The sequence below is a fragment of the Ochotona princeps genome, chromosome Y (genome assembly GCF_030435755.1).
Source record: "Ochotona princeps isolate mOchPri1 chromosome Y, mOchPri1.hap1, whole genome shotgun sequence".
Taxonomy (NCBI): Eukaryota; Metazoa; Chordata; class Mammalia; order Lagomorpha; family Ochotonidae; genus Ochotona; species Ochotona princeps.
The window spans coordinates 4,849,721-4,993,899 of record NC_080866.1 but is presented as its reverse complement, the minus strand read 5'-3'; the positions used below and the strand labels follow the sequence as shown (position 1 = coordinate 4,993,899).

The 144,179-nt window shown below is 39.6% G+C and overlaps 1 protein-coding gene across 1 annotated transcript; it reads left to right on the top strand.

The window, feature by feature from the left end:
• Positions 1 to 62,707: 62,707 nt before the first annotated feature.
• Positions 62,708 to 94,206, top strand: LOC131478768 (zinc finger X-chromosomal protein-like). The gene is given in 8 exon segments (XM_058659330.1): positions 62,708 to 62,944; positions 70,556 to 70,644; positions 84,390 to 84,947; positions 89,915 to 90,061; positions 90,303 to 90,446; positions 91,356 to 91,505; positions 91,955 to 92,095; positions 92,751 to 94,206. Coding segments are annotated over 7 exon segments (2,382 nt in total). The 5' UTR covers positions 62,708 to 62,944; positions 70,556 to 70,583; the 3' UTR covers positions 93,932 to 94,206.
• Positions 94,207 to 144,179: the final 49,973 nt, after the last annotated feature.

Sequence of the window (144,179 nt, the reverse complement as noted above, 5' to 3'; positions counted from 1 at the left end):
ACTTCTGAGTTCTGAGTTATGAGTTCTCCACTCTTAGTTCTGAGATCTGAGTTCCAATTTCTAAACTGAAGCCTGTATTCTGAATTCAGAGTTGTGGATTCTGAGATCAGAATTCAGAGTTGTGAGTTCTGAGTTCTGAATTCTGAGTACTGAATTTTGAGTTCTGAGTTCCAAATTCTGTGTCCTGGGCTCTGAATTCGGATTTCTGAATTCTCATTTGTGAATGTTGAGAACTCAGTCTCATTTATGAATTCCTAGTCACGAATTCTGTGTTGTGAATTGTGACTTCTGAGTTCTGAAATTTCAACTCTGAGTTCTTTGTCTGAGTTAGGAGTCCGAATATCTGAGTTCTATATTCTGAAGTCTAACTATCGAGTTCTGAGTTCTGAGTTTTGAGTTCTGACTTCTGAGTTCTGACATCTGAGTCTTGTGTTCTGAGTTATGAATTTCAGTTCTGAAATTAGAATTCTGAATTCAGGGTTGTAAACTCTGAGTTCTGGTTCCTGAGGTCTGCATTCTGAGTTCTGCGTGCTGAATTCTGAATACTGATCACTGTATTGTGTGTTCTGATTTCTAAGTTGTCAATGCTGTGTGCTGAAGTGCGAGATCTGAATACTGAGTTGTCTTGCTGAGTTCTGAACTCTGAGTTCTGAAGTCTGAGTTCTGAGTTCTGAGTTCTGAGATATGAATCCTAATTTCTGAAGTCTGAGTTCTGAGTTCTGCGTTCTGAGGAATGAGTTCTCAATCCAAAGTGCTACACTCTGAGATCTGAGTTTGAATTCTGAGTTGTTAGTTCTATTTTCTGAGTTTTAAATTCTGAGATTTGAGATTTTGTTGTGCATTATGTTTTATGAGTGCCGAGTTCTGAATTTTGAGGTCTGAATCTTGAGTACTGTATTCTGAGTTCTGAGTTCAAATTTTTCAATTGCGTTCTGAATTCTGAGTTCTGAGTTCAGAATTCTGAGTTACAAATTCTGAGTTCGCAGTTTCTAGTTCTGATTACTGAGTGCTGAATTTTGTGTTCTGAGTTCTGATAACTGAGTTCTGATAACTGAGTTCTGAATTCTTTGCTGTGAAATCTGAGTTCTGAGTTCTCATTTCCCAGTTCTGAATCCTGAGTTATGAATTCTCAACTCTTAGCTCTTAGCTCTGAGTTCGGAGTTCTAAATTCTACAGTCTGTATTCTGATTTCAGAGTTGTGAATTCTGTGATCAGAATTCAGAGTTGAGATTTCTGAGTTCTGAATTCTGAGTACTGAATTTTAAGTTCTGAGTTCCGAATTCTGTGTTCCGGTTCTGAATTCGGACTTCTGAATTCTGAATTTTGAATTCTGAGATCTGTATCTCAGTTCTGATTTCTGAGTCGCGGATTCTGAGTTACGTTTTGTGAGTCATTTATTCTGAATTCTGACTTCAAAGTTCTCAATTGCGTTCTGAATTCTGAGTTCTGATTTCACAATTCTGAGTTACAGTTCTGATTTCTGCCTTTTGAGTTCTGAATTGTGTGTTCTGAATTCTGAGTTCCGAATTCTAAGGTGTGAATTCTGAGTTCTGAATCATGAGTACTCCACACTGTGTTCTGAGTTCTGAGAACTGAGTTCTGTGTTCTGAATTCCGTATTCTGAGTTCCAAATTCTGATTTCCAAGTTTTGAATTCTGAGTTCCGAATTCTAAGGTGTGAATTCTGATTTCTGAGTGCTGAGAACTGAGTTCTTTGTTCTGAATTCTAAGTTATGAAGTCCGTATTCTGAGTTCCAAATACTCATTTGCCAGTTCTGATATTCGAGTTTGAATTCTGAGTTCAGAATTCTAAGGTGAGAATTCTGGGTTATGAATTCTGGGTTCTGAATACTGAGTTGTGATTTCTGAGTTCTGAATTCCAAGTTCTGAGTCATCATTTCTGACTTCTGAGTTCTGAGTTATGAGTTCTCCACTCTTAGTTCTGAGATCTGAGTTCCAATTTCTAAACTGAAGCCTGTATTCTGAATTCAGAGTTGTGGATTCTGAGATCAGAATTCAGAGTTGTGAGTTCTGAGTTCTGAATTCTGAGTACTGAATTTTGAGTTCTGAGTTCCAAATTCTGTGTCCTGGGCTCTGAATTCGGATTTCTGAATTCTCATTTGTGAATGTTGAGAACTGAGTCTCATTTATGAATTCCTAGTCACGAATTCTGTGTTGTGAATTGTGACTTCTGAGTTCTGAAATTTCAACTCTGAGTTCTTTGTCTGAGTTAGGAGTCCGAATATCTGAGTTCTCTATTCTGAAGTCTAACTATCGAGTTCTGAGTTCTGAGTTTTGAGTTCTGACTTCTGAGTTCTGACATCTGAGTCTTGTGTTCTGAGTTATGAATTTCAGTTCTGAAATTAGAATTCTGAATTCAGGGTTGTAAACTCTGAGTTCTGGTTCCTGAGGTCTGCATTCTGAGTTCTGCGTGCTGAATTCTGAATACTGATCACTGTATTGTGTGTTCTGATTTCTAAGTTGTCAATGCTGTGTGCTGAACTGCGAGATCTGAATACTGAGTTGTCTTGCTGAGTTCTGAACTCTGAGTTCTGAAGTCTGAGTTCTGAGTTCTGAGTTCTGAGATATGAATCCTAATTTCTGAAGTCTGAGTTCTGAGTTCTGCGTTCTGAGGAATGAGTTCTCAATCCAAAGTGCTACACTCTGAGATCTGAGTTTGAATTCTGAGTTGTTAGTTCTATTTTCTGAGTTTTAAATTCTGAGATTTGAGATTTTGTTGTGCATTATGTTTTATGAGTGCCGAGTTCTGAATTTTGAGGTCTGAATCTTGAGTACTGTATTCTGAGTTCTGAGTTCAAATTTTTCAATTGCGTTCTGAATTCTGAGTTCTGAGTTCAGAATTCTGAGTTACAAATTCTGAGTTCGCAGTTTCTAGTTCTGATTACTGAGTGCTGAATTTTGTGTTCTGAGTTCTGATAACTGAGTTCTGATAACTGAGTTCTGAATTCTTTGCTGTGAAATCTGAGTTCTGAGTTCTCATTTCCCAGTTCTGAATCCTGAGTTATGAATTCTCAACTCTTAGCTCTTAGCTCTGAGTTCGGAGTTCTAAATTCTACAGTCTGTATTCTGATTTCAGAGTTGTGAATTCTGTGATCAGAATTCAGAGTTGAGATTTCTGAGTTCTGAATTCTGAGTACTGAATTTTAAGTTCTGAGTTCCGAATTCTGTGTTCCGGTTCTGAATTCGGACTTCTGAATTCTGAATTTTGAATTCTGAGATCTGTATCTCAGTTCTGATTTCTGAGTCGCGGATTCTGAGTTACGTTTTGTGAGTCATTTATTCTGAATTCTGACTTCAAAGTTCTCAATTGCGTTCTGAATTCTGAGTTCTGATTTCACAATTCTGAGTTACAGTTCTGATTTCTGCCTTTTGAGTTCTGAATTGTGTGTTCTGAATTCTGAGTTCCGAATTCTAAGGTGTGAATTCTGAGTTCTGAATCATGAGTACTCCACACTGTGTTCTGAGTTCTGAGAACTGAGTTCTGTGTTCTGAATTCCGTATTCTGAGTTCCAAATTCTGATTTCCAAGTTTTGAATTCTGAGTTCCGAATTCTAAGGTGTGAATTCTGATTTCTGAGTGCTGAGAACTGAGTTCTTTGTTCTGAATTCTAAGTTATGAAGTCCGTATTCTGAGTTCCAAATACTCATTTGCCAGTTCTGATATTCGAGTTTGAATTCTGAGTTCAGAATTCTAAGGTGAGAATTCTGGGTTATGAATTCTGGGTTCTGAATACTGAGTTGTGATTTCTGAGTTCTGAATTCCAAGTTCTGAGTCATCATTTCTGACTTCTGAGTTCTGAGTTCTGAGTTCTCCACTCTTAGTTCTGAGATCTGAGTTCCGATTTCTAAACTGAAGCCTGTATTCTGAATTCGGAGTTGTGGATTCTGAGATCAGAATTCAGAGTTGTGAGTTCTGAGTTCTGAATTCTGAGTACTGAATTTTGAGTTCTGAGTTCCAAATTCTGTGTCCTGGGCTCTGAATTCGGATTTCTGAATTCTCATTTGTGAATGTTGAGAACTGAGTCTCATTTATGAATTCCTAGTCACGAATTCTGTGTTGTGAATTGTGACTTCTGAGTTCTGAAATTTCAACTCTGAGTTCTTTGTCTGAGTTAGGAGTCCGAATATCTGAGTTCTATATTCTGAAGTCTAACTATCGAGTTCTGAGTTCTGAGTTTTGAGTTCTGACTTCTGAGTTCTGACATCTGAGTCTTGTGTTCTGAGTTATGAATTTCAGTTCTGAAATTAGAATTCTGAATTCAGGGTTGTAAACTCTGAGTTCTGGTTCCTGAGGTCTGCATTCTGAGTTCTGCGTGCTGAATTCTGAATACTGATCACTGTATTGTGTGTTCTGATTTCTAAGTTGTCAATGCTGTGTGCTGAACTGCGAGATCTGAATACTGAGTTGTCTTGCTGAGTTCTGAACTCTGAGTTCTGAAGTCTGAGTTCTGAGTTCTGAGTTCTGAGATATGAATCCTAATTTCTGAAGTCTGAGTTCTGAGTTCTGCGTTCTGAGGAATGAGTTCTCAATCCAAAGTGCTACACTCTGAGATCTGAGTTTGAATTCTGAGTTGTTAGTTCTATTTTCTGAGTTTTAAATTCTGAGATTTGAGATTTTGTTGTGCATTATGTTTTATGAGTGCCGAGTTCTGAATTTTGAGGTCTGAATCTTGAGTACTGTATTCTGAGTTCTGAGTTCAAATTTTTCAATTGCGTTCTGAATTCTGAGTTCTGAGTTCAGAATTCTGAGTTACAAATTCTGAGTTCGCAGTTTCTAGTTCTGATTACTGAGTGCTGAATTTTGTGTTCTGAGTTCTGATAACTGAGTTCTGATAACTGAGTTCTGAATTCTTTGCTGTGAAATCTGAGTTCTGAGTTCTCATTTCCCAGTTCTGAATCCTGAGTTATGAATTCTCAACTCTTAGCTCTTAGCTCTGAGTTCGGAGTTCTAAATTCTACAGTCTGTATTCTGATTTCAGAGTTGTGAATTCTGTGATCAGAATTCAGAGTTGAGATTTCTGAGTTCTGAATTCTGAGTACTGAATTTTAAGTTCTGAGTTCCGAATTCTGTGTTCCGGTTCTGAATTCGGACTTCTGAATTCTGAATTTTGAATTCTGAGATCTGTATCTCAGTTCTGATTTCTGAGTCGCGGATTCTGAGTTACGTTTTGTGAGTCATTTATTCTGAATTCTGACTTCAAAGTTCTCAATTGCGTTCTGAATTCTGAGTTCTGATTTCACAATTCTGAGTTACAGTTCTGATTTCTGCCTTTTGAGTTCTGAATTGTGTGTTCTGAATTCTGAGTTCCGAATTCTAAGGTGTGAATTCTGAGTTCTGAATCATGAGTACTCCACACTGTGTTCTGAGTTCTGAGAACTGAGTTCTGTGTTCTGAATTCCGTATTCTGAGTTCCAAATTCTGATTTCCAAGTTTTGAATTCTGAGTTCCGAATTCTAAGGTGTGAATTCTGATTTCTGAGTGCTGAGAACTGAGTTCTTTGTTCTGAATTCTAAGTTATGAAGTCCGTATTCTGAGTTCCAAATACTCATTTGCCAGTTCTGATATTCGAGTTTGAATTCTGAGTTCAGAATTCTAAGGTGAGAATTCTGGGTTATGAATTCTGGGTTCTGAATACTGAGTTGTGATTTCTGAGTTCTGAATTCCAAGTTCTGAGTCATCATTTCTGACTTCTGAGTTCTGAGTTCTGAGTTCTCCACTCTTAGTTCTGAGATCTGAGTTCCGATTTCTAAACTGAAGCCTGTATTCTGAATTCGGAGTTGTGGATTCTGAGATCAGAATTCAGAGTTGTGAGTTCTGAGTTCTGAATTCTGAGTACTGAATTTTGAGTTCTGAGTTCCAAATTCTGTGTCCTGGGCTCTGAATTCGGATTTCTGAATTCTCATTTGTGAATGTTGAGAACTGAGTCTCATTTATGAATTCCTAGTCACGAATTCTGTGTTGTGAATTGTGACTTCTGAGTTCTGAAATTTCAACTCTGAGTTCTTTGTCTGAGTTAGGAGTCCGAATATCTGAGTTCTATATTCTGAAGTCTAACTATCGAGTTCTGAGTTCTGAGTTTTGAGTTCTGACTTCTGAGTTCTGACATCTGAGTCTTGTGTTCTGAGTTATGAATTTCAGTTCTGAAATTAGAATTCTGAATTCAGGGTTGTAAACTCTGAGTTCTGGTTCCTGAGGTCTGCATTCTGAGTTCTGCGTGCTGAATTCTGAATACTGATCACTGTATTGTGTGTTCTGATTTCTAAGTTGTCAATGCTGTGTGCTGAACTGCGAGATCTGAATACTGAGTTGTCTTGCTGAGTTCTGAACTCTGAGTTCTGAAGTCTGAGTTCTGAGTTCTGAGTTCTGAGATATGAATCCTAATTTCTGAAGTCTGAGTTCTGAGTTCTGCGTTCTGAGGAATGAGTTCTCAATCCAAAGTGCTACACTCTGAGATCTGAGTTTGAATTCTGAGTTGTTAGTTCTATTTTCTGAGTTTTAAATTCTGAGATTTGAGATTTTGTTGTGCATTATGTTTTATGAGTGCCGAGTTCTGAATTTTGAGGTCTGAATCTTGAGTACTGTATTCTGAGTTCTGAGTTCAAATTTTTCAATTGCGTTCTGAATTCTGAGTTCTGAGTTCAGAATTCTGAGTTACAAATTCTGAGTTCGCAGTTTCTAGTTCTGATTACTGAGTGCTGAATTTTGTGTTCTGAGTTCTGATAACTGAGTTCTGATAACTGAGTTCTGAATTCTTTGCTGTGAAATCTGAGTTCTGAGTTCTCATTTCCCAGTTCTGAATCCTGAGTTATGAATTCTCAACTCTTAGCTCTTAGCTCTGAGTTCGGAGTTCTAAATTCTACAGTCTGTATTCTGATTTCAGAGTTGTGAATTCTGTGATCAGAATTCAGAGTTGAGATTTCTGAGTTCTGAATTCTGAGTACTGAATTTTAAGTTCTGAGTTCCGAATTCTGTGTTCCGGTTCTGAATTCGGACTTCTGAATTCTGAATTTTGAATTCTGAGATCTGTATCTCAGTTCTGATTTCTGAGTCGCGGATTCTGAGTTACGTTTTGTGAGTCATTTATTCTGAGTTCTGACTTCAAAGTTCTCAATTGCGTTCTGAATTCTGAGTTCTGATTTCACAATTCTGAGTTACAGTTCTGATTTCTGCCTTTTGAGTTCTGAATTGTGTGTTCTGAATTCTGAGTTCCGAATTCTAAGGTGTGAATTCTGAGTTCTGAATCATGAGTACTCCACACTGTGTTCTGAGTTCTGAGAACTGAGTTCTGTGTTCTGAATTCCGTATTCTGAGTTCCAAATTCTGATTTCCAAGTTTTGAATTCTGAGTTCCGAATTCTAAGGTGTGAATTCTGATTTCTGAGTGCTGAGAACTGAGTTCTTTGTTCTGAATTCTAAGTTATGAAGTCCGTATTCTGAGTTCCAAATACTCATTTGCCAGTTCTGATATTCGAGTTTGAATTCTGAGTTCAGAATTCTAAGGTGAGAATTCTGGGTTATGAATTCTGGGTTCTGAATACTGAGTTGTGATTTCTGAGTTCTGAATTCCAAGTTCTGAGTCATCATTTCTGACTTCTGAGTTCTGAGTTCTGAGTTCTCCACTCTTAGTTCTGAGATCTGAGTTCCGATTTCTAAACTGAAGCCTGTATTCTGAATTCGGAGTTGTGGATTCTGAGATCAGAATTCAGAGTTGTGAGTTCTGAGTTCTGAATTCTGAGTACTGAATTTTGAGTTCTGAGTTCCAAATTCTGTGTCCTGGGCTCTGAATTCGGATTTCTGAATTCTCATTTGTGAATGTTGAGAACTGAGTCTCATTTATGAATTCCTAGTCACGAATTCTGTGTTGTGAATTGTGACTTCTGAGTTCTGAAATTTCAACTCTGAGTTCTTTGTCTGAGTTAGGAGTCCGAATATCTGAGTTCTATATTCTGAAGTCTAACTATCGAGTTCTGAGTTCTGAGTTTTGAGTTCTGACTTCTGAGTTCTGACATCTGAGTCTTGTGTTCTGAGTTATGAATTTCAGTTCTGAAATTAGAATTCTGAATTCAGGGTTGTAAACTCTGAGTTCTGGTTCCTGAGGTCTGCATTCTGAGTTCTGCGTGCTGAATTCTGAATACTGATCACTGTATTGTGTGTTCTGATTTCTAAGTTGTCAATGCTGTGTGCTGAACTGCGAGATCTGAATACTGAGTTGTCTTGCTGAGTTCTGAACTCTGAGTTCTGAAGTCTGAGTTCTGAGTTCTGAGTTCTGAGATATGAATCCTAATTTCTGAAGTCTGAGTTCTGAGTTCTGCGTTCTGAGGAATGAGTTCTCAATCCAAAGCGCTACACTCTGAGATCTGAGTTTGAATTCTGAGTTGTTAGTTCTATTTTCTGAGTTTTAAATTCTGAGATTTGAGATTTTGTTGTGCATTATGTTTTATGAGTGCCGAGTTCTGAATTTTGAGGTCTGAATCTTGAGTACTGTATTCTGAGTTCTGAGTTCAAATTTTTCAATTGCGTTCTGAATTCTGAGTTCTGAGTTCAGAATTCTGAGTTACAAATTCTGAGTTCGCAGTTTCTAGTTCTGATTACTGAGTGCTGAATTTTGTGTTCTGAGTTCTGATAACTGAGTTCTGATAACTGAGTTCTGAATTCTTTGCTGTGAAATCTGAGTTCTGAGTTCTCATTTCCCAGTTCTGAATCCTGAGTTATGAATTCTCAACTCTTAGCTCTTAGCTCTGAGTTCGGAGTTCTAAATTCTACAGTCTGTATTCTGATTTCAGAGTTGTGAATTCTGTGATCAGAATTCAGAGTTGAGATTTCTGAGTTCTGAATTCTGAGTACTGAATTTTAAGTTCTGAGTTCCGAATTCTGTGTTCCGGTTCTGAATTCGGACTTCTGAATTCTGAATTTTGAATTCTGAGATCTGTATCTCAGTTCTGATTTCTGAGTCGCGGATTCTGAGTTACGTTTTGTGAGTCATTTATTCTGAATTCTGACTTCAAAGTTCTCAATTGCGTTCTGAATTCTGAGTTCTGATTTCACAATTCTGAGTTACAGTTCTGATTTCTGCCTTTTGAGTTCTGAATTGTGTGTTCTGAATTCTGAGTTCCGAATTCTAAGGTGTGAATTCTGAGTTCTGAATCATGAGTACTCCACACTGTGTTCTGAGTTCTGAGAACTGAGTTCTGAGAACTGAGTTCTGTGTTCTGAATTCCGTATTCTGAGTTCCAAGTTTTGAATTCTGAGTTCCGAATTCTAAGGTGTGAATTCTGATTTCTGAGTGCTGAGAACTGAGTTCTTTGTTCTGAATTCTAAGTTATGAAGTCCGTATTCTGAGTTCCAAATACTCATTTGCCAGTTCTGATATTCGAGTTTGAATTCTGAGTTCAGAATTCTAAGGTGAGAATTCTGGGTTATGAATTCTGGGTTCTGAATACTGAGTTGTGATTTCTGAGTTCTGAATTCCAAGTTCTGAGTCATCATTTCTGACTTCTGAGTTCTGAGTTATGAGTTCTCCACTCTTAGTTCTGAGATCTGAGTTCCAATTTCTAAACTGAAGGCTGTATTCTGAATTCAGAGTTGTGGATTCTGAGATCAGAATTCAGAGTTGTGAGTTCTGAGTTCTGAATTCTGAGTACTGAATTTTGAGTTCTGAGTTCCAAATTCTGTGTCCTGGGCTCTGAATTCGGATTTCTGAATTCTCATTTGTGAATGTTGAGAACTGAGTCTCATTTATGAATTCCTAGTCAAGAATTCTGTGTTGTGAATTGTGACTTCTGAGTTCTGAAATTTCAACTCTGAGTTCTTTGAGTTAGGAGTCCGAATATCTGAGTTCTATATTCTGAAGTCTAACTATCGAGTTCTGAGTTCTGAGTTTTGAGTTCTGACTTCTGAGTTCTGACATCTGAGTCTTGTGTTCTGAGTTATGAATTTCAGTTCTGAAATTAGAATTCTGAATTCAGGGTTGTAAACTCTGAGTTCTGGTTCCTGAGGTCTGCATTCTGAGTTCTGCGTGCTGAATTCTGAATACTGATCACTGTATTGTGTGTTCTGATTTCTAAGTTGTCAATGCTGTGTGCTGAACTGCGAGATCTGAATACTGAGTTGTCTTGCTGAGTTCTGAACTCTGAGTTCTGAAGTCTGAGTTCTGAGTTCTGAGTTCTGAGATATGAATCCTAATTTCTGAAGTCTGAGTTCTGAGTTCTGCGTTCTGAGGAATGAGTTCTCAATCCAAAGTGCTACACTCTGAGATCTGAGTTTGAATTCTGAGTTGTTAGTTCTATTTTCTGAGTTTTAAATTCTGAGATTTGAGATTTTGTTGTGCATTATGTTTTATGAGTGCCGAGTTCTGAATTTTGAGGTCTGAATCTTGAGTACTGTATTCTGAGTTCTGAGTTCAAATTTTTCAATTGCGTTCTGAATTCTGAGTTCTGAGTTCAGAATTCTGAGTTACAAATTCTGAGTTCGCAGTTTCTAGTTCTGATTACTGAGTGCTGAATTTTGTGTTCTGAGTTCTGATAACTGAGTTCTGATAACTGAGTTCTGAATTCTTTGCTGTGAAATCTGAGTTCTGAGTTCTCATTTCCCAGTTCTGAATCCTGAGTTATGAATTCTCAACTCTTAGCTCTTAGCTCTGAGTTCGGAGTTCTAAATTCTACAGTCTGTATTCTGATTTCAGAGTTGTGAATTCTGTGATCAGAATTCAGAGTTGAGATTTCTGAGTTCTGAATTCTGAGTACTGAATTTTAAGTTCTGAGTTCCGAATTCTGTGTTCCGGTTCTGAATTCGGACTTCTGAATTCTGAATTTTGAATTCTGAGATCTGTATCTCAGTTCTGATTTCTGAGTCGCGGATTCTGAGTTACGTTTTGTGAGTCATTTATTCTGAATTCTGACTTCAAAGTTCTCAATTGCGTTCTGAATTCTGAGTTCTGATTTCACAATTCTGAGTTACAGTTCTGATTTCTGCCTTTTGAGTTCTGAATTGTGTGTTCTGAATTCTGAGTTCCGAATTCTAAGGTGTGAATTCTGAGTTCTGAATCATGAGTACTCCACACTGTGTTCTGAGTTCTGAGAACTGAGTTCTGTGTTCTGAATTCCGTATTCTGAGTTCCAAATTCTGATTTCCAAGTTTTGAATTCTGAGTTCCGAATTCTAAGGTGTGAATTCTGATTTCTGAGTGCTGAGAACTGAGTTCTTTGTTCTGAATTCTAAGTTATGAAGTCCGTATTCTGAGTTCCAAATACTCATTTGCCAGTTCTGATATTCGAGTTTGAATTCTGAGTTCAGAATTCTAAGGTGAGAATTCTGGGTTATGAATTCTGGGTTCTGAATACTGAGTTGTGATTTCTGAGTTCTGAATTCCAAGTTCTGAGTCATCATTTCTGACTTCTGAGTTCTGAGTTATGAGTTCTCCACTCTTAGTTCTGAGATCTGAGTTCCAATTTCTAAACTGAAGCCTGTATTCTGAATTCAGAGTTGTGGATTCTGAGATCAGAATTCAGAGTTGTGAGTTCTGAGTTCTGAATTCTGAGTACTGAATTTTGAGTTCTGAGTTCCAAATTCTGTGTCCTGGGCTCTGAATTTGGATTTCTGAATTCTCATTTGTGAATGTTGAGAACTGAGTCTCATTTATGAATTCCTAGTCACGAATTCTGTGTTGTGAATTGTGACTTCTGAGTTCTGAAATTTCAACTCTGAGTTCTCTGTCTGAGTTAGGAGTCCGAATATCTGAGTTCTATATTCTGAAGTCTAACTATCGAGTTCTGAGTTCTGAGTTTTGAGTTCTGACTTCTGAGTTCTGACATCTGAGTCTTGTGTTCTGAGTTATGAATTTCAGTTCTGAAATTAGAATTCTGAATTCAGGGTTGTAAACTCTGAGTTCTGGTTCCTGAGGTCTGCATTCTGAGTTCTGCGTGCTGAATTCTGAATACTGATCACTGTATTGTGTGTTCTGATTTCTAAGTTGTCAATGCTGTGTGCTGAACTGCGAGATCTGAATACTGAGTTGTCTTGCTGAGTTCTGAAGTCTGAGTTCTGAGTTCTGAGTTCTGAGATATGAATCCTAATTTCTGAAGTCTGAGTTCTGAGTTCTGCGTTCTGAGGAATGAGTTCTCAATCCAAAGTGCTACACTCTGAGATCTGAGTTTGAATTCTGAGTTGTTAGTTCTATTTTCTGAGTTTTAAATTCTGAGATTTGAGATTTTGTTGTGCATTATGTTTTATGAGTGCCGAGTTCTGAATTTTGAGGTCTGAATCTTGAGTACTGTATTCTGAGTTCTGAGTTCAAATTTTTCACTTGCGTTCTGAATTCTGAGTTCTGAGTTCAGAATTCTGAGTTACAAATTCTGAGTTCGCAGTTTCTAGTTCTGATTACTGAGTGCTGAATTTTGTGTTCTGAGTTCTGATAACTGAGTTCTGATAACTGAGTTCTGAATTCTTTGCTGTGAAATCTGAGTTCTGAGTTCTCATTTCCCAGTTCTGAATCCTGAGTTATGAATTCTCAACTCTTAGCTCTTAGCTCTGAGTTCGGAGTTCTAAATTCTACAGTCTGTATTCTGATTTCAGAGTTGTGAATTCTGTGATCAGAATTCAGAGTTGAGATTTCTGAGTTCTGAATTCTGAGTACTGAATTTTAAGTTCTGAGTTCCGAATTCTGTGTTCCGGTTCTGAATTCGGACTTCTGAATTCTGAATTTTGAATTCTGAGATCTGTATCTCAGTTCTGATTTCTGAGTCGCGGATTCTGAGTTACGTTTTGTGAGTCATTTATTCTGAATTCTGACTTCAAAGTTCTCAATTGCGTTCTGAATTCTGAGTTCTGATTTCACAATTCTGAGTTACAGTTCTGATTTCTGCCTTTTGAGTTCTGAATTGTGTGTTCTGAATTCTGAGTTCCGAATTCTAAGGTGTGAATTCTGAGTTCTGAATCATGAGTACTCCACACTGTGTTCTGAGTTCTGAGAACTGAGTTCTGTGTTCTGAATTCCGTATTCTGAGTTCCAAGTTTTGAATTCTGAGTTCCGAATTCTAAGGTGTGAATTCTGATTTCTGAGTGCTGAGAACTGAGTTCTTTGTTCTGAATTCTAAGTTATGAAGTCCGTATTTTGAGTTCCAAATACTCATTTGCCAGTTCTGATATTCGAGTTTGAATTCTGAGTTCAGAATTCTAAGGTGAGATTTCTGGGTTATGAATTCTGGGTTCTGAATACTGAGTTGTGATTTCTGAGTTCTGAATTCCAAGTTCTGAGTCATCATTTCTGACTTCTGAGTTCTGAGTTCTGAGTTCTCCACTCTTAGTTCTGAGATCTGAGTTCCAATTTCTAAACTGAAGCCTGTATTCTGAATTCAGAGTTGTGGATTCTGAGATCAGAATACAGAGTTGTGAGTTCTGAGTTCTGAATTCTGAGTTCCGAATTCTAAGGTGTGAATTCTGAGTTCTGAATCATGAGTACTCCACACTGTGTTCTGAGTTCTGAGAACTGAGTTCTGTGTTCTGAATTCCGTATTCTGAGTTCCAAGTTTTGAATTCTGAGTTCCGAATTCTAAGGTGTGAATTCTGATTTCTGAGTGCTGAGAACTGAGTTCTTTGTTCTGAATTCTAAGTTATGAAGTCCGTATTCTGAGTTCCAAATACTCATTTGCCAGTTCTGATATTCGAGTTTGAATTCTGAGTTCAGAATTCTAAGGTGAGAATTCTGGGTTATGAATTCTGGGTTCTGAATACTGAGTTGTGATTTCTGAGTTCTGAATTCCAAGTTCTGAGTCATCATTTCTGACTTCTGAGTTCTGAGTTATGAGTTCTCCACTCTTAGTTCTGAGATCTGAGTTCCAATTTCTAAACTGAAGCCTGTATTCTGAATTCAGAGTTGTGGATTCTGAGATCAGAATTCAGAGTTGTGAGTTCTGAGTTCTGAATTCTGAGTACTGAATTTTGAGTTCTGAGTTCCAAATTCTGTGTCCTGGGCTCTGAATTTGGATTTCTGAATTCTCATTTGTGAATGTTGAGAACTGAGTCTCATTTATGAATTCCTAGTCACGAATTCTGTGTTGTGAATTGTGACTTCTGAGTTCTGAAATTTCAACTCTGAGTTCTCTGTCTGAGTTAGGAGTCCGAATATCTGAGTTCTATATTCTGAAGTCTAACTATCGAGTTCTGAGTTCTGAGTTTTGAGTTCTGACTTCTGAGTTCTGACATCTGAGTCTTGTGTTCTGAGTTATGAATTTCAGTTCTGAAATTAGAATTCTGAATTCAGGGTTGTAAACTCTGAGTTCTGGTTCCTGAGGTCTGCATTCTGAGTTCTGCGTGCTGAATTCTGAATACTGATCACTGTATTGTGTGTTCTGATTTCTAAGTTGTCAATGCTGTGTGCTGAACTGCGAGATCTGAATACTGAGTTGTCTTGCTGAGTTCTGAAGTCTGAGTTCTGAGTTCTGAGTTCTGAGATATGAATCCTAATTTCTGAAGTCTGAGTTCTGAGTTCTGCGTTCTGAGGAATGAGTTCTCAATCCAAAGTGCTACACTCTGAGATCTGAGTTTGAATTCTGAGTTGTTAGTTCTATTTTCTGAGTTTTAAATTCTGAGATTTGAGATTTTGTTGTGCATTATGTTTTATGAGTGCCGAGTTCTGAATTTTGAGGTCTGAATCTTGAGTACTGTATTCTGAGTTCTGAGTTCAAATTTTTCAATTGCGTTCTGAATTCTGAGTTCTGAGTTCAGAATTCTGAGTTACAAATTCTGAGTTCGCAGTTTCTAGTTCTGATTACTGAGTGCTGAATTTTGTGTTCTGAGTTCTGATAACTGAGTTCTGATAACTGAGTTCTGAATTCTTTGCTGTGACATCTGAGTTCTGAGTTCTCATTTCCCAGTTCTGAATCCTGAGTTATGAATTCTCAACTCTTAGCTCTTAGCTCTGAGTTCGGAGTTCTAAATTCTACAGTCTGTATTCTGATTTCAGAGTTGTGAATTCTGTGATCAGAATTCAGAGTTGAGATTTCTGAGTTCTGAATTCTGAGTACTGAATTTTAAGTTCTGAGTTCCGAATTCTGTGTTCCGGTTCTGAATTCGGACTTCTGAATTCTGAATTTTGAATTCTGAGATCTGTATCTCAGTTCTGATTTCTGAGTCGCGGATTCTGAGTTACGTTTTGTGAGTCATTTATTCTGAATTCTGACTTCAAAGTTCTCAATTGCGTTCTGAATTCTGAGTTCTGATTTCACAATTCTGAGTTACAGTTCTGATTTCTGCCTTTTGAGTTCTGAATTGTGTGTTCTGAATTCTGAGTTCCGAATTCTAAGGTGTGAATTCTGAGTTCTGAATCATGAGTACTCCACACTGTGTTCTGAGTTCTGAGAACTGAGTTCTGTGTTCTGAATTCCGTATTCTGAGTTCCAAGTTTTGAATTCTGAGTTCCGAATTCTAAGGTGTGAATTCTGATTTCTGAGTGCTGAGAACTGAGTTCTTTGTTCTGAATTCTAAGTTATGAAGTCCGTATTCTGAGTTCCAAATACTCATTTGCCAGTTCTGATATTCGAGTTTGAATTCTGAGTTCAGAATTCTAAGGTGAGATTTCTGGGTTATGAATTCTGGGTTCTGAATACTGAGTTGTGATTTCTGAGTTCTGAATTCCAAGTTCTGAGTCATCATTTCTGACTTCTGAGTTCTGAGTTCTGAGTTCTCCACTCTTAGTTCTGAGATCTGAGTTCCAATTTCTAAACTGAAGCCTGTATTCTGAATTCAGAGTTGTGGATTCTGAGATCAGAATACAGAGTTGTGAGTTCTGAGTTCTGAATTCTGAGTTCCGAATTCTAAGGTGTGAATTCTGAGTTCTGAATCATGAGTACTCCACACTGTGTTCTGAGTTCTGAGAACTGAGTTCTGTGTTCTGAATTCCGTATTCTGAGTTCCAAGTTTTGAATTCTGAGTTCCGAATTCTAAGGTGTGAATTCTGATTTCTGAGTGCTGAGAACTGAGTTCTTTGTTCTGAATTCTAAGTTATGAAGTCCGTATTCTGAGTTCCAAATACTCATTTGCCAGTTCTGATATTCGAGTTTGAATTCTGAGTTCAGAATTCTAAGGTGAGAATTCTGGGTTATGAATTCTGGGTTCTGAATACTGAGTTGTGATTTCTGAGTTCTGAATTCCAAGTTCTGAGTCATCATTTCTGACTTCTGAGTTCTGAGTTATGAGTTCTCCACTCTTAGTTCTGAGATCTGAGTTCCAATTTCTAAACTGAAGCCTGTATTCTGAATTCAGAGTTGTGGATTCTGAGATCAGAATTCAGAGTTGTGAGTTCTGAGTTCTGAATTCTGAGTACTGAATTTTGAGTTCTGAGTTCCAAATTCTGTGTCCTGGGCTCTGAATTCGGATTTCTGAATTCTCATTTGTGAATGTTGAGAACTGAGTCTCATTTATGAATTCCTAGTCACGAATTCTGTGTTGTGAATTGTGACTTCTGAGTTCTGAAATTTCAACTCTGAGTTCTTTGAGTTAGGAGTCCGAATATCTGAGTTCTATATTCTGAAGTCTAACTATCGAGTTCTGAGTTCTGAGTTTTGAGTTCTGACTTCTGAGTTCTGACATCTGAGTCTTGTGTTCTGAGTTATGAATTTCAGTTCTGAAATTAGAATTCTGAATTCAGGGTTGTAAACTCTGAGTTCTGGTTCCTGAGGTCTGCATTCTGAGTTCTGCGTGCTGAATTCTGAATACTGATCACTGTATTGTGTGTTCTGATTTCTAAGTTGTCAATGCTGTGTGCTGAACTGCGAGATCTGAATACTGAGTTGTCTTGCTGAGTTCTGAAGTCTGAGTTCTGAGTTCTGAGTTCTGAGATATGAATCCTAATTTCTGAAGTCTGAGTTCTGAGTTCTGCGTTCTGAGGAATGAGTTCTCAATCCAAAGTGCTACACTCTGAGATCTGAGTTTGAATTCTGAGTTGTTAGTTCTATTTTCTGAGTTTTAAATTCTGAGATTTGAGATTTTGTTGTGCATTATGTTTTATGAGTGCCGAGTTCTGAATTTTGAGGTCTGAATCTTGAGTACTGTATTCTGAGTTCTGAGTTCAAATTTTTCAATTGCGTTCTGAATTCTGAGTTCTGAGTTCAGAATTCTGAGTTACAAATTCTGAGTTCGCAGTTTCTAGTTCTGATTACTGAGTGCTGAATTTTGTGTTCTGAGTTCTGATAACTGAGTTCTGATAACTGAGTTCTGAATTCTTTGCTGTGACATCTGAGTTCTGAGTTCTCATTTCCCAGTTCTGAATCCTGAGTTATGAATTCTCAACTCTTAGCTCTTAGCTCTGAGTTCGGAGTTCTAAATTCTACAGTCTGTATTCTGATTTCAGAGTTGTGAATTCTGTGATCAGAATTCAGAGTTGAGATTTCTGAGTTCTGAATTCTGAGTACTGAATTTTAAGTTCTGAGTTCCGAATTCTGTGTTCCGGTTCTGAATTCGGACTTCTGAATTCTGAATTTTGAATTCTGAGATCTGTATCTCAGTTCTGATTTCTGAGTCGCGGATTCTGAGTTACGTTTTGTGAGTCATTTATTCTGAATTCTGACTTCAAAGTTCTCAATTGCGTTCTGAATTCTGAGTTCTGATTTCACAATTATGAGTTACAGTTCTGATTTCTGCCTTTTGAGTTCTGAATTGTGTGTTCTGAATTCTGAGTTCCGAATTCTAAGGTGTGAATTCTGAGTTCTGAATCATGAGTACTCCACACTGTGTTCTGAGTTCTGAGAACTGAGTTCTGTGTTCTGAATTCCGTATTCTGAGTTCCAAGTTTTGAATTCTGAGTTCCGAATTCTAAGGTGTGAATTCTGATTTCTGAGTGCTGAGAACTGAGTTCTTTGTTCTGAATTCTAAGTTATGAAGTCCGTATTCTGAGTTCCAAATACTCATTTGCCAGTTCTGATATTCGAGTTTGAATTCTGAGTTCAGAATTCTAAGGTGAGATTTCTGGGTTATGAATTCTGGGTTCTGAATACTGAGTTGTGATTTCTGAGTTCTGAATTCCAAGTTCTGAGTCATCATTTCTGACTTCTGAGTTCTGAGTTATGAGTTCTCCACTCTTAGTTCTGAGATCTGAGTTCCAATTTCTAAACTGAAGCCTGTATTCTGAATTCAGAGTTGTGGATTCTGAGATCAGAATACAGAGTTGTGAGTTCTGAGTTCTGAATTCTGAGTTCCGAATTCTAAGGTGTGAATTCTGAGTTCTGAATCATGAGTACTCCACACTGTGTTCTGAGTTCTGAGAACTGAGTTCTGTGTTCTGAATTCCGTATTCTGAGTTCCAAGTTTTGAATTCTGAGTTCCGAATTCTAAGGTGTGAATTCTGATTTCTGAGTGCTGAGAACTGAGTTCTTTGTTCTGAATTCTAAGTTATGAAGTCCGTATTCTGAGTTCCAAATACTCATTTGCCAGTTCTGATATTCGAGTTTGAATTCTGAGTTCAGAATTCTAAGGTGAGAATTCTGGGTTATGAATTCTGGGTTCTGAATACTGAGTTGTGATTTCTGAGTTCTGAATTCCAAGTTCTGAGTCATCATTTCTGACTTCTGAGTTCTGAGTTATGAGTTCTCCACTCTTAGTTCTGAGATCTGAGTTCCAATTTCTAAACTGAAGCCTGTATTCTGAATTCAGAGTTGTGGATTCTGAGATCAGAATTCAGAGTTGTGAGTTCTGAGTTCTGAATTCTGAGTACTGAATTTTGAGTTCTGAGTTCCAAATTCTGTGTCCTGGGCTCTGAATTCGGATTTCTGAATTCTAATTTTGAATGTTGAGAACTGAGTCTCATTTATGAATTCCTAGTCACGAATTCTGTGTTGTGAATTGTGACTTCTGAGTTCTGAAATTTCAACTCTGAGTTCTTTGAGTTAGGAGTCCGAATATCTGAGTTCTATATTCTGAAGTCTAACTATCGAGTTCTGAGTTCTGAGTTTTGAGTTCTGACTTCTGAGTTCTGACATCTGAGTCTTGTGTTCTGAGTTATGAATTTCAGTTCTGAAATTAGAATTCTGAATTCAGGGTTGTAAACTCTGAGTTCTGGTTCCTGAGGTCTGCATTCTGAGTTCTGCGTGCTGAATTCTGAATACTGATCACTGTATTGTGTGTTCTGATTTCTAAGTTGTCAATGCTGTGTGCTGAACTGCGAGATCTGAATACTGAGTTGTCTTGCTGAGTTCTGAAGTCTGAGTTCTGAGTTCTGAGTTCTGAGATATGAATCCTAATTTCTGAAGTCTGAGTTCTGAGTTCTGCGTTCTGAGGAATGAGTTCTCAATCCAAAGTGCTACACTCTGAGATCTGAGTTTGAATTCTGAGTTGTTAGTTCTATTTTCTGAGTTTTAAATTCTGAGATTTGAGATTTTGTTGTGCATTATGTTTTATGAGTGCCGAGTTCTGAATTTTGAGGTCTGAATCTTGAGTACTGTATTCTGAGTTCTGAGTTCAAATTTTTCAATTGCGTTCTGAATTCTGAGTTCTGAGTTCAGAATTCTGAGTTACAAATTCTGAGTTCGCAGTTTCTAGTTCTGATTACTGAGTGCTGAATTTTGTGTTCTGAGTTCTGATAACTGAGTTCTGATAACTGAGTTCTGAATTCTTTGCTGTGACATCTGAGTTCTGAGTTCTCATTTCCCAGTTCTGAATCCTGAGTTATGAATTCTCAACTCTTAGCTCTTAGCTCTGAGTTCGGAGTTCTAAATTCTACAGTCTGTATTCTGATTTCAGAGTTGTGAATTCTGTGATCAGAATTCAGAGTTGAGATTTCTGAGTTCTGAATTCTGAGTACTGAATTTTAAGTTCTGAGTTCCGAATTCTGTGTTCCGGTTCTGAATTCGGACTTCTGAATTCTGAATTTTGAATTCTGAGATCTGTATCTCAGTTCTGATTTCTGAGTCGCGGATTCTGAGTTACGTTTTGTGAGTCATTTATTCTGAATTCTGACTTCAAAGTTCTCAATTGCGTTCTGAATTCTGAGTTCTGATTTCACAATTCTGAGTTACAGTTCTGATTTCTGCCTTTTGAGTTCTGAATTGTGTGTTCTGAATTCTGAGTTCCGAATTCTAAGGTGTGAATTCTGAGTTCTGAATCATGAGTACTCCACACTGTGTTCTGAGTTCTGAGAACTGAGTTCTGTGTTCTGAATTCCGTATTCTGAGTTCCAAGTTTTGAATTCTGAGTTCCGAATTCTAAGGTGTGAATTCTGATTTCTGAGTGCTGAGAACTGAGTTCTTTGTTCTGAATTCTAAGTTATGAAGTCCGTATTCTGAGTTCCAAATACTCATTTGCCAGTTCTGATATTCGAGTTTGAATTCTGAGTTCAGAATTCTAAGGTGAGATTTCTGGGTTATGAATTCTGGGTTCTGAATACTGAGTTGTGATTTCTGAGTACTGAATTCCAAGTTCTGAGTCATCATTTCTGACTTCTGAGTTCTGAGTTCTGAGTTCTCCACTCTTAGTTCTGAGATCTGAGTTCCAATTTCTAAACTGAAGCCTGTATTCTGAATTCAGAGTTGTGGATTCTGAGATCAGAATACAGAGTTGTGAGTTCTGAGTTCTGAATTCTGAGTTCCGAATTCTAAGGTGTGAATTCTGAGTTCTGAATCATGAGTACTCCACACTGTGTTCTGAGTTCTGAGAACTGAGTTCTGTGTTCTGAATTCCGTATTCTGAGTTCCAAGTTTTGAATTCTGAGTTCCGAATTCTAAGGTGTGAATTCTGATTTCTGAGTGCTGAGAACTGAGTTCTTTGTTCTGAATTCTAAGTTATGAAGTCCGTATTCTGAGTTCCAAATACTCATTTGCCAGTTCTGATATTCGAGTTTGAATTCTGAGTTCAGAATTCTAAGGTGAGAATTCTGGGTTATGAATTCTGGGTTCTGAATACTGAGTTGTGATTTCTGAGTTCTGAATTCCAAGTTCTGAGTCATCATTTCTGACTTCTGAGTTCTGAGTTATGAGTTCTCCACTCTTAGTTCTGAGATCTGAGTTCCAATTTCTAAACTGAAGCCTGTATTCTGAATTCAGAGTTGTGGATTCTGAGATCAGAATTCAGAGTTGTGAGTTCTGAGTTCTGAATTCTGAGTACTGAATTTTGAGTTCTGAGTTCCAAATTCTGTGTCCTGGGCTCTGAATTCGGATTTCTGAATTCTCATTTGTGAATGTTGAGAACTGAGTCTCATTTATGAATTCCTAGTCACGAATTCTGTGTTGTGAATTGTGACTTCTGAGTTCTGAAATTTCAACTCTGAGTTCTTTGAGTTAGGAGTCCGAATATCTGAGTTCTATATTTTGAAGTCTAACTATCGAGTTCTGAGTTCTGAGTTTTGAGTTCTGACTTCTGAGTTCTGACATCTGAGTCTTGTGTTCTGAGTTATGAATTTCAGTTCTGAAATTAGAATTCTGAATTCAGGGTTGTAAACTCTGAGTTCTGGTTCCTGAGGTCTGCATTCTGAGTTCTGCGTGCTGAATTCTGAATACTGATCACTGTATTGTGTGTTCTGATTTCTAAGTTGTCAATGCTGTGTGCTGAACTGCGAGATCTGAATACTGAGTTGTCTTGCTGAGTTCTGAAGTCTGAGTTCTGAGTTCTGAGTTCTGAGATATGAATCCTAATTTCTGAAGTCTGAGTTCTGAGTTCTGCGTTCTGAGGAATGAGTTCTCAATCCAAAGTGCTACACTCTGAGATCTGAGTTTGAATTCTGAGTTGTTAGTTCTATTTTCTGAGTTTTAAATTCTGAGATTTGAGATTTTGTTGTGCATTATGTTTTATGAGTGCCGAGTTCTGAATTTTGAGGTCTGAATCTTGAGTACTGTATTCTGAGTTCTGAGTTCAAATTTTTCAATTGCGTTCTGAATTCTGAGTTCTGAGTTCAGAATTCTGAGTTACAAATTCTGAGTTCGCAGTTTCTAGTTCTGATTACTGAGTGCTGAATTTTGTGTTCTGAGTTCTGATAACTGAGTTCTGATAACTGAGTTCTGAATTCTTTGCTGTGACATCTGAGTTCTGAGTTCTCATTTCCCAGTTCTGAATCCTGAGTTATGAATTCTCAACTCTTAGCTCTTAGCTCTGAGTTCGGAGTTCTAAATTCTACAGTCTGTATTCTGATTTCAGAGTTGTGAATTCTGTGATCAGAATTCAGAGTTGAGATTTCTGAGTTCTGAATTCTGAGTACTGAATTTTAAGTTCTGAGTTCCGAATTCTGTGTTCCGGTTCTGAATTCGGACTTCTGAATTCTGAATTTTGAATTCTGAGATCTGTATCTCAGTTCTGATTTCTGAGTCGCGGATTCTGAGTTACGTTTTGTGAGTCATTTATTCTGAATTCTGACTTCAAAGTTCTCAATTGCGTTCTGAATTCTGAGTTCTGATTTCACAATTCTGAGTTACAGTTCTGATTTCTGCCTTTTGAGTTCTGAATTGTGTGTTCTGAATTCTGAGTTCCGAATTCTAAGGTGTGAATTCTGAGTTCTGAATCATGAGTACTCCACACTGTGTTCTGAGTTCTGAGAACTGAGTTCTGTGTTCTGAATTCCGTATTCTGAGTTCCAAGTTTTGAATTCTGAGTTCCGAATTCTAAGGTGTGAATTCTGATTTCTGAGTGCTGAGAACTGAGTTCTTTGTTCTGAATTCTAAGTTATGAAGTCCGTATTCTGAGTTCCAAATACTCATTTGCCAGTTCTGATATTCGAGTTTGAATTCTGAGTTCAGAATTCTAAGGTGAGATTTCTGGGTTATGAATTCTGGGTTCTGAATACTGAGTTGTGATTTCTGAGTTCTGAATTCCAAGTTCTGAGTCATCATTTCTGACTTCTGAGTTCTGAGTTATGAGTTCTCCACTCTTAGTTCTGAGATCTGAGTTCCAATTTCTAAACTGAAGCCTGTATTCTGAATTCAGAGTTGTGGATTCTGAGATCAGAATACAGAGTTGTGAGTTCTGAGTTCTGAATTCTGAGTTCCGAATTCTAAGGTGTGAATTCTGAGTTCTGAATCATGAGTACTCCACACTGTGTTCTGAGTTCTGAGAACTGAGTTCTGTGTTCTGAATTCCGTATTCTGAGTTCCAAGTTTTGAATTCTGAGTTCCGAATTCTAAGGTGTGAATTCTGATTTCTGAGTGCTGAGAACTGAGTTCTTTGTTCTGAATTCTAAGTTATGAAGTCCGTATTCTGAGTTCCAAATACTCATTTGCCAGTTCTGATATTCGAGTTTGAATTCTGAGTTCAGAATTCTAAGGTGAGAATTCTGGGTTATGAATTCTGGGTTCTGAATACTGAGTTGTGATTTCTGAGTTCTGAATTCCAAGTTCTGAGTCATCATTTCTGACTTCTGAGTTCTGAGTTATGAGTTCTCCACTCTTAGTTCTGAGATCTGAGTTCCAATTTCTAAACTGAAGCCTGTATTCTGAATTCAGAGTTGTGGATTCTGAGATCAGAATTCAGAGTTGTGAGTTCTGAGTTCTGAATTCTGAGTACTGAATTTTGAGTTCTGAGTTCCAAATTCTGTGTCCTGGGCTCTGAATTCGGATTTCTGAATTCTCATTTGTGAATGTTGAGAACTGAGTCTCATTTATGAATTCCTAGTCACGAATTCTGTGTTGTGAATTGTGACTTCTGAGTTCTGAAATTTCAACTCTGAGTTCTTTGAGTTAGGAGTCCGAATATCTGAGTTCTATATTCTGAAGTCTAACTATCGAGTTCTGAGTTCTGAGTTTTGAGTTCTGACTTCTGAGTTCTGACATCTGAGTCTTGTGTTCTGAGTTATGAATTTCAGTTCTGAAATTAGAATTCTGAATTCAGGGTTGTAAACTCTGAGTTCTGGTTCCTGAGGTCTGCATTCTGAGTTCTGCCTGCTGAATTCTGAATACTGATCACTGTATTGTGTGTTCTGATTTCTAAGTTGTCAATGCTGTGTGCTGAAGTGCGAGATCTGAATACTGAGTTGTCTTGCTGAGTTCTGAACTCTGAGTTCTGAAGTCTGAGTTCTGAGTTCTGAGTTCTGAGATATGAATCCTAATTTCTGAAGTCTGAGTTCTGAGTTCTGCGTTCTGAGGAATGAGTTCTCAATCCAAAGTGCTACACTCTGAGATCTGAGTTTGAATTCTGAGTTGTTAGTTCTATTTTCTGAGTTTTAAATTCTGAGATTTGAGATTTTGTTGTGCATTATGTTTTATGAGTGCCGAGTTCTGAATTTTGAGGTCTGAATCTTGAGTACTGTATTCTGAGTTCTGAGTTCAAATTTTTCAATTGCGTTCTGAATTCTGAGTTCTGAGTTCAGAATTCTGAGTTACAAATTCTGAGTTCGCAGTTTCTAGTTCTGATTACTGAGTGCTGAATTTTGTGTTCTGAGTTCTGATAACTGAGTTCTGATAACTGAGTTCTGAATTCTTTGCTGTGAAATCTGAGTTCTGAGTTCTCATTTCCCAGTTCTGAATCCTGAGTTATGAATTCTCAACTCTTAGCTCTTAGCTCTGAGTTCGGAGTTCTAAATTCTACAGTCTGTATTCTGATTTCAGAGTTGTGAATTCTGTGATCAGAATTCAGAGTTGAGATTTCTGAGTTCTGAATTCTGAGTACTGAATTTTAAGTTCTGAGTTCCGAATTCTGTGTTCCGGTTCTGAATTCGGACTTCTGAATTCTGAATTTTGAATTCTGAGATCTGTATCTCAGTTCTGATTTCTGAGTCGCGGATTCTGAGTTACGTTTTGTGAGTCATTTATTCTGAGTTCTGACTTCAAAGTTCTCAATTGCGTTCTGAATTCTGAGTTCTGATTTCACAATTCTGAGTTACAGTTCTGATTTCTGCCTTTTGAGTTCTGAATTGTGTGTTCTGAATTCTGAGTTCCGAATTCTAAGGTGTGAATTCTGAGTTCTGAATCATGAGTACTCCACACTGTGTTCTGAGTTCTGAGAACTGAGTTCTGTGTTCTGAATTCCGTATTCTGAGTTCCAAGTTTTGAATTCTGAGTTCCGAATTCTAAGGTGTGAATTCTGATTTCTGAGTGCTGAGAACTGAGTTCTTTGTTCTGAATTCTAAGTTATGAAGTCCGTATTCTGAGTTCCAAATACTCATTTGCCAGTTCTGATATTCGAGTTTGAATTCTGAGTTCAGAATTCTAAGGTGAGAATTCTGGGTTATGAATTCTGGGTTCTGAATACTGAGTTGTGATTTCTGAGTTCTGAATTCCAAGTTCTGAGTCATCATTTCTGACTTCTGAGTTCTGAGTTATGAGTTCTCCACTCTTAGTTCTGAGATCTGAGTTCCAATTTCTAAACTGAAGCCTGTATTCTGAATTCAGAGTTGTGGATTCTGAGATCAGAATTCAGAGTTGTGAGTTCTGAGTTCTGAATTCTGAGTACTGAATTTTGAGTTCTGAGTTCCAAATTCTGTGTCCTGGGCTCTGAATTCGGATTTCTGAATTCTCATTTGTGAATGTTGAGAACTGAGTCTCATTTATGAATTCCTAGTCACGAATTCTGTGTTGTGAATTGTGACTTCTGAGTTCTGAAATTTCAACTCTGAGTTCTCTGTCTGAGTTAGGAGTCCGAATATCTGAGTTCTATATTCTGAAGTCTAACTATCGAGTTCTGAGTTCTGAGTTTTGAGTTCTGACTTCTGAGTTCTGACATCTGAGTCTTGTGTTCTGAGTTATGAATTTCAGTTCTGAAATTAGAATTCTGAATTCAGGGTTGTAAACTCTGAGTTCTGGTTCCTGAGGTCTGCATTCTGAGTTCTGCGTGCTGAATTCTGAATACTGATCACTGTATTGTGTGTTCTGATTTCTAAGTTGTCAATGCTGTGTGCTGAACTGCGAGATCTGAATACTGAGTTGTCTTGCTGAGTTCTGAACTCTGAGTTCTGAATTCTGAGTTCTGAGTTCTGAGATATGAATCCTAATTTCTGAAGTCTGAGTTCTGAGTTCTGCGTTCTGAGGAATGAGTTCTCAATCCAAAGTGCTACACTCTGAGATCTGAGTTTGAATTCTGAGTTGTTAGTTCTATTTTCTGAGTTTTAAATTCTGAGATTTGAGATTTTGTTGTGCATTATGTTTTATGAGTGCCGAGTTCTGAATTTTGAGGTCTGAATCTTGAGTACTGTATTCTGAGTTCTGAGTTCAAATTTTTCAATTGCGTTCTGAATTCTGAGTTCTGAGTTCAGAATTCTGAGTTACAAATTCTGAGTTCGCAGTTTCTAGTTCTGATTACTGAGTGCTGAATTTTGTGTTCTGAGTTCTGATAACTGAGTTCTGATAACTGAGTTCTGAATTCTTTGCTGTGAAATCTGAGTTCTGAGTTCTCATTTCCCAGTTCTGAATCCTGAGTTATGAATTCTCAACTCTTAGCTCTTAGCTCTGAGTTCGGAGTTCTAAATTCTACAGTCTGTATTCTGATTTCAGAGTTGTGAATTCTGTGATCAGAATTCAGAGTTGAGATTTCTGAGTTCTGAATTCTGAGTACTGAATTTTAAGTTCTGAGTTCCGAATTCTGTGTTCCGGTTCTGAATTCGGACTTCTGAATTCTGAATTTTGAATTCTGAGATCTGTATCTCAGTTCTGATTTCTGAGTCGCGGATTCTGAGTTACGTTTTGTGAGTCATTTATTCTGAATTCTGACTTCAAAGTTCTCAATTGCGTTCTGAATTCTGAGTTCTGATTTCACAATTCTGAGTTACAGTTCTGATTTCTGCCTTTTGAGTTCTGAATTGTGTGTTCTGAATTCTGAGTTCCGAATTCTAAGGTGTGAATTCTGAGTTCTGAATCATGAGTACTCCACACTGTGTTCTGAGTTCTGAGAACTGAGTTCTGTGTTCTGAATTCCGTATTCTGAGTTCCAAGTTTTGAATTCTGAGTTCCGAATTCTAAGGTGTGAATTCTGATTTCTGAGTGCTGAGAACTGAGTTCTTTGTTCTGAATTCTAAGTTATGAAGTCCGTATTCTGAGTTCCAAATACTCATTTGCCAGTTCTGATATTCGAGTTTGAATTCTGAGTTCAGAATTCTAAGGTGAGAATTCTGGGTTATGAATTCTGGGTTCTGAATACTGAGTTGTGATTTCTGAGTTCTGAATTCCAAGTTCTGAGTCATCATTTCTGACTTCTGAGTTCTGAGTTATGAGTTCTCCACTCTTAGTTCTGAGATCTGAGTTCCAATTTCTAAACTGAAGCCTGTATTCTGAATTCAGAGTTGTGGATTCTGAGATCAGAATTCAGAGTTGTGAGTTCTGAGTTCTGAATTCTGAGTACTGAATTTTGAGTTCTGAGTTCCAAATTCTGTGTCCTGGGCTCTGAATTCGGATTTCTGAATTCTCATTTGTGAATGTTGAGAACTGAGTCTCATTTATGAATTCCTAGTCACGAATTCTGTGTTGTGAATTGTGACTTCTGAGTTCTGAAATTTCAACTCTGAGTTCTTTGAGTTAGGAGTCCGAATATCTGAGTTCTATATTCTGAAGTCTAACTATCGAGTTCTGAGTTCTGAGTTTTGAGTTCTGACTTCTGAGTTCTGACATCTGAGTCTTGTGTTCTGAGTTATGAATTTCAGTTCTGAAATTAGAATTCTGAATTCAGGGTTGTAAACTCTGAGTTCTGGTTCCTGAGGTCTGCATTCTGAGTTCTGCCTGCTGAATTCTGAATACTGATCACTGTATTGTGTGTTCTGATTTCTAAGTTGTCAATGCTGTGTGCTGAAGTGCGAGATCTGAATACTGAGTTGTCTTGCTGAGTTCTGAACTCTGAGTTCTGAAGTCTGAGTTCTGAGTTCTGAGTTCTGAGATATGAATCCTAATTTCTGAAGTCTGAGTTCTGAGTTCTGCGTTCTGAGGAATGAGTTCTCAATCCAAAGTGCTACACTCTGAGATCTGAGTTTGAATTCTGAGTTGTTAGTTCTATTTTCTGAGTTTTAAATTCTGAGATTTGAGATTTTGTTGTGCATTATGTTTTATGAGTGCCGAGTTCTGAATTTTGAGGTCTGAATCTTGAGTACTGTATTCTGAGTTCTGAGTTCAAATTTTTCAATTGCGTTCTGAATTCTGAGTTCTGAGTTCAGAATTCTGAGTTACAAATTCTGAGTTCGCAGTTTCTAGTTCTGATTACTGAGTGCTGAATTTTGTGTTCTGAGTTCTGATAACTGAGTTCTGATAACTGAGTTCTGAATTCTTTGCTGTGAAATCTGAGTTCTGAGTTCTCATTTCCCAGTTCTGAATCCTGAGTTATGAATTCTCAACTCTTAGCTCTTAGCTCTGAGTTCGGAGTTCTAAATTCTACAGTCTGTATTCTGATTTCAGAGTTGTGAATTCTGTGATCAGAATTCAGAGTTGAGATTTCTGAGTTCTGAATTCTGAGTACTGAATTTTAAGTTCTGAGTTCCGAATTCTGTGTTCCGGTTCTGAATTCGGACTTCTGAATTCTGAATTTTGAATTCTGAGATCTGTATCTCAGTTCTGATTTCTGAGTCGCGGATTCTGAGTTACGTTTTGTGGGTCATTTATTCTGAGTTCTGACTTCAAAGTTCTCAATTGCGTTCTGAATTCTGAGTTCTGATTTCACAATTCTGAGTTACAGTTCTGATTTCTGCCTTTTGAGTTCTGAATTGTGTGTTCTGAATTCTGAGTTCCGAATTCTAAGGTGTGAATTCTGAGTTCTGAATCATGAGTACTCCACACTGTGTTCTGAGTTCTGAGAACTGAGTTCTGTGTTCTGAATTCCGTATTCTGAGTTCCAAGTTTTGAATTCTGAGTTCCGAATTCTAAGGTGTGAATTCTGATTTCTGAGTGCTGAGAACTGAGTTCTTTGTTCTGAATTCTAAGTTATGAAGTCCGTATTCTGAGTTCCAAATACTCATTTGCCAGTTCTGATATTCGAGTTTGAATTCTGAGTTCAGAATTCTAAGGTGAGAATTCTGGGTTATGAATTCTGGGTTCTGAATACTGAGTTGTGATTTCTGAGTTCTGAATTCCAAGTTCTGAGTCATCATTTCTGACTTCTGAGTTCTGAGTTATGAGTTCTCCACTCTTAGTTCTGAGATCTGAGTTCCAATTTCTAAACTGAAGCCTGTATTCTGAATTCAGAGTTGTGGATTCTGAGATCAGAATTCAGAGTTGTGAGTTCTGAGTTCTGAATTCTGAGTACTGAATTTTGAGTTCTGAGTTCCAAATTCTGTGTCCTGGGCTCTGAATTCGGATTTCTGAATTCTCATTTGTGAATGTTGAGAACTGAGTCTCATTTATGAATTCCTAGTCACGAATTCTGTGTTGTGAATTGTGACTTCTGAGTTCTGAAATTTCAACTCTGAGTTCTCTGTCTGAGTTAGGAGTCCGAATATCTGAGTTCTATATTCTGAAGTCTAACTATCGAGTTCTGAGTTCTGAGTTTTGAGTTCTGACTTCTGAGTTCTGACATCTGAGTCTTGTGTTCTGAGTTATGAATTTCAGTTCTGAAATTAGAATTCTGAATTCAGGGTTGTAAACTCTGAGTTCTGGTTCCTGAGGTCTGCATTCTGAGTTCTGCGTGCTGAATTCTGAATACTGATCACTGTATTGTGTGTTCTGATTTCTAAGTTGTCAATGCTGTGTGCTGAACTGCGAGATCTGAATACTGAGTTGTCTTGCTGAGTTCTGAACTCTGAGTTCTGAATTCTGAGTTCTGAGTTCTGAGATATGAATCCTAATTTCTGAAGTCTGAGTTCTGAGTTCTGCGTTCTGAGGAATGAGTTCTCAATCCAAAGTGCTACACTCTGAGATCTGAGTTTGAATTCTGAGTTGTTAGTTCTATTTTCTGAGTTTTAAATTCTGAGATTTGAGATTTTGTTGTGCATTATGTTTTATGAGTGCCGAGTTCTGAATTTTGAGGTCTGAATCTTGAGTACTGTATTCTGAGTTCTGAGTTCAAATTTTTCAATTGCGTTCTGAATTCTGAGTTCTGAGTTCAGAATTCTGAGTTACAAATTCTGAGTTCGCAGTTTCTAGTTCTGATTACTGAGTGCTGAATTTTGTGTTCTGAGTTCTGATAACTGAGTTCTGATAACTGAGTTCTGAATTCTTTGCTGTGAAATCTGAGTTCTGAGTTCTCATTTCCCAGTTCTGAATCCTGAGTTATGAATTCTCAACTCTTAGCTCTTAGCTCTGAGTTCGGAGTTCTAAATTCTACAGTCTGTATTCTGATTTCAGAGTTGTGAATTCTGTGATCAGAATTCAGAGTTGAGATTTCTGAGTTCTGAATTCTGAGTACTGAATTTTAAGTTCTGAGTTCCGAATTCTGTGTTCCGGTTCTGAATTCGGACTTCTGAATTCTGAATTTTGAATTCTGAGATCTGTATCTCAGTTCTGATTTCTGAGTCGCGGATTCTGAGTTACGTTTTGTGAGTCATTTATTCTGAATTCTGACTTCAAAGTTCTCAATTGCGTTCTGAATTCTGAGTTCTGATTTCACAATTCTGAGTTACAGTTCTGATTTCTGCCTTTTGAGTTCTGAATTGTGTGTTCTGAATTCTGAGTTCCGAATTCTAAGGTGTGAATTCTGAGTTCTGAATCATGAGTACTCCACACTGTGTTCTGAGTTCTGAGAACTGAGTTCTGTGTTCTGAATTCCGTATTCTGAGTTCCAAATTCTGATTTCCAAGTTTTGAATTCTGAGTTCCGAATTCTAAGGTGTGAATTCTGATTTCTGAGTGCTGAGAACTGAGTTCTTTGTTCTGAATTCTAAGTTATGAAGTCCGTATTCTGAGTTCCAAATACTCATTTGCCAGTTCTGATATTCGAGTTTGAATTCTGAGTTCAGAATTCTAAGGTGAGAATTCTGGGTTATGAATTCTGGGTTCTGAATACTGAGTTGTGATTTCTGAGTTCTGAATTCCAAGTTCTGAGTCATCATTTCTGACTTCTGAGTTCTGAGTTATGAGTTCTCCACTCTTAGTTCTGAGATCTGAGTTCCAATTTCTAAACTGAAGCCTGTATTCTGAATTCAGAGTTGTGGATTCTGAGATCAGAATTCAGAGTTGTGAGTTCTGAGTTCTGAATTCTGAGTACTGAATTTTGAGTTCTGAGTTCCAAATTCTGTGTCCTGGGCTCTGAATTCGGATTTCTGAATTCTCATTTGTGAATGTTGAGAACTGAGTCTCATTTATGAATTCCTAGTCACGAATTCTGTGTTGTGAATTGTGACTTCTGAGTTCTGAAATTTCAACTCTGAGTTCTCTGTCTGAGTTAGGAGTCCGAATATCTGAGTTCTATATTCTGAAGTCTAACTATCGAGTTCTGAGTTCTGAGTTTTGAGTTCTGACTTCTGAGTTCTGACATCTGAGTCTTGTGTTCTGAGTTATGAATTTCAGTTCTGAAATTAGAATTCTGAATTCAGGGTTGTAAACTCTGAGTTCTGGTTCCTGAGGTCTGCATTCTGAGTTCTGCGTGCTGAATTCTGAATACTGATCACTGTATTGTGTGTTCTGATTTCTAAGTTGTCAATGCTGTGTGCTGAACTGCGAGATCTGAATACTGAGTTGTCTTGCTGAGTTCTGAACTCTGAGTTCTGAATTCTGAGTTCTGAGTTCTGAGATATGAATCCTAATTTCTGAAGTCTGAGTTCTGAGTTCTGCGTTCTGAGGAATGAGTTCTCAATCCAAAGTGCTACACTCTGAGATCTGAGTTTGAATTCTGAGTTGTTAGTTCTATTTTCTGAGTTTTAAATTCTGAGATTTGAGATTTTGTTGTGCATTATGTTTTATGAGTGCCGAGTTCTGAATTTTGAGGTCTGAATCTTGAGTACTGTATTCTGAGTTCTGAGTTCAAATTTTTCAATTGCGTTCTGAATTCTGAGTTCTGAGTTCAGAATTCTGAGTTACAAATTCTGAGTTCGCAGTTTCTAGTTCTGATTACTGAGTGCTGAATTTTGTGTTCTGAGTTCTGATAACTGAGTTCTGATAACTGAGTTCTGAATTCTTTGCTGTGAAATCTGAGTTCTGAGTTCTCATTTCCCAGTTCTGAATCCTGAGTTATGAATTCTCAACTCTTAGCTCTTAGCTCTGAGTTCGGAGTTCTAAATTCTACAGTCTGTATTCTGATTTCAGAGTTGTGAATTCTGTGATCAGAATTCAGTGTTGAGATTTCTGAGTTCTGAATTCTGAGTACTGAATTTTAAGTTCTGAGTTCCGAATTCTGTGTTCCGGTTCTGAATTCGGACTTCTGAATTCTGAATTTTGAATTCTGAGATCTGTATCTCAGTTCTGATTTCTGAGTCGCGGATTCTGAGTTACGTTTTGTGAGTCATTTATTCTGAGTTCTGACTTCAAAGTTCTCAATTGCGTTCTGAATTCTGAGTTCTGATTTCACAATTCTGAGTTACAGTTCTGATTTCTGCCTTTTGAGTTCTGAATTGTGTGTTCTGAATTCTGAGTTCAGAATTCTAAGGTGTGAATTTTGAGTTCTGAATCATGAGTACTCCACACTGTGTTCTGAGTTCTGAGAACTGAGTTCTGTGTTCTGAATTCCGTATTCTGAGTTCCAAATTCTGATTTCCAAGTTTTGAATTCTGAGTTCCAAATTCTAAGGTGTGAATTCTGATTTCTGAGTGCTGAGAACTGAGTTCTTTGTTCTGAATTCTAAGTTATGAAGTCCGTATTCTGAGTTCCAAATACTCATTTGCCAGTTCTGATATTCGAGTTTGAATTCTGAGTTCAGAATTCTAAGGTGAGAATTCTGGGTTATGAATTCTGGGTTCTGAATACTGAGTTGTGATTTCTGAGTTCTGAATTCCAAGTTCTGAGTCATCATTTCTGACTTCTGAGTTCTGAGTTATGAGTTCTCCACTCTTAGTTCTGAGATCTGAGTTCCAATTTCTAAACTGAAGCCTGTATTCTGAATTCAGAGTTGTGGATTCTGAGATCAGAATTCAGAGTTGTGAGTTCTGAGTTCTGAATTCTGAGTACTGAATTTTGAGTTCTGAGTTCCAAATTCTGTGTCCTGGGCTCTAAATTCGGATTTCTGAATTCTCATTTGTGAATGTTGAGAACTGAGTCTCATTTATGAATTCCTAGTCACGAATTCTGTGTTGTGAATTGTGACTTCTGAGTTCTGAAATTTCAACTCTGAGTTCTTTGTCTGAGTTAGGAGTCCGAATATCTGAGTTCTATATTCTGAAGTCTAACTATCGAGTTCTGAGTTCTGAGTTTTGAGTTCTGACTTCTGAGTTCTGACATCTGAGTCTTGTGTTCTGAGTTATGAATTTCAGTTCTGAAATTAGAATTCTGAATTCAGGGTTGTAAACTCTGAGTTCTGGTTCCTGAGGTCTGCATTCTGAGTTCTGCGTGCTGAATTCTGAATACTGATCACTGTATTGTGTGTTCTGATTTCTAAGTTGTCAATGCTGTGTGCTGAACTGCGAGATCTGAATACTGAGTTGTCTTGCTGAGTTCTGAACTCTGAGTTCTGAATTCTGAGTTCTGAGTTCTGAGATATGAATCCTAATTTCTGAAGTCTGAGGTCTGAGTTCTGCGTTCTGAGGAATGAGTTCTCAATCCAAAGTGCTACACTCTGAGATCTGAGTTTGAATTCTGAGTTGTTAGTTCTATTTTCTGAGTTTTAAATTCTGAGATTTGAGATTTTGTTGTGCATTATGTTTTATGAGTGCCGAGTTCTGAATTTTGAGGTCTGAATCTTGAGTACTGTATTCTGAGTTCTGAGTTCAAATTTTTCAATTGCGTTCTGAATTCTGAGTTCTGAGTTCAGAATTCTGAGTTACAAATTCTGAGTTCGCAGTTTCTAGTTCTGATTACTGAGTGCTGAATTTTGTGTTCTGAGTTCTGATAACTGAGTTCTGATAACTGAGTTCTGAATTCTTTGCTGTGAAATCTGAGTTCTGAGTTCTCATTTCCCAGTTCTGAATCCTGAGTTATGAATTCTCAACTCTTAGCTCTTAGCTCTGAGTTCGGAGTTCTAAATTCTACAGTCTGTATTCTGATTTCAGAGTTGTGAATTCTGTGATCAGAATTCAGAGTTGAGATTTCTGAGTTCTGAATTCTGAGTACTGAATTTTAAGTTCTGAGTTCCGAATTCTGTGTTCCGGTTCTGAATTCGGACTTCTGAATTCTGAATTTTGAATTCTGAGATCTGTATCTCAGTTCTGATTTCTGAGTCGCGGATTCTGAGTTACGTTTTGTGGGTCATTTATTCTGAGTTCTGACTTCAAAGTTCTCAATTGCGTTCTGAATTCTGAGTTCTGATTTCACAATTCTGAGTTACAGTTCTGATTTCTGCCTTTTGAGTTCTGAATTGTGTGTTCTGAATTCTGAGTTCCGAATTCTAAGGTGTGAATTCTGAGTTCTGAATCATGAGTACTCCACACTGTGTTCTGAGTTCTGAGAACTGAGTTCTGTGTTCTGAATTCCGTATTCTGAGTTCCAAGTTTTGAATTCTGAGTTCCGAATTCTAAGGTGTGAATTCTGATTTCTGAGTACTGAGAACTGAGTTCTTTGTTCTGAATTCTAAGTTATGAAGTCCGTATTCTGAGTTCCAAATACTCATTTGCCAGTTCTGATATTCGAGTTTGAATTCTGAGTTCAGAATTCTAAGGTGAGAATTCTGGGTTATGAATTCTGGGTTCTGAATACTGAGTTGTGATTTCTGAGTTCTGAATTCCAAGTTCTGAGTCATCATTTCTGACTTCTGAGTTCTGAGTTATGAGTTCTCCACTCTTAGTTCTGAGATCTGAGTTCCAATTTCTAAACTGAAGCCTGTATTCTGAATTCAGAGTTGTGGATTCTGAGATCAGAATTCAGAGTTGTGAGTTCTGAGTTCTGAATTCTGAGTACTGAATTTTGAGTTCTGAGTTCCAAATTCTGTGTCCTGGGCTCTGAATTCGGATTTCTGAATTCTCATTTGTGAATGTTGAGAACTGAGTCTCATTTATGAATTCCTAGTCACGAATTCTGTGTTGTGAATTGTGACTTCTGAGTTCTGAAATTTCAACTCTGAGTTCTCTGTCTGAGTTAGGAGTCCGAATATCTGAGTTCTATATTCTGAAGTCTAACTATCGAGTTCTGAGTTCTGAGTTTTGAGTTCTGACTTCTGAGTTCTGACATCTGAGTCTTGTGTTCTGAGTTATGAATTTCAGTTCTGAAATTAGAATTCTGAATTCAGGGTTGTAAACTCTGAGTTCTGGTTCCTGAGGTCTGCATTCTGAGTTCTGCGTGCTGAATTCTGAATACTGATCACTGTATTGTGTGTTCTGATTTCTAAGTTGTCAATGCTGTGTGCTGAACTGCGAGATCTGAATACTGAGTTGTCTTGCTGAGTTCTGAACTCTGAGTTCTGAATTCTGAGTTCTGAGTTCTGAGATATGAATCCTAATTTCTGAAGTCTGAGGTCTGAGTTCTGCGTTCTGAGGAATGAGTTCTCAATCCAAAGTGCTACACTCTGAGATCTGAGTTTGAATTCTGAGTTGTTAGTTCTATTTTCTGAGTTTTAAATTCTGAGATTTGAGATTTTGTTGTGCATTATGTTTTATGAGTGCCGAGTTCTGAATTTTGAGGTCTGAATCTTGAGTACTGTATTCTGAGTTCTGAGTTCAAATTTTTCAATTGCGTTCTGAATTCTGAGTTCTGAGTTCAGAATTCTGAGTTACAAATTCTGAGTTCGCAGTTTCTAGTTCTGATTACTGAGTGCTGAATTTTGTGTTCTGAGTTCTGATAACTGAGTTCTGATAACTGAGTTCTGAATTCTTTGCTGTGAAATCTGAGTTCTGAGTTCTCATTTCCCAGTTCTGAATCCTGAGTTATGAATTCTCAACTCTTAGCTCTTAGCTCTGAGTTCGGAGTTCTAAATTCTACAGTCTGTATTCTGATTTCAGAGTTGTGAATTCTGTGATCAGAATTCAGAGTTGAGATTTCTGAGTTCTGAATTCTGAGTACTGAATTTTAAGTTCTGAGTTCCGAATTCTGTGTTCCGGTTCTGAATTCGGACTTCTGAATTCTGAATTTTGAATTCTGAGATCTGTATCTCAGTTCTGATTTCTGAGTCGCGGATTCTGAGTTACGTTTTGTGAGTCATTTATTCTGAGTTCTGACTTCAAAGTTCTCAATTGCGTTCTGAATTCTGAGTTCTGATTTCACAATTCTGAGTTACAGTTCTGATTTCTGCCTTTTGAGTTCTGAATTGTGTGTTCTGAATTCTGAGTTCCGAATTCTAAGGTGTGAATTCTGAGTTCTGAATCATGAGTACTCCACACTGTGTTCTGAGTTCTGAGAACTGAGTTCTGTGTTCTGAATTCCGTATTCTGAGTTCCAAGTTTTGAATTCTGAGTTCCGAATTCTAAGGTGTGAATTCTGATTTCTGAGTGCTGAGAACTGAGTTCTTTGTTCTGGATTCTAAGTTATGAAGTCCGTATTCTGAGTTCCAAATACTCATTTGCCAGTTCTGATATTCGAGTTTGAATTCTGAGTTCAGAATTCTAAGGTGAGAATTCTGGGTTATGAATTCTGGGTTCTGAATACTGAGTTGTGATTTCTGAGTTCTGAATTCCAAGTTCTGAGTCATCATTTCTGACTTCTGAGTTCTGAGTTATGAGTTCTCCACTCTTAGTTCTGAGATCTGAGTTCCAATTTCTAAACTGAAGCCTGTATTCTGAATTCAGAGTTGTGGATTCTGAGATCAGAATTCAGAGTTGTGAGTTCTGAGTTCTGAATTCTGAGTACTGAATTTTGAGTTCTGAGTTCCAAATTCTGTGTCCTGGGCTCTGAATTCGGATTTCTGAATTCTCATTTGTGAATGTTGAGAACTGAGTCTCATTTATGAATTCCTAGTCACGAATTCTGTGTTGTGAATTGTGACTTCTGAGTTCTGAAATTTCAACTCTGAGTTCTCTGTCTGAGTTAGGAGTCCGAATATCTGAGTTCTATATTCTGAAGTCTAACTATCGAGTTCTGAGTTCTGAGTTTTGAGTTCTGACTTCTGAGTTCTGACATCTGAGTCTTGTGTTCTGAGTTATGAATTTCAGTTCTGAAATTAGAATTCTGAATTCAGGGTTGTAAACTCTGAGTTCTGGTTCCTGAGGTCTGCATTCTGAGTTCTGCGTGCTGAATTCTGAATACTGATCACTGTATTGTGTGTTCTGATTTCTAAGTTGTCAATGCTGTGTGCTGAACTGCGAGATCTGAATACTGAGTTGTCTTGCTGAGTTCTGAACTCTGAGTTCTGAATTCTGAGTTCTGAGTTCTGAGATATGAATCCTAATTTCTGAAGTCTGAGGTCTGAGTTCTGCGTTCTGAGGAATGAGTTCTCAATCCAAAGTGCTACACTCTGAGATCTGAGTTTGAATTCTGAGTTGTTAGTTCTATTTTCTGAGTTTTAAATTCTGAGATTTGAGATTTTGTTGTGCATTATGTTTTATGAGTGCCGAGTTCTGAATTTTGAGGTCTGAATCTTGAGTACTGTATTCTGAGTTCTGAGTTCAAATTTTTCAATTGCGTTCTGAATTCTGAGTTCTGAGTTCAGAATTCTGAGTTACAAATTCTGAGTTCGCAGTTTCTAGTTCTGATTACTGAGTGCTGAATTTTGTGTTCTGAGTTCTGATAACTGAGTTCTGATAACTGAGTTCTGAATTCTTTGCTGTGAAATCTGAGTTCTGAGTTCTCATTTCCCAGTTCTGAATCCTGAGTTATGAATTCTCAACTCTTAGCTCTTAGCTCTGAGTTCGGAGTTCTAAATTCTACAGTCTGTATTCTGATTTCAGAGTTGTGAATTCTGTGATCAGAATTCAGAGTTGAGATTTCTGAGTTCTGAATTCTGAGTACTGAATTTTAAGTTCTGAGTTCCGAATTCTGTGTTCCGGTTCTGAATTCGGACTTCTGAATTCTGAATTTTGAATTCTGAGATCTGTATCTCAGTTCTGATTTCTGAGTCGCGGATTCTGAGTTACGTTTTGTGAGTCATTTATTCTGAGTTCTGACTTCAAAGTTCTCAATTGCGTTCTGAATTCTGAGTTCTGATTTCACAATTCTGAGTTACAGTTCTGATTTCTGCCTTTTGAGTTCTGAATTGTGTGTTCTGAATTCTGAGTTCCGAATTCTAAGGTGTGAATTCTGAGTTCTGAATCATGAGTACTCCACACTGTGTTCTGAGTTCTGAGAACTGAGTTCTGTGTTCTGAATTCCGTATTCTGAGTTCCAAGTTTTGAATTCTGAGTTCCGAATTCTAAGGTGTGAATTCTGATTTCTGAGTGCTGAGAACTGAGTTCTTTGTTCTGGATTCTAAGTTATGAAGTCCGTATTCTGAGTTCCAAATACTCATTTGCCAGTTCTGATATTCGAGTTTGAATTCTGAGTTCAGAATTCTAAGGTGAGAATTCTGGGTTATGAATTCTGGGTTCTGAATACTGAGTTGTGATTTCTGAGTTCTGAATTCCAAGTTCTGAGTCATCATTTCTGACTTCTGAGTTCTGAGTTATGAGTTCTCCACTCTTAGTTCTGAGATCTGAGTTCCAATTTCTAAACTGAAGCCTGTATTCTGAATTCAGAGTTGTGGATTCTGAGATCAGAATTCAGAGTTGTGAGTTCTGAGTTCTGAATTCTGAGTACTGAATTTTGAGTTCTGAGTTCCAAATTCTGTGTCCTGGGCTCTGAATTCGGATTTCTGAATTCTCATTTGTGAATGTTGAGAACTGAGTCTCATTTATGAATTCCTAGTCACGAATTCTGTGTTGTGAATTGTGACTTCTGAGTTCTGAAATTTCAACTCTGAGTTCTTTGTCTGAGTTAGGAGTCCGAATATCTGAGTTCTCTATTCTGAAGTCTAACTATCGAGTTCTGAGTTCTGAGTTTTGAGTTCTGACTTCTGAGTTCTGACATCTGAGTCTTGTGTTCTGAGTTATGAATTTCAGTTCTGAAATTAGAATTCTGAATTCAGGGTTGTAAACTCTGAGTTCTGGTTCCTGAGGTCTGCATTCTGAGTTCTGCGTGCTGAATTCTGAATACTGATCACTGTATTGTGTGTTCTGATTTCTAAGTTGTCAATGCTGTGTGCTGAACTGCGAGATCTGAATACTGAGTTGTCTTGCTGAGTTCTGAACTCTGAGTTCTGAAGTCTGAGTTCTGAGTTCTGAGTTCTGAGATATGAATCCTAATTTCTGAAGTCTGAGTTCTGAGTTCTGCGTTCTGAGGAATGAGTTCTCAATCCAAAGTGCTACACTCTGAGATCTGAGTTTGAATTCTGAGTTGTTAGTTCTATTTTCTGAGTTTTAAATTCTGAGATTTGAGATTTTGTTGTGCATTATGTTTTATGAGTGCCGAGTTCTGAATTTTGAGGTCTGAATCTTGAGTACTGTATTCTGAGTTCTGAGTTCAAATTTTTCAATTGCGTTCTGAATTCTGAGTTCTGAGTTCAGAATTCTGAGTTACAAATTCTGAGTTCGCAGTTTCTAGTTCTGATTACTGAGTGCTGAATTTTGTGTTCTGAGTTCTGATAACTGAGTTCTGATAACTGAGTTCTGAATTCTTTGCTGTGAAATCTGAGTTCTGAGTTCTCATTTCCCAGTTCTGAATCCTGAGTTATGAATTCTCAACTCTTAGCTCTTAGCTCTGAGTTCGGAGTTCTAAATTCTACAGTCTGTATTCTGATTTCAGAGTTGTGAATTCTGTGATCAGAATTCAGAGTTGAGATTTCTGAGTTCTGAATTCTGAGTACTGAATTTTAAGTTCTGAGTTCCGAATTCTGTGTTCCGGTTCTGAATTCGGACTTCTGAATTCTGAATTTTGAATTCTGAGATCTGTATCTCAGTTCTGATTTCTGAGTCGCGGATTCTGAGTTACGTTTTGTGAGTCATTTATTCTGAGTTCTGACTTCAAAGTTCTCAATTGCGTTCTGAATTCTGAGTTCTGATTTCACAATTCTGAGTTACAGTTCTGATTTCTGCCTTTTGAGTTCTGAATTGTGTGTTCTGAATTCTGAGTTCCGAATTCTAAGGTGTGAATTCTGAGTTCTGAATCATGAGTACTCCACACTGTGTTCTGAGTTCTGAGAACTGAGTTCTGTGTTCTGAATTCCGTATTCTGAGTTCCAAATTCTGAGTTCCAAGTTTTGAATTCTGAGTTCCGAATTCTAAGGTGTGAATTCTGATTTCTGAGTGCTGAGAACTGAGTTCTTTGTTCTGAATTCTAAGTTATGAAGTTCGTATTCTGAGTTCCAAATACTCATTTCCCAGTTCTGATATTCGAGTTTGAATTCTGAGTTCAGAATTCTAAGGTGAGAATTCTGGATTTTGAATTCTGGGCTATGAATTCCAAGTTCTGAATACTGAGTTGTGATTTCTGAGTTCTGAATTCCAAGTTCTGAGTCATCATTTCTGACTTCTGAGTTCTGAGTTATGAATTCTCCACTCTTAGTTCTGAGATCTGAGTTCTGATTTCTAAACTGAAGCCTGTATTCTGAATTCAGAGTTGTGGATTCTGAGATCAGAATTCAGAGTTGTGAGTTCTGAGTTCTGAATTCTGAGTACTGAATTTTGAGTTCTGTGTCCTGGGCTCTGAATTCGGATTTCTGAATTCTCATTTGTGAATGTTGAGAACTGAGTCTCATTTATGAATTCCTAGTCACGAATTCTGTGTTGTGAATTGTGACTTCTGAGTTCTGAAATTTCAACTCTGAGTTCTTTGTCTGAGTTAGGAGTCCGAATATCTGAGTTCTATATTCTGAAGTCTAACTATCGAGTTCTGAGTTCTGAGTTTTGAGTTCTGACTTCTGAGTTCTGACATCTGAGTCTTGTGTTCTGAGTTATGAATTTCAGTTCTGAAATTAGAATTCTGAATTCAGGGTTGTAAACTCTGAGTTCTGGTTCCTGAGGTCTGCATTCTGAGTTCTGCGTGCTGAATTCTGAATACTGATCACTGTATTGTGTGTTCTGATTTCTAAGTTGTCAATGCTGTGTGCTGAACTGCGAGATCTGAATACTGAGTTGTCATGCTGAGTTCTGAACTCTGAGTTCTGAAGTCTGAGTTCTGAGTTCTGAGTTCTGAGATATGAATCCTAATTTCTGAAGTCTGAGTTCTGAGTTCTGCGTTCTGAGGAATGAGTTCTCAATCCAAAGTGCTACACTCTGAGATCTGAGTTTGAATTCTGAGTTGTTAGTTCTATTTTCTGAGTTTTAAATTCTGAGATTTGAGATTTTGTTGTGCATTATGTTTTATGAGTGCCGAGTTCTGAATTTTGAGGTCTGAATCTTGAGTACTGTATTCTGAGTTCTGAGTTCAAATTTTTCAATTGCGTTCTGAATTCTGAGTTCTGAGTTCAGAATTCTGAGTTACAAATTCTGAGTTCGCAGTTTCTAGTTCTGATTACTGAGTGCTGAATTTTGTGTTCTGAGTTCTGATAACTGAGTTCTGATAACTGAGTTCTGAATTCTTTGCTGTGAAATCTGAGTTCTGAGTTCTCATTTCCCAGTTCTGAATCCTGAGTTATGAATTCTCAACTCTTAGCTCTTAGCTCTGAGTTCGGAGTTCTAAATTCTACAGTCTGTATTCTGATTTCAGAGTTGTGAATTCTGTGATCAGAATCAGAGTTGAGATTTCTGAGTTCTGAATTCTGAGTACTGAATTTTAAGTTCTGAGTTCCGAATTCTGTGTTCCGGTTCTGAATTCGGACTTCTGAATTCTGAATTTTGATTTCATTGAATGCATTTTTAAGCAGAACTTCTCTTTCTGCACCTTCTTGGATTTCTATAACTCTTCTATGTGGGTCTTTTAATAGTGTGTCTTACTTCTTTAATACCTTTTCTACTTTTATAGATATACCCAGCTCTGTTTCCACCTTTTAAATGTTTTCCCATTGTAAGAAGAAATATCTTTGAACTCTGAGATTATTCTTCTGCCATTGTCATTCTGTATGCTCTATTTTCTCAATGTAGTCCTAGTTATCACTGAGGGTGCTAAAGGCTTTTGTACCTTGGCAGGTGAGTCTTCAGTTATCTATGTTGTGATTTGGTCTCTGCTTTTACTCTTGATCATTGTACTTTTTATTAGCTGATTCTTTTGCTTTTTTGTATATATTTTTATTTTGAAATTTTTGAATTTTGTGGTTCAATATTGTATAGACTGGGATTCTACCCCACAACACAACAAATTTTCCGCATAATCCCATAATTATATCTGTGGCCTTAGGATGAAATATTCTATAGATATCTACTAGGTCCAGTTGTTTTATTGTTTGTGTGAGTTCTGTGGCTTCTCTGTTGAGCTTTTGCTGTGTTGATCTATCTATTGGTGTTAGTGGGGTATTCAGATCTCCCAGAATTATCGTATGTTCATCTATGTCTCCCTTTAAGTCCAAAAGTAGTTGTTTCAATTAGCTGGGTGCATCCAGGCTAGGAGCATAACTGTTAAGAATGGCGATTGATTCTTGTTGGATCCTCTCTTTCAAGAAGATGTAGCGTTCTTCCCTGTCCTTTCTAACGTTCGCTACTTTGAAGTCCGTATCATCTGAGAATAGGACTGCCACACCAGCCTTTTTTTCTCATCTATTGGCATAGAATTATTTCTTTCCACCCTTTCACTTTTAGTTTCTTGGAGTTTCTTCTGTTTAGATGTGTTTCTTGCAAGCAGCATATAGTTGGGTCCTGATTTTTAACCCAGTCTGCTAATTGGTGCATTTTGAGTGATGAATTTAAGCCATTTGTGCTGAGGGTTAATATTGAGAAATTATAATTTTGCCTTGCCATATGCCTGTGTCTTTGAGGTTGGTGGTAATTGATTATCATTTCTGTGGATGGACTTTATTGAGATCTACCAGATTGCCATCCTTGCTTATGGCTTGCTTCCTTTTTCTCTGGGAGTAACGCATTTCTAAGGAGATTTTGTAGAGTTGATTTTGTGTTGGCATATTCTTCCAATTTCTCTTTGCTGTGGAAGTATCTAGTTTCATTCTCTAATGCAAATGAAATCTTTGCTGGGTAGAGTATTCTTGGTTGGCAGTTGTTCTCTTTCAGTACTTGAAAGATTTTGTTCCACTCCCTTCTTGCCTGGAGTGTCTGTTCTGAGAAGTTGGCAGTGATTCTGATAGTCCTACCTCTTAATGTAAGCTTCTCTTTGGTTTGTGCTAACCTTAGGATTCTTTCTTTGTATTCATTGGAGGGTAACTTGATTACCACATGTCTTGGGGAGGATCGTTTTGGGTCCACCCTGTGGGGAGTCCTCTGGCCTTCCTGAATTTGGATTGGGCTCATGTTCCAGGTATTTTGGAAGTTCTCCTGCATAATTTCCTCAAGTACTGGTTGTATGCCTGTCTCTCTTTCCTCTCCTTCTGGGAGCCCCATGATTCTGATATTTGACTTCTTGATGTTGTCGTTCATCTCTTGGATTGCCTTGGTTGCCTTGTGTAGTTGTGACTCTAGTTGGTTAATAATCTGCCTGTTTTCATTCTGGGAATCTTACAAGTTGGATATCCTGTCTTCTGCTGCTGTAATTTTGTTGGCTAAGTTCTCAACTTTGTTCTTCAAGTCTAGGATCTCGTTTTTGAGTAATTTTGTTTCTGTGATTATGTGGTTTTTGAAATCTTTGAGCTCGTCCCATGTTTTTCATTCTCTCTGAAGAGTTTTATAATTATTATTTCTGAACTCCTTATCAAGACGTCTTCAATTTCTTCATCTGTAATCTCTGCGATTGACCAGGCTTTATGGTGGCTTTTGGGGGTGGCGCTAGCTTTTTCCTCTTCACTAATTCTCTTATTTCGTCTCATATTTGTGTTGCTACCTAGTGGTTGGCCTGCAGTCTTGCTGGCCTAGGTTTTTGTTTTCCTTCTGGACCAGGGAATTTATGCTTTTTTGTTTCCCTTCTGGGTTTCAGGTTTCAGGGCCTCAGGTTTCAGTGCCTAGGCACCCAGGTCTCGTCTCTTGAGGTTTTTGTTGTTGTTGTTGTTGTTGTTTTGTTTGGCTTGGTTTGATTTGGTTTGCTTTGGTTTTTTGTCTGAGGCATGTGATCTGGCGGACCCCGCTCCACCGCCGCTTTTCCCCTGACTGGGTTGGCTCAGAATTTAGATTAGCTGTGATCCTGGGGTTTTCACCCTCACTGCCACAGCTGCTGACTACTGCACTTCAGGATCCTAATGCCCTCCCAGTACCGTAACATTTCGTTATAGGGGAGTGTGTGTTAGGTAGCCATCCATGTTTTTGCCTGGCTCCCGCCAAGGTTACAAATGTCACCACCAGTGTTACAGGTTTCAGCACTCCTGCAGTTTCTAGCCGCCACTGGAGGGCTTTGTGCAATGATTTCCTAAAGTTGCCTGTATATCCTCCGGTTAAAATTCCGGCCAGCCATTCCCCTGCTGGATTCTTAACTCACCCTTTTCAAAGTGACACGCCGAGCTGCCTGAGCCACCGAGCACTGCCTTGGTATTTTGTTTGTTGTTCTTGGTTGATTCTCCAGATTACATGGATCTTGTTGATTCCGCAGTGTCCTGGGAGGTTTGCACACGTGCTTATACTATTTTTAACTGCACTTGCTCCTTCTTCTGGCACTTTTTGACCCTCTCTCACTAATTTCCCCCTTACATTAACCCTCCATGGTCGGCCATTTTCCCCCCTCGGGAGTATGATTGGATTAAATGTGTAGGAGTCATTGTATGGTGCAGAGTCACAGCGTAAACGTGTAAGCCGATTCACTATGTGTGGGCACTAGTTCAGGGTTGTTAGCGTGTGCACCATAGGACAAGAGATAACATTAATAGAAAAAGCAAGCATGAAATTGAAGTTTATGACTGATGTATCACCGACTGTTGTCTTAAGGGTTGCAATATCACTCTAAATGGGGCACCTTCACTATCCATGGTCAGGACCCATGCTATAGGATCTGTTCTTGCAGAGATTCAAAGTGCTGTATTCGTACTCGACTAGCTGCACAAATCTGAATTCATATTGAACTGTATGACTTAGTTCTATGTCCTTCTAACAATAATTTGTTGTAACCCATGAAATATGTGCCAATCAAATACACAATATTATTTGCACAAGTCGTAAGTTCCAGTGAAAATCAGTGAAAGTTTGCATTCTGCAAGAGATACAAATGAGACAAAGAAAGATTCACCAGTCACTTCTATATGACAGACACAAACAGAGATAAAAAAAGAAAGATGTCATTTGTCTCATGGCAGACTAATCGCACACTAAATAACGTCAGATGCTTGTTTTGATTGGTAACTGTTCTCTAAGCCATTAACTTCTGGAGAGAACACATTTCTAGTGTCTCCCTGTGGAACAATTCTGTTGTGATGGCAGAATGAATACTCTTTTGAAGGATTGTTTAGTAACTTAGTGTCGCTCCCTAGGTAATGTTGAGTTGTTATTCATATTCTAACCACGTTAGATTCAGGTGGCTAAAGAGTCCCAGGAGTTTTCATATGCTTGTTTGATAATATACTGTCATGATTTTGCAGTATGTAGCGTGTGAATCCCTTACTTTTGCAGTATTATTTTTCAGTAAGTAGTGTATGATTTTGCAGTATAAATCATATGGATCCCTTAAGTGATAAATGGAATTTTCAAATACTTTGATTTGCAGAAAGAAACGACATTCCTCCATTTAAAATTTAGGGGATGAGTAAAGCAGGGCTGGCTTCAAACAGTACATGCGGAATGTGTATAGTCACTTCTCACTTTCTCAGTAGTAAAGACAATAGACAGATTGTGGAAGTTTTCACCATAAATTTCAAATTAGTAAATATTAAATACTAAGAAAATCTCTTCCTCTTGAAAAATTCAATTTTTTTCAGTCACTGTTGTCTTTTACTGTAAGATCTCTGTGAAATAATTCCTCATTGCCATTAAATATCCTTCATTCTCATCCCACATCCCTATTTCAATTTGGGTCTGCCTATTACTTGGACATTTCATATAAAGAAAACTCTCATCTTTCACATCCTGCTGCTCTACTTCTGAGTGGGTGCTATTCCTTTGCTCCATCAAGAGAGCATTTTTAGGTATCATTTGCAGGGCAGCTTTGGAAGAATCATATTCATTTTTTTCTAAGATGGTATATCTCATTATGTTTCTTACAATAAAAACATACTTCAAACATTGACTGGACAGTGTTGTTTCAGACCAACTCTTGGAAAAATACTTCAAAGTATTCCCCACAACCTGTGTGGAAACTCAATCCTACAATACAATCAAATTGGCAGCTAGCTACACAAATATACAGACCTGTCCTGTGCACCAAAAATATCTTCTATATTCTGAGCTTTGATTAAGTGGGTTAAATTCAAGCTTTTTCATGAAAGTCGCAAAGCCCTTTATGGCTTGGCTTATTTCCTATGGCCAACCATGTAGCCTGTTCCTAATTCTTTGTACAGATTGGTGTTCTCTAACCTTAAGCTTTGCAAATGAAAACCTATTTGCTCCAAATACCTTGACCACTTTTTTCTTCTCTTACTTCCTGCAGAGAGAAAAACTCCAATTTCGCACCCCATATGTCCTCAATGTGCAAACTGGTGAAAACTGGGGGTTGGAAACTCAATCCAGCTTTTCCAGTTGGACTGAATTGACTTCATTTGAACTTCTGCTTCCCAGGTATGCTTTAGCAGGAAGCTGGAATTTGGAGCCGGAGCAGGAATCAGACTCAGGAACTCTGATACGGAGCATGATGTCTCAACGATTTTTTGTTACCAATATTTATTTGAAATGGATCAGAGGTAGAGCAGCCGGGACTCCAACCCATGCTCATGCAGGATGTGGGAATCACAGCTAATGGTTTAAATTACAGGTTAATTTACAGGTAGTGGCCACAGTGCTGACTCCTCCACCAGTGTCTTAATCACTAGAGCAACTGTTATTCATCTGGTTTTCATTGATCCTTTGAAGTTCAGTTTAAATATTTTATTAGGGAATTTTTTCTTAAACTGATGAGGTTTGGACCTTGCCTCTGGACCCATCTAGCCATCCATTCACACTTTCATCAAAGTCTGGCTTTTTCCTTTGTAGCATTTAATACAATCATATGTAATAATAGTGTCATCTATAGGATTCAGTGTTCTATTCAATAGGGACTATTGCAAGCCTATACTGCCACCAGCAGTGAAGAAGGCGACCTTTCTCCCTACATCTTTGCCAGCAGGTACTGTTACTTGTGTTCTGAGTGTAGGCCAGTCTCACTGGAGTCAGCTGGTACTTCAACATGGCTTTCAATTGGATCTCTCTGATGGCTTGAGAGCCTGAGCATCTCTTCATCTGTCAGTTAGCCATTTGAATCTGTTCTTTTGAAAAATGTCAGCTCAATCCTTTGCCCATTTCTTTACCGGTTTGTTCATTTATTTGTTTTTATTGTCTTTGGGATTCTGTAGCTTTTTGTAAATCCTGGATATTAGTCTCCTATCACTTGTGTGGTGTGCAAATATTTTCTCTGTTTCTGTTCGTTACTGCCTCACGTTGTTAATTGTTTCCTTTGCTGGACAGAAGCTTTTTAGTTTGATGTAGTCCCATTTGTTCCTTTTGGCTTTGATTGCCTGTGCTTTTGATGACTTTCCTAAGAAGCCTTTCCCTGTTACTACATCTTGTAGAGTGTGCCTCCTATGTTTTCTTCTAATGGTTTGGTGCTTTCTGGGTGTAGATTTATGTTTTTGATTCATTTAGAGCTGATTTTATTATGAGACATTTGTGGTTCTTGCTTCTTACCTCTGCAGCTGCTATACGATTGTCCCAACAGCACTCATTGAACAGATCAAGATTTTTGCCTGGATAGTTTTCTGCTTTCTTGTCAAGGATTAGTTGACTAAACATGTGTGGACTCGCTGCTGGTGTTTGTATTCTGTTCCACTGACCACTTTCTCTGTTTCTGTACCAAGACAAGAGTGTTTTGATGACCACTGATCTGAAATTGTCTTGAGGTCTGGCATTGTTATTCCTCTCCCTTGTTTTTTATTATTCAAAATAGCTTTGGCTATTCCTGGTCTTTTGTGATTCTAAATGAACTTTACAATCTTCCTTTCTATTTCTGAGCAGATTGTTGTTGGGGTTTTGATTGGGATTGTGTTGACTCTGAATATCCTTATTGATAATAAAGGTTGTTTGATGATGTTAATCCTGCTAATCCAGGAACGTGGTAAGTTTCTCCATCTTTCAAGATCTTCTATTTTTTTAAATATGTTATAGTTTTCTTCATAGATTGTCCACATATTTAGTTTGCTTAATTCCTAGGCATTTAAGGTTGCTCTCTTCTATGTTAAAGGGATCTGTACTTACAATTTCTTTCTCGGCCTTGAAATTGTTTGCATACACAGTGCCTTTGACTTGTGCTTACTAATTGTGTATCCTGCTACTCTGCCAAAGTCTCTAATGAGTTCTAACAGTTGCTTGATTGAGTCTTTGGTTCTCCTATGTAGAGAATCATGTAGTCTTCAAGTAGCGATAATTTCAGTTCCTCATTTCCAATTTGGATTCCTTTAATTCTTTTCTTTCTTGTCTGATGGCTCTGGTAAGGACTTCCAATACTATGGTGAAGAGTAGTGGTGACAGATGTCATCCCTGTCTAATTCTTGATTTTAGTGGATAGGTTTCCAATCTTTCTCCATTTAGTATGATGCTGGCATTGGTTTTATCGTATATTGCTTTGATTGTGTTGTGGAATTTTCCTTCTATGTCTGTCTTACTTAGGGGTTTCAGCATGAAGTGTGTTGGAATTTATCAAGCGCCTTCTTTGCATCTGTTGAGAAGATCATATGTTTTTTATTTTTAATTTGTGGATGTGATGTATCATATTTATTGATTTGTGGATGTTGAACCATCCCATATGGTCCAGGTAAATGATCTGCTTGATGTGCCGTTGGATCTGGTTGGCTAGCATTTTGTTGAAGATCTTTGAGTCTATGTTCATCAAGGATATCGATATGTAGTCCTCACCAATGCTTTAATATCATAGAGTAATTTTGTTATTATCTAAAATTAGCGGTCTGTTTTTAGAAGTCCCCCCACTTTTTCTGGCGATAACCAGAATGAATTGCCACTTGCTAGTTTTTGAGCAGATGGTATTGTCATTGGTCTGCTGGGATACCTACGCATTTCAGTTTATTTAGAAATTTGTATTTTGGGCCTGGCACTGTAACGTAGCGGCTAAAGTCCTCTCCCTGAATGCAGCAGGATCCCTTATGGACACTGGTTCTAAATCCAGCAGCCCCACTTCCCATCCAGCTCCCTTCTTGTGGCCTGGAAAAGCAGTCGAGAACAGTCCAAAGACTTGGGACCCTGCATCAGCGTGGGAGATCCAGAAGAGGCTCCTGACTCCTGGCTTTAGATCAGCTCAGCTCTGGCCATTGCGATCACTTGGGGAGTGAATCACAAGATGGAAGATCTTCCTCTCTTTCCCTCCTCCTCTGTGTATGTGACTTTCCAATAAAAAAAAAAAAATCTTAACAAAAAATTGTGTCTTTTTAAATTCTTCGTGTGCCTCCTCTGCCAGATCATTCAAGATGTTAAAAGTGTTTCCAGAAGTCTTCATTTAAGGACTAAGAGTAAGAATATCATCCACTTAAGATTTTTCTCTTTAAATGTATAGCCCTTTGAAGTCTAAACTTAAGATTTCCCTAAAAATTGTAGAGCTATATTGAATCAATTCTTTATGTAGATCAGTTCATCAGTGCTAGAATTTCTGAGGAGTTTTGTATCCTAATTATCAAAGGAAAGTAATACTAGGGAATTAGAATTGAAGGAGTATAAGGAATATGTCTTCTCAGCAATACACGGAAATAAGTCATCAGAGCATAGCACTGGGTAGCATGGTATGAATGTCCTGAACTGCTTCATTCATTGCCTGCAAGTCATGAATAACCTGTGTTTATTAGACCAATTTCTTTCATAAACACTTAAAAAAAATGCTTTACTCATTTACTTTTGAAAGGTGAGATCTACAGGGAGGAGGGGAGACAGAGGGAACTCTTCCACCCAATGATTTTTACTCCTCACGTGACTGCAACGGCCGGTGCTATGCTGATCCAAAGCCAGAAGCCAGGAGCCTATTCTGGCTCTCCCATGCGGGTGCAGGGTCTCAAGGCTTTGGACCGTCCTTGACTGCTTTCCCAGGCCACAAGCAGGGAGCTGGATGGGAAGTGGGGCAGCTGCAATTAGAACCGGCGCCCATATGGGATCCTGGTGCATGCAAAGTGAGGACTTTAGCCACTACGCTACTGTGCCAGCCCTTCAAGCTTCTTAATGAAGATCTTAAAGGCCTGGTCAGTACTTCCCTATGGATTCTGTTAATTACTATTCGGATTCCATAAGTTGCTTGACGTCACAGGATGTTACTTATTCCTAGGCCAGTTGGTCTGCTTTTGTGTTATCTTAATTGGTGATCCTTTAACTTTCCACCCTGTTTCTGTCTGGGTTGATCCTTATGGCTTATTGCTTTCCTCCAATAAGCAATAGCAAACAGCTAAATCAGAAGCATAAACAGAACTCAAAGCCTGGGTATTCCAGTATGAATACAGGTATCAGAAGTGGTAGGGTTTCTTTGTTTTGTTTTGTATAAAGTATTCATTTCAATGACTTAAAAAACATTAGGAGGATTAGAAATGTACTTGAAATTGCGCGAAGGTTGGGCCTACTTTGGTACCCTAGTGGCAAAAGTCCTCATCTTGCACAGGCCTTGATGCCATATGGGCACTAGTTTGTGTCCCAGCAACCTTGCTTCCCATCCAGCTCCCTATCTGTGGCCTGGGAAAGCAATGGAGGATGGCCCAAATCCTTGGGACCCTGCACCCATGTGGGAGAGCTGGAAGGAACTCCTGGCTCCTGGCTTCGGATTGGTGCAGCACCGGCCATTGCAATCACTTGGGGAGTGAATCATCAGGCAGAAGATCTTCCTCTCTGTCTCTCTGCCTTTTCTGTATATCTGACTTCACAACTAAAATGAATAAATCTTTTAAAAATAAGTTGTTAAAAGGAATTAACATGCCACGTTATACTGTGGGTATAGTATTCATTAAATTTATTATGGAATTTTCTTGATACTGTCTCATAGGCATTGGGGTTCCCCCTTCCACTTTCTCCAACCCCTTTCTGTTGGTTTTCCCTCATATTATTACAAAAATTTTCCCAACCCCTCCCTGTTGGTTTTCCCTCATATTATTACAATATGATAGTCCTTCAATAACAGTCATTAAGTCCGTCATGCTGCTATTTAAGTATAGTCTGACACTGCAGGTACAAACAATGGTGGTATTCAGCATCCTGTTGTCAGGATATATGTAACAGTTTGATTGGGAGTCCTTTATTTGGGAGTAAAGATGCATACTGCAATGTATCTTCATTTCTTGGTACGCTATTATGCAGTGAGATACATGTAGGCACATATTTCCTGTATAACTTGTATTTTCCATGAAAGTTGCCTTACATCAGAGCATCAGAGGAAACCTGTGATATTTGTCCTTTGGAATTGGCTTATTTCATTGAACATGATGTTCTCTAGTTGGGATCATTTTGTTCCAAATGGTAGAATTTCATTGTCTTTAATGGTTGAGTAGTATTCTGTAGAGTGGTTGTACCCACAGTTTTTTCATCCATTTCTCTTTCAGTGGGCATCTGGGTTGTTGCTGTGTCTTCACTGTTGCAGATTATTGTGCTTTAAATAAAAGAGTTGGGCCTGGCACAGTGGCCTAGAGGCTAAAGTCCTCACCTGGAATGCGCAGGGATCCCATATGGGCGTCGGGTCTAATCCTGGTGGCCCTCTTTCCCATCCAGCTCCCTGCTTGTGGCCTGAGAAAGCAGTCAAGGACAGCCCAAAGCCTTGGGACCCTGCACCTGTGTGGGAGACCTGGAGGAAGTTCCTGGCTTCTGGCTTCGGATCGGCGCGGCACCGGCCATTGTGGTCACTTGGGGGGGTGAATCATTGGATGGAAGATCTTCCTCTCTGTCTCTCCTCTTCCCTGTATATCTGATTTTACAAGAAAAATAGATAAATCTTTAAAACTTAATAAAAATAGTAATAGGGTTGCAGAGAAAGATTCCTTTCTGTGATGCTTCAATCCCCAAGCAGCAGCAAAGGCCAGAGTTGCGATGAACCAAAGCCAAGAGCCAGCAGCTTTCTCCAGGGCCTCCCAGGTGGGCACAGGATCCCAAGGCTTTGGGCTGTTCTGGACTGCCTTCCCAGGCCACAAGTTCCCTAACTGGATGGAAAGTGAGCTTAGTGGGATGCAAGGTGGTGCCCATATGGGATTCTGGCGAGTGCAAAGTGAGGACTTTAGCCTCTAGGCTATCTTGCCAGGCCCTGCAGGTCACTTTTTCTTACACAGATTTCATTTCCTCTGGATGTTTTCCCAGGAGTGGGATAGCTGTGTCATATGGCAGATCTTCTGAGCACTCTCCATCTCCATACTGATTGCCATAATGAGTGCACAGCAGTAGTGAGCAGGGTACCTTTCCCAACATGTCCGTGCATGTAGTGTCGTTTTATTAAGATAGACTACTTAAATCATTCATGAGATTTTAAATATCCTTGTCACTTTGTTATCATTTTCTTTAATGTGATTACTGATTATGATGTGTTGTTTTGTTTCTGAGTGAAGGTCAGTCTCAGAATTAGGTGGAATCTCCAGGAGGTTTTTATCTGTATTTAATGACTAAGGAGTGTGAATATTTTTTCATGTGTGTATTAGCCATTGAATTTGTCGTTTTGGAAAACGTCTGCTTGTTTGAAAGACAGAATGACAGCACAAAGAGAGGTGTCTTCTATTCCCTGGTTCATTCCCCAAATGGCCACAAGAGTCAGAGCTGCCAGGGATATACTAGGTCAAAGCCAAGCACCATACACTTTTTTTGGTTTATTTTTTAGTATTTACTAAAGGGTTTGACACAATGGTCTAGTGGCAAAAGTCGCCTTGAAGGCGCTGGGATCCCATATGAGCGCCGGTTTGTATCCCATCAGGTTACATCCCATCTAGCACCCTGCTTGTGGCCTGGGAAAGCAGTCGAGAACAGTCCAAAGACTTGGGACCCTGCATCAGCGTGGGAGACCCAGAAGAGGCTCCTGGCTCCTGGCTTCAGATTGGCTCAGTTCTGGCCATTGCGGCCACTTGGGGAGTGAATCATCAGATGGGAGATCTTCCTCTCTGTCTCTCCTCCTCTCTGTATATCTGACTTTGCAATAAAAATAAAATCTTTTAAAAAAATTACTTATTTGTATTGGAAAGGTAGATTTACAGAGAGAAGAGACAGAAAGACCTTCCACCTGCTTGTTCACTCCCTAAGTGGCCACAACAGCTAAGCCTACGCTGATCTGAAGCCAGGAGCCAGAAGCCTCCTCTGCATCTCCCAGGTGGGTGCAGGTTTCCTAGGCTTTGAATTGGTCCTCCACTACTTTTCCAGGCCACAGCAGGGAGCTGGGTGGAAATTGGAGCAGCCAGGATAGAAACGTGTGCTCTTATTTGATCAGCTAGGATTGGTGCCCAGCTCAGCCCCATAAATTTTATTTCAGTCTCCCAAATGAGTGGTAGTTGTCCAACTATTTGGATTATCTTACACTGACTTTTATGAACAACATTAGCAAGAATACTCTCTCTGATGCTCTGAATTGAAATAGTGGTGATTGTAAGCTGTGTTAGAACTTTTGTTAAGTGCCTCAAAACTTTTGTTATTTATGGTGCAAATTGTAAAGGCAACTGTGTTTCTCAAAAGTGTAGGAGGATGTGAACTATCTCTTAAAAATTTCTATGGTCTGACAAGAGGAGTCATCCGGCACATTGGTTTCAGTGATGGCAAAGTGTGTACAGAGTTTATTTGTGGCACAAAAGCACCTTCTCCATATATATTATTCTTCCACTGCAGTAAGCAATCTCACTGTTGCAATGGTTATTATTACTTCTTTGGTTGCCTGCTTTTAAATTTGTAGTCATGTGTGTATTTTTGTGTCCATTTTTGTATTTTACTTTTCAGAGCAATGTTATACATGTGAAATTAGCCAGTGGTTATGCATAACAGTTTTTAAGTTTTTAACTTTATTCTGCAATATTTAGTTTTAGGTATTCCAAAAGTGGTTTGCCCATCTTTCTTAGCAATGAATAGTTTCTTTATGATTAGCAGTTCCAAGGAGCATTTTTATAGAGTGTATTTGTACGAGTTTTGTACATATGTACATATTCAGGTTAGTTGTGTATACAACAATGGAATGCTGCAAATTTAAAAGAATAAATTTAGGGTAAGTTAATATTTCTGATTCTGGGTATTCAAGAATTAATTTTTTGAAAGAAACTCAACAGAGTTGTCTATTCAGTGGGACATTATTGCACTGTTACAAAAAGATATGCTAGTTTTAAGAGTATTAATTATATATTGCTATACTTTGTGAACACATTGTAGTTGTTGCTGAGTTAATTCTCTTGCATTTTACTCATACATTTGACTTCTGAGAATTGTGAGTTTCTTCTTGCTACTTAATTGCATTAATCGCAGATTCCAGTGTCAAGGATGTATTATTATACATTATTTCTCATTCATAGGAATGGTTAAGTTGTTTTATTCTTAAGTTTAATTGAAGTTATGCTCCTTTTAACTATAAAAGGAGCAGCATTGTGGTGTAGTGAATTAAGCTGCTACCTGGGAGACAGGTAGCATGCTGTATAGGCACTAGTTTTGTGGTTGCTCCACTTCCAGTCCAGCTGCCTGCTAACATGACAGCAGAAGATGGCCTTAGGGCTGAGGCCTGTGCCACACACTTAACAAAACCTGCCTGGTGGCTTCCGCTGGCTTACTTCCAGCCATTCGATTCTTTGCAAAGTAAATGTATGCTGGAAAATCTTTGTCTCTGCCTGACTTGGGTACTTTGTTTTTCTCTCTCTCTGTTTTGTCTGCTCAGAGCAATTTACTGTGTATCCTGGATCTTTTCCATCCTTCATTAATGAATGAAACTATTAGTCATGAGTTGTTTTGTTCCCAGAAAATTCAGTGTTAATTTTCAGGATTTTGATGGGTCATAACATTTGCAACTTGAGATGAAATTTACTGACTTTTAGTATTTTGTGGACATTTGAGATGCCACTGAATATTATACCATGTTACACATTAAGCGATTTTCACAGTCTGAGACTTGAATTATTCTGTTTATTTGGGTTGTTATGTCTCGAGTTTGATTGCTACAGCATAGAGACCTGATAGTTATATTTGAATAATCATAGCACATTTCCTGTGTTTCAATTTGGGCTTCTTTTTTTGAACATATTCCATTGAAGATCATAGTTTTCTTCTCTGATTAGTGAGTTAGCAGTGTTTAGGGATTGCTTTGCTCAAGGGAATGTGTATTTACATTTATTTTAAAGTGAAAAAAAAAACCCTTTTACATAATTTTGAGTTTTACCAAGATGAAAAGGAAGGAAGTAGATAATGTATTTAAGGTTTTGATTATTGACTTTCTATGCTGAATAATCTGGCAGTAGGTGCTTGCTTTTCTTGCCAAGTCTAAGTCCTTCTTTCTGTGGTTTCAGTGTGTATTTCAGAGGAGATTAAAAGCAAAGTTGGATCTGGCATATCTCCAGTTTACCATATCCCAAGTCCCTCAAAACAGCATCATCTCCCTGCATATATAGTTACATGTGCAGTTATTAACAATGGTAGCAAATATCTAGCTCTTAAAAAAATTAAAATAAAGCTTAAAAAATCTTTAAAAACAGTTACAGCTTGTAAAGCATTTCAGTGTTTTACTTACAGTAGCTACCTCTTTTACACACTGCTGCCCATTAAAACAAAATGAAAGTTGAAGGGCCTGATGTTAAATAGCCTAATGGCTAAATCCTGGCCTTATGTGTATGTTAATCTCTGTTATACAGTTCATCTATTAGAATACATGTATATACATAGACATACATGTTTAGCTATGTATTTGTTGTATTTGCATGAATATTGCCATATACCAGAGAAAGCATATTAAACTTCACTTTTTGAATTGAGTTATTTCACTTAGCATAATGGTCTCAGTGGGACTATTCTGTTGCAAAGGTAGAATTTCGCATTTTTTCTTAATTGCTGAGTAGTATTCCATGGAGTAAATGTACCAATTTCTACATTCATTTATCTCTTGATGGGCATCTGGGTTTTCATGTCTGTTATAGATCGTGCTGCTGTAAAAAGGGGATTATATGTCACTTTCTCATGTGCAGATTTCATTTCCTTTGAAATTATTTCCAGGAGTGGGATAGCTGCGTTATATGGTAAATCAATTTTCAGCACCCTCTATACAGGCTTCTGTAATGGCTGCACTAGTCTGTATTTCCAGCAGTAGTGGAGTAAAGTACCTTTTTCTACTTGTCCATGTGAGCAAATGGTGTTAATAGATTTCTGAATTTGGCATTTATTTATTTATTTCCTTGACAAGTTAGGAGCCTGAACAATTTTTTTTTGTATGTCTATCAGCCATTTGAATTTCTTTTGGAAAATACCTGCTCAGTTCCTTTGTCCATTTCTTCTCAGGGTTGTTTGTTTTGCTGTTATTGAGGTTCTGAAGCTTATTATAAATCCTAGGTGATAGCTCCTTGTCTCTTGTGTACTATGCAAAGATTTTCTCCCATTCTGTTGGTTGCCTCTTGGTCGATAATTTATTTGCTTTAAATATTTTGTAGAATGTTCCTTCTACTCCAGGCTTAGTATTTTCACATGAAGTAGTGTTAGAATTAAAAAGATAAAACCCTTTCTGTACGTATATTGAGAGGAACGTAAGGTTTTATTCTTCGTTTTGCTCATGTGGTGTATCACATTTCATGATTTGTATTTGCTAAGCTATCCCAGCATGTCAAGGGTGGATCACACATTGACCTTGCATCACACATTGGTCTGGGTAAGTGATCTGTTTAATGTATTGTTGGATCCTGTTGGCTAGTATTTTGTTGAAGATTTTTGCATCTATCAGGGATGTCAGTAGGTAGTCCTTTTCCCCTGTTTTATCTTCCTAGCTTCGCTATTAGCTTATGCTGGCTTCATAGGACGAGTTTGGAAGGATTGCCTGCCTTTCTGTTGTTTTAAATAGTTTGTGGAAGGTTAGGATGAGTACCTCCTGAAACATTTTGTAGATGTTGGCAATGAGGTCATCCAGTCCAGGGCTTTTCTTGGGGGTGGAAGGGAAGGGTTTAATTGTTCAGTATCAATCCTCATTAAAGAACCATTTAGGTTTTTAATCATCTCATGATTCAGTTTTGTAATTTTTGTTTGCCCAGAAATCCATCCACTTCTTTTTGTGTTATCTGGGGTTTCTTTTTTTGTTTGTTTTGTTTTGGTGTAGAGTTGTCTGTAAATAGTTCCTGTGTGTTCTGTGTACATCCTTTGTATTTTCTTTTTCTTCTCTGGTATTACTTTTTTTAAACACATTTTTATTGCATTTCATTTTTTCAAAAATTAATTACATTACATTATGTGATACATTTTTTATGCACTGGGATTCCCCCACCCTTCCCCCCCCCCCCACGGTGGATTGCTCCACCTTGTTGCATTTCCGTAGTTCAAATTCAGTTGACATTCTTTCATTGGAGGTATTTACCAAGCATAAAGTCCAGCATCTTATTGTCCTGGTAAGTTCAGTGGTTTCTTGGTGAGACCATCTCTGGTCTGAAGGTAGAGCCGGCAGAGTATCATCCCAATCAATTAAAAGCCCCAACATAATATTTCCAACCATTTACAACATTGTGGCATTAGTTGACATGGTATTGATTAACCAGTATGTTAATAGGAAAATGCAGGTTCTCAACCACAACCTGTGACTTCTTCATGGACATTTCAATTTTGGTTTATATTCAACCATGTTCTATACACCTTAAAATGGCTTAGATTGCTATTCAGCTGTCTCATGCCTATTTTAATTTTAGTATGTAGCAGTTTATAGCATTGAAGCATGTTTTCGCTGAACCTGACTGTTTTTCAGGTGGTCTAACTCTATAATTCTAACAGGACATATGTCAACAGTTTAGGTGAGCATGTTTAGGAGGGGTGTGCAGAGAAATCTTCCATCCCCCAGTGAGGAGTAACTAATCTTCTCGTCCCACCCAGTGAGTTATAAGTGCATCCCCACTGGCCGTTTCCTGTCTGTTTCTAAGATTTCCCTGAGTGGTCCGCAGAAACAGAAGAACAATAAACTTGCTTCAGGACTAGGGAGAGGAGCTTTCTCTGGTCCTTGCCTGCTTCCAATTTTGGGTCCCCACCCCCTCTCGTAATGATCATGAGGAGCGCTCCAGAAACCCCTCAAAACAAACAAACAAACAAACAAAACTAGAATAGATAGACAGAGAACAATAAGGAAATCTTCTCTGGTATTATTAAGATTCACTCTTTTTTCTTTTTAATTAACTGGGCTAGTTAATTTCCACGTGAAAGCATATGTTTTTTTCATTGCACTATTCTTTGGTCTCTGGTTTATTTCCTTACTTGTTTGTTTTTTTCTGTTAATCTTGGGATTGTTTTCCTTTTCCTGTTTTTTTTTTTTTTTTTTTTTTTTTTTTAGCTTCTTCAGAGCTTTGGCAAGCTTTTTACGCATAGATTGCAGCAAACTTTCCACTTAGAACTGTCTTGATTGTGTCCCAATAGGTTTGATGTATTGTGTTGATGCCTTCATTTGTTACAGGCAATTTTTTTGGGATGTATTTATTATTTTTATTGGGAGGCAGATATACAGAGAAGGAGGTATACAGAAAGATCTTCCTTCTGCTGATACACTCCCCAAGTTGCTGCAATAGCCGGAACTGAGCTGATCTGATGTCAGGAGCCTCTTCCAGGTCTCCCACGCGGGTGCAGGGTCCCAATGCTTTGGGTCATCCTTGACTGCTTTCCCAGGCCACAAGCAGGGAGCTGGATGGGAAGTGGAGCAGCAGAGATATAACCCGGCGCCCGTATGGGATCTTGGTGCATGCAAGACAAGGACTTCAGCTCCTAGACTATCACACTTGGCATCAAGCAATTTTTTTTTTATTTCCCTTTGATTCTTTTACCATCCACTATTCATTTACCAGCTTATTATTCACTGTCCAAGTATCTGTATATTTTGTGGCATATTTTGACTTGCTGTTCTCCAGTTTCAGTTCATGGGTGGTATTGAGAAGAAGCATGGTGTGATTTTCAGTGTTTATCAGATTTGCTGAGATTTGGTTTGTGACCTATAATGTGATCAGTTCTGGAAAAGAATTTATGTACTGATGAAAAAAAGTGGGTTTTTTTCCTGCAATTTTTTTTACATTTTACATTTTTATTATGATTATGATTATTATCATTTTGTGATACAGTTCCATAGGCTACTGGTATTTCCCTTATCCCCTCCCCAATTTTCCTCCACCCCCACCTAGTTCCCCTATATTATTACTATAGTATACTTCTTCATACAGTCCTGTGTCCATCATTGCGGGCATGGACACTGGGAAAGAGTCCAGCATCCTATTGTCAAGATATAGTAAACAGTTTCATTGTAAGTCCATCTTGGTCCAGAAGTAGAAATGCATACTGCATTGTGTCCTCACATCTGGGTGTTAGTCTCCATTTCACAGCTACTGTACATCCCTCAAATGAAAAATCATAATACAAAGTCAACAATAGAAAGAAAAATAGAAATTTACAATGCCATGAAGTTAAATAACATGTTACTAGACATGACAGTCTCCATTACACAGCTACTATACATCCCCTTTAATGAAAAGCCACAAAACAAAATCAGCATCAGGAAGAAAAAAGAAAATAACAACACCATGAAGTTAAATAACATGCTACTAAATGACTAACGTGTAGCTGAAGAAATGAAAATCAAGAACCTTCTTGGAGAAAATGATGCTACTGTATGATCTATGAGTTATTGAAGAATTTAATCAGAAGAAAGTGTTTTGAAGAGATGACTGGGAGGCTCTTTACATTTGCCTTTGGTTTTTTTTTGTTTTGTTTTTGTTTTTTTTTTTTTAAGATTTATTCATTTTATTACAGCCAGATATATACAGAGGAGAGACAGAGAGGAAGATCTTCCGTCTGATGATTCACTCCCCAAGTGAGCCGCAACGGGCCGATGCGCGCCGATCCGAAGCCGGGAACCTGGAACCTCTTCCGGGTCTCCCACGCGGGTGCAGTGTCCCAAAGCATTGGGCCGTCCTCAACTGCTTTCCTAGGCCACAAGCAGGGAGCTGCATGGGAAGTGGAGCTGCCGGGATTAGAACCGGCGCCCATATGGGATCCCGGGGCTTTCAAGGCGAGGACTTTAGCCGCTAGGCCACGCTGCCGGGCCCTGCCTTTGGTTTTGGTAGGTGCTATTCCTCTTCTGTGTCAAGAAAACATCTTGAAGTATCATTTGTAGGGCAGGTTTAGAAAAGGCAAATTCTTTTAACTTTTCTTTACTGTGGAAGAATTTTATTTCATTTTCAAAGACAAAAGAAAGCTTTGCTTGATACGTTATCCTAGGCAGACATTTTTTTCTTTTAGACTCTGGAATATGTCACTCCATTCTCTTCTTGCCTGTAGAGTTTCCTGTGAGACATCTCCTGTGAGTTTAATTGCCATTCCTCTATATGTCAATTGATTTTTCTCACATGCACATTTAAGGATTTTTTCCTTCTGTTCCATTGAAGAGAGCTTGATGATCATGTGTCTTGGTGAAGATGGCTTTTGATCAGGCCTGTTGGGAGTTCTGTGCCCCTCCTGGATCTTGTTTCCCAATTCTTTCTGTAGATGAGAGAAATTTTCCTTTATTATTTCATTAAGTGTATTTGTAAAACCAATTTCTCTTTCTGCAGCTTCTGGGAGTCCCATAACTCTTGTATTAGGCCTCTTAATAGTGTCTTCCAATTCTTGAATACTTTTTTTGGCCTGATCCAGCTCTGCTTCCAGCTTTTTGTTTGCTTTTCCCTGATGACAGGAAATATCTTCCAATTCTGAGGACGTTAGGTCTGGATGCCACACGGACCTATTTTGACCCCTATGAAGCCAAGGTCGATATTACTTTCCTGCATTTAAAGGAACTCAGTGAGTTCTTGCGAGCTCAGCACGTGTGCAGTTCACTGTTGTCCCCTGCAGACCTTAAGCTTTTACCACAGTGTACAAAATGGTGCCTGACGTACCACTACTCGAGTTGTTGATCTGCTGGCCATCAGGTCTGTGGGCTACCCAGACCTGTCTTGGGTGGAACCTGTAGAATGCCACGCTGATGCAGTTCTTTGAGTCAAAAGTGAGTTCACTCCCAGCTCAGCATATGCTCAGTCCTTTCCCTTGCATTTACCTCCTTAAGCCAAAAGGCTCCCAGTTCGGCTCTAGGGGGTTGACTGGGCTGTGAAATCTACCCTGTTCTCGCACTGCCCATCTGGGATCTACTGCTCTGTCTCTGCTCCTGGTCAAATCAAACAGACCAGCAGGACGGGCAGTTCTTTGTCTGGGTTCACCTTCTAAGCTCCCAGTGAAAGTCCCTGGTTGCTGGTGAAGTTCCGGCTGCTGGTGGAGTTCAGATCGCCATTAGCTAAATGCTGTGGTATCAGTCACTGCAACACCACACCGTTGCGTCCGCTGCTTTCCTGTGTCTGTCAGTCTCCAGGTACCCTTCTGCTGTTGTTCTGTCCTCTCCTATTTCCTGGAATGTGCCCTCTGCTTCATCCTGATTAAATGTTTCTCTGTCCATTTAAATGTGTCCTTACCCTATTCTACCACCTTGATTCTCCCAAAAAGTATATTTTGTAGGATCTGCAGATATCAATCAACTCCATGTAAGTTCTCTTGTCTGCGTGAGCTCTGTTGTTTCCTTGCTGAGATTCTGTCTTCTAACTGTACATTGATGCTAGTGGGGTTTTATGGTCCTACTATTACTGTATTGGAGTCTACATGTTCTATTTAATCGATTACTACTAGTTTCATATAGTTAAGTGCCATGGCATTTTCTTTCTTTTTTTTTTAGGTTTATTGATTTATTTTTTCGTGGAAAGGCAGATTTACGGAGAGAAGAGGGACAGCAAACATCTGCAATCCACTGGCTCACTCTAAAAAGTGGCTGCAGCGACCAAAGCTGGTTTAGCTGCTCTAAAGCTAGAAGCAAGGAGCGTTTTCTGGGCCTCCTGCATGGGTGCAGGGACCCAAGGACTTGGGCCATCCCCTACGTCCTCCCAGACTGTAAGCAGGGAGTGGGATCACAATTGGCAGCCACATGAAATCCTGGTGCTTGAAGGTTGAAAATTAGCCAGTTGAGTTAGTCTGTCAGTTCCTAAGTGCTCGGCATTTTTGAATCACTTAATCATTATGTGGTGTTTTTCTTCATCTTTAAAATGTTTTCATGTTGACGTCTATGTTATCTGATACAAGGATGATTACACCAGCTCATTTCTCCATTTTCCTATCTCTGAATTTCAGTGTCTGCATATCTTTGTTGGTGAGGATTTGTTCTTGTAGGCAACAGATGAGCGTGCTTTGCTTTTGGATCCAGTATGCCTATGTGTGACATTTGACTTAAGTGGTAAGCCATTTATGTTCATGGTTAATACTAAGAGGTAGCGATTTAGTCCTGTTTAGCATTGTTTGATTAAAGTTTCTTTTTTGGTTTTATTGAGATGTTAGCCAGTCATACCTTTGGATTTCATAGGTGCTATTCTTTCTCTTTGTAGCACTTTTAGCAACATCTCTATGGCTAGTCTATTAGTGGCAAATTTTTTTTAATTTTTCCCTTTGGGAGGTTTTTTTTTTTTTTTTCCATTTCCAAATACAAATGTAAGCTTTACTGGGTGTATTATTCTGGTCTGATATATTATTCTAGAGTGACAGGTTGTTTTCTTTCTTTCTTTTAGGATCTGGAATGTTACTCTGATCTCGTCTATCCTGTAGGGGTTTGCTCTGAATCAGCTGTGAGTCTGATTGGGGTCCCACTATAATTTGATGTTTCTCACATGCATATTTAAGTATCTTTATGTTCAGTGAAAGAGAGCTTGATGATGATGTGCCAGGGCAAAGAGCATCTCTGGTCAAGTCTATTTAGGGTTCTGTGCCCCGTCTCTTTCTTTGTCCATGTTAAGTAAGTTCACATTTATTATTTTGATGAATACGTATTTCAGTCTACCTTCTCTTTAGGTTTCTTTAGGCACACCCCAAATCCTTAACTTGGCCTTCTAATATTGTTGCTTAATTCTTGGTGGTTTTCTTAGCTTTAATCAGTTCCTCTTTCAGATTTTTGTTGTGGTACATTCACATGTTGTGTCTTCAAGCGCTGAAGTTCTTCTATCTCACTCAATCCTCTGTGGAGACTTTGCTTTTGCATTTTTAACTTTTTCTATAGAACTCTTTCTTTTTCTTTTAAAGGTTTTTAATTTTATTTTTATTAGGAACTCATAAATACAAAGAGGAGGAGAGACAGAGAGGAAGATCTTGCATCTGCTGATGTACTCCTTAAGCAGCTGCAACAGCTGGAGCTGCCCTGATCAAAGCCAGGAACCTGGAGCTTCTTCTGGGTCTCCCATGTGGGTGCAGGGTCCCAAGGCTTTCATCCATCCTCGACTGCTTTCCCACCCAGGAATCAGGGAGCTGGATGGGAAGCAGGGCCGCAGGAACACAAACTGGCACTCATAAGGGATCCTGGCGCATTCAAGGAGAGGACATTACCTGCTAGGCTGCTATGCTGGGCCCAGATTCTTTATTTCTAATAATTCATTTTGGTCTTGTTTCAGTACTGCTAAATCCTGTATAACATATTTACTGACTTCTTACATGTTCTTGTTGTGGCTTTAAGACTATTTTTTAAAGAAGATTTATTTATTTTTATCGTAAAGTCAGTTATACAGAGAGGAGGAGAGACGGAGAGGAAGATCTTCCATCCGATGATTCACTCCATAACTGACCACAATGGCCGGTACTGCGCCGATCCGAAGCTGGGAACCAGGAACCTCTTCCAGTCTCCCACATGGGTGCAGGGTCCCAAGGCTTTGGGCCAACCTTGATTGCTTTCCCAGGCCACAAGCAGGGAGCTGGATGGGAAGTGGAGCTTCCAGTATTAGAACCGGCGCCCATATTTGATCCCAGCGTGTTCGAGGCGAGGACTTTAGCTGCTAGGCTATGCTGCCGGGCCCTGTTTTAAAAATCTTTATCTGGAAGTACCTCAATATCTTCGCCACCTAACTGTGGTGTTGAAATAGCCTTTTGATCCTTGGAGGGGGTAGGGCACTAGCAGTAGTGGGCAATGAGGATATGTGGAGGCATTGGTAAGTTCATTCATGGTGTGGCTTCTGCCTCTTTTACCGTTAGGCATTGCAGTTCAGAAATTCCAGATTCTTTGGGGGGAGCTAATTTTATCTTTAAGCTGTGTTGGTTGATTTTACTGGTTCCTTTCAGAGACTTGGACCATCCTCTGCTGCCTTTCAGAGAGCCTTAACAGAGTTGATTGGATAGGGCTGCAGCCAAGACTTGAACTGATACTCACATGCTATGCCAGCATTTCAAGTTGTGGCTTGAGCCCAGCCTTTTTTACATTTTTTATTTACATGTGAGGATAGCTGCTTCAGCTCACACTTGGATTCTGTTTGTTTAGAATGTGTTTTTCCATCTACTACATTTTTAGGTTATATATGTTTTTATTGATGAGTGGCTAGTGGGCAGCATTATCTTGTATATTTGTGCGTGTGTGTGTGTGTGTGTTTAAGATTTCTTTATTTCTATTGGAAAGTGAGATTTACAGAGAGAAGGTTCATGCCCCAAGTAGTCACAACAGCTGGAACTGAGCTGATCCAAAGCCAGGAGCCAGAAGCTTCTTCTGAGTCTCCCAGGTGGGCCCAGGATCCCAAGGCGTTAGTCCATCCTCTGCTGCTTTCCCAGGGTGCAAGCAGGGAACTGGATGGGAAGTGGGGTGGCTTTGAGATTCCAACATATGCAAGGCAAGGATTTAGCCGTTAGGCTATTGCTGCCGGGCCCTGTGTTGTCTTTTCTAAGAGAAAGATTTGTTTGCAAACAATAATGACAGGATAGAAAGCTACCTATCATTTCTTCCTCAAATGACCACATGTGCAACAGTTGCTCTATGTCAAAGTTATGAGTTTGTGCCAAAATTTTATTCATGAGTTTGCACCAAAGTTGTATTACATTTGCATTAAAACATTCAGACCTCAATTTCGTTTGCTAGTGGCTGCAGTACAGCAGGTGAGCTTAACCTAACACTCCAAAGTTAAATGTAATTAATGTAATTGCAAGCAGCCATTATTATTATTATTGTTGTTGTTGTTATTATTATTATTATTTTGCATTTTGAGAAATAATCCATTCTCTTTCAAGTGATGGTGATTACTATTCCTATTGGAAGGCAGACAGATAGACAAAGATATCCTCCGGTTGACTCCCCAAAGGACGAGAGCTTGGAGCAGGACAAAACAGGAACCTGAAGATTCAGTCCATGTATTCCTATTGGTGACATGGACTCCCACTCAGTCATCGTTCTGGACCCTGTAACTTCTTTTCACTTCTGAATTGAACACTCTTGAGCAAATTTTGTTAGATTCCTCTTGGTGGTGATGAACTACCTCAAATTTGTCTGGGACTATCTTCTCTTTCATTTATATATGAAAGATAGTTTTGCTGAACATGGCTCTTTTTTTTTTTTTTCTTTCAGTAGAAGACGGTACTGTCCTATTAGGTTTTTGCTCAGTAATGTTAGTCCAATAAGAGTTCTTTTTTGACGTGACTTTTCTCCTGTTGTTTTTAGATTTCTTTTCTTGTACGCCAGACTGTTTTAATACTGTGTCATATTGAGCATCTTTTCTGTTTAAATCTAGCTTGTGTATTTCACATTTCCTGTAGCTGGATTGCATAATCTTTCCCAAGATTAAAGAAATTTCATCTATTTTTATTACGATTTTTTCCTCCTCTACATTTTTGTGGGTTGACAAGGTTGAAAACTGGGTTTAAATGATATCATAGAAGCCTTCCTCTTCCTTTTTAGTTAAAAAACTTCTTTTTCTTTCTTTGATGATATATTTCAGTATAGTTGCCTTCAAACTCAGATTTTTTTTCTTTAAACTTATAGCCAGGATTTATATTATTGAATAAATTGCTTTTATTATTGCTACTGTCATTATTAGTTGAAATTTTAGAAAGACATTTGCAAGCTTTTTTTTATCATTTCTGTTTTGATTAACTGATTGATTAGTTTTTATGGTTGAGTACAAAGGTTCTGGTATTTTTCTTCCTTCTCTTCCTGCACTGACTTCCTCTATGTTATTGGAAAAATAAATTCATAAGCAATCATGTTTCCATCATTCTGCTATTTAAGTATACCCTGACATTGTAGGTGTAGTAGGATGGTAGTTTGACATCTGTGTAAGTTCTGAGATGGTTACCTTGAATCCAATTCAAGATTTTTTATTCTTTCTCATGATTTCTACACTGAATTTCTCTTTTCATTAGATTCTCCAACTTATTTTTTATTTAATTTTATTCTTCTAATCACTCTTTTGAGTTCCTTATTAAATGTTTTGTCAGTTGTCTGGAGTACTCAGTAGATGCCACTTGAGCCATCCGTTCTCTTGGATGTTGTTGTTTGATTACAATGGCTTTTGTGGAAGTGGCAGATGATATTCACTCTCTGTTTTCCAAAGTATATGCTATGGCTTTCTTCTGATGTTTGTCTCTTAGAGTGTTGATACAAGAATCTTGACCCTGGCTCCACTTTGTATTACAGTGTAGTCTATAGCTTCTCTAGCTTTCATCAGTGAGTTTGGACTTGATGTGTTCAGTGTTGTGTGGTAGAGGCTGTTGAGCTCCTAGACAAATTAGAAACCTAAAGCTGATGTAGGGGTTTGTAGGGGTAGCGTGTGATCACTCAGGCAAGTAATTGCACCAGGAAGTGGGAGTGTATTGGATGTTTCATCTGCTACCTTCAAGATGAGCCTTACTGTTGACTAGAACCCCCCTCAATGACCACAGAGGTATCCTAGGGTAGATCCATTCTTCACTTGTATTGGTCAGTGCTGTTGGCCGTGAGGCTCATGATTGGAATGTCTTTAGGTCCCTCCAAGGAAACACATTTGTAGGGTGCAGTGACTGAGGGCATGGACTGCAGAAACATGTACTATGGATGCCTCCAACATCAGATTAGGAGCATTGGAGTGATTGATCCAGGTTCAAGGGCATGCATATTGGTTCCTCTGGTCTTGGGGGTATCACCCAGCATTATGCTGTATTTTTTTCCCACTGAACCTATTTGTCTCCTGTATTTCAGGGCACTTCATGGACTCAAGTACTCGGTCATACCTGCAATGCTAGGTCTATTTGGATTTGTGAAGCTATTGAAATTTGTGCTGAGTAATGACTATTTGGAGGAGCGGATGTGCAAAGATTCTTGTCCTCTAAGTCAGTATGTGTTCTAAAGTGTTTTTATTCTTAATATGGCACCATGCCGCAGCCACTTGAATTGTAGAATCTGGGAGAAACAGTTTTAGTAGTGCTATCTCTAAAGCAAAAGTACTAATGATTCCAGATAAATCCTCAGACTGGCTCCCAGCTTGTGTTCACAGCAGAACAGCTCATAAATCTAGCATTTTTAGCAGTGGAAGTCTGCTGGCATGCTCCAATGCAACCTTTCCACAATGAAGTCCTCCCAACCAGGGGAGTCAGTTGCTTGCTTAATGCTCCTTTATATGCTGGCAGTCAAGGTTTCCATGTCTTTACAGCCTTCCGTGTCTTCCATGTTACCTGATAATGCAATGGTTCTTTCTTTGTTGCTGTTTTGTTCTGTTTTTTATTATTCATTGTGGAAGAGAGCATCAGGGACTCCATCTGTCCAATTTGTAATATTTTCTCCAAGAACGGGTTTTTTAAGAATTATTATTATGATTTTATTTTGATAATCTTCACATAGTTGATTAGGGCACAGAGGGTCAAGGCCTACAGCAAAGTGGATAAGACCATTGTGTCCACATTCTGCTTTTTCTTTTTCTTTCTTTCTTTTTTTTTTTTTTCTGTATCTGGGGTCGAGGGGGAGATAAAGGGAGAAACCCCACCCAGCCACCCACCCATCCCAGGGTTCCCGATGTAGGGCAGGCATGCTTCAGGGTTATTGCTCTAGTGGTTCTGATTGTTCAACAGTTCTGAATTGCTGCCAATCCCTCCACTCCAAGCATGATGAAATCTCTCCAGAATCCAGTGGCTGACATAGTTGACTTCAGAGTCTCCATTTTCCCAGCTTTTCACTGCCAACACGTGGCTGGGGTAGTTGATTGATGTGTTCTATCCTCCTCCTCTGTTGTGGTGCCAGGTGTCGTCTGCAGGTTCCTGTGGTCTGCCATATCCTCCATGTGCACCTGGATATAGTGCAAGGACATTTTTTTTTATGTGAAGTGCTTTGAATACCATAAAACCTCTGTTGTTTGAAACTGTCTCCAGTTGAAATTCATTAAATGAATCACAATTGTGTTAGTCACTTGAACATTAACTTAAAGTCCATACAATTATTAACATTTGAAAATTAACACATGCAGAGGTAATAGACACAAACCAAAAAAAAAAAAAAAAAGGATGAAGCACATTGGAAATTCACGGAGGAGTAGGTATCCCCAGCATTTGATGGGAGCAAGGGAAAATAAGGGATAAGTGAAGATCAGATGGTATAGAGAAGAATTTGAGGTAGAGAAAATCAGAATAAATAGAGACTTAGACTTAGGATCTTGTACAAACATTGGGTAATACTATTTATCCAAAGAGTGAAGGCAGACTCTGTGAATGAATACCAACTCTACTGGGAAAATGAGGAGTTGCAGGCAAACATTAGATTATTTAGGCCAGGAGAACCTTGATTATGTCATTAAGTACTTTTGTTTTAAACAAAAAAGATTTGCTTGTTTGAAAGTAAGATGGGATAGGGTAGAAAGAGTTCTTCCTCCACCTGAACACTTACCAAATGGCTTCAGTGGCCAGGGCTTGGGCCAGGCTATGTCTAGGAGGTAGGAATTCCATCTGAGTCTCAAACATGGGTATCTTTCACTTGGGCACATCAAGTAGCTTGAAAATAGCAACCTATACTCAGATACAGGATGTTAGGTGGTACCTGCTCCGACAGTGTCTTAACACCTGCCCTATTTTCTTTTTCTTAAGATTTATTTTTATTTGAAAGACAGAGTTGTAGGATTGATGAGAGACAGAGAGATCTTTCATCCATTAGCTCACTCTTCAAATTGGGGCTGAGCTGATCCTTAAGCCAGCAGCCAGGCGCTTTCTCTGGGTCCTCCATGCAGGAACAAGGTCCCAAGGCTTTGGGACATCCTCTGCAGCTTTCCCAGGCCACGATCAGGGAGCTGGATAGGAAGTGGAGCAGTTGGGATCACAAACTAGCACCTATATGGAGTACCTGCTGTTGTAGACAGTAGATTAGCCTGTTGAGCAGCCAGGGTAGCCCCAACCCTAACTATTTTCTTAAATAAAAGGTTGATATAATTTTGTTTGCATTAGAAACACTCTTCTTCTGTGTTTGAACTAATACTCATTTTAATCAGGTAAAGTAAGATGCATAAGAAAATGATTATCATAAAAGAAGAAACTCTTGTAAACAGAGGTCTGCAAACAAAGCACACGGCACACAAAATCCACGGGGAGGGACAAGAGATATTCAAGAGGCAGGAAGGGATGGAGGAGGACAAGTGGCTCAGAGACTATAAGGATAAGGATTTTTTTTTATGAAAGAATGCCCAAGGCAAAAACAAGTGCTGATTTGTTTTTCTGAAGCTCAGCAAAATATCGTCTGATCCTTGATGTTGAGGAAATTTAGAAAAGGGGAAATTTAGCTGTAAAGGGTTATTGAAGGCTATTTATTAGTCAGGCCTAGGGGAAATTGATGAAGAAGTAAAGATAGAAAAGGAGAAAGATTGTGCAATACTTGCAAGGAAATAAAATCTTTCTGCGCTTTGTTCCTGTTCCCCCTACTCTCTGCCTTTTAAACAATAGATCAGAAATTGTACTTAGAAATGTTTATTAGTAAGCTGAATGAATACCTTGCTGTCTAAGACAGAATTGGTTCTTGTGTGCATGCATTGTAATGGCAGCCGTAAAGGACTCTTGCTTATCCTACATATTATACATGTAGGATTTTTATCTTAAATTATGTGAAATAAAGTTTAGCACTTTTTAACCTGTACCTATGGTTCAGAGAAAAAAAAAATGTTTTATATGTACATTGAGTATTTGGAAATCCCCATAGTGTTTATAGTCATCAATTTTTTTTATAGTTTCAGTTTCTTGTAGGAAGTTTGGAGACCATACTTAATTTAAAGATCTTATAATTATTGCAGAAGAGCCTTTGATAACTTACAAAGTGCATTTCAGGAGAGCCATTGCATTATGCAGAGATTGGGCAGCAAGGGATCTTCTGGGAGAAATGTTCTGTCTTCTAATATGAATAAGCTGACGTTATTAAGCTGAATACTGAAGGTATTTGCATTTATGGAAGATAATTTTTTCAAGTCTAAAACAAAAAAGCTGCCTATTAACGATCTTTCTTGTGGCTAACCCATAAACCACTGGAAATCAATTTGTTCCCTTTTTATGTAGTTTGCTAATACAAATGTGAACTTTTCAACTGTGTAAAAATTGGGATATTAAGGGTTTTTTGTTCCATAACATTAACATTTGGTATACATTTTATTCCCAGGTGTAGGAGCTGTGACTAATGATAATTAACGACCATGGACGAAGATAAATTTGAATTGCAGCCGCAAGAGGCAAACACATGTTTTGATGGAATAGGTATAACTGTTTCTGGTTTTTGTCAGTCCACATCTGCCATAGTAGGAGATTGTCAAGAGGTGGAATATCTGTGTCTCCCGTCCCGCGGAAGAAATCACCCGATACTGGAGAGCGTTTCAGAGGCACTTTTATTCCAACCTTCAGTTCCTCCTTTGGGGCAGAAGCCTCTGGCTTATATAGCCCTCCTATCCGTTAAATCCGTTACCCAGAAGCCTTCAGTTAAGTCAGTTAAGTCCGTTATTTCCGTTACACAGAGAACCTCCTCACCCCTCCCCCGAGGCCCCTGGCTATCTCTCAATCCTCCAATCAGCTTACACGCCTGAGACAAGCAGTAAAGGGCCAATCACAGGGCACTTCCTGAAACCTGTCTCCAAGAGGAAGTAGGGTCCAGGCTCTCCTTAGGGCAGGGGACAGGTGCAGTGCTCCCAACAACTCCCCCTTTTTGTTTTATTAAGCAAGGGACTGTGCCTGTCTTAGGTGTTCCGAGTCCAGGCTCTCCTTACCCGTCATGGGCAAACCGCGTGGCTAGGAACGTGGCGCCGGTCTTAGGTTGGTAAAGACTTTTCGGATACTTACCCGTCTCTGACTACCAGTCCAACATGCCTAGCCAGACTTCTGGGGATTCTCTGTTGTGAAGGGCAAGCACAGCTTGCACTAGCAGCCGCTGTTGCTGCTGCTGATGCCATACTCAAAGATGAAGCATCTGCAGACCCCCAAAGAAATAAGATAAGGCCCAGGCCTACTATACCGGCCCATTGGTGTGCAAAGGAAAGACCCTTTAGTATCCAATTTGTCCATTGCTCTACCGTGGCAATCTCTACTTTGGTGCTATTTATAGCGGATAACTCTCTGGGCAAATTCAATGCTCGGGACCCATTGGTGACAATAGAAGGATTAACACACAATCCAGGTAAATGGAGCTTGTACACATACATAAATAGCATTATAGATAACATCACAACTGCAATTAACTTTAAAATCTTCCCATATTCTAGAACTATTACTACTATAATTACAATTTTTTATCACTACCTTATCAATAAATGCAAAAGCTGATATATCTGAACATCTACCCCTACTGGTGCACAATACCCAAGCATTCCAGGGCTGGGCAGATACAGATTGAACAGGATTACCATATGTATAATTATATCAAACTGAACATCCTAAGTCCCATACAAATAAACCGTGTAAATTATCAAACTAAACATCTCAAGTCCCATTCAAATAAACTGAAAGGCTTCTACATAGATTAGCTGCAAGTTGGAAACTGAGAGGACATCAGATAACATGTCCACCTGTTCTTAAGTCAAGTTCACTCATCAGCTTATGATTAGCAAGCCAGTCCAAACATGTTGGTTAAACTGCTCCTGTGTCTGAAGAACCACAGAGATCTGCCACGCCAGGGCATACATAGTCATAACCGCCGGTAGCTATTGCTGTTACAGTGGCAGCGGTAACCCCGAAGTCATACTCTGGCCGCAGGTGGACTGACAGGTCGTTTTCTTTAACTGTCATCGTTCTGGGAAAATAGGTGGGCACGCACCTCACCACAGCCAGCGGTTACTCAGTTGTATTCCAACATTCTGAAAGAAAACAATCTATTCCATAAGTTAAGTTAATCTCTGCCTAACTAGCATTGCTAACAAGAAACACAAACGGATAAAAGCAATTCTGCAACTGGCCTCCAAAAATCATGGACATTGCTGCTTCCACAGCACAAACGGAGGCTTCACCTCAAAAGAATTTGTGGTTATACTCTGCATAGGATTTTAGTAGGAATACTTATGTCCTCTAAATGTACTGTTTTTATCTGTAAAAGAATGGCCACTATTCCTAAGGTTTAACTAGTCAATACAATGCAGGGTGATGGCACAGTAAAATTACTAGTATTAACACTCACCTGAAACAATAATAACTAGCTTGTCCTTTAGGGATCTATATTGATCCCTATTCCCCCTTTCTGTTTATATAGCATAGTTTTAATCTTTTTTTTTTTTTTACGCTTCCACAGCTTTATTGCTTCTCAGCACCATTTTTTAGCCTGTTCATACACTAACTGCTTTACCAAAGGCATTGCTGACTCCACCTCCCCAAAAATTCTAGAGGAAGTTTGAATAAGTCTAGCTACAAAATCAACATAAGGCTCATTGGCTCCTTGAATGACTTTGGAGAGACATCCCTGTAGATCCCCACTGCCTGTTCTAAATTCCACTGGGGGTTTCCTGCAGCAGCATTACGCTGCACAGTGTCTGAACAAAACTCTTGGTATGCCACCTTCCAAGAAAAAGCATGGGCAGAAATTGAGCCATTTATAAAAAGAGCTCCAGACCCCCAACAGCTGGGGTCACACACCAGACAATCTGATAGTCTGGTTTAAGGAGAAACTGGCAGAAAATATCAGGACCTAAATGCTTAACAAATACTGATATATAATATATAAAAGCCTAATATACTTGCTTGTCCCGTCGATCTTCCAATTGAAATGCCATCATCTTGGCCACTACCCGAGCTTTCACAAGACTCAGCAGCAGGAGCTTGCCGTACAAGCCTCTCAGGAATCCACCTCGGACCATTTTCGTATTTTGGGAAAATACAGACTGATCCTCTCCCCCAAATGAGGACGGGATCTGGGCCTTGGGTCCGAGGTACCAGGTTGCTTACTCTTATAGGGTTAGTATAAAGTGAAAACTGTCAAATAATAGCTTTACTAAACATTTATTCCAAAGGCCTACTTCCTGTTATAAACGAGGCAGGAATACAGGTTAATAATAAATGTATCAATGATATAATATACTTTAAAATAATTATTAGTAATTTAAGTTACATAAATTTAAGAAATCCATGTTAACTGGTAATCTTATTCAAAGTAAATGAATTTGTAGCAAAGGTTTAAAATCACTTAGATATTTTTACAATCCTATCAGAAAGCTCTGGGAGTGTCTGCAGAATTCAGAGCTCAAGGCAACCTGCTTTTGCTGTTGATATGCAAATTATATGTATGCATTAATTTACCTGCTTTTTAAAATGTTTCCTACAGGAAGTTTAAACTTAATTCACAAAAGCTAGAATATTTTCTGACCAACAAACAGACAGTAACACATTATAACAATTTTAAACAATTTATACAGATGACAAACATTAAGACACACATGTGCGCGCACACACACACACAGACACATGCTTTTGGAGACTTAAAAAAAATTATTCTCAATCAAACTTAGTAATAGTAGTGTTCTCCAGAAACCAGTAGCTGAAAAGTCATCAAGTAAATAGTCTTGAACAAAGACCTTGAGAAAGAAAAGTCAGCGTTATGAAATCTTTTCATCATTGCAAACTAAAATTTAAACCTTCACAACTCCATGGATGTATACAACAGTTTGACACGACAGAATTTTACTACATTTGGCAATAATCTTAATCCAATCAACCTGATTAACTGTTTCCACAAAACGGGAGATAAATCCGTTGGCATTCTTGAGGCCTCATAAGAATACCAAGGGAAACCCTAGAATTGGAAACTTTTGAATTCTTGGATGCCCCTTTAAGGATGGCTAAAAATATCTAGAAGAAGGTTTTTGTTGTTGTTAGTGTAACACATTATAGGTTAGGTTTCGTTATTGACATGAAATCATCATTCAAATACCTTTAAAACAAATACAAAATCTTTACCAATTTAAAGCAGTGAGAAGTTTGATAACCAGCCGAAAACACAAGAATTATTTTAAACTCTAAAAATGCTTTATATAAAATAAATACATCAATTTAACTTATACCTTGAAATAATTTATTAGTGAATTACAGTTAACTTCTATAACAAATTATTTGCAATAAAATTTTTATTTTTGAAAACATCACAAATGAAACCTTAAGAATTACAAGAGATAAAATTGTGTTTTTTTTTTTTTTTCTTGACCTTTTCTTTCGGATCATACTAAAAAGATATTTAAAAGGTAGAAAACCAGGCAACAGAAAACTTAGGGTCAGGTAATGGAGGTCTGCATGAATCCAAAAGCGGCCACCTGTAGCAATATAAGGCCTGACTAACAAAATCAGCATCCCAAGAACTGCTATCAGAGCAAAGCATTTAGCCAAGCTTTTAATGGGTGGAGGATCCTCAGAAGACTCACTTCCAGAGGCCTCTTCCTTATCCTCCGAGTTTGACTCTCCTGACTCACTTAACAATCTCTGCAGCAGGTGCTGCATGCGCACTGTGGAGGACAAATTCCCCATTGCTCTAACTTTTCTCTAGTCACTCAACCGTGAACCTTATTGTCGCCAACCGCGAACCTTTTTATTTTTGTTTTTGTTTTTCTTGTCGCTAACCTGCGAACCTGACGTGCACGTCCCCGCCTAGTGCGGCTTCCTGAGCAAAAGGCTCAGTTGTAAACTAATTCCCACTGTAAGCGGTTCCCTGAGCGATCTGCTCAGCTACTTACCTTCCTGGTATTCACCAGCTAACTTCTGTCCGAGTCACGGTACCAGATATCTGTGTCTCCCGTCCCGCGGAAGAAATCACCCGGTACTGGAGAGCATTTCAGAGGCACTTTTATTCCAACCTTCAGTTCCTCCTTTGGGGCAGAAGCCTCTGGCTTATATAGCCCTCCTATCCGTTAAATCCGTTACCCAGAAGCCTTCAGTTAAGTCAGTTAAGTCCGTTATTTCCGTTACACAGAGAACCTCCTCACCCCTCCCCCGAGGCCCCTGGCTATCTCTCAATCCTCCAATCAGCTTACACGCCTGAGGCAAGCAGTAAAGGGCCAATCACAGGGCACTTCCTGAAACCTGTCTCCAAGAGGAAGTAGGGTCCAGGCTCTCCTTAGGGCAGGGGACAGGTGCAGTGCTCCCAACAGTGGAACTGTTACATCTGATACTAAATTTTATTTAGATTCACTGACCTGCCTAAAACTCCTAGCATAATCTTATTTGTACTGTATCAGTGTCAAAATTGTACTGTAATGCTATTATTTTACTTTTCAGTACATAGCTGCATCTTATCTGTTCTTCCTTCCAAAGTGCTTTCAAAAGGTTAGTTTTCTGTACTAGAAGACCACCTTTCCATAGTTTAAAGACTTAAAACAAGGCAAATATATTACAGTTTTGTGACTCAGAAAGACAGGCATAGTGCTAGTTTAAACTGATTTCTGTGTGTAGAGCTTCACAAGCTCAGAAACAAGTTTTTCTGCAGTGCCTTCTTCCTTGCTCAGTGCTTCTGAAAGAGAATGCAGTTCTAATAATAGTTGTACTTTTTCCAAAATGTAGTCCTTGCAGTTTTAAGATGGAGATATTCTTTGCTTATGCCCTGCAGTTGTCAACTGGTGGATACTCTTTGCTTCAACAGGTTAACCTCTAAATTCCTTCTCGTGCTTTGCCTGTGGTTTTGTTTAGCTACAGTGACTGAAATCCCTTTCATCCTTTGAATCTTATTTATTTTCCTTTCCACCACATATCCCTGACTTTAGACCCAAAAGATTATTATTGTTGTTGCTGTTATTATTATTATTATTATTATTATTATTATTATTATTATTATTATTATTATTTTGGCTGCTTAAACAAATGTACTTCAAAATGTTTATAATAAGTGAAATTAAAGAGGTTATTTTGTCATGAAAACATTACCTTTACGACATCTGCAGAATTTCTTGGGCCTGACCATGTTACATTTCAAGAGTTAGAGATTAGAATTCAGGCATCTTTGGAGGCCCAGTTGTGTCATCACTGTGTATATTCTGGTTTTTAGAATGTGTTTTCTAAATGTAAATACATTGACTTGTCTACAGGATTCTTAGCAATAAATCCTTTTCTAAAATTGGCCATTTGGAGGACAGAGAGGAAGATCTTCCTTCCGATGGCGCACTCCCCAAGCGGCCACAACGGCTGCAGCTGAGCCAGTTCAAAGCCAGGAGCTAGGAGCTAGCTCTTCTGGGTGTCCCACGCGGGTGCAGGGTCCCAAGGCTTTGGGCCATCCTCGACTGCTTCCCAGGCCACAAGCAGGGAGCTGGATGGGAAGTGGGGTTGCTGGGATTAGAACTGGCACCCATATGGGATACTGGCACGTGCATGGCGAGGACTTTAACCACTATGCTATCACGCCGGATCTGCCATTTGGAACTCTTAAGCAGTGCCTGTCTTAATCAAGTCTCTGTGATATTTTAGATGTAAGTTATTTTTAAGTGTATAAGCCCTTATGTATATATTATATTATACATTATATTATATTCTACATAAACAATTTTTATGTATAATATAAGTCCTATACACTTATTATACATTCACCAATACATACACTACTACTACTAATGTATGCTTAATAATAATTTATATATAAAATATAATAAAATATAATATAATATAATATAATATGATATAATATAATATAATATAATATAATATAATATAATATAATATAATATAATATAAATCGCAGTTATTATCCACCTTCTGACCCCAGAGCAATGAACACTTATTTGCACCTGACAAAGTCAGATGCTTCTGAGTATCTGGTCCAAGGTTGGTAAATTGTGGAAGCATTCAGTCACTAGTGTAAAGAAACTGTCAAATCTATCTAGGTGGACTTTCTCAAGTTTTACAACCTGAGAATAGTCAGTTGTGTGCTCTGTTTTCTTTGCTTTTTTCATCAGATATAGTAAGCTATCAGCCTTTTCCTTGATCCTAGAATTTCAGGAGTCAAACTTTTTTTTTTCATAATATATATCCTCTGCTTCAAACCAGCAGTTTTCTTAGAGTAAATCTCTGAAGACTTTGTTGCATTTAATTGGCACTTAAGCTATTGTTTTTGCTTGTTTTGAAAGAGATTTTCGTTTGTGTTATTATTTTATTTTGTTTTATTTTGAATTGATTGAGTTGTCCAGTGTTTCATGCTGGACACCTTTATTGTGGTTTTTGTGAGTCATATTTTAATTTTGTGCATGGAGACAAAATTTTTTAAATCTTCCTTGGTTTTTTCCCCAATCTTTTCCTGGCAAAGAACTTTTTTTTCTCCCTTTGGGAAATGACCTTTATTGGGTTTATACATGTGGGTAGAAATAATGTCGGTACAAAACCAAATGGTTGCTATTGTAACTTACTATAATTACAGTTAAAATCCAGGCAGTTTTTTAAAAACAGTCAAATCAATCAAAACCCACTACATCAAAATCAATAGCTCTTTTGAAGTCGCAGTTCCACGTAAATATGATTGAGACTTGAATGCAGAAATTTGGTTGGTTGGAAAGCTAATAAAACTTCTGATTTGCTCAAATAGGATTGCAAAAAGGCAAAACTGTGTTTTTCATAGAGATGTACTCTGCTTGGAATCACCAACACTGCACAGTTGGTATAGTACTGAAAGTCCTGAGGTAATAAGGAATACAGGCATGCTTTAGTCTTGTATTGTTCTTTCTTGTATTGTCCACAGTCAGACTGTGGATGTGTCGGATGGCACCACCACCACCAGTTGTGGCCTTCATGAGAGAGTCAAGTTATTCATCTCCATGAATAGCCAGTTGCAAGTGACACGGGGTAATACGCTTTACCTTGAAGTCTTTTGGTGCAGTTCCCACCAGCTTAGGTACCTCTGCAATGACATACTTCCAGCGTGGCTGCACTGTACGCAGTAGGATTCACACCCACACATCCATGGCTACATTTCAGGTTGTTGATGAGTGCAGCCCACCTGGAATTGCAAGAGGGAAACTGCATTTGTCTTGGAGTTTCCGAAATCCTTCCTAGGGTCCTTCCTAGCTTTACTGCCAGCCATTTTGAATTCTGCTAAAGCCCAACAAGCAAGGCAGAGAAAAGGGCTGATGCAGCCCCCTCAGCAAGATCCCAGCCACTGACTCTCTGGTCGCATTGTGATTCAAAGAATCTTCTAAATTTCACTTTTTCTTCCCTTTCTTAATAGCCTCAGAATTTCCCAAGTGCATTTCATTTGGGGGGGGGGGGGGCTTGATAGAAATTACCATTATTTCTTTTTCTTGAATTTGTGTCAAGAAGCTTTTTACAAAACTTGGTTGAAATTCCCTAAATTATATATCAGAGTTGCTACAAGTTACACTTTCCATATGATCACATAACAGAGTTTTCTTAAACCTATAGTGATGTAACCAAAATGGCTTTTCTCAGTTTCTAATAAAATGTTCCTAATTTTCAGTGCAACCGTCACTAGCACCATGGTTTAAATTCTCTAAGTGTTCGTCAGTATGCTTAGCAGCAGAGTACACTACTAGTGCACTGTTCAAATGAATCTAGGCTTTTATTTTTAATTGTAAATTCAGTTTATTAAGTTCAGTGATGATGAATATTCAAAAGTTTATTCTCTTGGAATTTTTTTTCCTAGAAAAAGAAGCAAAAGGAAAACCAGAACTCTCTAAGCTAAATTGCAAATGCTGTGGCAGTGAGAGTTCTTTTTAAAACTGGTAGTCCATTTGTCAGTTGAGTCACTTCCTTCGTCAGTAGGATTACAGTCTAGATCATTGTCATCCTGGAGCTCCGAGTCATTCATTTCCCAAGAGAGGAAGCGTACAAACAAAAGGAAATAGAAACTAGGCTTTTCTTAGTTTCATGATTGCAAAATCACATTTTTTAAGATTTTCTTTTAATTTGAAAGACATATTTACAGAGAAAAAGAGAGGGAGAGGGAAGGAGATGTCTCCCATTTACTGGTTTACTCCCCAGATGTCCTCAGTGGCTGGAGCTGAGTCAGTGAGAAGCGAGGATCCATGAGCTTCTTCTGGATTTCCTAAGTTGGCTCAGGATCCAAAGCCTTGGGGCATCCTCTACAGCTTTCTCAGGCCATTGGCAGGTAGATGGATCGATCCATCAGAAGTAGAAAAGGCTGCACACACCGAAATGGGATGAGTATTGCAGGCAGAGCCAGAACGGTCCCAAAATCACTTTGCATTTTTAGTTTTATTTTTAATTTTGAACTTTATGATACAATTCTATAGAGTCTGAAATTCTTCCTCCCCAAATTTCAGCACACCCTGGACGGCTTTCCCCATATTGTTACAATAGTATAGTCCTTCATAAGGAGTTATAACTCCATCAGTCTGTCATCATCTCATTGTCTAACTATGTCCAGCAGTTTCATTGGGAGTCCGTCCTTGACTTGAAAGTAGGGATGCATGTTACATTGTGTCTTCAGATCTGGGTATGGTAGTCTCTATTACTCCATCACTATATACTTCCAATTTACATGATTGCTTTCTTACAATAGAGAGAACATACAGTATTTGTCTTTTTGGGATTGACTTATTTCGCTGAGCATTATGATCTCTAGTTGGAACCATCTAGTTGCAAATGGTGCAATTTCAGTCTTTAAATGGATGAATAATATTCCATGGAGTAGATGTACCACAGTTTCTCTAACCACTCCTCTTTGGACGGACATCTGGATTGTTTCAGTGTCTTTTCTATCGTATATTGTGCTGCTGCTGTATAGGTAAATATAGGATTACAGATCCCCTTCTCACATGCAGTTTGCATTTCCTTTGGGTATATTCCTAGGAGCAGAGAGCTGAGCCATATGGCAGGTTTAGTTGCAATTCTCCAAGTACTCTGCATACTGATTTCCACAGCGATTGTACTAACCTGCCCTCCCACCAGCAGTGATAAAGGGTGCCTTTCTTCCCACATCCACGCCAGCAGGTATTGTTAGTTGAGTTTTGAATGTAGGCCAGTCTCACTGGAGTTAGGTGGTACCTCAATGTGGTTTCCATTTGTATCTACGTGATGGCTCGGAGCCTGAGCATCATTTCCTTTGTCTGTTAGCCATTTGAATCTGTTCTTTTGAAAAATCTCTGTTCATTTCATTTGCCCTTTGTTGTTGTTGTTGTGTTGTTTGATTTTTATGTTTTTTACCCTCCCTGGGATCTGAAGCTCTTTGTAAATCCTTGATATTAGTCCCTTATCACTTGTGCAGTGTGTAAAAATTTTCTCCCATTCTGTTGGTTGCTTCTTCACTTTGTTAACAGTTTCCTTTGCTGTACAGAAGTTTTTTAGTTTGATATAGTCCCATTTGTTTATTTTTGTCTTTGACTGCCTGTGCTTTTGTCATCTTTTCTAAGCAGACTGTTCGTGGTTCTTGTGTTTCCACACGAACTTTCGTATCTTCTTTTCTGTTTCTGAGAACAGTGTTTTTGGGATTTTGATTGGGATTGTGTTGAATGTGTATATTACTTTTGGTAGTATGGACATTTTGATGATAGTCCTACTAATCCAGGAACATGGTAAGGTCCTCTGTTTTTCAAAAGTCTTCCTCTGTTCCTTTTTAAATGTTTTATAGTTTTCATTATAGAGTTCTTCCACATGTTTAATTAGCTTAATTCCTAAATATTTAAGATTCCTCCCTGCTATTTTTAAAGGGACTGTACTTACAGTTTCTTTCTCAGTCATAGAATTATTTGTGTACACTAGTGCCACTGATTTGTGTTCATTAATTTTGTATCCTACCACCCTGCCAAAGTTTCTTATGAGTTCCAGTAGTCTCTTGACTGAGCTTTTTGGTTCTCCTATGTGGAGTATCATGTCAGCATGTTCTTTGCATTTTTAAGTGTTTGTGCAGTAGCTATCCATTTTTAACACCAAAGTTTGCATTCCTTTAAATGTGACCATCAGCTTAGCAGTTTAAGGTAATGAGATTTCTGTCTCAGTTTCCATTGGTCAGAGATATGTTGTGTTTTGGCTTGGTCACTTACCTCAGGTTTCTCATATCTGCATGCTAAGTATTAGAGTTGCATTTTTTTCTTGGTACTTGAGAAATGAACCCAAAGCCAAGGTAATTGAGATGGTTAAGTGAATATGATTCCTTGTGGTTTCATGAGCTCCCGATTTGATGGCTGTTGGCCAGAGATTTGACTTGCTTTTATGACTGTCAGTGTTTCTTCACATACTTCCTGTGTGACTCCTTCCATCCATGACAAATTGACATCCTTTGGACCTAAAATCTCTGAGCTGTATTATTCCACTTCAACTTTCCAACGTGAGCCATTGGAAGTTCTTCATTTAAGATTAAATGGATCAGACTTGGTCTTTCCAGATGATTCAAAATAATCTATTTTAAGATTTTATAAGCTAAATAATTCCTGCTAAACCTGTGGTGATAAGCCTTAGTAGTGTATTGTACTCACAGGCATCAGAAATAAAAGCATAGACATTGCTTAGGCATGATATAGGCTGAAAGGGCAAGAGGGTCTGGCAAGAAAATTCTACTTAACATGCTGTTTTTCTTCATGCTAGTTCCTATTACATGTTCCTTACTATGTTATCTATTTCTTAATTTGTTTCAGTTAAACTGTTTTTCTCATTGTTTAGCTTCTGTGCGTGTTCATCTTAAAATAACAACTATGTCATATCATTTCTCAGATCTTCATTGCTCAGGAGATAAAGTACAATTCCAAGCTCCTCTGCATTTAACCCTATTCTGTCTACAACTCTAACATGTTCCTAAAAGGAGCCTCTTCATCAAGCAAATGACATGTTAGCTCATTTACAAGCAGCGTAAGAGCTACTTTATACAATTCTAACAATAGAAAAAATGTTTCCACAATTTCAGATTAATCATGGCACCAAGAAAATGATATTCTGGAGGCTTGAGATTAGGACTGTGTTTCCATGTTTTGTATTTCAAAATAGTTACAGTTTCAAGATAGACTTTGAATAATTTTAAGTGACCATATTAGCAATATAAAAGAAGGAGTAATTTCCACAGGAAACAAAGGAGTTTTTAAAACTTTTGTGTTTAACAAATTGCTTGCAGTTGCTAATTGTGGCTTAATAATGGCAAATGCTAATAAAGAAATGGTGAAATACAAGTTCTTTGCAGAAAAAAAATCAAGTCCTTTTCAGCTTAATTTGATAATGAGCTAATTGGTAGATTGAAGAACTAGTAACATTTTTAGTTGTGATATCACTTAGAGTGTTTGTCTTTGAGAAAGTTGCTTCATCTGTCAGGGTCTCCATTTTTATGTGCAAAATAGTAATGAAAGCTCTCATTGTAGATTTTAGGATGCACAGTTCTGGATGGTGTGCATGGCTGATATTGTGGTCCTACTTTAGAAGAAACTGAAACCCAGAGTTTAAATGACTTGCCAGGGCTTACAGTGCTAGCAGATAATCTTAATTTGGACCATTCTAACTGTTTTCAGGTTCATGTCTGCAAATTTCTAGATTGTATTGTAAACACTGGGTACACATCATTTTGTGAAAGTTTCTTTCATTGCTATTTCTGTATTTCAAATGAGTAATATTTGACACTGAAGACTTCCTAGATTTTACTACTTCTGTTCTTGTTGAACAAGAAGCTATGTGCTTCTTAGAAGACCTAACCAGTCTTTAGATTAGGCATCTGCTTGAATTTCATCTAGTATGAATTAGACGTAGAAGTTTGACATCGCCTGAATAGTTTTGGTATTAAGTCTCAGTATTTGCTGCTTGCTAAAGAACCATGATGCCTGATTGGTTTTATTTATTATAATTTTACCTTTTTGATAGGATAGATGCATTTTGTTCGAAGTAGAGGAGTTTATTTTAAATATTTCAGTTAGACATCACATGCAGTGTAACATATGGGAACTTGATTAAATCTGCTTGTATCACTGGACTTTTCATTTGTTCTTTCCTCTACTTTTCTGTCGTCATTGTCTGGTAGCCTTAGATTGGGAAGGTTTTACAATTACAAAGCTTATATGTATGTTTATCCTAAGGAAATAATTGGTCCTACGATCCTAGAAGGAGGAGGCTTGATGGCGATAAAGAATTTAGAATAGGTTCTGTCCCAACTATCCTCAATGAATTTTCACTGAAAAATTAGTATTTTTTTTAAGATTTATTTTTATTTTTGAAAGGTGACTTTTACAGAGAGAAGGAGACACAGAGAGAAAGATTTTCAGTCCATTGATTCACTTGCCAAATGGCCAGAATGGACAGAGAGCTTAGCTGATCTGAACCCAGGAGCCAGGATCTCCTCCAGATTTCCCATGTGGGTGTAAGGCCCCAGAGGACTTGATTCATCCATCCTCTGTTGCTTGCTTAAGGTAGAGGCAACGTAAGGCAGAGAGCTGAATCAGAAGTGGAGCAGCCAAAGCTAGAAGTAGTTCACATTTGGGATGCTGGTACTGCAGGGCAGAGATTCCTCTGTTGTGCCACTACACAGATCCCGCAAATTAGCTTTGTAACCAATTACTATTTTTATGTTCTGACCTTATCTTTGTATGTCTTAGATGAAAGGGATGATTTTCAATTTCCAGAATCGTAAAGGCTACATTGCAATTTAAAAAGGCGGGACAAGTAAAGCAATTTGGGAAAAGAAGGATATAGGAGTGACCAAAGATTTGGAAATGAGAACAGTGAAATGTACTGTAAAGGAAAAAAAAGTGCTATATTTTCTGAATTTGTGATGAGTAATGTGTTTTCCTTTTAGTGTCCTAGGAATTCTTTTATGCTGTTAAGTGTTTCAAGAGTCCACCCCCAATTTTTTTCTTTCTGTGTGACTACTTGCAAGTGTTTTCTTTTGCTGATACTTATCTGCTAACTGTTAATGTAAGCCAAGTGAAATGCATGGGTTAAAATTTTGTTTTCTTATGCAAATTAAAATGGGTTCTGTTTTTCTTTAATGTTTTTTATTATGCGAGGAACATTAATGAGGTAGCATATTTTCTGATAGACGTGAAATAGTATTATTTACATTATTTCAGACAGTGATGCATATTTTCCTGAAATTTGTCATTTTAATTTTTTTCAAGGACCTGATGCAGCACACATGGATAGTGACCAAATTGTTGTGGAAGTTCAAGAAACTGTTTTTGTTTCTAATTCAGACATAACTGTGCATAACTTTGCTCCGGATGATCCAGACTCAGTTGTAATCCAAGATGTTATTGAAGATGTTGTTACAGAGGATGTGCACTGCTCACATATCTTAGAGGAAGCAAATATATCTGAAAGTGTCATCATTCCTGAGCAAATGTTTGACTCGGATGTAGCCAAAGAAGTTTCTTTAGCACAATGCCCAGTCCCAGATGATGTTTTAGGTTCTGATATTACTTCTGCCTCATTGTCTAAGCCCGGACATGTTTTGACAAGTGAATCTATTCATGTGTCTGCTGTTGCACACATTGAACATATAGTACATGATAGTGTAGTACAAGCAGAAATCATCACTGATCCTCTAACCACCGACATAGTTTCAGAAGAAATATTGGTAGCAGATTGTGCATCTGAAGCAATCTTAGATGCCAGTGGGATCCCGGTGGACCAGGAAGATGATAAAGGCAACTGTGAGGACTACCTTATGATTTCCTGTAAGTCTTAGAGCTCAGGTGTTTATAAAAGCTTTCTTTCAAGAATAAATTTTTCTTTCTTTAGGCTTTTGTAAAATTAAGATTAGTTTCATATATTCCCTGGTAAAATAAGCCATACTTAAGTGAAAAGGTATAAAGTTATTTATGCTTGAGAAGGAAATAGATGAGAAAGATAAAGAATGAAAAAGGACTGATGTTAATGAAGTCATGAGATGCGTGTCTGGATCTTTTAGTAACAGGAATTATAACACATGAATGACATTCACGTTGAATATGTCTTTTTATGATGACTGCTGCCCTTGTTCATCTCATTGCCATGTTTCCCTTTAAAGTAAATTTTTAAGTAAACCTTTACTTTTGGAATTTAAGCAACATCTTTTTTTCCAAATAGTTTATAGATAAGATGGTTGGCGATTTATATATATGCTTCAAGAGCTAGCCTAGGCCAAAGCTGGGATCCCAAAATTCCATCTTGTCTGCCTTATGGGTATAGCTACCTAAGGAATTGGGCCATCTTTTACTGCTTTTCTAGGCTTGCTAGCGAGGAACAGCCTCACCCTGCGCCACAACAGCAGCCCTAAAACAGGTTTTAACCTGTGTTCTTTATTTCTGTGGGATGCCAGCTTTCTTCCTTGTGTTTGCTGGTTCATTAACCCGTGCATGATTGGCCACAGCTTTGTTTAGTTCACAGATATCGATTCTGTAGTGCTTGCAATTTGAATTTTTAAGTGTGCTCTCTACATTCATGTGATTCTGTTTTTTACCCACTTTTTTTAAATTAACATATTCTAATTCACAACCTGCTGTGGGTATTTAGAGAGTACCTAGCCATGGGTGGCAAATCTTTTTCTTCTTCCCATGCTCTCTCCATCCCCCAAATAAGTAAGCTTTTTCTAATTCCCAGCTGCTTGGGCACCTGGTACCTCTGGATAAAACCCAAAACGAACTCTTAGTGGCTGACTTCAGCCTTACCTAGCTCTGAATGTTTTTTTCTTTTTTTTAAATTTCTATTATTAATTAACTAATGTATTTATTTATTTATATTACAAAGTCAGATATACAGAGAGGAGGAGAGACAGAGAGGAAGATCTTGCGTCTGATGGTTCACTCCACAAGTGGCTGCAATGGCTGCAGTTGAGCCAGTCCGAAGCCAGGAGCCAGGAGCCTCTTCTGGGTCTCACGCACGGGTGCAGGGTCCCAAGACTTTGGACCGTCCTCTGCCGCTTTCCCAGGCCACAAGCAAGGAGCTGGATGGGAAGTGGGGCTGCCGGGATTAGAACCAGCGCCCTTATTGGATCCTGACACGTTCACGGCGAGGACTTCAGCCACTAGGCCACCACACCAGGTCCACTCTGAATGTTTTGTGCCTTAGAAGTCAAATTAACCAGGGACCAGTGCGGTGGTTCAACAGTCTAGTCCTTCACGCTGTAGCACTGGCAGTCAATGTGAGTGTTGGTTTGTGTCCCAGCTACTTGTGGTATCCATCCGGCTCCTGCTTGTGGCCTGAGCACGCAGTAGAGGGCAGACCCAAAGCCTTGGGACCCTCACATGGGAGACCTGGAAGAAGCTTCTGGCTGTTGGCTGTGGATTGACTTGGCGTCAGTTCTTGCAGCCATTTGGGGAGTCAACTAGCAGATGGAAGACCTGCTCTGTATTTCTCCTTCTTTCTCTGAACAGATCTGCCTTTACAAGAAATATAAATAAACCTTTAAAAACATGAAAAGCCTCCAAACTGTTAAGAAAAAGAGTCTTCATTCTGTCTTCCTCTACTCTTTCCATTTTTTACTCAGTTATTCTCTCTTTTAAGCAAATAGATGGATGGGTGTATATTGCAAGATCAACAGATGTTTGGTTCTGAAAGAAATTCTTTTGAAGTGGGAAAGTCAATGAAAATATACTGAAATTAGAAAATGATAGCTCCTGTCAACTACATAAATTCTCTGAAAACACTTAATTGCATATTTTGCATTGTAGGATGTTGAATTTTATGGGCATCTTGTTGTAAGCATGATTAGAATCTGTGGAGGCAATTCCCTATCCTAATTACAAATTGATAGTTTGATAAAACTGCACCATAATAATTACAGTTAGATTAGTGAATTAACTACAGTGATATCTGTGTGAAATAACAGCAAAACAATAGAACACTGTATGTATTCTAGGCATCTGTGATTTAACCATTTTATGCCCACTAAACTTACTCAATTCAAACAGTCGAATGGTAGGATTTTTAAAATTTTAATATTCTTGAGTGGTAGTCCTGCTTGAAATTTATTGGTTTAAAAAAAGAGAGAGGGAGAGAACTATATGGAAGGCAGTTGAGACTGCAGAAACTGGTAAAAAGGTAGGTACTGATATTTTTAAATACCACATTAGGTGAAATATTTGCATAAACCAAGGTTACCTAACAAAGTAGGTATCCAAAACAAAAATATCTGGGTAGTACAGTATGTGAATTGGACTATTTTCACTTCTGTTACCAATTGAAAAGACAAAGCTGAACCTCATGTTTCCTAAAATATTTTCTTCACAGGGTTTTTTTCAACGTGTTCTTTTTGCTTTGTAGACAGGTATACATGAGCACTGTCCTTAAAATGAATGCTGGATAGTTACTAGTGTCATGGCAATGTTACAGACTTGTGATCAAAACAGATCCTATTTCCTCATGGTGACTGACTTATGTATTATGTTACACAAGTAATTAGTTAATAAGTAAATTATTTAAGCACTAGTGTTTTAGGAAAAAAATAACTATATTCAACAAGAGCTTTGATTTCTGAGTTTGTTGCAGGGATACCTCACCAACTGCAAACTGAAGTTATTAATATAGACCCTAAACTCAGGAAAGAAAGAGTCAGGCAGACATATCATTTTCAGTGAAAGAGCTAGTCAGTTGAGAATTGTGAATTCATTTTAAGTTATTTCAGTTAGTAATCTTAATGAAAGGTTATGATTAATAATCTTAAGCATTAAAAACCTGATTAACTTGAATTTAGGAAATGTGCGGTGTGAATAATTGGATAAATAGTTGTGTAAAGGAGAAGGAGCTCAAGTCGTGTGTTTTTTATTATTGGCTCCAGGGAGGAGGGAAATATTGTTTGCAGATAGAAGTAGCCCTGAAAAGTAATGGATCAATAAATACGTTGAAAAAGTAAAGAGAGGATGTGATGAAGAGCCTAATGGCAAAGTCTGTTTTATGGGATGAGTAAATTGCTTTTCTGATAACATGTAGGGAAAACAAAGCTTGTGATTTTCATTGTGGGTTGAAGTTGTGCCATCCATCTCAATAATAAAATCTCTTAATGTAAAGTTAAAACATTAAAAAAAAAGTCAAAATTGGGACAAGTGGGATATGAAATGTGGGGGAAGATTTCAGTTGCTTGACTGCAATTTGTATTTCACATGGTAGGAAAAGGAGCAGTATTGCCTTTTAGAAAGTAGTATAGAAAAATCAAGTTACAGAATCTTTGTTTTATAAGTGTTTACTACCATAGTGTTATGAGAACAAAGATAAATACATCTTGTTCCTAAGATGGGTAACAATAAGCAAACCTTAGCAACAGTCTGGTTTTAAAAGTATAGGCAAATTTATGAAGATGGAGAGGCAAATTATAGGAACCAGTTTTAAGAAAAGGAATTCTTACACAAGCTTAATATTGAAAATTGCATTTCAGTGCAGTTCCACGTATGGGCATTCGTGTGTTTGACAAAATTTGAAGATGCCATGTTAAAGGTAGCTGTTACTAGCATTTTCAGAAATACTTTCTTACTTGGGAAAATCCTATTCTGAAGCTTACATGTTCTTCATTTCTACAGTTTTAAATCAGTTTATGTTGTTTCACTGCACTGTACCATTCTTTCAGCCACGGGTTTTAGTCTTTAAAACTCTGATTCAGCGACCCGGCAGCATGGCCTAGCGGCTGAAGTCCTCTCCTTGAATGAGCCGGGATTCCATATGGGCGCCATTTCTGGTCCTGGCAGCTCCACTTCCCATCCAGCTCCCTGCTTGTGGCCTGGGAAAGCAGTCAAGGATGACCCAGAGCCTTGGGACCCTGCACCCGCGTGGGAGACCCGGAAGAGGTTCCTGGTTCCCGGCTTTCAATCAGTGCAGCACCGGCCGTTGCGCTCACTTGGGGGGTGAATCATCGGACGGAAGATTTTCCTCTCTGTCTCTCCTCCTCCTCTCTGTATATCTGACTTTGTAATAAAAACAAATAAATCTTTAAAAAAAAACTGTGATTCAACAGAAGCAGATAAAATCAAGTTATATTTAAATGTAACAAAGTAGAGGTAATGCTAATAAAATATTTGTGTTATGACTGCTGGTTTTAAGATATTGCTTGTAAGAACTTTATTTATTTATGTGTTTGTTTATTTATTTATTTATTTGTTTATTTATTTATTTATTTATTTTTGGAAAGTCAGACTTACTGAGAGGAGGAGAGACAGTGAGGAAGATCCTGAGTCTGCTAGCTTACTCCCAAAGTGGCCGCAATGGCTGGAGCTGAGCCAATCCAAAGCCAGGAGCCAGGAGCTTCTTCTGGGTCTCCCACGTGGGCGCAGAGTGCCAAGGCTTTGGCCCGTCCTCTGCTGACATTGCAGGCCACAAGCAGGGGGCTGGAAGGGAAATGGAGAGGCTGGGATATGAACCTGCACCCGTATGGGATCCCTGTGTGCATAAAGCAAGGACTTTAAGCGCTAGGCTACTGTGCCAGGCCCGCTTGCAAGTTCTTTACAGATACTTGACACACAGGGCTGCTTTCAGTTAGACGAACAAAAGAAAGTCAAGTATTTTCTTTTGTGTCTTTTGACAATAATTTTTGTGAAATGTACATCTATATGTTGTCTTGGTTAGAGCAAACACTTTCATGTAAACCTAAATAATTGTTCCTGCAGAAAGACTTCAACATTATTTTGCTTAAATGTCTACTGTTATTATTTAGGTTTTTTCCCCCCCTGTTTAGTAGATGATGCTGGTAAAGTAGAACATGATAGTCCTTCTGGATTGCCTATGGATGCAGAGTCAGAAATGAATCCTTGTAAAGTAGATGGCACTTGCCCAGAAGTGATCAAGGTCTACATTTTTAAAGCTGACACTGGAGAGGATGACCTAGGTAAGAGGAAACTTAAGCATTTTGTATTTTCTGTTCCAAGTATTTGATTAATTTTGTTAGTTTTTTTAATGTTAGTAGTTGTTTATTTCAAGTAGAAAATTTAAAATCTTTTCTGATACTCCGAGACTTACTTTTAATGTATGAAAAAAAGTGCATATAAGAATACAGTGAAAGGTAATAAGTGAAACTGGTTAAAACAAATTTTGGAATAAATTCTTGGAACTGTCTTTTGCCCTGAAAGGTGGAACTGTCGACATTGTAGAGAGTGAGCCTGAAAATGATCGTGGAATCGAACTACTTGATCAGAACAACAGTGTCCATGTTCCCAGGGAAAAGATGGTTTATGTGACTGTTGATGACTCTCAGCAAGAAGATGAAGATTTAAGTAAGCAGGTGGCCTTTTTGTGGGAGATTGTTATCTGTTTTCTGTTCAGTTTTCTTGGTTTATCCACTGTTTGAGGAAACGAACACTACAATTTTAGCAATCATGCTGTAATGCTGCATGGGATGACAGAGGGGTTGTTGTTGAAAGCTTTAGATTGTTGCTTTAAAGATAAGTTATGGGGCAAGCATTTGGCCTAGCAGTAAGGCAGTAGAGTCCCAAATCCAAGTCCCTCAGTTAAGTTCCATGCCTGGGCCCGGCGGCATGGCCTAGCGGCTAAAGTCCTCGCCTTGAAAGCCCCGGGATCCCATATGGGCGCCGGTTCTAATCCCGGCAGCTCCACTTCCCATCCAGCTCCCTGCTTGTGGCCTGGGAAAGCAGTTGAGGATGGCCCAATGCTTTGGGACACTGCACCCGCGTGGGAGACTCGGAAGAGGTTCCAGGTTCCCGGCTTCGGATCGGCGCACATCGGCCCGTTGCGGCTCACTTAGGGAGTGAATCATCGGACGGAAGATCTTCCTCTCTGTCTCTCCTCTGTATATATCTGGCTGTAATAAAATGAATAAATCTTTAAAAAAAAAAAAAAGTTCCATGCCTGCCTTCACTCCCAGTTCCAGCTAACACTCACCCTGGGATGCAGCAAGTGGCATTCGAATAATTGGCCCATTGCTACTCCGCATGGGAGACTGGCTTGAGTTCCCAGCCTCAGCTTGCACGCTTCAGATGTTACAGGAGTTTGGAGAATAAGGCAGTAGACAGGACTCTGATCATCTGTCTACTTTCAAGTAATGTAAAATACACACACACACACACAAATTGAGTAATGTTGAACATTTACTACCTTATTATTACTACATATTTTCCTGTATTAGCGCTATAAATCTCACAAAAGATTTTTAATTTTCTATGTAGATGCTGCTGAAATTGCTGATGAAGTATATGTGGAAGTGATTGTAGGGGAGGAAGATGCTGCTGTCGCAGCTGCTGCTGCTGCACATGAACAACAAATGGATGGCAATGAAATCAAAACCTTCCTGCCAGTAGCATGGGCAGCAGCTTATGGTGAGTCTTGAACAGCAGTTTATAGTTAGTAGGTAACTTCTGTACTTTTATGACTTCAGAAATATGAAGTTGATTTGGGTGATTTAAGCAAAAGTAGAGGAAAAATACATAGTTAATCAGTTTCCCTTGTTACTCTGTTTCTTTTGTTCATAATTTTGTGCAAGAAGTACATAGGACATATGTGCAATTTGACTTTGACTTTACCTAGCTTGTGACTTCATGGTTTGGGATGTATCACAGGAATCTGTGGGACAAGGGTGTTGCTATATTTGGAAGCTTGGCGTTTCCCATAGTCATGCTTTAATAAACATGCCCATAAAGCCCATCACCTAAAAACAGGGAGTTCTGTCATTCATGAGTATCATGTCTTACTGTTGTAGTTATAAAGAATTCCTAATTCTTTGTAATTTATAATACTGCATCATTTTTTTCTTAATGCATATTGTTAGGCAATAATTCTGATGGGATTGAAAACCGGAATGGCACTGCCAGTGCCCTCTTGCACATAGATGAGTCGGCTAGCCTCGGCAGACTGGCTAAACAAAAAACAAAGAAAAGGAGAAGACCTGATTCCAGGCAGTACCAAACAGGTGAGGGCACAAATGTTGCAGGGCACAGTGAGTTTTCAGATAAAACCCTAGTATATATTCACAGTGGTACAAGGAATGGCATTTAGCCACCAGACCACATGTGCTTTTACGTATCAATTTGAAAATACAGTTTTCAGAGTTCAAAGATATTCATGAATGATTTTTGTAGATGAAGAAGCAGAAGAAGTCACAATTTGAAGGAAAGAAATGAAAATATGTGGTGATTCAGTGATATGCATTTATAAAATGTTTTCACAAATGAATTTAAACAAACATATCAGAAAGCAAGCATAATTTATAGAGGAGCAGAGTCCTAATTGCTTAAATGCTCACAGAATATATGACTTTCCTGGGTTGGTTTTGTATGTATTTATATATGGGATTTATATATATATATGCAGTTAAATGCTATTGTCAGCCTAAATTTTATCTGAAATGATCTAAGCAGAAACATTACGCTATATTTGAGAAATGGTTTCCTCTACATTTTTATTCTTAGCAGGACAAGTTCTCTGTATTACTCAGCTGCAAGCGACAGACTGATCATAACTTAGGTGTGTTTTCCCAATAATGTTTAGAGCATGTTGACATTTTGGAGAAACAAATTGTCTTAATTACTCATGCAAATCTTTTTTTTTTTTTTTTGCTTTCTTAGCAATTATCATTGGTCCTGATGGACAACCCTTGACTGTTTATCCTTGTGTTATTTGTGGGAAGAAATTTAAACCCAGGGGTTTCTTGAAAAGGCACATGAAAAACCATCCTGAGTACCTTATCAAGAAGTAACGCTGTACTGACTGTGACTACACTACAAACAAGAAAATAAATTTACATAACCACCTGAAAAGCCACAAGCTAACCAGCAAGACAGAGAAAACCATCAAATGTGATGAGTATGGGAAGCATTTCTCTCATGCCGGGGCTTTGTTAACTCACAAAATGGTGCATAAGGAAAAAGGAGCCAACAAAATGCACAAGTGCAAATTCTGTGAATATGAGACAGCTGAACAAGGGTTATTGAATCGCCACCTTTTGGGAGTCCACAGTAAAAATTTCCCTCACATTTGCGTGGAATGCAATAAAGGCTTCCGTCACCCATCAGAGCTAAGAAAGCACATGCGAATCCATACTGGTGAGAAGCCATACGAGTGCCAGTACTGTGAATATAAGTCTGCAGACTCTTCTAACTTGAAAACACATGTGAAAATTAAGCACAGTAAAGAGATGCCATTTAAGTGTGACATTTGTCTTCTGACGTTCCCAAATACCAAAGAAGTGCAGCAACATGCTGTTACCCACCAAGAAAGCAAAACACACCAGTGTTTGCATTGCGACCATAAGAGCTCAAACTCAAGTGATTTGAAACGACACATTATTTCGGTTCACACAAAGGACTACCCCCACAAGTGTGACATGTGTGATAAAGGCTTTCACAGGCCTTCAGAACTTAAGAGACACGTGGCTGCCCACAAAGTTAAAAAAATGCACCAATGTAGACATTGTGACTTTAAGATTGCAGATCCGTTTGTTCTGAGTCGCCATATTCTCTCAGTTCACACAAAGGATGTTCCATTTAGGTGTAAGAGATGTAGAAAGGGATTTAACCAACAGAATGAGCTTAAAAACCACATGAAGACACACAGTGGCAGGAAAGTGTATCGGTGCGAGTACTGTGAATATAGCACTACAGACGCCTCAGGCTTTAAACGGCATGTTATTTCCATTCATACAAAAGACTATCCTCACCGATGTGAGTACTTCAAGAAGGGTTTCTGAAGACCTTCAGAAAAGAACCAGCACATCATACGACATCACAAAGAAGTTGACCTGCCCTAATGATACTTCTAGACAACTTGGAGGAATATTGGTGTTTGTCGAGGCAGAAAATTTATCTTAAAGCAGTTAGCTTCAGTCACATACAATACTGTGTATTAATTAATGCTATGTGCAGAAATGGAGTTCTGTTTACATTTGCCTATAATCCTTAAGCTGCACATCTTGGTGGTGCTCATCCAGACAAAGTAAGATTGGTGACTTTAAAAGTAAAAAGTATTTTTCTGTGCAGATTTTTGTATTAGACACATCTACTAACATTAACTGGGAGGTTTTACTGTCAGGTTGTAGTATTATAGCATGGCAGTCATTTTCTTGTCTTATTTCCTAATCTTTACAGACTGAGAGTGGAACTTTGCATTTGAAACACTTATATGCAACACTGACTAGATTTGTATTTGGTTTTCATTTTGTTTAAGTGAACTATGCAGCCAAACAAAGCTTAAATGTTCTTTTCAGTGCTTTTTTTCTCTTGTTTATAACATGGACGACTTCAAAAGTCATACCAAAAAGACTTGCTTTTTTGAGTTTTATCCCATCTGTGCTTTGTCTTGGAATATTATTTTATAAGTGAAACTTAATGGAAGAGGGAATTTTGGATTCTATGAGAGCTAAATGTGGCTCATAAGATTTTTTTGCAACATTATGTGTTGCTTACTTGCTTATTATACACTTAAAATACACAACCTCAAATTTTAAACCTTTGATGAAAAGAATGTGAAATACCTCTTAAGCTTAGTGATGCGAGACCTTTTCAACATGCTTTTGAGAGATTAAATTCAAGATGAAGAATTAAAAGGAAAGTAAGGACACTAGAAAAAGCAAAACATTTAAATGTTTTGGTATAGAATAAGGTATTTTTAGATGAAATATTTTCACAAAATTTCAAATTCATACTTCAGATTTCTCTGGGAGGCTAACCCAAACATACCTCCTAAAAATTAAGTTTTCTTTTAAGTCCATGTAGCAGAAAGGTGTTAATTACCACGTAGAGTTGGCAAGTTCAGCGTTATTTTTATTGAGTAGAGTTTGCAAAAATTTAAAAAGATGTAGTACATAAGTTGACTTTGATTGGGACATAAGAGTATATTTTAAGTCTTTCAGTTATGGGTATTTGAAAGTTGATGTATTTTTAGCAATTAGTAAGTCATACATAAAAGTTTAGCATTCAATGAGTGCAGTACATTAGGACATGGTTATTAGGAATTTTGGTTAACACACTTTTGAAGTTCCCGCTAATGAGTGTTTACACATACATACATACTTGTCACAGTCATGTTCAGAAGCTGCATTTACAGGCTTAAACATGTTTAAGTGGCCTTTTAGATGCTAGAGATAATCCAGTTTTAAAGTCTTCAGTTGTATAGGTATCTAAACCTAATGCCAGCCAAAAGCAAAAGCATGGGATAGATTTTGTTTTGCAGCTTCTTTTTTCCTTCGGCACTTGTTGATATCCTCTTCCAGTTATTAATGCCATTCACTAGCCTATTTTTAAGACTATATGTTCTGGATGAGCAATTCTTTTAAAATATTCTTTGAATTTGAGTTTTCCCAAGTATAATGTAAATTTAAGAAAATACAAGTAAGACTTTAATTCATAAGCCTTTACATAAAGTTAGTTGATGAGAAGATTATCCCTTTATGTCTTAGTAATGTGAATACAATATTCACTGTTTATTTCTCACATCGTCTGTAGTTATTCACAGTTAGGTTTTTGGTCACAACATTAAATCCTAATTTTAAACAGTAATTACGATTTGGGTATAGTAAAGACATTTGCAGAAAGGAAAAAGGCAATTGTACTTGCTGTTTACACAGGTTTTAGTTTTAGCTAGGTTTTGTTCTCAATTTTGTTAGCAAGTTTAGAAAGTAAATGTTTCAGTTGAAAGTCTTACAGAGGTACAAACTCTTTCAAGGACCTAAGTTATTGTTTAGTTGAAGTTGCCTATAAAATATTGTATGTTGCTTCCTCTCCATTGTAAAATACTTAAACAAAATCATATGAGGATATACAACACTATTACAACTGTGTAATTGAAAATAACATGCAAAAATAAAAAGTATTTTCCTTTCAATAAATGTTTTAGCTTATTTGCTACTGATACTGTCAATACTTTCTCCTTAAAAGTGCAGTTTTGCTAAATGTAATAAACATAAGAAAGTTGATTGTTATTTATCTTCTTCATCCATTTTATACACAGTGAAATACATGTGCATTTTCTAATTTTGATTCAACAGGTAGCACATCAGTGAATTAGAAGTGATATGCCATAAAACCAAGAAGAATTTACTGCTTGATCAATGGGGTTTTGGATTTTTTTTATCTTCACTGAAGATTATTTTATTTAGCTCTGTATCCCCAGGCAAGGTTGCTTATATGCTATGTTTCTGGTAGTATTTAAAATTCATTTCAGAGATGAACATTTGGTACAGTGGTCATATTTCTAATTAGGTTGTGCCATGTCAGAGTCATGGCTTGAGACCCAACGCCTCTTCTTCCAGGCTAGTTCCCTGGTAGCGCATCAGATAGTGAGCTAAGGATGATAGCTCAGGTGGAAGACTTAAATTGAATTTCAGGTTCTGTCTTTTTAACCTGACACAGCTCTGTCTGTTGCGGACACTTAGGAAGTGAACCAGTGCATGGAAGATTTTATATATGCCTGTCCCTTTCAAATAAAAATAAAAATTATTTAAGTTTTTTAAAATAGTAAAATTACTTGTCATGTAAATACACACAGCACAGTGATTACATTTTTGGGCTCCCTTTGAGCAAGTCTTCAGTAAGCACTTACATACTCTGAAGTCCATATCATATTTGAGACAATTTGATTTGTGTTGATACAAAATCACGTAATCTAAAAAAGCATCTGAGAATGTATAATTAATGGTAACAGTGCATTTACAAATGTCACATTACCATAATTTTTTTTTGGTGATAGTAAACAGGAATGACATTGATTAGAGTCTTCAGTCAAAACCGTATTAATAATTTAAGTAACCTTGTGGTATGTTAACTACCCAGAGAGTCTGTAATCTGTATGAAGAAAAAAACCTTGACTTGTCAAAAGCTCAGAGATGCAAGTTTTGAAAGCAGTTACTGTTGATGTGGATGCCAGAACCTGCCAGCATACACATCTGAAAATTAATAGTAAGCACCTGAAAAGTTACAGGTATGAAATATTGGGCCTACCATATGCCATTTAAATAAGTTCCAGCAAACAAGTTGATTTTACTATATTGTGCGTGCACACGCGCGCGCGCACACACACACACACACACACACAGACACGTGCATCACACCACTTTAGCCGCATTCAGGAATGTGTTTTCAGGATCCTTGCCTTTTGTTAGTAAACAAACTCTCAATCTTTTACCTTGTAATGATAAATGTGACTCTTTAAAGGTAAGGTCTTTGTTGTTGATGCTTTCTTCTAGCCTTTGTTTGATGGTGAATGTGTATGGTGTTTTCTCAGTGACTTAACTGCATCAGTTGAGAACCATGTTGCTTTTGCCCATATTTTGCTAACATACATGTGAAAGTACTGACTTTTGCCAATTCTTGCATTTTACAATTAGATCCCATGTAGCTGTGCTGTGTGACTCTGCTCTTCAATTGGACACAATTTGCTGTCAGGATTTTTTGTGTTTATTTATTTGCGTTTATGAGGGATAATATTTTCTCTTTGTATATTTCTTTGGTGATAATGCCATAATATTAAACTTCAGTTTGGAGGGCAGATTTTCAGGATGAATAATTTTATTTTGTTCAGTAATTTCCCCCAGTGAAACCATCTGCTCCTGCATGTTCCACAGCTCAAAGAATTGTTTTGAGTACTGACTCTGCCACCTTCATACTTCTGGTTTAACAGGTTTTCTGTTTCTTCATGCTTTCATCTTGGCAGCTTGTTGCTAGAAAAATGACCATTTCTTTTATCCAGTTTTGGCACTATTATCACAATCACTCTTATTTTTATGACATGGTTATAGCGACCCTAACTTCTGATACGTTATTTGAATCTTCCCCGTTTCTTGGTTAGCTAAGCTGTGCTTCCTTATTTTGTTCATTTCCTTGAATTTGGACTTTCTCTTCTCCCTTCTTTAGTCTCTGAATCTTTCTCTGCTAGCTGCTGTCTGTGAGATGTGGGAAGGTTACATAGTTCATTTGGGATTTTTTCCCCTTAATTTTAGTATTGATCTGGGACAATACCATTTGCCGGCGCAAATGGGACAGTCACCATTTGTTGGTTCATTTAAAATTGCCCCCAAAGCAGGTATCCTGGTACGTAAACCAAATACATGTTTGAGTGGATAGGAACCAAATTACTTGAACCAATCTTGCTGCCTTCCAGTGTCTGAAGTAACAGGAAGCTGGAATTGGAAGCCAGAAAAGGTAGAGCACTGCTATGAACAATTTTGGTATCCCAATCACTAGACATATTACTTACAGCTCTCACATTCTCTCTCAGAAAGACAGACAGACAGGCAGCTAGGTACACACATATATGTATTTAATGAGTATTTCAAAAAGCTCTTTTAGAAAAAGCTTTGATTTTATTGTGAAGATTTTTTTTAAAAGATTGCTTTTTTCGAGAGTCAAGGGAAAAAGGTGTTTTACTTACTAAGTATTGCCAGGTCTGAACAGGCTGAAGCCAGGAGTCCAGAACTCCATCTGGGCTTCCCACATGGATACCAAGGATTAAGTGCTTGGGCCATTATCTGCTGCCTTCCCAAGAGGCACATTTACAGAAAGCTGGGATCACAAGTGTCATGGAAACTCAAACTCGGACAGTCGTATGAAAGTAGCCATCTCATAGGTCACACATTTATTTTGTTCTTGTTGGTGGGCAGTTAGGTTAAACACACATCTTCAGTATTGTGAATCATGTAGCAACAAACTCCAGAATGCAGATGTCTGATAGACTGATTTCATTTTTCATATGTATTTACTGAGAACCATTATTGCTAAACTGTAAGATAGCTCTCTTGTTTTGGTATTTTTTTTTAAATACTACAATTTTATACCAGAGATTTTGGCATAAATAAAAATACATATATTTATGCCAAAATAAACAACTACTGTGCAGAACTCACACAAAAAGCATAAACTGTATAAGAGAAATTAACATACTGGGAACTGACTGATATATACAGCATGCATTTTAATCCTTAATAATAGTAGCATACCTGTTATTCTTAATTACATTTTTACATTACCTTACTTTGTTTTCCTACACCTATCATGATACATTTATATGTCAGAAAGTGAAGTCTGTATCAGTGAAATGAATAACTGACTTAGAGACAAGGGAAGAAGAACCCATAGGGATAGGGATGGGCTAATACCCTGTACATGTAAATCAGTATTATAAACCAGCAATATGTGTGTGTGTTTATATATGTGTGTATATATATATAATTGTGTTCATATATATATGTGTACATATGTATATAAAATCAGTGTATGCATACACAGACACACACCGGCTAATACCCTATACATGTAAATCAATATACACACATTTGCATATATATATATATAAATAAAATAAAACATCTGCTGTACTATTAAATTTTACTACTTATGTTTCTGATGCAGGACTCCATAAAACATTTCTTGAGTCTGCTGGTGTTGAATTCCTTGTTTTTTTTTTTGTCAAGGAAAATCTGTTTCTCCATTTCTTCTCCAAGTCTTTTGAATACTTCAGCACTCTGTGTCCTTGTAAGGTCTCAGCTGAGGAGTCAATCATTAGCTGATTTAATGTTGTCATTCAAATGCCTTGACAGGTTGCCTTAGAATTTCTCTTTGTCTTGTTTTAATGTCAGTTTCAATCAAATTCATTGGACTTGAATGCTTGGGACTTCCTGAACTTGGTTGCCTCTCTGTCCCTCCTAAATTCATCTGTTTTCAAGAATTTGGGTTTTCTAATGGCCGTTCACTCTGACTCACCCAAAGAGTAATTAGTAGCTTCTATCCCACAATATCCCAGGTTTTCTCAGTTTTCTAAATTTTTTTCTTGTTGGTGGTCATTTCAAAAACTATTTTCAGCTTCAGAAATTCTTTTTGGTTGTTTATTTTACTTGAGACAGTCAAAATACTTGATTTGTTACAGTGATGTCTCATTTGCAAAATAGAACACTGGTTTATTTGAAAGGCAAAATTATCAGAGAGAGGGAGAGACAGAAATAGTCTGTCTTCTGCGTCTTTCGCCAAACGGCCATAACCACAGCTGGGCTGCTATGAGGTCAGGAGCTTTATGTAGTTTCTTGTGTTGGTTCAGGGGCCCAAGAACTAGGGCTGGTTTTTGCTGTTTTCCTGGGCACATTAGCAGAGAGTCAAATCCTAAGCGGAGAAGCCAGGACTTGAAGCTGTGTCCATATGAGATAATTTCACCACAAGCTGTAGCTTTGCCTGCTTTACGAGAGCACCAGCCCTTTATTGAATGTTTTAACCATTTCATAAATTGTCATAATACTGCATTTGTATGTTACTTTTTTGTCTCACTAAATTTCTTTATTCTTTTGAATTCTTTGCTAGGCAATTGGCAGTTTCCTTTTATTACATCAAAAAGAAATTTGCAAAATGTTTCTTTTACTGCATTTGTTACTTTGTATGTCTGGATTTTATGCATTTGGTGTTTTTTTTAAAGCCATTTTAAATGGCTTTAGTATGTGGCCTAGCATGTTTGAATTTATGGTGAGTACATCAGTATAGTATACTTTTCCTGTACTTTTCTGCAGCAGCAGTCAAGGTCAGTGATACCTGTAGGTGCCTGCTATTTGTTACCAAGATTGCCCTTACAAAAGTCAGTTCCGTGGGGGCTGTGTGTAGTTCCTCCAGGATCATGTAAGGCTTTTCTGTCAATTCCAGTACATTGTATCACACAGGCACTGCTGAACTGAGCTCACAAGAGTGGCAGATTAGGGTGATGGTACTAAGAAAGAGTTGCCAAGTCCCAGCACCAGCATTTCAGTGTATTATTGGACTATGTTGAGAAAGGAGGTAAGTTGGTGATTTCCAGTTGCTTCCTTGCTGCCTCAGCAACATAAGCCAGTCAGTAAAAGAGTGGTGTTTTGCTTCATCATAGGTGGACTGTTAGTCTGCCTCCTGGGCATCTCGACCAAGACAAAAAGGGGTAGTAGTCCGTTGCTGTCAGGGACGAGAGAGTGAACAGTGCCAGGCTGATCCCGTGGGATGATCACTGAAACACAAGAAGAGGACATGCAGAACTTGTTTGATGGATGACAGGGATGTTTAGCTGCTCCATACAGATATTTAATAGGATCTCTGATTAGTTGTCAAGGTAACTACATTTTAACATCATCTGAGTTGGAAGGGATTGAGGTACAGTGAAGTCTGGGTCTTCAGGGCAATGATATAACCCAGCAAGTTTTCAAATCAGAGATATCTAAGAGTCAAAGTTCCTAGGTGTCTGGTCTGAGAGGGGAAAAAAAAGGCCAGATTCCAGTTTCTTGCCATTTTCAAAGTAAGCTTGTATGGAGAGAGGAAATGAAAACTCCCTGTTTGCTCTTCCAGAAGATCACTTTATTCATTTTCCTGTCCTTTCACCTCTACAGAGTCACAGTTTGTTATCTGACATTGGTGGAGAGCACTTTCTTACACATTTTTAGTGCCTTAATTAACGTGTTTAGGCTTTGGAGCAGGACTTCCCAGAGTGGATGAAGTCTTGATTAGGGTGTAGTACTAAAAACCTGGGCCTAAATTCTCATTCCTGGAAGTGAGGGGTATCTTCAACCTCTCCTTGATTGGAGTTGGGGAAGGGAAGTTGCACTTTATGGTAGTCTAATCACCTGATTTTCCAGGTATTGTAGTAAGGTGGATTAATATGTGAGTAACTTGGGACTGGTATTTCATAGGAAGTTGATTGGTGGGAGGATCTTAATCACAATCCAGCAATTGTTTTTTTCTTAAGTTTTTAAATTCTTGGTTTTTTGTTTCTTAAGTGTTAAAATTCTACATCAGTGAAATTAAATGTGCTTCAGTGGAGATTCTCATTAGTTGTGAGACTTGTGACCATTCTAAAAATAGTATTGCATGCACTTAAGTCTGAAGAAGTCTTTGCTAAACTTGAAATTTGTCTTTACATAGTTATCATTTCAACAGGTTTAAACTCATTAAGTGAATATAGTTTTGACGTACCTAGAGATCATTTTGTTGAGAGTGTGCAATTTTGGACCACTGACTGTACATGATATTCTTTTATTATCTTACAATGTTTTACTATTCTTACAATGTTCATCTCTCCTGTCATTCCTATTTACTGCTTGCTTCATCACTCTCTTCTTTACTATTTAATGTTGTTGAAGATTTACTAGATTTTTGTGAACTTTCGATTTAGCTGACTTTCTTAATTACTACCTTTCTTCAGTTTGATCCACAGTGCACTCTTTAATATGCCTAGATGTTCTGCTTCCCTGTGTTTAATGTATTTTTTTTAAAGATGCTAATTGTATTTAAAAGGCACAATGAGAGAGAGAGAGAGAGAGAGAGAGAGAGAGAGAGAGAGAGAGAGAGACAAAGAGAAAGGGAGATCTGTCATGCACTACTTCACTCCCCCATGTAAGGCCAGGACTGGACCAAACCAAAACCAGGAGCCAGGATTTTTCTGGGTCTGCTATGTGGGTACAGGAACTCAAAGAACCAGTCTATTTTCTGTTGATTTTCTAAGTACATTAGCAGAGAGCTGTGTCGGAAGTCAGACTAGCATCCATATGGGATGCCAGCATTGCATGCTGTGACTTTACTAGCTGTGCCACAAAGCCAGCCCCTGTTGTAGTTTCTTAACATGACAAACATGGCTTTTTTTTTAAGATTTATTTATTTGATTACAAAGTCAGATATACAGAGAGGAGGAGGAGAGACAGAGAGGAAGATCTTCCGTCTGATGACTCACTCCCCAAGTGAGCCGCAACGGGCAGATGTGCGCCGATCCGAAGCTGGGAACCTGGAACCTCTTCCGGGTCTACCACGCGGGTGCAGGGTCCCAAAGCTTTGGGCTGTCCTCAACTGCTTTCCCAGGCCACAAGCAGGGAGCTGGATGGGAAGTCGAGCTGCGGGGATTAGAACCGGCGCCCATATGGATCCCGGGGCGTTCAAGGCGAGGACTTTGGCTGCTAAGCCATGCTGCCGGGCCCACAAACGTGGCTTTTTATATGTTGTCTTAAAATACATATCTTCAATTCTATAAATTCATCACTAGGAGCTTCATTTACTGCACTTCACAAAGTTTGAAACTTAATTTTCATTTTAGTGCTTTCAAATATGTATGAAGTTATTTCTTAGCCTAGATGTTATTTAAACATGCAATATTTAATTTCCACATACTTGGGGGTTTTGCAGTTATTTCTCTAGTGTCTATTTGCAATAACACTTGAAATAATTTGACAGAAAAGACACCATGACTTTTTTTCAAGTTTTTACATGATGTTGTCACCAGAATATGGTCTGTCTTGTTGAACATTCTGTGTAAGTTTGAGAAAATATGTATTCTGTCAGTTATATCCCGTTGATGTATTGCTGAGTCCAACTATAAACTCTCCCACCCTCGATTTTCTCCTACTACCATCTTTTCTTCTCTGATAAAGGAGTGTAGCAATCCACAACTAGGAATGGATTCTTCCATCCCATTGTACCTATGAATATTTGCTTTATGTTTTATAATGTTGTTGGGCACATATGCATTTAGAAAGGTACTGACTGCCACTGCCATTATATTATACTCTGTTTCGGTGGTGATAATCTTCAAGCTTTGATGCCTGCTGTGTCTGAATTAATGTAGATACAGCTGTACAACTTCTTCAGTGGTATGTTTATGAATTTATTACTTGTTAGTTACTCCCTGATCACCAGGCCTGCTCTGATAATCTGTTGTGCATACAGACATGTGTCAAGAATTTATTTTTAACGGTGTTGTCATGCACAGAAGTATTATTTGTAAGAACATTTATTTACCTCAGTGGAGTTAGAGGGAGAGACAGACACCATCTACCGATTCACTCCACAGTTGGCCACTACTGGACCATAATGGACCAAGCAGAAAGCATAACCAGGAGCTTCATCTGGGTTTCCATCGTAGAAAAAGGTGACTCAAGCGCTTGCACCATTAGAGGATGTTTTGTGGGTCTTGCTAGCAGAGGGTTGAATCAGAAGTGGAACCTTGGTGAAGAAACCATTGCTCTTATGGATTGCTGGAGTTACAGGTAGTGGCTTACCCCTGCCTGTATGGTCACACTATAATTCTAAGGGAATGGAATTTACACTTCGTAGTTCCCAAGAGCAGCTCATGTGCCTGTTCCAGCAACCACTGATCCAAAAACTAAGACATACGTCATATACATGTATGTTTACTTTTTTCTTTTTATATATATGAAAATATATCACATAAAATACAATGTGAGGGGACATTATTTTCCACCTGTGAAATAAATAGAAAAAGCCCTACATGAAAAGTGGCATAAGAAGAAGGGAATAGATTTCTCAGAAGAAACTATCATTTTAAAATATTTATTAGATCATTTTGCAACATTCTTGCCTATGCTTTAAGTAACACAACAATTATTCTGATTCTTGGGTCACCGGGAAAGTGACATAAGTTATTCATATTGTAAATTATCAATACTGTAAACTGTTTCTATTGTACAAAATGGGTTCACATTTAAATATTTAACATATTAAAAAATTATTTTCCATGATTGGTTTCATAGCTAACAGGGATTTCCCCATCTCTGACTGCTTGCCCCCTGCAGTTTTGCCCTGCCCAACTCCACACTATTTTTCTGTCAGAATGGTGGGGGCAGGGTAATGAAGTGATTCAGAGCTCTCTGGGTGAACAGTGCCCTTCACATCTGAAAGAGTTGCAGAGAGAGAGAGAGAGAGAGAGATCTGACACTCTACCTTCCCAAATAAATACATTTTCAACCAGATAATTTTTTTCAGTGATGATATTACCTGCCCCCCAACAAAAAAAAAAAAAAAAAAAAGATGAGGCATTTTCAAACCCTTCTGGTGAAAAGACATTCTCTCCTCAAGTGTTTTTTTTTTTTTTAATCATTGATTGAAAAATCCAGGTTAGAAAAGAAGCATGTAAGCATGCACCGATTTTCCCATCACTACATCCAGCATATTTCTTTTACTTTTAAAATCTATTTTCGTTTTTATACATTTTTACTTTAAATTCTCAGTTCTGTTTTCATAGGTTTATATGTCTTACTTTTTTAAGCTATATTTTTTAAAGATTTATTTGTTTTTATTACAAAGTCAGATATACAGAGAGAAGGAGAGACAGAGAGGAAGATCTGTCTGATGATTCACTCCCCAAGTGAGTGCAATGCCTGTTGCTGTGCCAATCTGAAGCCAGGAACCTCTTCCAGGTCTCCCATGCGGGTGCAGGGTCCCAAGGCTTTGGCCCGTCCTCAACTGCTTTCCCAGGCCACAGGCAGTGAGCTGGATGGGAAATGGAGCTGCCGGGATTAGAACTGGTGTCCACATGGGATCTGGTGTGTTCAAGGCGAGGACTTTAGCCACTAGGCCAAGGCGGCAGGCCCTATATGTCTTACTTTTGGTTTTGTTTTTTTTAATTTAAGATTTTTATCTTCATGGGAATTTTTCACTTATATTTTGTTTTCATTATTTTTCCAAATTTTGTCATTTTTATTTCCAGTTTTTTTCCTTTAAATTTTTTTGGTTTTCATGTATTTATAGGTTTTTATTGAGTTATCATGTTATCACTCCCTAGAACCTTATTATTATGAGGCAGCTATCAAGCTGAGCTAAGATGCCTTTCCTTCGCACCTCCTCCGGCTGACTCCGCTGGATGAGGGAGCTGTCATTCAGTGCGTAGAACCCTGCTCTCCAGTTTCCCATTTTTAAATGTTTGCTAAATTCAGACTTGTAAAGTAAATAGCAGGGGTTTCTTACTTGAATTTGAAAAATTTCACTTTCTGCTCTAATACATCACTTTAAATATGGAAATGTATTTTGTAACATATAACTTGAACTGTGATGTAATATCCTTATCATGTTAAATATGAATATGATTTTTGTAATCTAAGCTTAACGGTACATTTCTAATTTTTGGTAGTATAATTTTAAGTGCAATTATGTTGCAATATAATTTTATGTATGAATATATGACTTTCCAATATATAATTTTAAGTGTAAGTTAGAAATTAGAATTTTTGCAAAGTGATTTTAAATAAGTATATGTAATTATGTCATGCCACTAGATGTGAAGAAATTTTAATGATATAACTAAATATATAGCTTTATACCATATGCTTTTAAATGCAAATGTCTTACGTTTGTATATCTTGTAATGTATAATTAACTATGGCCATATAATACTCAAGATAGAATTGTTCATATTCACCCTATCTTGTGAGATATAATTTAAATTCTGAGTATATATAATGAATTGTAATAATAGGAATATGTACTTTTTGTTAAATTATAGATATGAATATTATTTTGGTTATATATAATTTTATATTGGAATATAAGTGTATGGACTAAAGAGTAAAATATAAAATTTTTCAATGTAAATATAAAATTTGAAAATAACTTTTTGAAATATGATTTTATGTATGATGTATGTTTTTATGATCTAGAATATGAGCATATACTTTTACTATGCATGCATGATTCTAAAAGTGAATATAAATTTGTATGTAATTTTAACAGATTATGTAAATTTTTAATATTCTTACTCTTCCTGTTGTAATATGTAATTTTAAATATAGCTACAAAGTTGTAAGCTGCCCTTGACATTTCCTTCATGTTCCATGCATCTTCACCTCCTTACATCTGCAAAAATGAGGTAAAAGCTCCCGGAAATGGGATTCTTTAAGAGTTGAACATGTACTACTCTTTGACTTTTTCTTTTTTCTCTGTTAGCCTCCAGGACTCATCCTTCTACCAAGGCTTCTCAGAGCCCGAGGTAAAAATATACAGAATTGTGTGTGTGAGTGTGTGTGTGTAATTTCCTCATTCCAGTGAGGAAATGGAACAATAGGTAGTTGTCATGACTGTAGTGCAGAATGATAGTTAACTCATCCACTCAGGAACCCAGAGGTTGAGTCGTGTGCTTTGAGGACAGGGTAAGAAATTAAATTGCTTTTATATTTTGAGAGGGATTGGATCTTTTTTAAAAATTATTTTTCAGATTGAACTGCTTTTCAAAATATTACTGCTTTTGTCACTAGATGCACTCTGTCCCATCTTATAATTATGAGAAGCAGAGGGCACAAACTTCTCAAAAAATGTTCTGACTACTCATGCCCTGTGAACCTGACTTTCTGTCAGGGGGTCTGCAGCACCCTGGGTGAAGTCCTATCCACACCGCAAAGACCAAGAGAGAAACATCTTATGTTTTCATCAAGCCCTCCATGGGGCGCCCCTAGCTGGAAGCCAGCACCAGCTGAGTTTGGAGCTCAAGAAGGGTGTGTGGATTTGGCAAAAAGAGGCACAGATGCAGTCACTTGCTCTCTACTAACAGCTCAAGATGCTGTCTTTTTTATTTACTCAGGCACATCATGAGCTTTGCTCTGCAAAAACCTTTAGTTATTCTGGTTTTACTTCATGACTAAGCGGGGCATGCCCAGATACTTGTTCATTCTATTTGTTACTTCATGGTTAAGCAGGTGCCCCTAAAGATAATGCAGCAAAATAGTATATTTATATTCTTCAAAGCAAGCCGTTGTTCATTCTTCAGTAGTAGCTATGGAGCGGAAAGCCAGGACTCCAAGGGCAAAGTAAAAGAGATTACCTGCTAATCAGTAATACATTCCTACAACACTTCTGTTCCTTCAACTTGCCCATCACTTAATAGGAAAAATATGCTAAGGGGAAAAAACACCTCTAGTTTCACAACTTATCTATCACCCAACAAGAAAAACATAGCCTAAGGAAAAAAACATAAAGATTCAAAGCAAAAATTTTAAATATTAAATCCCTATACAACTACAGGCTTTGCAATCCTATAAGCAATCAAGCAATAATTAAAAGTGCATTTCTACAACATTAATAAAGGCATCCTTTAATTCCTCTAGCCAAAAGTCATAAAAGTGGCTGAAAGAGATACATTTTTTATGCTTCAGAGAATTTCAAGGACAGGTTAGCCTTTAAAGTCACAGTGACTGTATTTCTCACCATAGCAGTCTCAGCTCAGACTCCCATCACTTCCATTAGTTTGTAGGACATTTATCAAGCCCTTTCCCAGAAGGCATGCTACATGTCTGGGCCAGATTCCAGGGAAATGGGCAGGCACACAATAAGGTGTTCAGAAATGGCATGGGTTTCATTGCACTCCTGTGTGTAAATTGTTACAGGTCCACTCACCAAGACATTGTCAGCACCATTAACTCCCAAGCTCACCTCTGTTGCAAACACCATCTCATAGAGACAAGCAACAATGCCCCAATAGATTACAGAATTCTTAGTAGGGTGGTTGAGTGTCCAGGAAAAGGCGATGAGATTGTGTCAAGGTGGTTGGACAGATATCCGCCAGGCCCTGCCATACAGCTGGAAGCTCCTCACAGATTGCCACCAATGGAACTGATCTCTTTACACCTTCATGTCATCCGCACCCACTGCACAGACCCCAGCAGAACATTTCAATCAAGATGACCAAATGAAGTGTTATCAAAATTATGTCTAACAGTTTTTAAGTTGGAATCAGAAGCCAGGATCTCTCTACCCTGATTTCCTTTACGAGTGAGAGGGTTGCCTATTCCTTTACCAGAAAGCTGGGTCAGAAACCAGGTAGTTGATTAACCTACTGCAATGCAATGCAATGATGGTCCCTTAGCAATTACGTGTTAACCTAAATAAATGCCTTATGCCTTTGATTTCCAGTTTTTGAAAAATCTCAGTTCTTCAAAATATATTTCAAAATTAAATGGCACATTTATGAGGAATATCCCTATTGCTAAATTAAAATGTCCCTATTGTTAGGAATGTCCCTACTGTTAAATTCATGCTTGAACACTATAAGCTGCTAGACATAAATATGAAAAAATATATCAGATAGCTGAATAGTACCCTATAATCATTGTAAGGTTTATAGCAGCCAGTTGTGTTTAAGCTAAAAATTGGGGTGTTAATGAAGTAGTTAACGGAATATGGCTAGGAACTTGCATTTTCTAACATATTGGTCACTCGGTAGTACCATGTCAATTGACTTCATGATGTTGTAAATTTCCATGTTTCTTCCTGTTGTTGAATTTGTGTTGTGGTTTTTCATTGGAGGGGATGATACTCTGCCAGTTCTACTTTCATACCAAAGGTGGTCTCCCAGTGAAACTGTTGAATTTATGTGGACAACAAGATGCTGGACTCTCTGCATGGTCCATGCCCACAGTGAAGGAATCATGACTGGTTATGAACTGTACTACTGTAACAATATGAAGAAATTCAGTATGGGGGGAGGGCATGGGGAGGGGGTGGGGGAATCCCAGAGCCTATGAAACTGTGTCATAAAATGAAATTGAAAAAAATTACAGATTTGGGGGGTTGACATTTGGCATCTCAGTTAGGACATTGCTTGGAATACCTATTCACAGTGTCTGTTGTCTGCATTAATTCCTAGTTACTCTGAAAAGCAAACTTTAAAAATAATTGCATAACGCTGCCCATCCATTTGTGTCTTACTGAGGTGCCAAAGTACCTCTTTACTATTGGCTCCACCTCACAGTTTTAGATTTAATGCACATTTTCACTCAGCTGTCTTGCGACATTAGTGAATCCAGTGTATCTCAGTACATAGTGAAACACAGAGATTTAATGGAAAACTCAGATTAGCTTGGAGCTGGTTTACAATAGACACTTGGAGATCACCATGGTACGTAATCCCATCAGAAGAACAATTCTCAAGGAAATGATTTTGCACCCTCTGAGACACACCTGACTGTGTTTCTTGGTGCTTCTCTATGAAAGAATGCTATTGACATTCAGTAACAGAGAATGGAGGGACAGTTGAGACATCCTGCTTTAGGTTGACACTGTTGGAAAGGCAGAAAAATAAATAAATCCTCAAAAAAGTGTTGCTAAAAATATTAAATAATGGGAACATATGCTTTTAGTGTAAAAATTGAATAGATCTGGGAAATTGCCATCTTGCTAAATTTACATCTTTTACAAATAGAATCAAGATTTCATTGTAGAACCATGTGGTTTCTAAAACCAAGAGAAATGTGATTTTCATACAAATTTTACAGCTTTAACATTGTGCGTAACAATTGTTGTTTTCAGTTAGTGCATTGATGGTAGTTTTTTAAACATGTATTTATTTTTTTATGTATGTATGTATTTTATTGAAAGGCAGATATACAGAAAGGAGGAGAGACAGAGAGAAACATCTTTCATCCAATGACTCACTCTCCAAGTGACCGCAATGGCTGGAGCTGAGCCAATCTGAAGCCAGGAGTCAGGAGCTCTTCTGAGTCTCCCATGTGGGTGCAGGGTCCTAAGGCTTTGGGCAATCCTCCACTGCTTTCCCAGGCCACAGGCAGGGAGCTGGATGGGAAGCAAGGCTGCTGGGATTAGAACTGGTGACCATAGGGATTGTGGCGCATGCAAGGTGAGGACTTTAACCACTATGCTATCGCACCGGGCTCAATGGTACCTCTTTAAAAGATTTATTTAATTTTGTCGGAAAGACAGATAAAGAGACACAAAGAAAGACAGAGAGAAAGATCTTCCATTTTCCTTTACTCCCCAAATGGCTGCAATGGTCAGAACTGAACCAGCCTGAAGCCAGGAGTCCGGAGCCTCTTCTAAGTCTGCCCCGTGGGTGCAGGGTCTCGAGGCTTTGGGCCATCCTCTACTGATTTCCCAAGCCACAAGCAGGGTGCTGGATGAGGAGTGGAGACACCTGGACACAAACTGGTGCCCATATGGCATCCTGGCGAGTGAAGGCAAAGACTTTAGCCACTAGATTACTTTTGCTGGGCCCTCTGTGGTACTTTAAAAATACACGTGCCCAGGACGTTTCATCCCTCTTGGGTTATCACTTCCCCTGGAGAGCATGAAAACCAGGACTGGGGCAGACGTGGCTGCACAGAACAGCACCCACCAGCATGTGCATGGGCTGGAGAGTGGGACCTGTTGGGTTTGAACTAGGTCTCAATACCCATTGACATGTATGAGAGCCGAATGCAATGTGGGACAGATTGGACTAGTCTGCTACACATACTGGCAAGCACAGGAACCAGGGCAGGGGATGACCTGGTGGGGGTGATTGTGGGTCGCTCCAACTAGGCTGCAGCTCCCACTGGTTTGTGTGAGGGCCGAGTGTGTGCTGGGCAGAATCAGGCTGGACTGCAACACCCATTGGTTCATGTGGAAGACAGGGATGGAAATGGAACTGACCCAGCAATTGCAACCACCAGCTGATTGGAGTGACTGATTGTGCTGGGCCCTGTACTGGCAAGCACCTGCAAAGTTGTGCTTTGGGGATAAAGTTTCTTTGGGGATCTCCCAGTCGAACTGGTGGTCTCAGAACTCCAACCGTGAAGAGAAGTGCAGATTCCTTGATCTGACCATGGAGTGCAAGGGTCAAAGCTGAGCCTCCTCAGAGACAGAGCAGTGGAGGGCAAATCCAACTGCACATGGAGGATACAGCAGACCATACGAGCCTGCAGAGGACACTTGGTACCACAGCAGGAGATGGAAGAGAAAACGCATCAAGCCACTACCCCAGCCAAGTGTTGGCAGTGAAAATCTGGGTAAACAGAGATGCTAAGGTGGACTATGTGAACCAGTGGAATCTGCAGCAATTTCATCGTGCTTGGAATGGTGAGGTTGGCAGCAATTCAGAACTGATGCATTATCAAAGGCCACTTGAGCAGCACCCCTCGGAGTATGCCCCATATCGGGGAACTGGGATGGTTGGGAGGCTGGGTGGAGCTTCTTCCTTTATCTCCTGCTTTACCCAGATACAGGGGGAAAAAGCAATAATGTGGAAGCAACAGTTTTACCCACTTTCCTGTAGCCCTTGACCCTTTGTGCCCTCATCAACTATATAAAGATTGTCCAAATAAAGCAATTTTTAAATAATAGATATGCCTGGGACCAACGCAGTGGGCCCGTGGCTAAAGTCGCTGCCCCGCACGCATCAGGATCCCAGATGGCTGCTGGTTCTATTCCCAGCTGCTCCATTTCCCATGCAGCTCCCTGCTTGTGGCCTGGGAAAGCAGTCGAGGACAACCCAAGGCCTTGGGACGCTGCACCCACATGGGAGACCTGAAAGAGGTTTCTGGGTCCTGACTTTGGATCAGCTCAGCTCTGGCCGTTATGACCACTTGGGGAGTGAACTAGCAGACAGAGGATCTTTTGCTAGCTCTCTCCTCCTCTGTGTATGTCTGACTTTCCAATAAAAATAAAATAAATCTGTAAAAGATAATAATAAGATAAAATAAGTGGGTACAGTATAAAAGAGTAGTGGCAAAATCCTTGCTTTGCATGCATCAAAATCCCATGTGGGTGGTAATTTTTGAAGTACATAAATAAGCTAGTACATTCAGTTTTATCTGAAACACACAGTGTTGAGTTAAACAGTCTTTTGGTTATTTGCTCAGTGTCAATAAACTGGGAAATTTTCACACTTAATTAAGTATAAAGGACAGGTAGTCTTCATGATCATATTTGTAAAGTAAGTTAGTTTAGACTCCCCTTTTGTTCAAGTAGGCTGCTAACTCTTCTCAGAATCTTCCTCAAATTCTAAGGATTGAGCACAAATAAGATACTCAAAACCTCTGTTAATAAAATATCAGTAAAGTACCAGATAAATGAGATAGAAAGAGTAATAGTACACACACACACACACACACACACACATGAGGTGGAGGGAGCAATACGATGATAATAAGTAAAATAATAAAGCCAAATTGAAGACTTGAACCTTAGAAGCAGCTAGAAGTCTCTTCTGACTATGTACATCAAATCAGATCTAAATTGTACCAAAATCATGAACATGTTTGAAAAGTCTAAGGAAAGTGACAGTATAGCAGTTGAGTTTGACCCCGTACCAAAGTACTGATTGAAAGCTGACAGTAGTTTCTGTGTGCAGCTTACTGTTTTTTATGCTTAGAAGGCAGCAGGAGATGAGTCAAGTAGTTTGGCCCTTGACTGTAATATGAAAGAGCTGGATAAAGTCCCTGGCTCCTGTCTTTAGCCAAACCTCCAGTTGCTGTGGACATGTGGACAGTGAATTAGCAGATGAGAGCTTTCTCTTCCTGTGCATCCATGTCTCTTTTTCCTTCTGTTTCTCAAAATAATGAGCCAAAGAGTTGTGAGAACGTAAAAACAGTAGCTGGTAATGATTATGGGCCTAATAATATGTGAAGAGGTTGTGCTACATTTACACATTCTAGTTGAGTCAGCCCTCTGTACTTACCCTTCCATACTTAGGTTCACAAGGTCGCATCAGTGGGCACATATTAACTTAAGTTGCCTATCAAAATCACTGATTATTATCATCATCATTATTAGGCTGATCTTAGGAGTACCTGGTTAACAGAAGATACAAGTTTTGTGTTTTGCTACTGAATATTAGAATAACCCATCACAGGTGTAAATGAGACCTAGGAGAAAAAGAGCACATAATTTTATTAGTCATAGACTTTACTGGAAGTGGACCTCACATGGTCAGTGAAGCACTAGGATCTCTTAACAATGCTTTGCATCCTTTGGATGTCAGCCAAATATGTTTTGTGGGATTTAGACATGAAGAAAGAGTTGTTGGGTTCATGTGTACTATACTCAAGCCACCAGTTCTCCTTCAGCAAGTTTCTCAAGAAACTTCACTGGAGTTTGCAGCTTAATTCCGAATTGGGACTTTGTAGACTAAAACCGTTGAGTACTTGGTAGATGGAAATTATCTCAGTGCAACCAAAGACCATGCATTCTTGGAGTCTTTTGTGCTCCTTCAGGATATGCTCCTCCCTTGAGCAATGGGCTGAGGAACATAACATGACCCACTTGGTGTCTAACTGGCACCATCCTAATTCTCTTCTCTCTACATTTTGTGAGTCCAAGAACTGGAAAGCTCTCAAACTAACTCTTTGGAGGGATTTCCAGCACAGATAAATAATACTTCTTTGCTGACAGCTGAAGGGGGAGTGTCTACATAGCATATCCTTTGAGGCTTGTCTTGAAACCATGCTACAATTTCAAATATGACTTGATGAATTACTGTAAATCCGAAAGAATCCTTTAGGTTGTCTTACTAGAGTGGTGTTAGGAGACCACAGGACCTTGAATTAAATTCTTGTATAACTGGAGAGAGTTAGGACGTTCCTTCTGTGCTTATATGTCCTGCTGTAATTGTTTCAACAACTCCTTCCAGGTTAAAACTAGCCTAGGTTTGTGGCTCAGCAAGTTAGACTGCCACCTAGGAAGCTCATTTCAGATTCACGTCTGTGCTAATGCACCTAAGAAAGAATTAGAAAATGGCCCAAGTTCTTAGCCTGCTTCACAGATACAGGATGCCTAGACTGGAGTTTCAGGATTCTGTCTTCAACCTGGCTCATCCCCAACCATGTAAGCTGTTTGGAGAATGAATTAGCAGATGTAAAAGGAACTCTGTGTCTCTTCTCTCTGTCTCTCTTGAGCACCCAGGGGAATAGGGTCCTTCTTTTCTAGCATTCTCCATTTTGCCCTTTCCAGTTTTAGTGTATGTGCTGCCAAAGCGAGCACCATTTTGCCCTTTCAATCATATCGGATGGTAGCGTCCTACATCCTGTTCTGATGAGTGGTCTTTACATTTCTGCACTGTGTGAATCCACTTCAAAAGTGTTAGAAAACCAGAAGCAATCATGGCAAATCAGGTCCTAATCTTATAAGGCCACTCTGTATCAGCCCAGCTTGAAAGCAGCTAGATAATTTATTTCTCCTTGCTCCTATGAAGAGAGGTTATATTCATAGTGGGAAATACAGGATATAAAGCAGCTCATGTGCTAAATAGCAATAAACCTCACTAGTCATAGATCAAAAGCAAGTAAGCCTCATTATGGTTAATTAAGCACCAGAATCTCTCATCTCTTGAAACAATTCTTTGCCTCTATAGCATGACAAGAAGACCTCTGCGTGTGTGTATATGTGTGTGCATGCGCACGCATGTACGTGTGTTGTGGCTCTGTCTTTCAAATAAATCAGATAAATCTTTCAAGAAAAAAAAAAAAGAGTAAGGCTGAACTCCAACATTCCTCAGAAATGGTAAGATTACTGACTAGCCTGATTTTTGTTTTTGTTCTGAGCAAAAAGAACATCTTCCTGTATGCTACATATAGATACACATTTAAAATTAATCTTTACCAACTCACTCACCTAAAGCCAAAACTAATTGCACCTGTGCCAAGTTTAATCAGGAGCCAGGAGCCTAATTGACATCTCCCATATGGGAAACCATTGTGCTCAGAGAAATACGCCAATCCCAAAAGAATTAATATGCTACACTCTCTGATGTAAGACAAAATAAAAAAGTAAAAAGTAAAAAGATATAAAGGTAAGTAACTAATCTTGTAATCTCACAAATGAAGGATGTACTGAAGACTGGCATGCTGGGAAACGAAGAAGAAGAAATGCAGCATGGGTTTCTAGTTCTGAATCAAAGCAGGCCTCCAATAAAATGGCTAAATATATCCCCTAGGCTACCATGCCAGGCCCAGAAGTAAAGATTTTATGCTGATTATTGCTTACAGTTTATATGTAAAGTCTTGAGTTATGGTAGTTCTTTTGTTCCTACTAATCTCTTGGTAGATTCCTTAACCATTGTATTAAGCCTGTGACTTAGAAGTGTGTTGAAAATAGGTCATTGCTAACATTTAAGCAAACAAGTAAATAAACAAGCTTACTTGTCACGTTTTGCAGTATGTAAAGAGGAGTAGCTTTCAAGCCCAGCACAGTAGCCTAGTGACTAAAGTCTTCGACTTGCATGCATCGGGATCCAATAGTGGGTGCCAGTTTGTATCCCAGCTGTCCCACTTCCCTTCCAGCTCCCTGCCTGTGGCCTGGGACAGCAGTGGAGGACGGCCCATCGCCTTGGGACCCTGAACCCACATGGGAGACCCAGAGGAAGTTCCTGGCTCCTGGCTTCAGATCAGCTCAGCTCCAGCTCCAGCTCCACCTGTTGTAGCCATGTGTGGAGTGAACCCTGGGTGGAAAACTTTTTTCTGTCTCTCCTCCTCTCTGTAAATCTGCCTTTCCAGCAGATGTAAATAAATAAATAAATAAATAATAGCTTTTCTTACAGCTAAGAGTGTCGGTAAAATCCTGTCCAGCTCTTATGGTTTCACAGAAGTACTCCATTTTAATCTTTGATTGTAAATAATTGCACTTGATTGGTTTAAAAATGTGTACTCCTTTTTCAAAGAAGACAAATTCTCTGCTGCCTTTCCAATAGTTTCTTTAATCAATTTTACTCATCTTGTGCTTAAAATCACAGTGCCTGAGGCTGATTTTCACAACGTTAATGTGATAATTCAGAGGAGCCTAGGCACAAATACTCCTAGAACAGGAGCATAAATCCAAAAGAGATTGGTAAGTTAAGATGAGTTGCACAGCAAGTAAAGAGTCACAATTCAATAAAGTTTCCTGCCATTGTATCTGAATACCAACACCATTATCAGATTTTCTAGAAATTAAAAGATGTGCTGTGTGGCTCTATGAACCCCTTTCTGTCACTTGTCAATTACGTCCCCATAATTGACTGACCAGCAGAAGTCAATGGCTGCATAATGTAGAGTGATCACCATTAACTGCACATTTTTGGATGCGATCTCTTCCTCTTACTGTGGAAATGATCTGCCCCACTTCTCCAAAACTCCAGGTATGGTGCCAATAAATGATATGAAAAATGTGACTACTAAGACGCACATGCTCTTTAGCTTTAGACAATAATGAAAAGTGCCACAGTCACAACTCATGATCTTGAAGCTCTACCATATCACAATGTACTGGTATTGTGTGGAGTGTAACTTAGCACTGCTGTACTTGATCTGCTTGGTCACTATGTTGCAGAGAATGGCACCATAAGTGACTGATAGCAGAGAAAATGTCACCAGTATTGCTAAGAAAAATAAAGACAAAACCTTTGAGACTTTTTGATAAGCGAGAATGATATTCTTTTCAAATAGCCATTCAGAAAAAAAAAAACAATATCTGCCTCTTTTCTTTAATGCATTTAAAAGATTTTTACTTTAATATCTGTTATTAGCCATCTGTAACTAGAGGCTAATTAATTAGAATCCTATAACATTAATCATGCCTGGGAACTATATAGAGGCTATATATACATGAGGGCACAAATACATTTGCCTTAAGTTAATAATGCCACAGATGGAACTGAAATGCAAATCCGACACCACATAATATGAGAGATTATATGAGGCACTTAAAATTCAAATTTCTCATGGGTGAAGTGTGCATTATACTTAAACCAGTGACTCCATTCTTCATGGAAACTTCATGAGCTTGTGAGAAGGCCAAACCGCAGGCTAATGCAACATGAAAACTTCTTAGGCTAAGATGTTAGCAGAAAACAGAAACAAGCTCTGGAGTCACCATAAATGCTAACAACACAGTTGGCAAGTGTTACTGGGTGGTAAGAAGCAGAGTGCTGGAAGAGAAGAGCACTAAAAGCTGCATAATAAGTTTATGCTACACTCAAATGAGGGAAGCAATAAAAATCTTGCCAGACATATGTAAAAATGCCATAAACCGTGTATTAAAAATGAAGCAAAAAGCAGGATCTTTCATTCCACAGATAAATTAAGATCAGGAGCTATATTTCAGTTTCACATTCTTTAGAAGATCAGTAACATTATTTCCTTTATAGTTTGAGGAGTAGTCTGAAAGAAACACCAAAAGCATTATTATTCTGCAGTGCATTTATGACCACTGATTAAAAATAAATTACATAACATTCAATTTTATAATGCATATTACACAACTAAATAATACCTTTTAAATTCAGATAAAGTAAGTTTAAGCAGACACTAAATGATTTTAAAACTGAGTATGTATATAAATTTGAACATGATACAAAGAAAATTTTGGATATTTTTAATAAAAAAATGTAATCATAGAAGGAAGCCAGCTTCAGATTAAACTGCAGTAGCCAGCCAATAGATCTTAAGAAAGTAAGTAAAACTCTACGTTAACTTTAACATCTAAGCATTTTTTTTAAGATTTATCAAATTTTACTGGACAGGCAGATACACAGAGAGGAGGAGAGGCAGAGAGGAAGATCTTCCTTCCGATGATTCACTCCCCAAGTGAGCACAATGGCCGGTGCTGCGCCGATCCGAAGCCAGGAAACTGGAACCTCTTCCAGGCCTCCCACACAGGTGCAGGGTCCCAAGGCTTTGGGCCATCCTCAACAGCTTTCCCAGGCCACAAGCAGGGAGCTGCATGGGAAGTGGGGCTGCCAGGATTAGAACCGGTGCCCGTAGGGGATCCCTGCGTGTTCAAGGCCAGGACTTTCGCCGCTAGGCCACGCCACTGGGCTCGGAGGCAGGATTTGAGTTGGCACTCACATTAGGATGCGAGGATTGCAGGCAAATATTCAGAAAATATCTAGAATGTAACAGTCTTTCTTTATGCAAAAATAAATTTGCCTTCCTAAGGTGAATTAATCTTTTAATCTTATCGTATAATATCCAAAACCCTCCCTATGTTTCTATTTGCATTCTTACATTTGCAAAAGATTTTTCTTCTGAAATCATTGTAGTCCACATGATGTTCCAAGTATGTTAAAAAAATCAGCACCTTAGAAATTTTCCACATGATTCACATTTGATTCAGAAGAATAAGAGTTACCATTGAACCATATCTTTATCAAAGTTTTCATTGGTGGGCTTTAAGCTCTCTCAATGCCCATTTTAACACAGTGTTAAGAAAATCTCAATTGCACTTTAAGCAGCCCCTTGCAACAGGTATAGCCAATTAGAAATACCCCTTGAAGCATTAACAACCAAGTGATTTTTATTAAGCTTAACTGGAAAATGAGGCCACAAAGCATAAGTGAAATCAAAATGTTCTGAGTGGAAATGGGGAAGATAAGCCCCAAATACTTTGTTTACAAATTAATCAAGCAAAAAATAAGCAAACAAGGTGAGAATAAATGTGCACTGAGAATAGGAAAATTCAGAGGTAAAATAAATGAAACCAAAAAACAAAAACTAGAGAGGTGCACTGGCTTAGTAGACTAAGCTTCCATGTGTAGCGCTAGCATCCCATACAGAATTGGTTGGAGTCAAGGTTGTTCTTGGATCCAGCCAGCTGAAAGGGAGGTGGAACAGCCAGAGACATAAACTGGCAAGCATATGGGATCTAAGCACTTGAAAGGTAAGATATTAGACGCTGAACCATCATGCCAGACCAGATTTAGACTTTTCTAGTTAAATTATTAAATTATTTCCTGTTAGTTTTTGGGAAAAAAAAACTGTCTCTTCTATTGCAGTAATGAAATTTCAAGAATACACAATGTTAAGATTATGATGAAACTCGAACTCTATAATCTATTAAAAAAACCTGAAAAATGTGTATGCAATATAGTAATGTCATAATTGATCATGTAAAACGTTAATTTAGCACATTTAACCAACTGATAAACCATGATAGTGCCTATTTATGTCCTGGTTGTAATGCTTTCAATCCAGTTTCCTGATAATTCATTCTTGGAGACAACAGATCATGGAGTCAGTGCCCAGAACATCTGCTATCTAGATGTAAACCCATGCGGAGCTCTTGTCAGATTTTAGGATAGTCCAAACTGGCTTACAACTTCAACAAGGCATATGTCAAGAACATAACAGGTAACGTAAAGACAATGGCCTTGAGTCAGCATTAGACAATAGTAAAACTACAAAGATATACAGGGGGAATCAAGAGTGATCCTGACAGCCTCTTAACAGGAGGACATATGCACAGAGGAGGAGGGGACCCCAGAGCAGAGCAGGGGGACAGGAGGAGGCTTGACTCCCAACCCTGAAGACTCCTGAATCCTCACCAAGGACTATCAGCACGGACACCAAGGACTCCATCCCAACTGCCAAGGAGACCACAGGGAATTGGAGTGCCCTCGGAGGCCGAGAACTCCGAGGTCACCCACTCCCATTTGAATCTTCCACACGGGATGAAGAAGCCCAAATCTTTCCTCACGGGATCCAAGGTCATGGAAACAACAGCCAGGAGCCCTGAGCAGTCTGCAGAAACAGAAGAACAGTAAACTTCCTTCGGGACACGGGAGAGGAGCTTTCTCTGGTCCTGGCTTAGTTCCAACTTTGGATCCCCACCCTCTCTTGCAACGACCATCAGGGTTACCCCGGAAGACCCCACAACCCCCCCCCCACAAAAAAATGAAGCTTTGATTTTCAAAGACAAAATGCACTTCCTCAGGGAAAGATAAGCCATGTGTGCAGTGTCTAGCATCCTTTGAAGCAAATTGGAAAACAAGTAGTAAAGACCTTTTTGCCATCTTTAGCACTCCAAGGCCATGGATTAGAATAACAGTGTGATACCTAATCATGTTTTCCTTGAAAAGGGTTAGGTTGATAGGGTGCCAGTAGGCTGCTTGTCGGGAGCACTGCACGTGTGCCCTAACATGGCGCTGAGACCTCTCCTCCCTCCAGAGCTTGGCGGTGCACAGGTTTCAGGAAGTGCCTTCTGATTGGCCCGTAGCTGCATGCTTAGCGCGTGTGCTAAGCGTGATCAGAGCCATGATTGGCATGCCTGCCGCGTGCATCGGTGACCTTTAAGCTGATTGGACTAGGATTGTATTTAGCGGTGGGGGTTTCAGGAAGAAGGGGGCCAGGACAGGAAGACGGAGACGGACGGACAGACTGAGACGGAGGACAGTGTACGACTGGGACGGACGGATGGACGGATGGACGGACAAAAGACTAGGGGTGACGAGGAGGTTGAGGAATGAAGCAGAGAAAAACAGGAGGAAAAGGGAGAAGTCAAGTCGACTGGCTTGGAAACGGACTGGTTGGAAGAATAAAGTGCCTCAAGATATAGAACCTGGAGTGTCGGGTGAATTCTTCTGTGGGATGGAAGACCCCAACAACTGGTGTTGTGGGCTGAGGAGTTGATTTACATTCCTCAAGCTGAGCACTCAGGAATCAGGCCTAGGGCAGTAGCACCTAGCCTTTGCAGACTCATTGGCGTCCTATTGTTCTGTTGATGGGCTTGGGGGAAAGAGGAGATAATATGGTAATAAAGAGGCTTGTGGAGAGATGGCTCAGAGAGACAGCTCCCAGCACTTGTAACACCATCATGGTCTCCGTGTGTTGGTGCTTTTCGCTCGGACATTCGCCATGCCTACTATGCCGGCTCAGCTAGCCGCGACAAATGGCGCCGTAACGTAGGGCACAGCGCAAAGGAAGTCTGAGGGACCCCTGGAACTATGAAGGTAAGGAATTAAGGAATTAGGAATTAAGGGATTTTGAATTAAGAATTTGGAATTTGGGAATTTTGCAGGGGCATAACTGATTTAATCCCCAGACCCTCTCCCTGTGCTAGCGCACGAGGGACAATCTGAGGGACCCCTGGAACTCTGGAGGGGCAAATTAATCTCATCCCCCAACCTTCTCCCTATTCAGGGGCACGAGGGACAATCTGAGGGTCCCCGGAAATCCAGAGGCAAGTTTAGGATTTAACTCTAGAGGGGCATAATTAATTTCATCCCCAGACCTTCTCCCCATCTTGGGGCACAAGGGACAATCTGAGGGACCCCGGAAATCTAGAGGCAGGTTTTAAAATTTTTGCAGGGGCATAAGTAAAATTTATCATGGGGCAAGAACTCTCTAAAATGCAGGTAATTAAGGGAATCCAAGATCTGCTCCAGTCACTAGGCACCGACACTACGCTTAAGGCCTCACAGAGTTTTTTTGAAACTGTCTGCGACGTATTCCCATGGTTTGCTTTCATTGTAGTCATCCTTTTTCTCTGGCGCTTGCTAAATATTGCTTGGTCATCACGTCATGCAGTGGTGGAAGCCCGCTGTAAGAAATTGTCTGTTATAAGTAGGAGACAGCTACAAACCAGGGTAAATAAGGAGAAGGAACCCCAGACAAGACAAAGTCTGGAGAAAGTGCGCGAAGGAGATTCGCGGTCCTCTTCTGAGGAGGCTGAGGAGGAAAAGGATGAAAGTGAGTTTGTTGAGGATCCTCCACCTGTAGAGCGTGTGCCAAACAAAAGTCCCTCTTGTACAGGCACAGAGCTCTCTGCGCCGCCTGAGCCATTGGCACCATCATGTCTGAGCACAGTTGTAAAAGGTTTACAAGACCAACTTCAACACCTCTCCCTTCAGTTGAGGTAGGAACAGAGTGGATGCACTGTTAGGGCTCACGCTGGACCCCCGCTTTCAACTTCTCTTTCAGCTGTGGAACGTGCGGTAAAGCAAGCACAGGAGCAGGGAGACCCTGAGGCAGCTACCCTTGCTAGGTGCTTTACCTTCCCAGTAGTTGAGGTAGAGAATCAGCAGAGGCAGAGAATCAGACAGCACCTGGCACTGTCCTTTAAGGACATAACGAGTCTGAGGGACGCTGTTGCCACATATGGTCCATCGGCCCCCTTTACTGTTTCCATGATTGAAGCCTTAGCACCTAACAATTTGACTCCGGCCGATTAGAAACAGCTCTGTAAGGCTACTCTGGATAGGGGTGATTTTCTAATGTGGAAATCTGAGTTCTTTGAGCTTTGCCTTGACACAGCACGGCAAAATACCCAGGCAGGCTTTCCTGAGAGAAATCATGATATGTTGACAGGAGAGGGGAATTTTGCTAATGTACAGGATCAGATTAATTATGACCCAGGAGTTTATGCACAGACCGCTGCTGCTGCAGTGAGGGCCTGGAAGTCTTTATCACCAAAGGGCTCGCTACATTTACATCTCTCTAAAATTGTCCAAGGCCCAGACGAGCCTTACCAGGCATTTGTAGATCGCCAACTGGTAACTGCAGATAGGGTATTTGGTGATGCAGATCAAGCCTTTTGTAAAGCAACTAGCATATGAAATGCCAACAAGTGGTGCCAGGAAGCAATTAGACCTTGGAAGCATGAGCCCCTTAACACGTATCTTAAACTTTGTAAGGACATTGGGGAAGGACAGATAATGGGTACAGCCATTGCAGAGGCATTGCGTGGTGGCACAACCGTGGGTTCGGGAGCTCGCCCAAAACAAGGATGTTTTAAATGTGGCCGGCTAGGACATATCCACCGGAACTGCCCACTCCAAGGTTGTGCACAGGCTGCTAATATGGACAGGCAGTCCCCAGGAGTTTGCCCTCGATGCCAGCGTGGGAAACATTGGGCAAATGAATGCAGGTCCAAACAGACATCTCCAGGCAGCCATCTGTGCCAGGAAATGGGAGCAGGGGCCAGCCCCGGGCCCCGCAAGCACCAATGTACAGGGCAGCGATTCAGTTTGTTCCTCAGGAACAAAGGCCATTCATGATCTTGCCCGAGGGAGCACAGGCAGTGGAGGATGGGACCTCCACACCACTTCCTACATAGTATTGACACCCCAAATGGGAGTACAGGCTATTCCTACAGGAATTTATGGGCCACTACCCCCTGACACTGTAGGGCTGGGATGTAGCAGCACGGCCTTGAAAGGAGTTCATATTACCCCAGGAGTGATTGATGCAGACTATACAGGGGAAATTAAAGTTTTAGCCAGTGTTCATGCTGGAGTTGCAGTTTTGCCCCAGGGGGCACAAATAGCACAGTTCGTGCTGCTCCCCGCAGTGAAGTCAGATAATGCTTGCAGGCTTGGACAGAAGAAAGCAGGGTTTGGTTCCAGTGGTGAAGCCTCTGTTTATTGGGTCGCTGATATGGCAGGCCGCCCTACTTTGGAGTTGAGTATAGAAGGAAAGAAATTTACTGGGCTTCTAGACACGGGTGCCGACACCACTCTTATTTCACAGAAATATTGGCCCCCAGGTTGGCCTGTTACACCCACCATGACCACTCTGCAAGGATTGGGGATTACCCAAAGCCCCCTTGCTAGCTCCAGGCCTCTAGCCTGGAGGGATAAGGAAGAAAATGGTGGCCATGTTACCCCCTATGTAGTACCAGGTCTGCCAGTTAATTTGTGGGGGAGAGATGTTTTGCAACAAATGGGGGCAGTATTAGTATCTGGTCAGGAATTAGCTATGCAGCAGATGGAGAGGTACGGCTACATTCCTGGAAAAGGTATAGGAGGAAAGCTGCAAGGAATTACTCAACCAATCTCCGCGGAACATAAGAAGGATAAAGAAAGGGCTAGGGCATTTTCCTAGGGGCCATTGTGATGGCGGCTGAGGTTACTCCACTGAAGATTACATGGAAAAGTTCTCAACCCATTTGGATTGACTAATGGCCCCATTCTACAGAAAAAAATAGCTGCCGTTAAGGAAATAGTTCAAGAACAGCTAGCTGCTGGACATATTGTCCCTTCCACTTCACCTTGGAATACACCTATTTTTGTGATTAAAAAGAAATCAGGGAAGTGGAGACTTTTACAGGATCTCAGAGCAGTGAATGCTACCATGGAGATAATGGGATCACAGCAGCCAGGATTACTGCTGCCTTCTGCCATTCCAAAAGATTTTAATATTGTTGTGATCAATTTAAAGGATTGTTTTCTTTCCATTCCTCTTCATCCAGAAGATTCGCCTCGTTTTGCTTTCAGTGTGCCTTCTGTTAATTTGCAGGAACCATTTGAACGGTACCCCAAGGAAATTTTTACCCCAAGGAATGGCTAATAGTCCTACTATGTGTCAGATTTATGTGGCTGCTGCCTTAAAACCAGTGCGCGCCTGCTTTCCCTCTGTTTTGATCGTTCATTATATGGATGATATTTTGCTGGCAGCTCTATCTACTCAGGTGTTGCAATCCTGTTTGTGTAAGTTACAGCAAGAGTTAGAAAAAGCAGGATTAGCTATAGCCCCAGACAAAATACAACTTGTTTCTCCATTTAATTATTTGGGATTTCAACTTTTTCAGAATTGTGTCAAACCCCAAAAAATTTCCATAGCCACAGAAAAGTTGCGAACTCTTAATGATTTTCAGAAATTGTTAGGGGATATAAATTGGATGAGACCCAGTTTGAAACTTACTAATGCAGATTTGAAACCTTTGTTTGATATCTTAAAAGGTGACTCCTCTCCAACATCCCCTAGGGTAATGACTATGGAGGGACATCACGCCCTACACAAAGTTGAGATAGCTATTGAACAATCTCATTTGACCAGGATTGATTACAGTACCCCACTTTTATTTATTGTTATAGCATCCTCATATACACCTACAGGGGTATTTTATCAGCAGGGACCTATTTTGTGGGAACATTTGCATGTTTCTCCTGCTAAGACAATTGTGCCTTACTATTTGGCCATAGCAGAGTTGATACTAAAGGCCACTAAAAGCAACCTAAGACATTTTGGGAAGGTCCCAGATATCATTATCATTCCATACACTCAGAAGCAGCTTTTGTGGTTGCAGAATATGGAAGAGACCTGGTCAATACTTTTGAGTACTTTAAATGTTAATTTTGACAACCACTATCCCAAGGACCCCATTGTACAGTTTTTTTTTTATTTTGCATCCTGTTGTTTTTCCACTTGTAACCTCTCTTCAACCATTGCCGGAAGCTGTAACTGTTTTCACTGATGGGTCGTCAAACGGTCATGCAGCTTTTGTAGTAGATGGCCAGGTTACCACCATCCCCACATCTTTTGTCTCTGCACAGGTTGTAGAATTGGTGGCCGTTCTTGTCGTCTTTCAAACATTTTCCATGCAGCCCTTTAATTTGTATTCTGATAGTGAATATGTTGCCCATTCCCTTCCTGTGCTGGAAACTGCGGGCCAAATTTCTTCCCACTCTACAGCAGCATCTCTATTTGCTAAAATTCAGGCCTGTATTTGGGCCCGCAAAGATAAATTCTTTGTGACTCATATTCGAGCCCATACAGGTTTACTTGGGCCCTTGACATCAGGAAATGCGGCTGCAGATTCAGCCACCAAATTGGTGGCCTCAGCTCTTGAAGAAGCTCAAAAGGCACATGCTAGATTTCACTTGAATTCTAACACACTTCGTTTGCGCTTTAGTCTGACTAAGGAACAAGCCAGAACCATCGTGAAGCAATGTTCAGTGTGCCCTCAATTTTTACCTGTTCCTCGTTATGGTGTAAATCCCAGAGGACTGTTGCCCAATCATGTCTGGCAAATGGACGTGACACACATCCCAGAGTTTGGGACACCAAAGTATGTACATGTCACTATCGATACTTGTTCTGGATTTATTTTAGCTACTCCTCAGACAGGAGAACAAGTCAGACATACTCTAGCCCATTGCTATGCATGTTTTTCCATCTTGGGAACTCCTAAAGTTATCAAAACTGATAATGGTCCTTGCTATACTAGCATCAAGTTTCGTGATTTTGCTGCCTCCCACCACATACAACTAATTACAGGTATTCCTTATAATCCTCAAGGACAAGGTATTGTGGAACGTGCCAACCGTACTATTAAGGATTACCTTATTAAAACCAAAATGGGGGAATATAGCACTCCCCGAGATCATTTGAATCTTGTATTACTTATTTTAAATTTTCTAACATTGGATGCTGAAGGATGGTCTGCTCCAGATCGTCATTGGAATCCGTCTCAGAAGCAGAAAGGATATGTTATGTGGAAAGACCCCTTGACTGGTAAGTGGCTAGGCCCAGATCCCGTCCTCATTTGGGGGAGAGGATCAGTTTGTGTTTTCCCAGAAAATGAAAATGGTCTGAGGTGGATTCCTGAGAGGCTTGTCCGGCAAGCTTCTGCTGCAGAGTCTTATGAGAGCTCGGATACTGGACAAGATGATGGCATTTGAGTCAGAAGATCAACGGGACAAGCAAGTATATTAGGCCTTTATATTTAACATAAGTATATCAGTATTTTGTCGCTGTTCTGCAGCGTGTTCCCTGACTGATGGCAAAGCCGAAGTTTATCAGTGGCTTTGGACTTTGTTCTCTGAGAGCCATGTGGGATGGGGGAGGAAGTATTGAGCCTTGCTATTACCCATCCGTGCTTTGATTTGAAACTCCTTTTGTTTTGTTTATATTTTCCCCACCTTGTCTTGGATTCACCTGAGCATGTCTCTCCCAGGACAAATGCTTATCTTAACAGGTACTTAATTCCCCAACAGACAAGGGTAACATTTGCATTTCTATTCCCCACCTGAAGCCTCAGCCCATTTCTCCAGGTATTGCCAAGGAGGAGGGCTTCAGACTGGCCTCTTTATCATTTGAAAGGGACCAAGGAAGTGGGTCAATGACACCTTTCTGGCCTTTTGTCCCTAGGCCAGGTACCTTGGATACCAGGAATTTTCTTTGTTTTTGGAGAAACATCTTTGAGAGGAAACTTCACAGGTTTTTCTCTCTTGTTTTTCCTCCTGCCACTATGGCAGAGGATTAGTTCCTTCTTTACTCTGAACCTGAGGACTCGCTCTTATGAGTGAACCTTAGCTCTTGAATTTGAAGCTTGTGTTTGCTTGTGTTATCCCTATGCTTCTTTCTTAAGTACAGGAGATGCCTCTGAAAGGAATGACACCAAGTTCCAGTGCACCCTGACAGCATGCTGGAATGGCTACTGCAATTCTGCTGTTATCCTGCAGCTGCCCTGAATCCCGCCTGTGCCTGTTGGGACTGAAGGAGAGGCCTATGTTGGACTGATAAGAATAAAAGAGACTTTGGCATAACGGCGTCCATCATAGCCAGTACGTCAACAGCCACTACCACCAGCTACCGTGGTGACAGTGAACAAGGTCGCAGTACAGACTGCCAGAGTTATGGAACAACAGGACTTTACTGATGAACATGAGCAGGTGGGCATGATTATGCTACACCATGGGTTGATTTGTTAGAAAAGGAATAGCATATGCTGTTAGATTTAGTATTGGCCTCCTGTATCCCATCGTATACCTTTCTGTTGTATTGTATGCATTTCTGTTTTATCATCTGTGCAAGTGCAAATTGTTTGCCCAAGCCTGGGAAATGCTGTCTGCTCATTGTTACGAGCTAAGTTACTCCTAAGATCATGGCCTCTTGCCTCCCATTGTGCCTTTTATGTATGTTTCACCTGTGAAGTGCTTTGTTTTCCCAAGCCCGGGAATTGCTGTTTGCTCTTTGCTACTGAGCTGATACTCACTCCTGGCCTTGGAACAGGGTTACCAGCTTCCCCAAGTATGGTTTGAGCAGCTGCAGCAGACAAGGCGTTGAATGGCAGCCAGTGACGGGTGAGATGGACCGGGAATTGACCAACCTAGGACAGGGTCTCCGTCATGCTACGGAGGTTCCCGATGATGGGTAAGGCTGATAACCTGAGAGTCCACAACCTAAGACAGGCGCATTCAAGTCTGCTTTAATACAGAAGGGGGAATATGTTGTGGGCTGAGGAGTTGATTTACATTCCTCAAGCTGAGCACTCAGGAATCAGGCCTAGGGCAGTAGCACCTAGCCTTTGCAGACTCATTGGCGTCCTATTGTTCTGTTGATGGGCTTGGGGGAAAGAGGAGATAATATGGTAATAAAGAGGCTTGTGGAGAGATGGCTCGGAGAGACAGCTCCCAGCACTTGTAACACCATCATGGTCTCCATGTGTCGGTGCTTTTCGCTCGGACATTCGCCATGCCTACTATGCCGGCTCAGCTAGCCGCGATAAACTGGTGCCGTGACTCGGACCCAATTTAGCCGGTAAGCCACAAAAGCGGAAAAAAGGTAAGAAGCTGAGCAGAATGCTCAGGGAGCCTCTGAACAGCGGGAATTAATTTTCAACTGAGATTTTTTTCTCAGGGAGCTGCAAAAGCGGGAACGTGCACGTAAAGCTCGTGGTGTGCGACAAGAGAGAAAGCTGGCAGTTATGCGCCAAGAAGGTTCACGTTTAGTGACTAGAAAATAGTTAGAACCATGGGGAATTTGTCCTCCACGGTGCACATGCAGCACCTGCGGCAGAGATTGTTAAGTGAGTCAGAAGAGGCCTCTGGAAGTGAGTTTTCTGAGGATCCTCCACCCATTCAAAGCTTGGCTAAATGCTTTGCTCTGATAGCAGTCCTTGGGATGCTGATTTTGTTAGGCCTTATATTGCTGACAGGTGGTCGCTTTTTGATTAATTCAGATCTAAGTTTTCTGTTGCCTGGTTTTCCACCTTTTAAATATCTTTATAGTATGATCAGAAAGAAAAGGTCAAGAAAAAAAAAATTGCAGAATGTGTCCTCTGGGCTTGCAGATTGTACTTTGGAAGGTCTTTTGTTGTGCAAGCTAGCTTCATCTGCATATCCATGGCCCTTGGCAATTTTGGAAATTTGGAGTTCAAGCCGTAATACAAGACAAGTCTCTTGAGATTTTGGGGGTTTCAATTGTGATGTTTTAAAAAATGTGAAATTTTATCGCAAATAATTTGTTATAGAAGTAAATTTTAACTTATTATTAGATTATTCTTAGGTATAAGTTAAATTCACGTGGTATTTATTGTATATAAAGCATTTTTATAGTTTAAAACCTTGTGTTTTTGGTTGGTTAGCAAATTTCTCACTGCTTTAAATTGGTAAAGATTTTTTTTTGTTTTAAAGGTATTTGAGTGATAATTTCATGTCAATAATGATGTTTAATCTATATTGTGTTATATTAATAATAGCAAAAATATTTTTCCAGATATTTTTAGCCATCCTTAAAAAGATATCCAAGAATTCAAAAGTTTCCAATTCTAGGATTGCTCTTGGTATTCTTACGAGGCCTCAAGAATGCCAACGGATTTATCTCCCATTTTGTGGACAGTGTTAATCAGGGTGACTGGATTAAGATTATTGCCAATGCACATTTTTAATGATATAGCTTTACAGTTGTATCTGGTTGTTCATCAAGTATTTTTAGGATGGCTATATTATTGGGAAGATTGAAATTCACATTTTTGCAATGATGAAAAGATTTCATAACGGTGATTTTTCTTTCTCAAGATCTTTGTTCAAGATTCTTTGATGGCTTTTCAGCTACTGGTTTCTGAAGAATATCACTACTATTAAGTTTGATTGAGAATAATTTTTTAAATTTCAAAAGTGTGTGTGTGTGTGTGTGTGTGTGTGTGTGTGCACGTGCACACATGTGTGTCTTGATGTTTGTCTTCTGTATAAGGTGTTTAAAATTGTTATAATGTGTTATTGTCTGTTGGTCAGAAAATGTTCTAGCTTTTGTGAATTAAGTTTAAACTTACTGTAGGAAATATTTTAAAAAGCAGGTAAATTAATGCATCTGTCCCATCAGCTATCTGAATCCTCAGCTGCAAAGGCAGGACACATAATTTGCATATCAACAGCAAAAACAGGTTGCCTTGAGCCCTGACACTCCCAGATCCCATCCTCATTTGAAGGCGAGGATCAGTCTGTATTTTCCCAGAAAACAAAAATGGTCCACAATGGATTCCTGAGAGGCTTGTCCAGCAAGCTCCTGCTGCTGAGTCTTGTGAAAGCTCGGGTACTGGCCAAGATGATGGCATTTGAATCGGAAGATCAACGGGACAAGCAAGTATATTGGACCTTTGTTAAGCACCCCTCTCTTTCCTGTGAGCACTTGGTCCTGATATTTCCTGCCAGTTTCTCCTTAAACCAGACTATCAGACTGTCTGGTGTGCGACCCCAGCTGTTGGGGGTCTGCAACTTTTTCTACAAATAGCTCAATTTCTGCCCATGCTTTTTCTTGGAAGGTGGCATACCAAGAGTTTTGTTCAAACACTGTGCGGCGTAATGTTGCTGCAGGAAACCCCCAGTAGAATTTAGAGACAGGCACTGGAGATCTACAGAGATGCCTCTCCAAAGTTATTCTAGGGACCAATTTTGTGGCTAACTTATTCAAACTACTTCAAGAATTTTTGGGGAGGTGGAGTCAGCAATGCCTTTGGTAAAGCAGTTAGCATATGAATAGGAAATTATGCCTAGAGGCAATAAAGCCACAGAAGGATAGAAAAAAAAAGGGGGGGGTAAAAAAAAATCATAATCAAAACTATGGCAAATGGATGTCATCCATGTTTCCAGCTTTGGTCACTTTTCGTATGTACATGTTTCAGTTGATACCTATTCAGGTGTAATTTTTGCCTCAGCTCATACAGGAGAAAAGATCCAGGATGTGATCTCTCATTGTCTGCAAGCCTTTGCAGCCTGGGGTGTTCCCCGCTGCTATAAAACAGACAATGGACCTGCCTACACAGCTAAGGCCTTCTCCAAGTTCTGTTCAGAATTTGGCATTAATCATTCCACAGGTATTCCATATAATCCTACAGGCCAGGCCATTGTAGAGCGCGCACATGCGACTCTTAAAGCCTTGTTATTAAAAAAAAAGGGAGAGTAGGGGCCTCCCTATATCCCAATAGCCCTAAGCATCAATTGGCTCTTGCCCTATATATTTTTAATTTTTTGGTTTTGGATTTGGATGGCCGTTCTGCTGCTGAACATTATGCTACCAGTGCAGGTCCCTATAAAGATTGGGTTATGTGGAAAGATGTAATAACAAAACAGTGGTTGGGCCCACATCCGGTTCTTACGTGGACGTGAGGCACAGTTTGTGTTTTTCCACAGGATTTGGACGGACCAGTGTGGGTGCCTGAACACCTGACGCTAGCAGTGAAGAAGCCACATCAAAATGAATCTTTGGATGTGGTGGACGCTGCTAACCCTGACGATTGTCTAGATGCAGAAGGGGCACAGCCAGAACCTTGAATTATGGATGATAGTGAAGGCGTGGCCAACCCCAGTCCCGCCGGTGACCAATAGTTCTTCCATTTTGCCTCCATTTTTTTTTACCAGCAATGTCGGCGTTGGACTGCCTGAACTCCCTCTGGATAACTCCACTGCCAGGTTTAAGAACATGAACATTGACCTGTCAGGTGCAATTTGTTTTCAGACTCACACCTCACCAGCGGACAATGAAACTCCACCCTGCATCCTATTGGCAAATCAGACTATAGGGAGATTCAGAGGCGATCAAACCTCCAGGACCACTATGGTCATGACCACATCAGTCCCCTGACTGTGCCCATGGAGTGATGCAACAACACTGTGAAGGAAGTGTGGCAGACATTACTAAGGTGTATGGACCCTTGGAAGTAGCCTCCTGAGTGGACAGACTGCTAGAGTACTGTGACTCCCAGGAGGGTGGCGCCTGGCTTTGCCGTGACCAATTTGTTTTCCACTTATACAAACTCCACTTTCTCAGGATGATAATCCTGTTCAATCTGTATCTGCCCAGCCCTGGAATGCTTGGGTATTGTACACCAGTAGGGGTGGATGCTCTGCTATATCAGCTTTTGCATTTATTGATAAGGTTGTGATAAGAAACTGTATCTATGTAGCAGTAATGCTTTGGGAGTTTGGGAATAGGGTGTATCAGTTAATTGTAGTGCTAATGTTATTCATGTTCCTGTTTATGTATGTGTGAAATCCCCATTTATGTTGATTGTTTCTACGGTTTTGGATCGGTTGGATTTTTCAGGGTTTATCGTTTGCACGCAAGTAGGCAGGCCTAGCGGGTCTTAGTTTATTGTTGGTTATTATTATTGATCTGGGTACCCGCATGCTCCTAATTTACTCAGGACGCCAACTACATCAGCAGTAATTGCTTGTTCGGGCAGTGCTAGTGCTTCTCAACAGAGAATCCCCGGAAGTATGGCCGAACATGCTGGACCGGTAGTCAAAGACGGTAAGTATCCGATAAGGCTTTACCAACCTAAGACAGGCGCCGCTTTCACAGCCACGCGGTTAGCCCATGACGGGTAAGCAGAGCCCTAACTCAGAACACCTAAGACAGGCACGGTCCTTTGCTTATTAAAACAAAAAGGGGGAGATGTTGGGAGCACTGCACGTGTGCCCTAACATGGCGCTGAGACCTCTCCTCCCTCCAGAGCTTGGCGGTGCACAGGTTTCAGGAAGTGCCTTCTGATTGGCCCGTAGCTGCATGCTTAGCACGTGTGCTAAGCGTGATCAGAGCCATGACTGGCATGCCTGCCGCGTGCATCGGTGACCTTTAAGCTGATTGGACTAGGATTGTATTTAGCGGTGGGGGTTTCAGGAAGAAGGGGGCCAGGACAGGAAGACGGAGACGAAGACGGATGGATGGACTGAGACGGAGGACAGTGTACGACTGGGATGGACGGATGGACGGATGGATGGACAGAAGACTAGGGGTGACAAGGAGGTTGGGGAATGAAGCAGAGAAAAACAGGAGGAAAAGGAAGAAGTTGAGTCGACTGGCTGGAAAACGGACTGGTTGGAAGAATAAAGTGACTCAAGATATAGAACCTGGAGTATCGGGTGAATCCTTCTGCGGACAGAAGACCCCGACAGCTGCTTGGGGTGGGACTACCAGGTGTGGGGTCGTGGGAGGAAAAATGAGCGTTTCATTACTCAAGCCAAGATGAAAAAGACCACTCCCCGATAAGCAGGTTTTGAGTGATGAAATAAATTTCCAAACTCTGCATTTTAGTATTTAGCCATTTGTTGTGTTGAAGTATAATTTTGCTGATCTTGGCAGATTTTGGAATAATCTAGACTGGTTTGTAACTCTAACAAGATATTTGTCGACAATTAAGGTGCAGAACATTTTTTTGGGGGGGTGCAGGAAAATTCTCAACACCATGGTGAGGAGTGACTAATCTTTGTGTCCCACCCAGCGAGGCATGAGCCAATCCACGCCAGCTCTTTCCTGTCAGATTCCAAGCTCTACTCTTTGTTATTTGTCTATTTACTTGGACAACATAACTCACATTTCTTAGGCTCACATTTCCTCTTTAATACTTGGGTTTTACAAAGCATATACTAAGGCAAGAGATACTACAAATCCTCCCTAACAGCATTCTCTAATCAAACTCCCCACCATCTCCTATTTCATGTTTGCAAGAATCTCCAAAATCCCCATTAAAACCTCCGATCTCCCTGTGTTTCTTCTCAAGGATCGTTCATATACTGACTCCATATCTTCTTGAAAATACATTTCCACTTGTCCCAGATGTATTCCTTCGGACTATAGCTCATAGCTCTCCTGCAAGATCCATTGCCGTGGTCCATTCATCTTTTTAGATGCTTTTTGAGGTGTCAGTAAATTATCAAAACCTCAAGTAAGTAAAAATACACAATATGTGTGAGACTCCTCTGTTCAACGTAATTTTGTGGACATTCAGATTCTTTCCAAAAGTTATTCTATGTCCATGTATACATTTTTGAATGCTTAAATTACGCTGGCAGGTGTATTCGCTCTGCAAAAATGCATTGGGAACATTTAAAAATGCATGATCTTTGCGAGTTTTCAGTGCTTAAATGAGAGTGAGGGAGCAAGGATGTAAACTTCACCTCATGACCTTAGTGGAAAACAGAGCAAACAGAGACTCAAAGATGGACTATGTCAACCAGTGGATTCCTCAACAACCTCATTGTGCTTGGAATGGTGAGACAGGCAGCAATTCATACCAGTTCAACTATGAAGACCACTTGAGCAAGACCCTTGGAGCATGCCCCATGTTGGGGACCTGGGATGGGGGGGAGACTAGGTGGGGCTTCTCCCTTTTCCTCCACCTTTACCCCAGATACAGAAAAAAAGGTGGAAATGATAGTTTTACCTGCTTTGCTGTAGCTCTTGACCCTTTGTGCCCTAATTACCTATGTATAGATTGTCAATAATAAAATTAAAAAATGAGAAAAAATGATTCATTTTATTTTTATTGCAAAGTCTGATACACAGAGAGGAGGAGAGACAGAGAGGAAGATCTTCCGTCCAATGGCTTACTCCCCAGGTGGCCTCATTGCTGGAGCTGAGCCAGTCTGAAACCAGGAGCCGGAATCTTCTTCTGGGTCTCCCATGTGATTGCAGGGTCCCAAGACTTTGGGCCGTCCTCCACTGCTTTCCCAGCCACAAGCAGGGGGCTGGATTGGAAGCAGGGCTGCCGGGATTAGAACCAGTGCCCATGTGGGATCCCAGAATGTTCAAGGCGAGGACCCTAGCTGCTAGGCTACTGTGCTGGGTTCTTATTTGTGCTTTTTGCTTTTCCTTGCCCTACCTTTTCATCTCTTGCAGCCACCAAGCCCTGGCGTGCCCAGGCTGAAATACACCTCCTAAAAGCCAACTTGTCTCACCGACTTCCCATGTCTCTGAATTGCCCCATTGCTACAAACAGCCAAGACCCCAAAACTATAAAAGATTCAACCCTAGGAAAGCTGAGCCGCTGTAGTCCCAGCACATGCTACTTGTTGGCCACCATCCTATTCTTTCTAATAACTTCAGTTTTGGCTGTGAATGCCTACTGTGTGCCTCTTTCTCTGTTCTGTCTGCTTCCTCAGACAGTGGTGCCAAAACCTGAGAGGAGTTTGAGCAGTCAGCCTCTTGCTCAAGCTAGACACACCTACTTCCCTTAAAAGCCCTGATCCCCTCATTTGATCTCTTCTTCTTTTAGCTACAAACAGGAGGTGAGGGCCACAAGGGTGAATGTGCAGCCCCATGGGGACCCCTCCATCCTCTGGGGTAGTCTCTAGTACTCAAGATATTTCAGGGGTCAAGACAACCCAGGGCCATGGACAAAGAAAAGGCAAACATGTCTACACATTGTGATCATTCTCTCTTGCTGTAGGTCACAGAACCAGTGCCTAAAAGATTAACTGCCCCTCCCCCCATTCTCCAAAAGGGCAAGTGGGGGTAGGATGTAGGCTAGTTATCTCAGTTCAGGGTGGAGACACTTGTATGTCTCCTGCATGTAGAATAACAACAGTCTCCAGTGAGCTTATCAACCATGGTACTCACAGTTTTGTCTTCTCCTTTAGAAACAGTTATCATGCTCACAAACCATCTGAGAAAATATTGTTAATTCAGGTTACTAAGAGCAGGAGATAATTCTAGCCATTTGACAGTAATTCTAAAAAGCAGCTAAAGATTTTAGGAAGCTGTAATACATGCTACATGTGTACATATTTTATTCAACCTTCTCCTTACACTGAACCACTGTCACTTGTCCCCTCTTCCTTCCCAGCCACTTCAAGGATGAAACTCTCCCAGGCTTCCTTCCCTCTCCCCCAGCAGCAGCCACAGTTGTTTTTCTTGCCCTCTTCCCTCACACATTCTGCACTTGCTCTGTTTTAAGCCAGCCACTCCCTGTGGCTACAGTTTCCCCTAAAGAGCAGCTTAGACATTTTTTTTTCCGTCTCTCTGGAGTGTGGTATGTCAACCTAATCTGTCTGTCCCTTAGCCAAGAGAAGTGGAGAGAGGAAGGGAGGAGGGTAGAGGTAGGCCTGCTAATGCAGGATCTTCCCCACAGATTCTTTTAGTACCCCGTTGCCGGAGGGGAAGAGCCTGCTACCCGCCACCCAGCCTCCTGGCCTGTGAGAGACAAACAGATGGACAGGGGTTCTGCCTAAGCAGTTCTGATTTATTGGGGAAATTCAATTTCTTATATATGGTAAAGGATAGCCTCAGGCCAGGAATTTTGGGAATTCCAGGAAGGGAGAAACTAGGAGCCAATTACCAGGAGAATGACTGCAGAAGCCACCACCCATAGACCCGGGGTAGATGAGCAAGATGGCCCTGGTCAATCAGTATTTCCTTGGAGCTACGTGACTCCTGCCCTGGTTCATGCCCAGGGCTCTGTCCTTGGCCGCCATCTTGCCCGCCAGTGACCTGGACTGTGAGTTCCCATCTTATTGACTTAGTGGCCTTTTTGTCCCTGAGCCCCACAAGTTAATATTGCTTTGAACATTTCTGTTACTTACCATGCTTGTTTTGTAACTTAATTTAAAAGAACCCACTGAGCACAATGAATATTCAGCTCTTGTTATAGACTCCACTATATTAGGTGGTTTTTGCAGTGAAATGCCCTGTCCTGCAGGGCACAATGCTCAAACCCTGAGGGTGGACTGGGAATTCCGGGCTGCTAGCCCCCGGGCTGCTGGCCCAAGCAACATACGGACACACATACTTGGTGAAAAAGAGTGTCTCGCGCTCTTTATTTATTTTATTTATATATACTTTCTTCTCTAGGGGAGGATGGGAAAGGGAGGGGTGTCTTGGGAGTAATTATCTTCACTGAAACAGGGAAGGAACTAATCATCTATGTTGAAACAGGGGAGGAACTGTAAGCCCCCCCAACAGGGAAAAACCTTACCAATTGTCTCGAGAGAGTGAGTTTCCCCAATGACCACCGAAGACGAGACTTGATGCAAAAGCAAGAGGCTTTATTCGATCATCAGCGCGCTGGGGCCGAGGCCAGTTCCTCACACAGGAGGCTAGGCATCGACCCAGTCATGGTATAGCAACCTTTTTAAAGGCTAAACCAAGTCTGAAATCATAAAACCATAAAACCATAACCATGAACGGGGGGGGAGTGGAGCCCTAAACAGGGAGGGGAACCCTAAACATAAACAGGGAGGGGGAATCATTAACATAAGCAGGGAGGGGCCATGCCATTAGGGGCGGAGGCTAGTTGCAGGTGCCCCTTATCTCTCAGGCCCCCAGGCTCTATCACGAAATGTTTCACTGTCCTTCCAATCCCAAATGTTCCCTTTCATAACTAATTATTTGAACAGGAACAAGGGTGGAGGTTCTATTCTGCTTGACTTACACAGCATGTTCTGGCCTAATATCCTGCTTGCTGTGGCACTTCTTGCCCAAGGCAGGCTTTGCAATGCAGCAGGCTGTCAGGTAGGCCAAGTCTAAGGTCCATAAGTCTGTGGCTCCTAAGAGGGAGAGATTTTTATTTAAATAAGATAAATATTTTCTAAATGCAAACTTAAGTACTTAGCCTCGTATATCCTATGAACATTTATGTCAGAATAAATGCTATTCTTAAGGTATGGTTACTGCATTCTCTGAAAATGTTATGTTAATATCAAACACAAAAACACAGAGTTCAAATTGATTTCTCTGTTAAATTGTTCCAAGTTATGAGATAAACCCATGTGCTAGCTATTCACATTTTTGTGCTTCTATTTTAGTGACAGCCAAGAGACACAGATTTCATATTCTATTGAGATAATCTTTTTGTTCTTTGTCTCTCATAGTTAAAATATGTGTTCTTGGTGAGGAGGATTATCATAGTCCTTGAAGTATTGTTTGCAGTATTTTCTAAATATTTATCCTTGATGTATGGAGTTAACATCTAATCCTGCGTGTTAACATGGTGCTCCGTTAAAGTGACCAAGTGGAACCCACCAGTGAGAGTTGGAACAAGAATCCTGTACTGTAGGGCTGTCCATGAATCTGACTCGTACGTGAGTGAACTGAGAGTGGGGGTAACATCTGTGGGGTGTATGTGGGCTCATCGTGTGTCACACACAACAACTGTGGCTAGGGAAAGGCCTGCTTATGGAGCTAAGGGGATGGATACCCTAGCTGGACTCCAATTCGCATTTTTGAGCACAAGTACTGGTGAGCACAAGAACCGATATGGGCTGGTCTGGACATGGCTGCGGTCTACCTTGGTATGGGTGTGGACTGGCTCTGGTGTGTGCCAGACGGAGTTAGGCTGCAGCACCCGTTGTGCTCATGAGAGCCAAGATGTGTGTAAGATGGGCTAGGTTAGGTCTTGGCTCCTGCTCAACCACATAAGACCTGTATCTGGTGTGGAACAGGTATGGCTGGGCTGTAACACCCCATGGTAAGAACCAGGATGGGAGTGGAGCGATTGGGAAAGGCCACTGCTCCTGCCAGGACAGGAGTTGGGTCAAGCCAGGATGGGCCAAGCACCCACTGGTGTGCATGAGATTTGCCACTGGGAGGAGACTCGATATAGCAGCTTGGGGAATTCATATGTCAGGACGCAGTCACCGCAGGTGCGCGCAAGAACTGAGGCATGGAGCAGCCCAGACCAGCCCAGACCAGGTTATAGTACCCACCAGGATATATGAAGGTCAGGCCTAGGGCCAGGCCAGGCCATTTTATGATAGCCACTGGCAGATCTGAGAACCAGGATGGGGTGCAGGAGAAGCCAGGTTGGGCCACCAATACCAACCAGTTCACACTGAAGTCTGGATAAGGGCCTGACGGGGCACGGCTAGGCTGTAGCACCCACCAGCAGCAGCAGATGGAACTGGAGGCAGGCTGGAGCAAGCCAGGTTGAAGCACCTGCTGGTGGGTGTGAGGTGAGATGAACCATGCCAGCCAGTCTGGGGGTAGTAGGAGCCAGGTCTGTGAACCCAGGGGGTGAGGGATCCAGCAAGGGTCAGGTCACCTGTCCTGGGTCCTTCAGCCCATCTCCAAGATGGGTGGTAGATCTGTGAGCCCCAATGATGAGGGGTCTGGATGGGCCTGGGTTGCCTGATCTAGATCCTTTGCCTACATGTATGGGGTGCCGGGGGAGCATCCATTAATTTCATGGGCAGTGGATGCAGTGGGACCCAGTTTGCCTGGCTAGAGTCCTTTGCCCACCTCTAAGAACTCACCCTCCTCAGTGGAGAAGACACAGTAGTGGACAGCTTGCCCAGATCCACATGGAAGATATGGCAGTCCATCAAGCCCTGCAGGGACCATTTGTGAGAACCCTGAGGAATGAGGCAAGAACAAATTAGGCAACTGCTGCGGCCAAGAAAGGACAGCAAGTATCTGGGCAAATAGATTCTGAGGTCGACTATGTCAGCCAATGGACATTGAAAGGGTTCCTTCATCCTTGGATTGATGAGATCAACAATGTTTCGGAACTACTGTGTGGGCCTGACCTGGCAACCTAATGGTGAAAGTCCTTGCCTTGTGTGTGCCGGGATCCCATATAGGTGCATGTTCTAATACTGGCTGCCCCACTTCCCATCCAGCTCCCGGCTTGTGGCCTGGGAAAGCAGTCGAGGACAGCCCAGAGCCTTGGGACCCTGCACCCACATAGCAGACCTGGAAGAAGCTCTGGCCTCCTGGCTTCAGACTGGCTTGGCTCTGACTGTTGTGGCCATTTGGGGAGTGAATCATCGGACAGAGATCTTTCTCTCTGTCTCTGCTCCTCTCTGAATATCTGCCTTTCTAATATCAATAAACACATCTTTAAACAAAATACATCCACCTGGGCAGAACCCTTGGAATAAGTGCCACATTGGGACCCCGGATTGATATTGAGCGGCCGTTCTCCATTCTTGGGTACTGAGTGGTTAGGAGGCTGGCTATGGTTTCTACCCTTATCCACTTCCCTCCTGCCCAAAACAAGAAAGAGAAAGAAAAATTTGGAAGCTTTGATCCCATCCACTTTTTCCTAGGCCTTGATCCATCCTCCTCCTATCAATTGCGCTAATATCATTCAAAATTAAAAACAAATAACAAATTAATCATTTTGCATACTCTTCTTTCACATGCATACAATGTCACAGAAGCAGAAAAAGCATTTTCTGAGAAATATCAGCACCTTTCCTGCTATGTTGCTGTCAGTGCCCTGAGACAAATAAATCTCATCCAGGTGGTTACCGTTTGTGCTTTTAAAACCAGTGTCCACCTAGCATTAGTGTATAGCATCTTGAACTCCTACGTGCAACTTTGGCAGTGCAACTGGAGTGCTGGTTCAAGTTCAGACCATCTGCTGGGATCAAGCTCCCTGCTCAAGCACATGGGAAAAGCAGAGGAACACAGCCCCAGGATGTGGGACCCTGTTCCTGACATGGGAGACTTAGATGCAGTTCCTGGATCCTGGCTGTGCCCTGGACACATTTGTGAGTAAACCACCAGTGGTGTATCAAATCTCTGTTTCTCTTATGCATTTCATAGGAATCAAACAATTGCTTTCAAATACCATGACCATCCAGGAGACGGGCTTCAATCCCCGGGAGCAAGAGAAAGTAATTGCTGTGTTTTTAGAAACTTGCAGTCCATGTCAACAGTTACCAAACGCTAAAGAGGGTGAGAGGCCAAATAAAGTGAAAAGCTCATGCAGGATAACACAAGTGTCGCTGGGCAAAGTAACAGACAGAAGCATGATGCCAAGCAACCATAAAACAGATCAGTCTTTGCACCCTGGGCCAGGGACACAGCCGGCCAAGGTAGCCTAGAGCTAGTCAGAATATTCCTGGCCTTTCCCATGGAACATTCTCTATAGGAGCTCAGGAAGAATAATGGGAGCTCATTATTATCCTGTGAGAAAGGCCTGGCAAGCAACGCAAGCCACTTTGTGTCTCCCATACAGTTTGGGAGATGTGCTGGTGTCACCTAGTGGACAGGATTTAGAGCCTGAAAGTGGCCAGATTGTATCTACCTGGATCTCTAGAGAAGGAACACAGGAGATTCTTTCAGGTCTTTGTGTCCACAAATGCCACCACCACACCCAGAGGCTATCAAAACAGAGTAACCAGTGAGCACGTGACAGAATGTGTATCATAACACTCACAGCCTGACAAGTGGGAATTTAGAATGTCGTGACTCAACAAGATGTGTGGAACTTGGCCACAGAGTGGAGGGTGAGGAGAGAGACTTGTGGGTGACTGAATGCTGAGCGTATAGTGTAGGAGAGAGCCCATAGCTACCTAGGTCCAGAAACCCAAGATGGAGGAGCATAGAGGCACTATGTGCTCCTCAGTCACACTGGCCATCTGAGCGACTTCCTTTCCACATCACTGCACTTCTGCTTGGCGACTACCCAGCAGGTTAGTGGACACTCCCTACCCTTTCTGTTTTTCTGTCAGTGGCAGTAAAACACACTTCAGAAATTGACCGTGTTCACTGTTTAAGTACAGTCCAGTAACCTATTGTTTGGAGTGGGGGATAGCAAACATTCCTCTGCAGAAGTTTTCATCACACCCAAGTGAAATCCTGTCTGCATTATATGTTTCTTGCTCAATTCTCCTGCTCTAAAGTCCTGGCATTCACATCCTTATTTTCCATCTTTATAGTTTGCCAATTCTGGCTACCTCACATAGGTATCATTCTCTTATAGGTGGTTTATTTTATTAGCATAGTGATTTGCATGGTAGCTCATGTTGCACGGTCTGTCCACTTCCTTCATTTTGAAGACAGTACAGAGACATGATTTTCCATTCTTCCTTACTGAGTTCCACAAAATATATCGTTTCAACTTAGATTTTAGAAGTCAGGGCTTTGTATGGAGATAAAAGCAATATGCACTCAGTAGAAACACTACTTTGAATTTTGCATTTTTGGGGAATGGCAGGAATCCTAGAGTCTATAGAACTGCATCACAAAATAAATAATTTAAAAAAAAGAAAATATAAAAAATTTTGCATTTACATCTTTTCCTGGGTTCAAGATTTGTGTGCTGTGCTGTTCAGCTATGGTGCTTGGGAAGGGAGATGTACTTACACATCTGACTAGAAATATGTTCTTCTTTTAAATAGTATTTATTTAAGAAGTCGATGGGAGACAGAGATCTCCCTCCTGTGAGATATCTCCCTAAATACATGCCAATAAACCTAACCTGGGACAAGAAATACGGGGATCGAGGTACTCCATTTTGGTCTCCAAAATAGGTAGCATGGACCCACATTCTTGAACCATCACATGCTATCTCCTAAGGTGCAACACAGGCATTTTGATGGGAGAAGTGGATGTGTAATCACATGACTGGGCCACACACAAACCCAACTCGATTATTTTGACCTGATCAGTCTTCCTTGGGCATCATATCACTTAACAGCATCTGAAGCTATAAGGTGCTTGAAAAAGCCCATGGGAAACATTCTAGAATTGTGACATAAATCAACACCACATAGAGAGTATAGGAGAAACCAGTCACATCAAGAATGTCTCCTTTGTGTTGATAGCTTTAAACACAAGAATGTCTTGAATGCCTGTCTTTGGGCTTGTGTGCTAAGCTGATAGGACTGTCGATGCCAAGTGCATCACACTCTATACCTGGAATGCTAGTACTCAGAATAGGAGAACCACAGTTCTCAGGTCCCAGCTTCAGCCTGGTCCAGGTCGAACTATTCCTGGGCATTGTGGTCATTATGTAATGGATGTAAAATCTGTCTCTCTTTGCCTATGAAGTGATCATTATTTTAATAATTTGGCATATAACATTGCAGCTCACTCATTGCATGTTTTTGGAAAATATTAGAGAGGAAGAGACATGGGTTGACCCAATTCATCACATAACCCAATTATGGATTATATAATATCTATATCATATTGTCTGTAGTTGATGTATTGTGAGGATCTTTTTTGCTCACTTAAAATGGTGATTAAAGTGAATAACATAAAAGACTGAAACTACAAAAATGTGGAAGACCTGGAGAAACTTGAATCTTTTCTGCCTTGCTAGTAGGACTATAAAATGATGTGATAAGTTGGGAAAACAGTTTAGTAGCTGCCAATATATATTTACCATACATCCCATCAATTCTATTCCTAGATAATTGTGCAAGAGTTGTGAAAACATGTCAATGCAGACATACCTGTATCTATAGAAATTTTATAATAGCATTATACATAATAGAGAAAACATACAAGCAATGCAAATGTCCCCAAAATAAAGAATAATAATAGATCAGACCATCATCAGACAAAGAATCCTGTCCCACACTAAATGAACAAAATTTTCAAAATTTTTACCACATGGGTGAATCTATTCCATTTTTTTTAACTTTTTAAAATAAGGAATTTACTTTCTTTTTTAAAAAATAAATAATTTACTTTAAAAAAATGACTACTTTTATTGGAAAGACAGAAATACAGAGAGGAGGAGAGACAGAGAGGAAGATCTTCCATCTGGTGACTCACGCCCCAAGCGACCGCAATACTGGAGCTGAGTTAATCCAAAGCCAGGAGCCAGGAACTTCTTCCAGGTCGCCTACTCCCACCAGCAGAGTCAGTAACATGGACAGGGAGAGGGTCTGGGGATGAAGCATCAACAGGAGACCAGTGATGGTGGAAGTTTCTCTGAAGTCTCTCTTTACTGCCCCTTCACTTCTGCTTATATACTCTTCCCTCACAACTTCATTTAGCAGGATACTGGATACAGACGAGTCCAATTAGTCTAGGTATTTTCGGTCACAAGTCCAGTTCCTGTTCCTGCTCAGGCTAACGAGTACTAATCAACTCCTTAGCTCACAACTGTCTTCCACGCGATTGCAGGGTCCCAAAGCCTTGGACCATCCTCACTGCTTTCCCAGGCCACAAGCAGGGAACTGGATGGGAAGCAGGACTATTGGGATTAGAACCAGTGCCCATAGATCCTGGCACATTCAAGGTGGGGACTTTACTTGCTACGCTATGATGTCAGGCCCATGTGGGTGAATCTTAAAACCATGGTATTAAGTGAAAT